General features: G+C 46.8%; 4 protein-coding genes, 3 long non-coding RNA genes and 1 pseudogene across 23 annotated transcripts in view; 3 read left to right on the plus strand and 5 right to left on the minus strand.

Moving 5' to 3' along the window:
- KDM5C (lysine demethylase 5C) overlaps positions 1-10,092 on the plus strand; it is a 32,235-nt gene extending 22,143 nt beyond the window's left edge. For 5 of the 13 annotated variants that reach the window (XM_080653830.1, XM_080653824.1, XM_080653823.1 and 2 more), the window contains 12 exons: positions 2,509-2,690; positions 2,781-2,905; positions 3,033-3,180; positions 3,824-3,929; positions 4,626-4,984; positions 5,479-5,617; positions 6,092-6,271; positions 6,410-6,547; positions 6,710-7,309; positions 7,586-7,661; positions 7,795-7,994; positions 8,099-10,092. In XM_080653830.1, the coding sequence (XP_080509956.1) occupies positions 2,509-2,690; positions 2,781-2,905; positions 3,033-3,180; positions 3,824-3,929; positions 4,626-4,984; positions 5,479-5,617; positions 6,092-6,271; positions 6,410-6,547; positions 6,710-7,309; positions 7,586-7,661; positions 7,795-7,994; positions 8,099-8,464 (2,619 nt within the window). In that variant the 3' untranslated portion in view covers positions 8,465-10,092. The remainder of the gene's footprint in view (positions 1-2,508; positions 2,691-2,780; positions 2,906-3,032; positions 3,181-3,823; positions 3,930-4,625; positions 4,985-5,478; positions 5,618-6,091; positions 6,272-6,409; positions 6,548-6,709; positions 7,310-7,585; positions 7,662-7,794; positions 7,995-8,098) is intronic. The other 8 variants (XM_080653832.1, XM_080653829.1, XM_080653833.1 and 5 more) reach the window with 6 other exon arrangements.
- Positions 10,093-14,229: 4,137 nt separating this feature from the next.
- Positions 14,230-27,239, minus strand: LOC308239763. Its single transcript, XR_013959768.1, has 3 exons — positions 27,140-27,239; positions 15,135-15,228; positions 14,230-14,768 (listed from the first exon to the last, which is right to left on the minus strand). It is a non-coding gene; the product is annotated as an uncharacterized lncRNA (long non-coding RNA).
- A 3,067-nt stretch (positions 27,240-30,306) lies between these two features.
- Positions 30,307-30,776, minus strand: KANTR (KANTR integral membrane protein). The gene has a single exon (XM_080652583.1). It carries the CDS (start codon positions 30,667-30,669, stop codon positions 30,439-30,441), a length of 231 nt encoding a protein of 76 aa, XP_080508709.1. The 5' UTR covers positions 30,670-30,776; the 3' UTR covers positions 30,307-30,438.
- Positions 30,777-31,327: 551 nt separating this feature from the next.
- LOC308239762 lies at positions 31,328-40,028 on the minus strand. Its single transcript, XR_013959767.1, has 3 exons — positions 39,926-40,028; positions 39,737-39,810; positions 31,328-31,464 (listed from the first exon to the last, which is right to left on the minus strand). It is a non-coding gene; the product is annotated as an uncharacterized lncRNA (long non-coding RNA).
- Positions 40,029-45,045: 5,017 nt separating this feature from the next.
- Positions 45,046-45,319, plus strand: LOC308239973 (small ubiquitin-related modifier 2-like; annotated as a pseudogene). The gene has a single exon. The product of its transcript is annotated as a small ubiquitin-related modifier 2-like (transcript).
- A 2,944-nt stretch (positions 45,320-48,263) lies between these two features.
- Positions 48,264-54,623, minus strand: TSPYL2 (TSPY like 2). Of its 2 annotated transcripts, none has more exons than XM_080653330.1 (7): positions 53,628-54,623; positions 52,275-52,352; positions 52,055-52,166; positions 51,825-51,970; positions 51,615-51,712; positions 50,700-51,328; positions 48,264-48,975 (listed from the first exon to the last, which is right to left on the minus strand). In XM_080653330.1, the coding sequence occupies exons 1-7, from the start codon at positions 54,483-54,485 to the stop codon at positions 48,818-48,820; spliced, it is 2,079 nt and encodes a 692-aa protein (XP_080509456.1). In that variant the 5' UTR covers positions 54,486-54,623; the 3' UTR covers positions 48,264-48,817. The 2 variants fall into 2 exon arrangements, with proteins under 2 accessions (XP_080509456.1, XP_080509455.1); XM_080653329.1 differs by having other exon boundaries at positions 48,264-48,978.
- Positions 54,624-58,444: 3,821 nt separating this feature from the next.
- Positions 58,445-78,456, minus strand: GPR173 (G protein-coupled receptor 173). 2 transcript variants are annotated; one of them, XM_080652693.1, is made up of 3 exons: positions 78,082-78,456; positions 77,360-77,447; positions 58,445-59,988 (listed from the first exon to the last, which is right to left on the minus strand). In XM_080652693.1, the coding sequence occupies exon 3, from the start codon at positions 59,889-59,891 to the stop codon at positions 58,770-58,772; it is 1,122 nt and encodes a 373-aa protein (XP_080508819.1). In that variant the 5' UTR covers positions 59,892-59,988; positions 77,360-77,447; positions 78,082-78,456; the 3' UTR covers positions 58,445-58,769. The 2 variants fall into 2 exon arrangements, with proteins under 2 accessions (XP_080508819.1, XP_080508818.1); XM_080652692.1 differs by lacking the exon at positions 77,360-77,447.
- A 16,403-nt stretch (positions 78,457-94,859) lies between these two features.
- Positions 94,860-117,225, plus strand: LOC308239286. 2 transcript variants are annotated; one of them, XR_013959726.1, is made up of 7 exons: positions 94,860-94,970; positions 109,434-109,498; positions 109,706-109,889; positions 110,713-110,895; positions 111,675-111,864; positions 115,966-116,141; positions 117,086-117,225. It is a non-coding gene; the product is annotated as an uncharacterized lncRNA (long non-coding RNA). The 2 variants fall into 2 exon arrangements; XR_013959727.1 differs by having other exon boundaries at positions 94,942-95,129.
- Positions 117,226-143,290: the final 26,065 nt, after the last annotated feature.

The raw sequence follows: 143,290 nt of genomic DNA on the forward strand, positions 1-143,290 counted from the left end.
GACGGCTTAGGCCTTAGTGCTGCTGCAGAGGTGGGAGAGCCTCCCACCATCGCTGCTGCACTCACCAGCCTTGAGCCCGGCTCAGGGCTTCTGGCTGAGCAGCACTCCCCCTATGGGAGCGCACTGACCACCAGAGGGCAGCTCCTGCATTGAGCATCTGCCCCCGTGGTGGTCAGTGCACGTCATAGTGACTGGTTGTTCCACTGTTTGGTCGATTTGCATATTAGCCTTTTATTATATAGGATGTTTTTATTGATTTCAGAGAGAGGAAGGGAGAGAGAGAAAAATGTCAACGATGAGAGAGAATCATTGATTGGCTGCCTCCTGCACACCCTCTACTGGGGATTGAGCCTGCAACCCCGGGCACGTGCCCTGACTGGAAGGGAGTTAAACCAGCGACCTCTCAGTTCATGGGTCGGCACTCAACCAGTGAGCCACACCGGCTCAGTGCTTACCTTCGTGAAACCTGTGTAGATTAAGATGTATATTAAGTAACTGAGCCATAGTAGGTGCTAGTGTAGCTGCTCTTCATTATTATTTAAATAACATAGCAAGGAAGACTGGCATATGCGGATTGGCTGGATGACCTTTTCAAGTTACTTAACCTCTCATAGTCTCACTTTCCCACTTTGTAAAATGGAAATAAATGCTTAACTTACAAGGTGGTAAAGCATGAGTAAGGTGATTTATGTCAAAACATCTGTAGTAATGGCATCTGTAGCATTTGCGGTAGCAGCTGCTATTATTGGTAATACTAATACATGAAGAAAATGGTTGAAATATGGAACACTTATTAGGAAATGCCATTTTATTACATTCAGATGGTTTAATAGCTCACACTAAGGTAAAATCACCAAGTGGAAGGTAGTCCTCCTTGAATAGATTTCTCATAAGCATGTGTCAGTTGTGTGTGTAGATGAGTGTAGTTCAGCTGCCTTCTTAAAGCGCCACACTTGCCCAGTTGAGTTGTTTGTTTTTTGCCATTGAGTTGTATATTTATATCTTTGTATATTTTGAATATTAACCCTTTATCAGATATATGGTTTGCAAATATTTTCTCTCATTCCATATGTTGGCTTTTCATTTTGTTGATTATGTTTTATTTATTTTTTTACTGTGCAGAACCTTTCTAGTTTGGTTTAGTCCCACTTATTTTTGCTTTTTATTTGTGCTTTTGGTGTCATGCAAAAAAATGGTTGCCAAGACCAATGCTAGGAGTTTTATGGTTTCGGGTCATCTGTTTATGTCTTTAATCTATTTCAAGTTACTTTTTGTGAGTGGTGTAAGATAGGGTCCAGTTTCATTCTTTTGCATGTGATTATCTACTAGTCCTAGCACCATTTATTGAAGAGACTATCCCTTCCCCATTGAATAGTCTGGGCTCCCTTGTCAAAAATATTAGTTGACAATGTATACGTAGGGGTTTATTTCAGGGCTCTCAATTCTGTTCATTGATCTATGTGTCTGTTTTTTGCCAGTACCATGCTGTTTTGATTACTATAGCCTTGTAGTATAGTTCGAAATCAGGAACTGTGTTACCTCCAGCTTTGTTCTTGTTTCACAAGATTGCTTTGGTATTTGGCTCTTATATGGTTCCACTTATTCTAAGTGTTAAGATACTTTTCTAAGTCATTAGTTGCTTTATCTTTGTTAATCCTCTTAACAACCCAATGAGGCTGGTACCATTATCTCCATTTTATAAGATAAGGAAACTAAAACCTAAAGAAATTTTAAATAATTTATTCAAGATCACACAGCTAATAGGTGGCCAAGTGGGATTTGTAATATACACTGGACATCATATTTTATGTAAAGATTAGGTGTTAAAGAAATAGAAGATAAAAACTGTTAAGAATCGAAATGTCCCTTTAAAATCCCTAAAATTGCTCATAATGGCAATTATCTTTCAATTCCTCCCACAAAGCCAGCTTGTCCTCCATATTTTGGAATGGATTGCTTTTTCTTCATCTGAGCAACAGATGAAGTCATTGCTTATTAGGTTTGGAAGCCATGTTGTTTTAAATAAAAATTGTATCTTTAAACAGTGGAGACGGGCACAGGTTTTATTTCTGGAACTTTGGTATGTGCACGCAGTGAGTCCTGCCTGCTAAGCAGCCAGCACAGGGCCTGGAACATAGTGGGCGCTGAGTGACTAGAAACCAGCCTCGTTCCCCAGTGCACGGCCTTTCTCCTGCCTACTCCCACACCTTGCCACCTCTCTGGTGCCTTGGTTACTTCTTTCCTTATGTTCTCCCACCCAAAAGGCCCTTAGAGCTGATGCCAATCGTACCTAATTTTTCCGCTCAGCCCACACTGATCTTCCCCTCGGTCCTCTGATTCCCCCAGCTGTGAGAGTCTAGACTTCATAGAGGCAGGGTGCTCCTTGAAGTCGGGCTCCCTCCCCGCAGCTCTCAGCATAGCTTGGTTTCTAACATGGGGCTCAGTGGTGGCTGAGATGTGGGCCCTGTTCTGGTTCCATATAATATGCGTGGGTCAAACTGCCCCCAGGGCATCACTGAAGCTGAGCGAGAGGCTTTCGAGCTGCTCCCGGATGATGAGCGCCAGTGCATCAAGTGTAAGACCACGTGCTTCCTATCAGCCCTGGCCTGCTACGACTGCCCAGACGGCCTTGTCTGCCTTTCCCACATCAATGACCTCTGCAAGTGCTCCAGTAGCCGGCAGTACCTGCGGTGAGCAGGGGGGCCTACCTGGAGGAAGTGGGCCGAGGAGGGAGATGCAGAGCGGGGCGAGAGGTGCTCTTCTCTGCCCTCTTCCTCCAGGTATCGCTACACCTTGGATGAGCTCCCTGCCATGCTACATAAGCTGAAGGTTCGGGCTGAGTCCTTTGACACCTGGGCCAACAAAGTGCGAGTGGCCCTGGAGGTGGAGGATGGGCGGAAGCGCAGTGAGTGATGGGGGGGTCGGAGGGACTCCACAGGCAAGTTCTACTCCCTTTTCTTCTGTGCCCCCACCCTCTTGCTCTGCCTTTACTCAATGCTGCCTACTCCTTGCTGCTCTCATTCTCTCTCCAGGCCTTGAAGAGCTGAGAGCACTGGAGTCTGAGGCCCGTGAGCGGAGGTTCCCGAACAGTGAGCTGCTGCAGCGACTAAAGAACTGCCTGAGTGAGGCAGAGGCTTGTGTGTCCCGGGCGCTGGGCCTGGTCAGCGGCCAGGAACCTGGGTATGGCATCACGAGGTGTTGGGCGCATGTGGCACCTAGGAAAAGTGCTGCGAGGAATGGACTCCGAGTGCCACTGGGCAGGCGACAGCAGGAAACTGACAAGTTCGAGGTGGCCTGGGAGGTGATGGGGCGGCGGCGGGGGAGGCGGGGGCAGAGAGACTAGGCAATTAGAATGGAGAAGAGTATCTCGGTCCCAAGAAAGCTAGAAATGTTCCTTTTTTTCAATAACTAGGGGAGATCTCAGACAGGCTGAGGGAATGTGTGGGCAGGGAGGACTTGTGGAAGGTTTAGGGGCCTTGAAGCATAAACCTGACAGCTCACAGTAGAGGATGTATTGAAAAGTCCAGCTTCTGTGACCATCAATGAATTTCTAAGCACCCCCTTCCCGAATATATCCTATATTCCTCTCATCGTTGTTAATTCTCAGAACAACCTAGTGAGGATGGTACCATTATCTCCATTTTAGAAGATAAGGCAGCAAGTGTTCTCATCATATGAATGCATTTGTATCTGAGCACCCTCCCTCCCCCCTGGGCAAGCTGAAGCATGAGAGATCAAGGTGGGATGTTGTGAGGAAAAGTGTTAGGTCTCAGCACAGACATGGAAGGAGGGGACTTGAAACCCCACATGTGAAACTTCACAGTCCCCACAGGGTAGCTGATGTACAGATGACCCTGGCCGAGCTCCGGGCCTTTCTGGACCAGATGAGCAACCTGCCATGCGCCATGCACCAGATTGGGGATGTTAAGGTAAGTCGAGGTGGTCTTGGAGTGCCGCTGAATGCTCAGGTGGGTTGGGGGACCTGGGCAGCAGGCCACGCTTGGCTCCCTTAAGAAGCATCAATATTTAGGCAACACGTGTGAGAAAATAATGGGAGGTAGGAGGCCAAAGCTCTTGTGGCTACCTCTTAGAGCTGGGATGTGAGGGACACGTGGCAAAGGCATGAGTACAGGATGCAAAGTCAAGGGAAGGTTTCCTGGTGGAGGTAAAAGAGGAAAAGGAGGAAGTACGAGGGTGTTTGTGAGCCTGGGGAGCTGAGTCAAGTTCAGGAAGGTAGAGAGTGGGATAGAGAAGGCCATGGGCACTGGTGTGAATGGAGGGGCTTGTGAGAGGGCCAAGCATAACAGAGCGAGGAGGGTGTCCTGGTCCTGTACCTCAGAACCCTCTGGGGACTTAAATAAGCAGAGACTCCTCACCAGCCCCTGTTACGAATCTTGGGGTGGGGCCCAGGAATCTGCATTTTAAACAAATCCCCGAGGGTATTCAAATAGGCAGTGAGTGTTAGGGACCAGTGTCTCAGGGCACGGCGAGGGAGGGGAGCCAAGCCCATGTTAGGTTGTCTTCTCAATACTGAAGGGTGAGAAGGTAGGTGGGCGGGGGATCTGGTGGTGGGACCTGGAAGCGAGCCCAGCTGAAGGGTGTGTTCTTCATCTGTGTCCTGGTAGGGTGTTCTGGAACAGGTGGAGGCCTACCAGGCTGAGGCCCGCGAGGCCCTGGCCTCACTGCCCTCCAGCCCAGGGCTCCTGCAGTCCTTGCTGGAGAGAGGGCGGCAGCTGGGAGTGGAGGTGCCCGAGGCCCAGCAGCTCCAGCGGCAGGTGGAACAGGCGCGATGGCTGGATGAGGTGAAACGCACGTTGGCCCCTTCAGCCCGAAGGGGCACCCTGGCTGTCATGCGAGGACTGCTGGTGGCGGGTGCCAGTGTAGCCCCTAGCCCTGCAGTGGATAAGGCCCGGGCTGAGCTGCAGGAGCTGCTGACCATCGCCGAACGCTGGGAGGAGAAGGCCCACCTCTGCCTGGAGGCCAGGTGAGTTTCTGGTGCTGGGACCAGCCTCTTCCCCTCTCTGCCCTTCCCAACCTTCGGAGTTAGTAGAGAAGCTGAAGATGATTCCCGTGGGTGGCCTCGGGTGCCAGGCTCTTGTGTTGGTGTATTGACGCTCCTTCCCTTTTTCGTTCCCTATCTTATTTAAAAAAAAAACAAAAAACAAAAAACAAACTCGTATACACATAGAGGCAGACAGTCTTGTGGGGAAGCAGAGGTGGACAGTCGCATGTACGGAGGACTCCCTCTGCAGGCTGACGGTGCACACAAGCACAAGCACCCACAGGCAGATGGACACACATTGGTAGAAAAACATCACACACAGGGCAACCTGACTGGCAGCCACCCGTAGGCACAATACATGCATGTAGGCCCACGTGGCAGCCCCAGGGGCTCACGCCGCTGTATCTGGTGGTCAGGCTGGGTTTCTGGTCAGACAGACCACCCCAGACTGAGGCCTCTTTTTTCCCTACCTTCAGGCAGAAGCATCCACCAGCCACACTCGAGGCCATAATCCATGAGGCAGAAAACATCCCTGTTCACCTGCCCAACATCCAGGCTCTCAAGGAGGCTCTTGCTAAGGCCCGGGCCTGGATTGCTGATGTGGATGAGATCCAAGTGAGGACCCTGTCGCCTCCCTCTCCCTCTACCCCAGACCTTCAAGCCAATCAGGAGAGATGCTATATATTGGGTTGTGGGTGGGGTTGGCTTGGCTAGAGAGGAACAGCTGGCACATTGTGAAGGGGCTAAATGTGCTTAGTGAGCAGCCTGAGGAGGGGTTGCGAGACTGGCCTGAGAGAAGAGAGGAGGCTGATGAGGGTGAGAATGGTGGGGGCAGGGCGGATAGAAGAGCCAAAGCGCAATAAAAGAACTGGTGGGCCTGGGGGCGGACTGGATATGTGGGGGCTCAGCCACTGGCTGTAGGAGTTTCGAGGGAGAGCCACGTGGGTATGCTTGTCTTAGGACGAGCCCTGTTTTATTCTGCCTCTACATTGCGAAGTCCGCTCCATCTTTCCAGCTCAGGGCCAGGCACAGGGCAGCATCAGTAGCTGTTGGCACGTTGAATTGAGCTTTGTCTTGCCCCTGTCCCAGAACGGTGACCACTACCCCTGCTTGGATGATTTGGAGGGCCTGGTGGCCGTGGGCCGGGACCTACCCGTGGGGTTGGAGGAGCTGAGGCAGCTCGAGCTGCAGGTGCTGACGGCACACTCCTGGCGGGAGAAGGCCTCGAAGACCTTCCTCAAGAAGAATTCCTGCTACACGCTGCTGGAGGTGAGGCGGGACTTGACCCCAGCTTCCCCACCTCTGGCCTGGCTGGCGTGAGAAGAACATGGGGGGATTGGGGGTTCTGGGGAGGGAAGGAAGGGGGCGGGCAGGGGAAGCCCATCATGCCCCCTCTGCCTGCCTCAGGTGCTCTGCCCATGTGCAGACGCCGGCTCAGACAGCACCAAGCGCAGCCGGTGGATGGAGAAGGAGCTGGGGCTGTACAAGTCTGACACAGAGCTGCTGGGGCTGTCTGCGCAGGACCTCAGGGACCCAGGCTCCGTGGTAAGGAGCTCGGGTCAGATGGGGAGAGCTGGGTGGCCACGGGTAGACCACTTGTACCCTGGGCATAGTTCTCCCAGTTGGGGGTGGGGTGTTTATGGCATCAGACAAGGGAAGGGCGGGACTGCTGACCTGCTCTCCCCCGTCCTGGGCACGGCACCGCAGATCGTGGCCTTCAAGGAGGGGGAACAGAAGGAGAAGGAGGGCATCCTGCAGCTGCGACGCACTAACTCGGCCAAGCCCAGTCCCCTGGCGTCATCGACCACGGCCTCCTCGGCAAACTCCATCTGTGTGTGTGGGCAGGTGCCAGCCGGGGCGGGAGCTCTGCGGTGTGACTTGTGTCAGGACTGGTTCCACGGGCGATGTGTGTCGGTACCCCGCCTCCTCAACTCCCTGAGGCCCAGTCCCCCCTCATCCCCACTGCTGGCCTGGTGGGAGTGGGACACCAAATTCTTATGTCCGCTGTGTATGCGCTCCCGGCGGCCGCGCCTAGAGACCATCCTGGCCCTGCTGGTAGCCCTGCAGAGACTGCCTGTGCGGCTGCCTGAGGGCGAGGCCTTGCAGTGCCTCACAGAGAGGGCCATCAGCTGGCAAGGCCGTGCCAGGCAGGCTCTGGCCTCTGAGGACGTTTCTGCTCTGTTGGGACGGCTGACGGAACTGCGCCAGCGGCTACAGGCTGAACCCAGGCCCGAGGAGCCCCCTACCCTCCCTTCAGCCCCTGCCTCTGACCCTCTCAGAGAAGGCGGTGGCAAGGATATGCCTAAGGTGAGCTGCCCAGCCCAGCTCTTGTCCCCAAATTCCTTTTTCTAGCCCCACCCCTATGTAGGCTCGAGCCCTGTGCCTGATCTCTGACCTTCCACCTCCCTTGGCCCACCCCCTCTGCCCCATTTTATATCCTGTCCAGATTTCTGGACTGTTCCCTGCTGGCAGCCCGTGTCTGCCCTTCCACTCCAGGAGGGAGGAGTCCCAAGGGTCAGGTTGTGGGGAAGAACAGAGCCTGGTTCTTCAGTTACCATTCCCCACTCTTGCTCTCCCTGCCAGGCCCAGGGGTTGGAGAACGGAGACAGCGTGACCAGTCCTGAGAAGGTAGCCCCGGGGGAAGGCTCAGGTAAGAGAGGTAGGTGTAGATGCGGGCAGGCTGTGTACTGCATGTCAGCAGGCTTAACGCACATGGTCCTGGGCTCTGGGGTGGTGGTGGGGAGGCAATCAGGGGCAGCCTCTAACCCAGCCTGTCTCCACAACCACCCCAGACCTGGAGCTGCTGTCCTCGCTGTTGCCACAGTTGACTGGCCCCGTGTTGGAGCTGCCTGAGGCAACCCGGGCCCCCCTGGAGGAGCTCATGTTGGAGGGGGACCTGCTTGAGGTGACCCTGGATGAGAACCACAGCATCTGGCAGCTGCTGCAGGCTGGGCAGCCTCCAGACCTGGAGCGGATCCGCACACTTCTGGAGGTGAGGAAGGGACTGTGGGCAGGGCCAGGAGGTCAGGCCAAGCAGCCAGGGAGCCCAGGCCTGACCACTGGCCCACACCTCTTTCTGCCCATCTGTGATCACAGCTGGAGAAGGCAGAGCGCCATGGGAGCCGGGGCCGGGGCCGGGCGTTGGAGAGGCGGCGGCGGCGGAAGGTGGATCGGGGTGGGGAGGGTGATGACCCAGCCCGAGAGGAGCTAGAGCCAAAGAGGGTCCGGAGCTCAGGGCCAGAGGCCGAGGAGGCCCAGGAGGAGGAGGAGCTGGAGGAGGAGACTGGGGCTGAGGGTCCTCCCCAACCCCTGCCCACCACTGGCAGCCCCAGCACCCAAGAGAACCAGAATGGCTTGGAGCCGGCCCCAGGGGCCAGTTCGGGCCCCTCAGCCCCTTTCTCCACTCTGACTCCACGGCTGCCCGTGCCCTGCCCACAGCAGCCGCCTCAGCAACAGTCGTGACAGTGGCTGAGCCTGGCACAGACCCCGACAGAGACCCCCCTTGGCCTCAAGGATCCTCTTTCTGACCATCAAGCCTGCTTCTTGGGAGGTGGGCGAGTAGGGGGGATGGCCACCCCCCACCCCAGCCCACCCCTGAGTCCCTTGACTTTTATATTCTGACTCCAAGGTATTGTTCAGACCTCAGCTCCTGGGGGCCGGCCCCTGGAGTCCCCCTCCCTGGTAGCCTCTAACCAGCATTCCCAGACACCTGAGGCAGATGGACAGATGGATGGGCAGGGGGACCGGGGGTGGCTGAGGCTGGGCCAGCACCATTCCAGAGACAAGGCCAGTGCATATGCAAACTGGGGGACTCTCCTCTCCCTCACCCCAGTTCCAGCCCTGGCCAGGCCAGGCTACACTAACCTCCCCTCCCCCTCCCCCTCCCCTTGCCCTTCCTCACTCTCCCCTCGCCTTCCTCCCCCTTCTCCTCCCTTCTCCTGACTGATCCACCCAGGAGGAGGAAACCACACAGCTGTGCTCAGTGTCTTTTAAATGATGCGGGCGGGGAGCTAGCAGGGCTCCCTGCAATCTGAAGAAAGCTTTGGTGCTTGTCCTCACAGCCACCGGACCTTCCCTCCCTGTCCCGCCCCGTCTCCTTTCCTCCTCCTGGGTTCCTGTTGTAATAAAACAAGATTGTTGGTGTGTAATTAATTTGTTCAAAAGAAAACAAAAAGCAAAACAAGAAACTTGGTTCCAGCTGAAGCCTATTTTAATTTTATTTTATTATTTTCCTCTTGTTAGAAATAAAACCCTTAGCAACGTTTTTTGGAAACATGTTTCTGAAGTGCATTTCTCTTCGAAGGGGAGAACAGTGAGTCCTCCATCGCCCGTCAGTGGAGCAGCTGCCGGGCTGGCTGGTGGGCTCTGGAACCGAGTTCCACCAGGTTCTCCTTACCTGGAGGCAGGACATCCCGAGTCTCCCCACATCCCCAAGCCAGTTTCCCCATCTCCCCGCAGATGGCCCTGCACCTCTCGCTTAACTCCTGCCGTTGTCTGTCCTCCTCAAGCCCCAGAGTGATTTTTTGGCTTTATTGAGGTCTCCTTTACACACCCTAAAATGTACCTGCTTTTAATGTACAATTCAGTAGATCAGAGGGATGTTTCTAAAGCGCAGATCTGATCATGTCACTCTACTGCTTAAAACTGTCCGTGATGCTTCATTGCCCTGAAGACCAAGATTATATATATAATCTCATTCTTTCTGGAATGCTTCCTGGCCAATCCATACGCCAGTCAGGGGCCCTGCCCTGATTTTTCTCCGCCCTCAAGGGTTCTTTCTGCCCCTTGAATGGGACTAAAGCTCAGATGTGTGGTCATTTGCAACCTGAATGCACTTTTGAAAAACAGCTTTATTGCAATGTAATTTACATACTGTGCAGTTCACCCACTTAAACTTGACAGTTCAGTGGCTTACATTCCAGTTGTGCAACCATCATCGCAAGAGATTTTAGAATTGTTTCATCATTCTAAAAAGGAATTCCACACTCCTTGGGCATCCATCCCTCCCCCGGTTTCCCATTCCTAGGCCACCAGTAATATCTATGGATTTGCCTATTTTGAACATTTTATATAAACGAAATCATACAATATGTGATCATTTGTGACTTTTCTTTCACTCAGCATATTCGAGCCGAATTCACCTTTAAATGTAGATATTGATGGCGTCTTTATTTTGGGCAGATGTTTTCCCTTTCTGGGCCCCAAAAGGGAAGGTGGTGGGCTGGATCAGGGATCATCACAGGAAGGTGTTTACATGTTTATGGGGGGGCTTTGCATGCATGTCTTCTGGTGAGGAAACTAGCAGCTTGCATCCCTTTTATAAAGGGGCCCTTGTCCCTCCAAAGGCAAGAACCACTTTGGTCCTGAATATTCTGTGTTCACTCTGCCCATGAGGATACAGAAGAGGAGGCCAGAGCATTGGGGCTGCTTCCGTGGGGCAGCCCACGAGCTTCCTGTCAGGCCTGCTTCCACAAGGGCTGTTCCTCCTTGGGGGCTTGACAAGGCGCTGCACCAAGGGCTTAAAGGCTAAAGATTGATGCCTACCTAGCCCAGGAGCCCAGCACGCTGCCACTCTGGCCTTTCTCGTGGGAATGCTTAGTGGGCTCTCTGCTCCACTTGTCTGTTGATAGGAACCTGGTGGTGAAAGCCCATCTCTTCTGGCAGCTTTGATTGATGGGAGGGTTGGGCTCAGGGCTGCCTCCCTTCATCTTGTAATTGGGAGGCCCTGGGCTGGACAAGTAAGGGAGGCAGGGACCACTGGACAATTCTGTCCTGGACCCAGTTTGACCCCAGACCCCAATTCAGGGGAAAAGGCTGCCCTTTTGCCCACATATATGGGATTGACTCTGAAAAGAGGGTTGGAGGAGATGACTTCAGAAGAGACAGGCATGAGAGCTGAGACAGGGACAAGAAGTGGCCTGACGGGAGGAAGAGGGTGCCTACAACCTGGAACAGTTCCCCGGCTGGAGCTCTGCTGGGTATGGACCCAGCCCTCAGCAGTTTCCAGCCTTTCCCATCTTATCACTGCCCTCGCCTCGGGATATGCACCCCATTAGCTCTGCAGGAGAGGCCCTAGCCCCCATCGTGCAAGACCCAGATCAAATGTGACCCCTTCCAGCCCTGGCCATTTGGCTCAGTTGGTTGAAGCATCATCCTGTACACCAAAAGGTTGCCAGTTCGATCCCCAGTCAGGGTGCATACAGGAGGCAACCAATTGATGTTTCTCTCTAAAATCAATAATGAAAATGTGACCCCTTCCAGAGAGCTTGCTCTGGTTGCAGATCTGTTCCTCTTTCCCAGACACTCCCCGAGTGACTCCTGGGGTATGGGTGGTGGGGAGCAGATGAGTGGGAGGTGAGGAGAAAGGATCGGGAAGCAGAGGGTATCTTCAGTCATTTTGTACCATAGACACCACCTTGCTGCTATGTTCTTCCAAGTTGCATGTCCCCCAGGATAGCTCCTGAGTCCCCAGGTGACAAGGGGATGGGAAGAGACATCACTTGTAACGACTAACCCAATGCCTTCTCTCAGGCCCAACCAACCCGTTCCTTCCCCCTCCCTAGTGCCTCCACTGTGTCTTGTGGCATCTGAAACACTCTAGGACTGTGGTCAGCAAACTGCGGCTCGCGAGGCACATGCGGCTCTTTGGCCCCTTGAGTGTGGCTCTTCCACAAAATACCACGGCCTGGGCGAGTCTATTTTGAAGAAGTGGCGTTAGAAGAAGTTTAAGTTTAAAAAATTTGGCTCTCAAAAGAAATTTCAATCGTTGTACTGTTGATATTTGGCTCTGTTGACTAATGAGTTTGCTGACCACTGCTCTAGGATTAACAGGTCTGTCTCGCCCATCCCCAAGCTCCTCATAGTGGGAGCTGCTAAAGGGAAAGCAAAGTCCACACTTTCTGTCAGGGGCCTGCAGAGTCTGGGCTAAGAAGGGGCAGACCAGAGCAGTTGGAACCCCACACTGTGCATGTGAACTCTGATGGTTGCATAAAGCTCATTGGTAAGGGTGCTACCCCATGGGAGTGGGGAATAGGGTCTGAGGTCCATGGTCACTGGGGTCCTGAAGAGGAGACAATGACCATGCTTCCCGGAAGTCCTGAGATTTTTGTGATTGAAGAGGGGTTTCGAGGCAGAGAGACAGGGTCCCTGCTCCTGGGACACTCCGATTTCAGGAAAGGGAAGGGAGCAGCCCTTTGTGAAGCCCTCCTGGGTGCCAATTTCCACGTGAGATATTTGATGAAGTTCCTGTCAGACATGCAGGAAACAGACTCCTCGAAAAACAGGCCTGGCCCAGGCAGATCAGCCTGGCAGAGCTGGGATTCCCAACAAGTCTCTGTGAACCTACAACCTGTGCTGCATGACAGAAGGGGTCCAAGGTAATCATCCTGCCCACCAGGAAATCATTCACAGCGGGGCTCAGTGCTGCTCTCTGCTGCGGCAGGTGGCAACTCTGGTGCTATAGCCAGGTTGGCCTTTTATAGGCAAAAGTCCATATTGTTGAATTTGTGCATAACCTCCATGCCGGCCCATACTCCTTATGTACTGCTGTGTAACAGATTATCCCAAAACCTTAGTGGCACAAAACAATGAGTATTCCACAGTTCCTGTAGGTCACAAATCTGGGCACAACGTAGCTGGGTTTCTATTTCAGGGTTTCTCACATTCTGTAATCAAGGTGTCAGCTGTGCTGCAGTCGTGTATCTCAAGGCTTGACTAGGGAAGGATCTGCTCACAGAATTCAGTTCCTTACGGGTTGTTGGACGGATAACCTCAGTTTCTTTCTAGCTGTTGGTGGGCGGTCACCCTCAGTTTCCTTATAAAGTGGACCTTTCCATAAGGCACCTGATAGCATGGCTGCTTGCTTCATCAGACCAATCAAGTGAGGAGAGAGAAAGAGGAGAGGGGGGAGGGGAAAGGGAATTGTGCATCTGCAAGGTGGAAGTCAGTTTTTATAACCCAATCACTGAAGTGAGATCCGATCACTTTGTTTTTTACCCTAACCCTAACGCTAAACCTAAGCTCTAACCCTAACCTTAACCCTAACGCTAACCCGAAGCTCTAACCCTAAACTCTAACACTAAACCTAACCTTGAACTCTAACCCTAACCCTAAGCTCTCACTCTAATCCTAACCATAAACTCTAACACTAAATCTAACCTCAAACTCTAACCCTAACCTCTAACCCTAACCCTAACCTTAACCACTAACCCTAACCCTAAGCTCTAACCCTAACACTAAGCTCTAACCCTAACCTCAAACTCTAAACCTAACCCTAAACTCTAACCCTAATCCTAACCTCTAACCCTAACCGTAACCCTAAGCTCTAATCCTAACCCTAACATTAACCCTAACTCTAAGCTCTAACCCTAACCCTAATGCTAAACCTAAACTCTAACCCTAATCCTAACCCTAAGCTCAAATACTAAACCTAACCTCAAACTCTAACTCTAACCCTAACCTCTAACCCTAACCCTAAACCTAAGCTCTAACCCTAACCCTAATGCTAAGTCTAAACTCTAACCCTAATCCTGAGCTCTAACCTCGAACCCTGACCCTAACTCTAAGCTGTAACCCTAACCCTAAGCTCTAACCTCAACCCTAACCCGAACCCTAACTCTAAGCTCTAACCCTAACCCTGTTCTAACCCTAATCCTAACCTAAACTCTAACACTAAACCTAACCTCGAACTCTAACGTCTAACCCTAAACCTAATCCTAAATCTAAGATCTAACCCTAATCCTAACCCTAAACCCTAATCCAAAGCTCTAACCCAAACCCTAACCCTAACGTCTAACCCTACCCCTAACCCTAACCTCTAACTTTGTCCCTAACCCTAATCCTACCCCTAACCTTAACCCTAACCCTAATCTTAACCTTTCTAGGTTCAGTGTGTCTGGCCTGCCCCCGCCTGTTCTACCCCACTGGGCACCTATGAGTTGTTCTCTGGGCCAGGCGCTGTTTCCCTGCAGCACAAGAAACAGGAAAGCGGGAACATGCTCGTTCCACAGAGAAGTGCTGTGCGAGGAAGCACGGGGTGACATGGAGGGCCAAAAACCCACAGGGACCTCACCTGGGCAGTCATTCTGGATGGCCCAGTCCCCTCTATCCACTCCAGCCCTGCCGCAGCCCCGCGGACCCCAGTGGTCCAGGACAGTGGACCAATTGCATTGACATCCCATCACTTTTGCAATATTCTACTCATTAGAAGCAAGTCACTAGCTCCAGAGCACATTCAACGGGAGGGAATTTATTACACATGGCTGTGAATACCAGGAGTTGAGGATCATTGGGGGCCAACTTGGAAACTGACTACTATAGTTTATTCTCTGACCCCCAATGATTCATGTTCCTTCCACATGCAAAATACATTCACTCCTTCCCAAGGTCTGTAAAAGTCTCATTCTATTCCAGCATTGCCTCAAAGTCCAGAATCTCAGGGGTGAACAAGGCTCCTTGGGTGTATTCCTTAAGTATGGCTACTTATGTACTATTTTTCTCCATCTGTAAATCTATGAAACTTAGAAAAATTATCTGTCCCCAACACATACAACATACAATGATGGAACAGGCACAGGATAGCTGCTAGAGGCGTTCCAGTTTAAAAGGGGGGAAACGGGAGACACAAAGGAGTTGCTGGTCTATAGCAATTCTGAAACCCAATTTGGCAAATGATGTTCCTTGAGTAGGTTTCAAAGCTGGGGATCATTCTCCATGGCTCTTGGCTCTGCTTTCTGGGCTCTTGGTTCCACCCTCGGTATCTTCCTTTCTTTTTTTTAAAAAAAATATTTTTAGTAGAGGCCTGGTACACAAAATTCGTGCACTCGGGGGGGGGGGGGTCCCTCAGCCTGGCCTGGGCCCTCTCACAGTCTGGGAGCCTCACAATCGATTGCCCCAAAGAGGTAGGCCCTGCCCACCTGCCACAGCCCGCTGGTCAGTGGCCTGGCGCCCTGCCCCCCTCCCCCCCCCCCCCGATTGATCACCCCACAGAGGATGGCCTGGGCCTCCCTCTTTGGGGCGATCACGAAGCCCCCCCCCCATTGATTGCCCCACCGACTGGTGGCCTGGGCCTCTCTTTGCGGGGCAATCGTGGGGCAATGGCGCCTCCCCCCGCCCCCGACCAATTGCATCGCACCTGCCTTGGATGGCCTGGCACCAGTGAGTGTCATAGCGTGGTCGTCTGGACGGTCGTTCTGCTGTTCAGCCATTCAGTCGATTTGCATATTATGCTTTTATTATTATAGATTGATTTTAGAGAGGAAGGGAGAGGGGGGAGAGAGATAGAAACATTAAAGATGAGAGAGAATCATTGATAGGCTGCCTCCTGCACGCCCCCTACTAGGAATCAAACCCGAAACCTGGGCATGTGCCCTTGACCGGAATCGAACCCAGGACCCTTCAGTCTGCAGGCTAACACTCTATCCACTGAGCCAAACTGGCTAGGGCCTTTCCTTTCATTTTCATGAAAGGTAGTACATATTTGCAGCTGAATAATTTTCCCAGTCTGCTTCCTGCCAGTACAAAACTTGGGGGTCCAATGTACTGTTTCTGTAAACAGCTGCCACTGGACAATTATTCCATAGAGGGGCCTGGTGTTTCTGTCCTTTTGGCAGGTTGGACACTCAGTAGTGGCTACAGCCAGCTAGGCATTGGTGAAAGTCCATATTATGGAGCCCATGCATACCACGCCTACCACCATGGCCATTTTGTTTAGGAGTCCATTGAGTAAGGAAAAAGGTATCAGAGATAGAAGTTGACTGACATCAATAGAACGGGACATTTGTCCATCTGATGGAGATCCTCCTTCACAGTGGATTCTCTCTGGTGCTCCATTTATGTGGGATGTGAATATCCTCACAGTCTGTGCCCATTCCAAGAGGAATACCCATATGCTTGTCCCCCAGACCTTATCAACAATATTTCAATCCAGTTCTTTCCAAGTCATTGACAGTCTAGCCAAATCATTGGAAACTGCACGAATCAGTGGAGATCTATGCCTCTATCTTTGCGACAGGCCAATCTTTCTGCTGGCAGAATTTCCCTTCAGGATTAAACCTAAGTGGGGCTGTAACACCACAGCTAGCTACTACCAGCTGGTGGCAGCATATCATGCAGAAACCAAACTTAAATATTGGATCCCTTAGTCATCTGGTCACAGGGAAAGCCCCAGGAGGCCTGAGTGAGAAAGGGATGGCAGTGCAGCTGGTGGGTGTACGATCCACCTGCTCAGGCAATGTAACACACAGCTCACTTTTGGTGTCCTATGCTCAGGCATCCATTCACAAATCAAACCTGCTTTTCCATTTTTATTTTTCTCTTCTTCTGAGACTCCTACTATCACGACGTGGCCACTTCTAATTTTACCCTCCATTTCTTTTAAAAATATTTTGTATCTCTTTATACTTTCCTGTTTATCTTTCCACTCACTAATTTGTTGTTCAGCTGTAGCCCTCCTAACCTCTATGCCATCTATACAGTGTGTGCTCCAATAATATGTCCAGGAACTACGGAAATCACCACAGGATGGGACTTAGGATTTCCCGGGCCCAATATGAAAAGGACTTAGGCAGATACTTAAGTGGACCACAGTGACAGTCTGGGTCACTGGAGATTAACATTAACACAGAACCAGTATCCAGTCTCTTTTTAATTTGTTGTTAATCCTCACCAGAGGATATTTTTCCATTGATTTTTAGAGGGAGTGGAAGAGAGGGGGAGAGACACAGAGAAAGAAACCTCCATTTGTGAGAGACACATTGATTGGTTGCCTTCCACACACGCCCTGACCTGGGCTAGGGATTGAACCTGCAACCGAGATAGATGCTCTTGACTGGAATCAAACCCAGGACCCTTCAGTCTGCAGACCAATACTCTATCCACTTAGCAAAACCGGTTAGAGCTCCAGTCTCTTTTAAAACATCTAGATATTTCCCTGTCCCCAGGGCACAAATACACTGGCTGCAGGTCCCTATGGGGAAAGCAAGGGGGGAGACTTTACTATACACACTGTGAAAAGTATAGCAAGGTCGCTCTTCAAATGGACCCACCCTTCATTCAGGGGCTCTACTCCATGATCTGGGTGAGAGGCTAGGACTCTACATTTTGAGGACTAGATCAGGAATCCATTTGCTAGACTAAATTTTTGTTGTTGTTATATAAATCAAATAGGACCTTATTAGGCTGTTCATCTATTTTAGAACTAGGGAAACCATGTTAATTAGCAACCACTACAGATCCCCATAAGTCAAACCATTCCGATTACTCCTATGGCTCTGCTGTCCATTATAGGAATGAAACCCAACATTTGTCTTTTGACATGACCCTCACATCCCCATTGAAATCAGGGGCCCATTATCATGATTACTCACTGTGACCCTGACTTACAGAAAAAAAACATGTGCCCTGACTGTGTTGCTCAGTGGTTGAGCATTGACCCATGTACCAAGAGATCACCCGTTCGATTCCCGGTCAGGGCACATGCCTGGGTTTGGGGCTCGATTCCCAGTGGGGGCATGCAGGAGGCAGACAATCAATGTTCCTCTCTCATAGATGTTTCTATCTCTCTCCCTTCCTCTCTTTCTAAAAGTCAATAAAAACAAATTAAAGAACACAAAACAACACTGCAATGCTTTTTAAGAATGTTGATGCTCACTCATGTTAGTTAAGGTAAAGTTAGCTTCTGAGACCAAAAAAAAAACCAAACAAACAAAAAAACTCTAATCTGTACTTTAAGGCAATAAAAGTTTACTTCTTGCTCCTGTAATATTCCAAAAGAGATTAATAGATGGGTTTCCCTCTTCTAAGGTGCCTGGGAACCTTCTGTCTAGAAGGTCTGCCATCTTTAAAATGTGATTATTATAAAACTCTTAGAAGAAAACATAGTGGTAAGTCTTCATGACCTTGGATTTGGCAAGAGATACTTAAGTATGACACCAAAAGCATAAGCAACAAAAGAAAAAAATAGATATATTGGACTTCATCAAAATTAAAAACTTTGTTTACCAAAGAACATTATCAAGAAAGTAAAAAAATAACCTACAGAATGGAAGAAAATATTGCAAATCATATATCTGATGAGGGTTTACAATCCAGAATATATATAAAAAAAACTACAACTCAATGACAAAAAGACTAATAACCCAATTTAAAAAATGGACAAAAGATTTGAAAAGACATTTCTCTGAAGAAAATATACAAATGACCAACAAGCAAATGAAAAATTGCTCATTAGTTATTAGGAAAATAAAAATCAAAACCACAATGAAATACCACTTCACACCACTAGATGGCAATAACAACAAATACAACACTGAAAAGGATGTGAAGAAATTGGAACCTTTGCACACTGATGATGGGAATGCAAAATGGTGCACTCACTGTGTAAACATTTCGGCAGTTTCCCAAAAGGTTAAACAGAGAACTACCATATGAACCAGCAATTCCACTCCTAGGTATACACCCAAGAGAATTGAAAACAAGTACTCAAACAGATACTTGTACAGCGATGTTCATTGCAGCATTATCTACATATAGCCAAAAGGTGGAAACAACGCGTTCATCAATAGATCAGTAAACAAAATACGGTATATACATATACTGAAATATTCAGCCATAAAAAGGAATAAAGTTCAGACACATGTTACAACATGGATAAACCTTGAAAACATTATTCTAAGTGAAATAATCCAGACACAAGAGGACAAATAATACATGATTCCACTTATATGAAATATCTAGAATAGGCAAGTTCATATACACTGAGTGGCCAGATTATTATGATCTCTGAATGCATAATAATCTGGCCACTCAGTGTGTGTATATATATATTAGAGGCCCAGTGCATGAATTCATGCATGGGTGGGGTCCAGCCAGCCTGGCCAGGGGGAGGGGACATGGGCGGTTGGCTGGCCTGCCTGCTGGTCGAACTCCTGGTCGAGGGGACAATTTGCATATTAGCCTTTTATTATATAGGATATACACTGAGTGGCCAGATTATTATGCATTCAGAGATCATAATAATCTGGCCACTCAGTGTATGTAGAAAGTAGCTTAAAAGTTACCAGGAGCTGGGGGAGGAGGTTATATACATGTCTGATCACTGGGTTGCACACCTGTAACTAGCATAATATTGTACATCAACTGTAATTGAAAAATAAAAATTAAAAAATCTGTGATGGCAAAGAATTGGAAGCAAACTGGGTGGCCATCCTTGGTGAGTAGATAAGAAAAATGAGAAGCTTTCACACTGTGAAGTGCTATGAGGTAGTTGAGGTTGATGGAAGATCTACACATAGCCTCTTGAATATATCTTACAATATAGTGCTGCCATTATTCATTATAGCCAAAAAGTGAGAACAGCCCAAATGTCCGAAACTGATGAATGGGTAAATAAAAGGTGGTAAATCCATACAATGGACTATTATTTAGCAATAAAGGGGGTGAAGTACTGACCCATGTTATAACATTAATGAAACTTGAAAACATTATGCTAAATGAGAGAAGCCAGACACAAAAGACCACATATTGTATGATTCCATTTATATGACTGTCCAGGATAGGCAAATCTACAGAGACAGAAAGTAGATTAGTGGTTGCCTAGGAAGGCATTGGGGGCTGGGGGGAGATTGGAGGGAAATGGAGAGTGACTGCTAATGGGTACAGGTTTCCTTTTGGGGGTGATGGAAATATTTTATTTTTATTTTAAAATACGTTTTTTATTGATTTTAGAAAGAGAGGAAAGGAGGCGAGATAGAAATATCGACAGACTGCCTCCTGCATGCCCGCTACTGGGATTGAGCCCATAACCCCATGCATGTACCCTGACCAGGAATCAAACTGGTGACCTCTTGGTGCATGGGATGACACTTAATCCACTGAGTTATACCGCTGGGCAGGTTGATGAAAATATTTTAAACTTAAATTGTGATAATGGTTGAACAATCTGTGAATATGCTAAAAGACAGTGAATTGTACACTTTAAATGGGTGACTTGTGGGATATATAAATTGTATTTCAATAAAGCTGTTATATATATTACTAGGGGCCCAGTGCACAAATTCGTGCACCTTGAAAGGAACTGTGGGCCTGAGAGGCTGCAGTAGGCACAGGGGCAGGTCTCAGCCCATGACCCAGCCTGGCCCCTCCCACTGCAGCCCCCCCCATCCCTGTCTTGGGGCTGGCCCCTCCCACTGCTGCCCCGATCACCCCTCAGGAGCAGGGGGAGGTGGAGAAGCCCTCGGGCAATCAGAGCCAGCAGCCGCCGCTCGTACCGGCTGATGGCGCCAAGTGTTCGGGACCAGCACTGGGCCCCAGCAGTGGGTGTGAGCGGTGGCTCTGGCACTGGCTACAGGTGTGAGTGCCGGGTGGGACCATGGTGTGCAGGAGCAAAGAATTTTCAGTAACCACCAGAGGCTCTCCCCCATGACAGTGACAGTGACCAGCGCTCTGCCTTGGTCTGGAGCCCCCACTTACCTGCTCCACCATCCTGCAGTGGCCAACGCCTACCATGTTCCACACACACACACCCTGGTGGTCAGCACACGTCATAGCGACTGATTGTTGGATTGTTCAATTGTTTAGTTGTTCCGCTGTTCGGTCTATTTGCTTATTAGCCTTTTATTTATTTATTTATTTATTTATTTTTAAATATATTTTATTGATATTTTACAGAGAGGAAGAGAGAGGGATAGAGAGTTAGAAACATCAATGAGAGAGAAACATTGATCAGCTGCCTCCTGCATACCCCGCACTGGGGATGTGCCCGCAACCAAGGTACATGCCCCTGACTGGAACCGAACCCGGGACCCTCCAGTCTGCAGGCCGATGCTCTATCCACTGAGCCAAACCGGTCAGGGCTTATTAGCCTTTTATTATATAGAATGTATGTATATCTCAATAAAGTTGATATACATATAAACATATTGCTGATATATAAACATCACCAGTTATTTATCTAAACATGTTGCTGCCTCTTTGGAGAAACAGATGATTCCAGGGATGGGACCAGAGAGTTAAGAAAGGCTTAAAAATGAGAGAAACATGTCAAAAGCACACAGGAGGCAACTTAAAGGATCCCCCAATGGCCAAATCTGGGACAACTTGAGCAACAAAATAAGTAATGGATGTAATAAATTATACCCATAAAATGAAATAAGAATTCATGAGCACATACAGCTATAAATGAATGAATGAGTGTGGGAGAATTTAAAGTCTTCATTACAGTCAAAGTCTAACTAATAAAGTCTAATAATTGTAGAAGAAATGGTGGAAACAGAAAATCACTATTTGGCAAACACCCACAGTAATAATTGTGTGAAGCATGAATCATCAGTGGGTGCTAAAATTAGTGGGTAAAAGTTTGATGAAAAACAGGATGTTTACTTAGATACTTTGACTATCTCCTCACAATTTAGTTCATCACAAAGGTCAAAATAGAACTTGACAGTGGCGACACCACCTAACCAAGTGACGAGGATTAACATCATCATCAGTAAGACATATAGACATCATATAACCTGTTATGATGGACTAAGAAGTATGCATTGCACTGCTTCTGTGGTTTCTTGCCCAATATGCATAGCCTAAATGTAAACATGAGAGAACATCAGAAAAGCCCAATGAGGGATATTCTACAAAATAACTGACCAGTCCTCTTCAAAAGTATCAAGGTCATGAAAGACGGAAGGACTGAGGAACTGTAACAGATGAGAAGATACTAAGGAGGCATGACAACTAATTGTAATGTGGGATTCTAGAACAGAAAAAGGACATTAGGGGAAAATCTGGTGAAATCTGAATAAATTTGAAGGTGAAATCTGTATAGATTAATTAATAGTATTGTATCAATGTTAATTTCTTAGTTTTGATAATTGTACTATGATTATGTACAACGGTAACATTTGGGGAAGTTGGGTGAAGGGTATATGAGAATTCTTTATATTTGTTTTGTAACTTTTTTTATAATTGATTTCAGAGAGGAAGGGAGAGGGAGAGAAAGGGATAGAAACATCAGTGATAAGAGAGAATCACTGATCTGTTGCCTCCTGCATGACCCTTGCTGGGGATTAAGCCTGCAAGTCAGGCATGTGCCCCTGACCGGAATCGAACCCGGGACCCTTCAGTCCGCAGGCCGACGCTCTATCCATTGAGCCAAACCAGGTAGAGAATAGTTTTGTAACATTTTATAAGTCTGAAATCATTACAAAAGGTTTTTAAAAATTAAAAGCACATATTGCTGTGTCACACAAGTAGGAAAGAGAAAATATGCAAGATAACACCCTTAGATATATTACAAATACATGCAAACAAAATGTTTTGCTAGAACACATACAAAGGTTATATATTTTAATATTAGCTTGATTCCCTGAGAATGGCAAATGGGAAAAAAGGGAATCAATCAACTAGTCAAATGATCATATGAAGAAACCTAAAATGGACCCTAGAAGTTTTTTCTGGAGGAAGTGAGATTGGATTTGGACTTTGCAGGAGAGTGGAGGGACTTGGAGGAGTTAAGGGTGGTCTGAAGAGGTAATAATGGCAAAATGTGGGAGAGAGTTAGATGGGGCTTGGAGGTAGTGCCAAGAGTCTGCCTTGGTCTAAGCAGAAAGAACTGACTAGTCCAGAGGGTTGGGAGTTGAGGCTGGCTGTAGAGGGACTCAAGATGCCTTCAGGGCCAGTCTCCTCTCAGGCTATTCTATCCCCTCAACTATTGCCAGGGTGCACTGTTGGGATTGAGCCCTTTCCTGCCCTTTACCTGGTTTGGGGGCCTAATTCCCTTCTAAGGACCTCCCTGTCCCCTGGACAATGGCATCTGCTGTGTTGTCCTGTAATCAGCTCCAGACAGGAGGGTAGGTAAAAGGCTAGACCTTTTCTCTCGACTAGGCTTAGGGTCAGGCTGGACCAGGGGCTGATGCCTCCATTACTCTCTCTTTTCCCCAACTGTAGTCAGCATCACCATCTGGGCTGTCCTGCTGTGTGACTGGTGTGGTCATGTGGTCAACCTGTAGTTTGGCCTGGGGAAAACCCTGGTAGCCTCCACACAACCTACCACTGCAGATGAAAAGCTGATTCCAAGGGGAGCAGAAAGGGACCCAGAAGGAGTGGGCACATTGAGGGTACTCAGGGGGGGAGGAGCTACCTACTCAGGGGCTGCTGAACTGCCTGGGTGCAAATCCTGCCTCCATCAATTGCCCACTCTGTGGTTTTTGGCAAATTACTTAATCTCTTATAGTCTCAGTTCCCTCATCTTTATATTGAAGGATAATAGAATAATAGTACTTACCACAGATGGTTATTATGATAATTAAATGAGATTATACATTTAGTTACTGGAATAAATTAAGTTCTCAATAAACATTAGCTGCCATTATTATTACTACACTAGAGGCCCAGTGCACGAAATCATGCACCAGTGGGGTCCCTTGGCCTGGCCTGCGGGATCAGGCTGAAACCGGCTCTCTGACATCCCCTGAGGGGTCCCAAATTGCAAGAGGGCACAGGCCAGGCCAAATGACCCCACCGGTACATGATCGGAGCCGGGGAGGGATGTAGGAGGTTGGCCAGCTGGGGAGGGACGGCTGGAGGGCTCAAGGACATGTCCAGATCATCTCACTCAGTTTGGATTGGCCAGAGCCCATCAACAAGCTCACCTACCAGTTGGAGCATCTGCCCCCTGGTGGTCAGTGCACATCATAGAGAGCAGTTGAGCAGCCTTAGCATATCATTAGCATATTACACTTGGATTGAATGGCCGACCAGTCAACTGGACACTTAGCATATTAAGCTTTTATTATATAGGACTAGAGGCCCAGTACACGGATGCTGTACCAGTGGGGTCCCTTGGCCTGGCCTGCAGGGGTTGAGCCAAAACTGGCTCTCTGACATCCCCCTGAGGAGTCCCGATTGCAAGAGGGCGGTTCTCAGGTGACACACCCCAAAATCGAGCTCCCTCCTCTCTGGTTCCGGGTGCGTCACCCAAGAACTGAAGCTGCCAAATCACCACAGCTCAGCAGCTCCTGGGTTGAGCATCTGCCCCCTGGTGGTCATTGTGTGTCATAGCTATGGGTTGGACAGTCAAACGGTCACTTAGGCTTTTATATATATAGATGTTCTCAGTCCTGGTTCTTGGGCTCCCAGAGCTGGAGCAAAACTACCTACAGCTCAGAGGAGATAAGTAGAGCCTAGCAGTGGCTCTGGCTCTGATTTGGAGGAGGTATGGGGGTACTGAGAGGGTGACGGAAAGTTAGCAAACCTTTAATTTGTATAACTAGATAAACTATTTTCACATTTTAATGACATACGTGAGCATCTTCTGTGAATGTACATTTTTAAATATATTTCATTGATTTTTTACAGAGAGAAGGGAGAGGGATAGAGAGTTAGAAACATCGATCAGCTGCCTCCTGCACACCTCCCACTGGGGATGTGCCCACAACCAAGGCACATGCCCTTGACCGGAATCGAACCCGGGACCCTTCAGTCCGCAGGCCGACGCTCTATCCACTGAGCCAAACCGGTTAGGGCTGAATGTACATTTTAGCTTAAGATTTTATCAGGACTTTTCATTAATGACCTCTTCAAAATCTTGATTCTGGCTATTAAAGAGAAATGCTTTTTTTTTTCCTCTCAAGTAGGTAGTGGTAAAAAGATAAGGATAATTTATGTTTTCTTCCCCATTAGCCAGAATTTCTATTTCATTCTTAAAATCACTTAAATCCAGTTGAACATTTTAAGTTTTTAGATGGCTATTCTTTTCCCCGGGATATACACAGATGATACTCTAACCAGGGGTCCTCAAACTACGGCCTGCGGGCCACACGCGGCCCGCCGAGGACATTTATCCGGCCCACCGGGTGCCGCTGCCTGTCCTGCTTAGCAGCCGACTCGTCCTGGGCCCGCAGTGCACATAGGAATTTGTTCATAGTTTTTTTTTTAAACTATAGTCCGGCCCTCCAACGGTCTGAGGGACAGTGAACTGGCCCCCTGTTTAAAAAGTTTGAGGACCCCTGCTCCTTTAATATTTTTATGATCCAAATTATACCACCAACATTATAAAGAAAAGCAACAGTGAAAACTGACCAAACCAAAGCTGGTCTTTGAAAAGACTAATAAGGAAGACAGACCTCTGACAAGAGTGATCAAGAAAAAAACAGAGAAAATTTAAAACCCAACATACAGAATGAAAAGGTAGTAATCACTATAGACAAACTAAATTTTTTAAAAAGAACAAGTGAATATTTAAAAAAAAATTTTTTTAATGTTGACATTGTAGGTGTTCCCCCTCATTTGACCATGTCCACCCTCCCTCCCTTGGCCTTCACTAAACTATTGTCCGTGTCCATGAGATATGCATACACGTTCTTTTTAAACCATAGAGGCAATTTCCAAGACACAGTCCAACATGGGACTGTACTTCTTTTTGAGGTATGAGGGTTTGGTCTTTTCCTCTTATAGGGATACCAGTTTAGTCTCCTGCTTTCTCTTTTTTTAAAAATTAAATTTATTGGGGTGACATTGGTTATAAGACTATATTAGCTTCAAGTGTACAATATTATAATACATCATCTGTATATTGCACTGTGTGCTCATCACCCAAAGTTTAGTCTTTTTCTGTCACCATATATTTGACCCCCTTTACCCTTTTCAACCTCCCCTGACCCCCTTCCCCTCTGGGAACCTCTCTATTGGTTTTCAAGTTTTATTGTGAAATGGGCTGATAAGCCAAGGGCTGCATTCGAAATCCTTCAGGAATGGCCGAAACCAGTTTGGCTCAGTGGATAGAGCGTCGGCCTGCGGACTGAAAGGTCCCGGGTTCGATTCCGGTCAAGGGCATGTACCTTGGTTGCGGGCACATCCCCAGTAGGAGGTGTGCAGGAGGCAGCTGATCGATGTTTCTCTCTCATCGATGTTTCTAACTCTCTATCCCTCTCCCTTCCTCTCTGTGAAATATCAATAAAATATATTAAAAAAAAATCCTTCAGGAATGCTGGACAGAGAACACAGATGAAACTTTGGAGAAATGACCACCCAGAGGGGCCTTCAAAATTCTCCACCTGGGAAAACCTCCTGAAGCAACCATTTACTTGATTATAATACTCTTTGCAGTATTCATGTGATTTGATTTTGTACGGATTGATTTTGGACCAATCAGATTTAATAAGGTTCATCTTCTTTATCATATTCAATATTCTGGTGCAGAAGGTAGAGGAAACTGTACTCCATGGTCACATCATTATCTTTGATAAGTAGAATGTATATGTTATTTATTCGTACATCCCATTTTCTCATTCTCCACTCCCATTTCCAACCCTCTCCCTCCATAGGCAGGTATTCTGGTGTGTTTATTGAGATTATCTTTGATTCTATGTGTTGTACATATTATTTGGTTTGAAAACTGTGTTTCTGTTAAAATTTTAAATGCACTGAAAAGTTTCTAAAACTTTTACAGTTTAAGGAAGAAGAATAAAACGCCCGTCTACTTACCAACCATGCTAAGAACTAGAATGTTAAAGTATTTTTGAACCCTCCTATTTCCCTTCACACACCTCTTTCCCTGCCCCAGAGGAAACCATTATCCTGACCTTGATGTTCTCTCTCTCTTTTTTGCTTTTGTTGAAAGTTTTGCTTCCTGTGTAAGTATCCCTAAACAATATATGGTTTTGTTTTGAAAACCTGAGGGCAAGCACACACCCCGCTGGTTACTGAAGTTACTCCTAGGTGAAGCTGCTCAGGAGAGGAGGAGCTGAACAGAACCTCTCAGTCATTGTCTGGCTTCAGCTTCCCAAAGGGTTTACAAGAGCCCCTTCTGGGGAAGTCAGTGGGTGAGGTCACGCGGGATTCCAGGGAACTAGACATGTGGCTCCCCTCAGTCAGTGCATCAGTGGGGCTGTTGTGTGGACCAGAATGAGTTGTCTGGTAACAATATGGGTTGACAGGGAGTGGGCCCATCTATCTTCTTCTAATCTCCCCATAACCCCCTTTCCCTCCAAGAGTAGGTGACAGCAGATCACTTCTGTGGGGTGGAATGCCTGTCTGCTCTGGAGCTGGGCTGCTGCTGTGCTTGGAGGGAGGGCTTGCAGGAGCTTTGGCAGCACAGCACGTGGTCAAGGTTAGCTAAGTACAGGTACTGTGAGGCAGGCTCACCTGGGCATTCTGTCCTCGGGTTAACAGACGACAGGTGGTGTTGTTTTCTCCTTAGCGAAGAGCAGATACTAAAGGATGAATGTCATGGAGTGGGTGACCTAAGACAAGGGAATATACACTTTATTTTTTCTTTCTCCCTTTCTTGTTTATTCCGTATTATCCACACTCCCATCCCTCCCCAAGCCCTGCCATAATAGGTATGTCTTTGAATGTGTTTATTCCACAAATATTTATTGAGCATCTACTAAATATTTCTATGCACTGTTCTTGGCACTGGGGATACAACAGTGAACAAAACAAAAGGCCCTGCTTTGTGGAGCTTACAGTCTATTGGGGAGAGACAGACACTAATCACAATAAATAAATATGAAATATTTCAGGTGGTGATCAGTGTTTTGTAGAAAAACATAAGACAAAAAGTAAGATAAGGGGATAGACAGTGCTGGTGAATGAGACCAATTTAGATATGCTGGTCAGGGAATTCTTCTCTAAGGAAGTAAAATTTGAGAATACTGGATGTGGGTGGGCAAGTCATCAGATTATCTGGGTAGAAGAATGTTCCAGGCAGTGAGAACAAGTACAAAGCCAATGAAGAGGGAGGGTACTTGTCAGTTTGAGTAACAGCAAGTAGGCCAGTGTGGCTGGAGAAGAGTGAGTAATGGAGAGAATGACAGGAAATGAAGTCAGAGAGGGGTTGAGGTCCAGAATGTGTAGAGACTTTTGGGCCTTGGTGGGGGCTATGGCTTTTAATCAGAGGAGCTGGGAGCCATGGGAGAGTTTTGAGCAGAGGAGGGACATCATCTGATAGGGATTTAAAAAAGAATTTCAGATAAGAATTAGTAATAGGTATTACAACACTAGGCAAAGAAAAAAACAGACAACTAATAGGAAAACAAAAAGATATACAACAAAGGATATATAATCAGAGTATACTATGTGGTTTAGATATGAACAATATTTACAATGTCATACTTATGCAAACAGTGATTATTGGTTGAACAAAAATCTTTAAAAAAAATAGGAGATGCAACCACAAAGGTGAGCAAGCAACAAGAGATTATTAGGAGTGAATTAGAACGTGAAATGTATGGAGCGTATACAAATGAATAATGCAACTGTTGAAACAAAAAACTCAATGGACAGATTAAACAGCAGATCAGACACAGCTGAAGAGTTAATTGGTAAAAATCTGGAGAAATTGCCCAGAATGAAGTGCAGAAAGACAAGAAGACAGAAAATATTAAAAAAAAAGATGTTATGAGATATGGAAGATATAATGAAGAGGTAAAAAATATTACTAACTGGATTCTGACAAAGAAAATATATAAATAATGGGAGAGAGCAACATTTGAGGAAATAATGGCTGAGAATTTTCTAGAAATTATGAAAAAAATAAATCCAGAGGCATAAAGCAAGTGCATTTCTAAAGTAGAATAAATGAAAAAGAAATACATGCCTAAACATCTTAGAATGACACTGAAGAGCCCCCTGTACATCTCCCTCTGAGAGAGAGAGAGAAAGAGAAAATCTTAAAGGTAGCTAGAATATAAGAAAACAAAAACACCTACAAAAACAGCAATTAGACTGGTGGCAGACTTCTAAATACCTATAACACTGTCTTTTAAGATAAGGATAAAATTACATTTACATATAACAAAGACTGGGACAATTTAACACCAAGAGACCTGTACTAAAAGGGCATCTAAACACTGTATTCATAATAAAGGAAAATGATCCCAGAATGATGGTCTGAGATGCAAGAATGTATGCAAGTAAATCCAAACACTATGCATATAAAATAATACTAATGATGACGTAGAATTTATGAGCTTAGAAAAAAAGAACAAACTCAACACAAGAAAGAAATGCCTACAGTTGAAGGTTCCTGTGTTCTTGAAGAGGGAGGCTAAAATACTGTTTAACTTTAGACCTTATAAATTAAATATGCGTGGTAAAATGTCAAGGATAACCACAAAAAGAATAGAAAAAATGTAAATTCCAAACAGTAGGGAAAAAAAAATTGAATAAGAAAGCAAACACTATAAATCTTAAAGCTAAAAAAGCAAGCAAAATAAATAAGTAAATAAAAATAAAGCATAGAAAAGATGTTGGTAGGAAACAGAAATAAAAAGGTATGATGGTGCCCTAACCGGTTTGGCTCAGTGGATAGAGCATTGGCCTGTGGACTCAAGGCTCCCAGGTTCGATTCCGGTCAAGGGCATGTATCTTGGTTGCGGGCATATCCCCAGTGGGGAGTGTGCAGGAGGCAGCTGATTGATGTTAATCTCTCATTGATGTCTCTAACTCTCTATCCCTCTCCCTTCCTCTCTGTAAAAAAAATCAATACAATATATTTTTTAAAAAGTATGATGGTAGAAACAAGCCCAGATATATCACAGTAAATGAAAAGAGATTAAACTTGCCCATTAAAAAACAGAGATCATCAGATTACCTTTTTTAAAAAAAAGGTCCAGCTATATGCCATTCTCAAGAGGTATAATTAAAGCATAAGAGCATGAAAATGTTGTAAAGTAAAAGGTTGGAAAATTATATGCCACATAAATCCTAACAAGAAGAAAAGCTTGTATTGTTATATTAATATAAGGTAAAATAGACTTTAAGGAAAAATGCATTATCAAGAATAGAGAGGGTCATTACATATTTATCAGGAATATATAACAATTATTAATTTGAATATTCCTAATAAAATATTCTCAAAATATATAAAATTTTTAAAAAGAACTGCAAGGAGAAATAGACAAATCCACCATCATAGTTGAATATTAATACACCTCTTACAATTACTGCTATATAGTGACACCAAAAAATCAGTATAGATATAGAAAATTAGAACAATACAACTAACAAGCTTGATAATAGACATATGTAGAACTCTGTAATCAACAATTAGAGAACATACATTCTTATAAAGCACATAGGAAACATTCAAAAATATTGATCACGTACTAAGCCATAATCAAGTCTCAATAAATTTCAGAATTGTTATCACACAAACAACATCCTCTGACCATAATGCAATTAAGACAGATTTCAATAACAAAGAGATAAAATTTAAAAATCAGCAAACATTGAGAAATTTGAAAACACACTTCTGTATAACTCACAGGTCAAAGAAGTAACCATGATGAAAATGTTAAAGTACTCGGAACTGAACAATAATGAAATAGGACATGTCTGAACTTATAAAAAAGCAGTATTTAGGGGGCAATTTATATCCTTAAATGCACAAATCAAAAAACAAGGAAGGCTGAAGATTAATGAGCTCAGTATCCAATATATCAGAAAAAGAACAACAGAATAAATCCAAAAAATGTGGAAGGAAGAAGATCAAAAAAGATAAGAGCAGAAATTAAAGAAATAGAAAACAAAGACATAATAGAGAGAAGCAACAAAGCCAAAAGTTGGTTCTTTGAAAAGACTAATAAAATAGACAAACCTCTGGAGAGATTGATCATGAAAAAAAGTGAGAAGGCACAAATAACCAATAACAGCAATGAAAAAGGAGACATAACTACAGATTATATACAGCAGAGAATCAAAAGTAAGGGAGGTTGATGCCAATAAATTTGAGAATGCAGACAAAATAGACCAATTCCTAGAAAACTTTAACTTACCAAAACTGACTCAAGAAGAAAAAGAAATCCTGAATAGTCCTCTATTAAAGGAATTGAAGCAGCAGTTAAAACTCTTTCTACCAAAAATAAATGAACGAATGAATAAATTAATAAACAAATAGCAGAAGGCAAAATTTTCTAGTTGATATGTAGATTACAGGTAAGTAAAGAGATACTGATTCCCTCAGCCCTAAAGGTGTCCATGTAGAACCTAAGGCAGTGGAGACCCTAGGCAGGCTGCCTCTCTTTATGGGCAGCCTCCTGTGGAGATCCTTAGAGGGTGACCCTTAGTGAAATTTGGTCTGACAAATCCCTCTCCCGTACCTGCAGGTGGTGAGCATGAATGAGTAACATCCAGCACTCAGTTACTGCTCTGTGGTAAGTGTGTTAAGCAGGGCCGAGGAGCTCAATCACATGGACAGCCTCTTCAGTAGACAGTTTCTGTAGTCTTCTGCTCACTGAGGACAAGGGACCTGTGGAGCTGCTGGAGGAATCTGAGTTCCAGTTGCCAAGAAACACCATACACAGCCAAGTTGTGACTAGTTGGGGTGGGGATGGGTGCAGGAAGGCCAAGCAGGGGCTTCTAGAGAGTGTAGCTCCTGGTAGAAGCCCTGAAACTCTGTCTTCACGAATATCAGATACTTTTATTCATTTGCAGCTGATGAGCCCTTTTAATGGTGTCCAAGCTAGCTGCGGGGATAACAATGATGGTTGTTCTGCAAATAAGAGCTTCATCATTATTTTGAAATAATTTATATGAAAGAGTTCAATTGTTTTGAAATCTAATCACATTATCACAAGAAATTTTAACAATATATTCGTCAATAAAACAAAAAGAAACGCTGTCCGATACCATTTCAGTTGTTAAACATTTTTGCAGACTTTAAAAATTGGTTTTAAATATTTTATCAGCTACTTGTACATAAATTTTTCTTGATCGTGACTACTGAAAATTTGAAAGAACACATCATTAAAAAGTCTTGATCAGAATTTGGGTGTATCCATTTCAAGCATAAAACCTAATATAAAATAAACACTTTATGCAAGCAGTTTTCAAATTTCTCATTTAAAAATCTGGAAAGACTCCCAGTCAAGGCACATACCTGGGTTGTGGGTTCAATCCCTAGTGGGGGCAGGTGTGGGGGGCGACCGATTGATGTTCCTCTAGAGCAGTGGTTCTCAACCTTTCTAATGCCGCGACCCTTTAATACAGTTCCTCATGTTGTGGTGACCCCCAACCATAAAATTATTTTCGTTGCTACTTCATAACTGTAATTTTGCTACTGTTATGAATCGTATTGTAAATATCTGTGTTTTCCGATGGTCTTAGGGCCTAAGACTTAGGCGACCCTGCTAGCGGTTCTCAGGTCGCAACCCACAGGTTGACAACCGCTGCTGTAGACCCTAAGACCATCGGAAAACACAGATATTTACGTTACGATTCACAACAGTAGCAAAATTACAGTTATGAGGTAGCAACGAAAATAATTTTATGGTTGGGGGTCACCACAGCATGAGGAACTGTATTAAAGGGTCTCAGCATTAGAAAGGTTGAGAACCACTGCTCTAGAACATCAATGTTTTTTTTTCTCTCTCCCCCTTCCTTTCTCTAAACATGTCGTCAGACGAGATTAAAAAATAAATAATTAAAACAAGAACTTAAAAAAAATTGGCAGAGAACTCAGGGTCCCCATACAGGGTGGGGGCAAAAGTAGGTTTAGAATTTTAAGTACGCAAAAGTTTATTTGTGTATTATTATTTTCCATATGAACAACTATGACCTGCTCTTGCCACACCCTGTAATACAGGGAATACAGAATTCACAAGTAAAGGGCAACAAGGAAAATAACAATAACAACAACCACACATGCACAACCCAGAACAACAACAAACTTTGAGGGTAGAAGAGTCTGATACCAGAGTTGTTAGAGTAGAGTATCTAAAATGTCCAGTTTTTTTACAAAAAAACAACAACTGTGAGACATGCAAAGAAACAGTAAATTATATTACATATATAGGGAAAACAGCAGCCAAAAGAACATATCCCCAAGGGGGCTAATATTTGGGACTTAATAGACAAAGACTTTAAATTAGCTATTATAAACATTTTCAAAGAACTAAAGGAAACCATATATATAGAATTAAAGGAAAGTATGAGAACAATGTCTTATAAAATAGAGACTATCAATAGAGATAAAAATCATAAAGAAGAATCAAATAGAAAATCTGGAGTGAAAAGTATAACAACTGAAATGAAAAGTACATTTTGAGGGGTTCAACAACAGATATGAGCTGGCAGAAGAGAAGGGTGAAGTTGATGATAGGTAAATAGAGATTATCCATTATGAAAAGCAGAAAGAAAAAAGAATGAAGAGGAAGAAACAAAGCCTCACAGACCTGTGAGACTACATCAGTGTACCAACATAAGTATAACAGGAGTCTCAGAAGGACAAGAGGAAGACAAAGGAGCCAAAACATCACAAATTTGATGTAAAATATTAATCTATACATTCAACAACCTCAAGTAGAATAAACTCAAAGAGATCCATACCTAGATACATAGTGAAACTGGTCAAAATCAAAGACAAAAAGAAAATCTCAAATGCAGCAACAGGAAAATGACCTATTGCGTATAAGGGATCCTCAATAACATTAGTAGCTGATTTCGCATCAGAAACCAGAGGACACAAGACTGTCACAGCATCAAAATGTTGAAAGAAAAAGAGTGTCAAAGGAGAATTCCACATCTAACTAAATTGTCCTTCAAACATGAAAGAGAACTTAAGATAAACAAAACTGAAAGAATTTGTTGCTAGCGTCAGGCTGAAATTAGAGGACACTAAATGATAACTTGAAGGTAACTACATGGGTATGAAAAAATAATTTTTTAACACTTTATTTTCCTATCTGTTGTAAAAGATAACTGCATAAAGCAATAACAATAAAATTTGGTGATGGGCTTATAATCTATAAAGAACTAATTTGCATGAAAATACTACAAAGGAGGGGAGAGGAAACAGAGGTATAGTGGAGCAAAGGTTTTTACACACTATTGAAAGTAAGTTAGAATTAATCCAAAGTAGAATGTTTCAAATTAAGATGTTAATTGTAATCCCCAGAGCAACCACTAAGAAAGTAACTCAAAAAATATATAGTTGATACGGAAATTAAAAAAGTTAAAGTAGAAAATACCTACTTAACACAAAAGAAGAGAGGAATTAAAGAACAACGGAACAGAAAAGACATAAGACATACACAAGGCAAATATCAATCCTTCACAATTCATCCAAAAAAACAGAGAAAACACTTCCCAATTCATTCTATGCAGCCAGTATTACACTAACACCAAAACCAAAGACATCACAAGAAAACTACAGACCAATATCCCTTATGAATATACAGTAGATGTAAAAATCTTCAGGAAAACACTAGCAAACCAAGTCCAGCAACATAGAAAAAGTATTATATAACATGATGAATTAGGATCTATTTCAGAAATGTAAGGTTAGCTTATCATCTGAAAAATAATCAATGTAATACACCATATTAATAGAATAAAGCATAAACTCCACACGATCATCTCAATAGATGCAGAAAAGGCATTTGACAAAGCCCATTCATGGCAAAAGCACTCACAGAACTAGGAGTAGAAGGGAACTTCTTCAACTTGGTAAAAGGTAAAACCCACAGCTAACATCATAATAGAGAAAGACTCAATACTTGACCCCTAAGATAAGGAATAAGATAAGGATACTTGCTGTCATTACTTCCAGTCAGCACTGTACTGGAAAGTCTAGGCAGGGCAATTAGTCAATAAAAAACAAACAAACAAACAAAATCCACCCACATTCTGGTCAGGTAGCTCAGTTGGTTATAGCGTCATCCAGATAGGCCAAGGTGCAGGTTCGATCCCCAGTCAGGGCACATGCAAGAATCAACCAATGAATGCATAAATAAGTGGAACAACAACAAATCGATGTTTCTCTCTCTCTCTCTCTCTCTCTCTCTCTCTCTCTCTCTCTCTCTCTCTCTCTCTCTCTCCCCATCCCTCCCTCTTTCCCTCTCTCTCCTTCTCTCTCTCCCTTTCTCACTCTTTAAAATCAATAAATAGCCCTAGCTGGTTTGGCTCAGTAGATAGAGCGGTGGCCTGGGGATTGAAGGGTCCCAGGTTTGATTCTGGTCAAGGGCACACACCCCTGGTTGCGGGCTCGATCCCCAGTGTGGGGCGTGCAGGGAGCAGCCAATCAATGATTCTCTCTCATCATTGATGTTTCTATCTCTCTCTCCCTCTCCCTTCCTCTCTGAAATCAACAAAAATATATTTAAAAAATAAAATCAATCAATAAAAAGTTTTTTAAAAGCATCCAGATTGGAAAGAAAAAGTAAAACTATATTTGATCTAATATATAATATACAGTGAATCCTCAGGAATCCACTAAAAAACTATTTGAACTAAAAACAAGTTCAGCAATGTGGCAAAATAAAAGATCAATAAATAAAAATCAATTGTATTTCTACACACTAGCAATGAGTAATAAGCAAGTGAAATTAAGAAAATAACCCTATTTATAATAGTAGCAAAAATAAAACACTTAGGAATAAATTTAACAAAAGTGAAAAACTTGTATACTGAAAACTACAAAACACTTCCAAAAGAAATTAAAGACAATCTAAATGGAAAGACTTCTCATGTTCACGAACAGGAAGATGCAATATTGTTAAATGGCAATAATTCCTAATTGATATATAGATTCAACACAATCCCTATAAAAATTCTAGCTGATTTCTGCAGAAACTTGGCAAACTGATCCTAAAATCCATATAGAAATGAAAGGGACTTAGAAGAGCCAAAACAATCTTGAAAAAGAACAAAGGTTGAAGATTCCATTTCCTGTTTTAAAAACTTACTATACGCAACTATAGTAATCAACACAGTGTAGTCTGGCATAATGACAGACATAGATCAATAGAATAGAATTTAGAGTCCAGAAATGAATCTTTAAATTTATTATTTATGGTCAATTGATTTTTCACAAGGTTGCCAAGACAATTCAATGGGGGATAGAATACTCTTTTCAACAAAAGGTACTGGGACAACTAGATATTCGCATGCAGAAGAATAAAATTTGGACCCCTACCTCACCACACACAAAAATTAACTCAAAATGCATCATCAACCTAAATGTAAGAGCTAAAAATCATATAACTCCTGGAAGAAAACACAGGAATAAATCTTTGTGACCTTGGGTTATTGACTGGTTCCTTAGATATGACATGAAAAAGTCAAGTGACAAAAGAAAAATAGATATGGCCTGACCGGAGTGGTTCAGTTGGTTGAGCATCGTCCTGTGCACCAAAAGGTTGCCGGTTCAATTCCTGGTCAGGGTGTTGCGGGTTTGATCCCCAGTTGGGGAGCTTAGGGAAGGCAACTGATTGATGTTTCTTTTCTTTTTTTAAAAAAAATATATTTTATTGATATTTCACAGAGAGGAAGGGAGAGGGATAGAGAGCTAGAAACATCGATCAGCTGCCTCCTGCACACCTCCCACTGGGGATGTGCCCGCAACCAAGGTACATGCCCTTGACCGGAATCGAACCTGGGACCCTTCAGTCCGCAGGCCGACGCTCTATCCACTGAGCCAAACCGGTTTAGGCTGATGGATGTTTCTAATATTGAGGTTTCTCTCTTTCCCTTCCTCTCTCTAATCATGTCCTCGGGTAAGGATTAAAAAAGAAAGAAAAAATACATAAACTTGACTTGAAAATTTAAAACTTTTATGCATCAAAGAACTCCATCAAGAAGGTGAAAAGTCAACCCAGAGAAAAAGAAAAGATTTGCATGTTATATATCCGATAAGGGACTTGTATCTAAAATACATAAAGAATTCTTACAACTTGCCCGGCTGGAATGGCTCAGTGGTTGAGCACCAACCTATGAACCAGGAGGTCACGGTTCAATCCCCGGTCAGGGCACATGCCCTGGTTGTGGGCTCGGTCCCCAGTTGGGGGCGTGTGGGAGGCATGTAGGAGGCAGCCGATCAGTGGTTCTCTCTAATCATTGATGTTTCTATCTCTCTTTCCCTTCCTCTCTGAAATCAATAACAAAATATTTTTAAAAAGAATTCTTATAACTCAACAATAAGAAGACCATCCCTTCCACTCTCTCTAAAAATCAATGGAAAAAAATATCGTCAGGTGAGGATTTAAAATAACTAGTTTAAGGAGGAGGAAAAGAAAGTGTATGGGAAGGGCAATTAGAGTGAGGACATCTACCCCCATCTCCTGGCCTCCTGGTAAGAGGGCTATGCAGAGCTGCTGGGGGAGCAAAGTGCTCAGGGAAAAGCCAGATTTCTATTCAAGCAGTGGTTCTCAGTAGGGGGGGGTGGACAATCAAGGGGTGTTTGGGGGCATTTTTTATTGTCACAATAGTTGGAGATCACTGGTGACATTTAGTGGGCATGGACCAGGGATGCTCAGCTGCACAAAATAGCTCCACACAGCAAAGAATTGAACCACATTCCATACAACTTTAGAATGTACCACCAGACAACCATGTAGGTAAAAAGCCTGGTTATTCATTCATTTACTTAGTCATTCAACATTTACTGAGGGAGCCTACTATGTGCCAGGCACTGTTTAAAGGTAATAGGGATGCGTCAGGGCACGCGCGCGCACACACACACAAATGTCGGCCCTTCTAGAGCTTACAACTGAGTGAGAGAGTCAGACATAATAAAAATGTGAATTTATATTCTGTAAGAGGATAAGGAACACTATGAGAAAAACAGATCAGGGTATGTGCTAGTGGAGAGCTGCAATTTTAAAAAGAATGGTCAGGCCCAGCCGGTGTGGCTCAGGGGTTGAGTGTCGTTGACCCATGAATGAAGAAGTCTCGGTTCGATTCCCTGTCAGAGCACATGCCCGGGTTGCAGGCTTGATCCCCGGTATGGGCCATACAGGTGGCAGCTGATTGATGTTTCTCTCTCATTTCTATCTCTCTCCCTTCCTCTCTCTCTCTCGCTCTAAAATCAATAAAAGCATATATTTTTTAAAAAGATAAAATAAAAAGGATGGTCAGGGTAGGCCTCATTGAGAAAGTGACATCTGAGTAGAGGCCTGAAGGAAGTGAGGGCATGCGTCTTGTGCAAAAAAAGCATTCTAGGTACAGGTGATGGCCCAGTACAAACCCCTGAGGTGGAAGTGTGCCTATTATGTTCAAGTAGCGTAAAGGAGGCAAGGATGGGTGGCACAGAGAGAGCAAGTGGGGAAAGTGGTAGGATATAAGCCCAGAGAAGTTATGAAGGCCACATCATAGATTCTAATATATACTGACTGTTCCAGAAATTCTACAACTACATAAATTGAGGGAAGATTGCACTGTGTTTTGTTTAGAACTTTATGAAGAATTGCTCATCATCTAGGAAAATTGCATCATCCTGCCTTCGGTTTCTGAGTCACCAATCAACACACATGTAGCTGTCACATTCCCAGGTTTAAGTATCATTAAATGCAAGACTATTTCATTATGACTCCCTACTAGAATTACATCCCCGGCTTTACATATTACAATACATATTGTTTTATTATAAATTGCTCTTCCTTTACTTCTCATTTATATTACAATTAGGACATTATATTGGCTTGGAGGAATGATGTGTATAGACCAGTGGTCGGCAAACTGCGGTTCGCAAGCCACATGCAGCTCTTTGGCCCCTTGAGTGTGGCTCTTCCACAAAATACCACGTGCGGGCACTCACGTACAGTGCGATTGAAACTTCGTGGCCCATGCACAGAAGTCGGTTTTCGGCTCTCAAAAAAGAAATTTCAATCGTTGTACTGTTGATATTTGGCTCTGTTGACTAATGAGTTTGCCGACCACTGGTGTAGACAGATTCTATTATCTATGCACTTCATTTCAGAATTGTGAAGGGGCATTTCAAAATATACACTGTAAAAATGGAGTGTTGGGTCCAACAGATATGAGACCCTCTCAGGAATGGAAAGAAAACTAAGACTATTCAGAAGCCAGGGTGAGAATGGAGGGGATTTTGCTGATGCTTGAAGGTGAGTTCCAGAAGGCCTGGTCAAAGGATTTCAGGGAGGGGGCAGAAGGGCTGTATGGGGATGTAACTAGGAGACTCTTGGTCTTCTTGTGTTGACTAACATAATATAGAATAAAGGGCCTCATCCACTGTTTTCATTTAAGTTGCTCCTCACCCTGGGGGTCTCTACCTGATTAACACAGGAGGCTGGGGAACAAAGAGGATCTCTCTTCAATGAAGCCAGAAGTGGCCCAAATCCAGGCTCCATTTATTTATTTATTTATTACCCACAGAACAGTCTAGAGCCCTCAGCTAACTTCACAGTTGCTCTTAGGCCAACCTCATTGCTATAAACAATGCACCTTTAACCTATTTAAGGATGGAAAAGAGACAGGTAGGAAGAGGAAACACAATAACAGAGAAAAAGAACCAATGAGGGTAGGGTCAGAGACAGGGAGTAGGCAAAGCCAAAGACCAAGAGAGAGAATATTCTTCTCAGTCATGACCGTCATTTATTGAATATTTTCTAGGGGCTGGGTATTGGGCAAAGTGATGCACATGTATTGTCTCAGGTGGAGATTATTAGACTTCCATTTGATAGATGAGGAAAACTGAGGCCCACATCCGTGAAGTACATGGCTCAAGGTCTCAATGGCTAGCTTTAACAGGATTCAGCCTTCTAGGTCTGGGTTGTTTAGTATGTCTCAGAGAGGGAGAGAAACAGAAGATAGAGACAGACAGAAAGATGGAGATAGAGACAGACTGCGAGAGGGAAAGACGGGGCAGAAAGAGAGACTTACAGACACGCACGCAGACGATCATGTGAGCTGCAGACCTGCACAGAATGGTTTTCCAAGAAATTGGCGGGGGGGGGGGGCGGGAAGGCGGGCACGGGCAAGTGGGCTACGCAGGGTACTCACCTAGTCGCAGTCTGGGGTCGCAGGGGCCCTCGCCCTCCCTTTGCTACCTGCGGGATCCTCTGCAACCCGCTGACCTAGGGTTGAGAGGCCGCCCAGGTAAAAGCTCACCCAGGCCCCACCCCTCACGCACTCCCGCCCGGCCTCTTTCCCCCACGCCCCCCTCCCGCCCCGGTCGCTATAGCCTCTCACCGGACACCCTCCGCCGTACACGCCACGCGTGAGCAGATTCCAGGAACCGAGAGCTGGATCTCGAGAATACCCAGGAGGTGTCCCTCCCGCAGGCTGAAGCACGAGCAGGATCGCTAGCTCCACCGCTACCTACAGCCTCGGGCTCCCATTGGAGGAGTGCCTTCCTGTCGGCCCTGGGATTGGCTGGATATAGAAACACTTTTTTTTAACCCCCTCCCCCCAGGCCCAGATCCAGGAGGAAGAAAACTCCGCCCCTTCGGGGGTCTTCGATTGGCTGATGAGCCAAGCTGGAAACACTCAGACTCTAAGCCCAAAGTGGGGCCTGGCGCGAGTCACCCAATGATCAGAGATCCTGACTTCTTTTTTAAAAGTATGTTTTATTGATTTCAGAGAGGGAGAGAGAGAGATAGAAACATCAATGATGAGAGAGAATCATTGATCAGCTGCCACCTGCAGGTCCCCTACTGGGAATCTAACTGTGACCTCCTGGTTCATAGGTCCATGCTCACTGAGCCACACCAGCCTGGCGATCCTGCTTCTTGACATCATACTCTGTAAGTCGTTTTGTATAAACCACTGCCGGGTTAAGAGACACGACACTGCCCCGAATTTCCTATAGCTCTACCCTCACTGCAGGGATTTCCGAGTTGGGTTTCTCTCACCCAAAATGAGTGTAGCTCCTAATTTCATCCATGGAGGAGGAAGGGGTTATGAGGGTGCAGCCAGTTACCCACCAGCCCCTGCTACTTTATGAGACATTAGTCAACTGACAACCTCACTAGGAGCCTCAGTTTATATGTGAAATGGGAAGACAGTTTAAAAATCTCGCCTGAAAGGCAGAGGGAGTAAGAGATCAACCAAAGGACTTGTATGCATGCATATGAGTGTAACCAATGGACACAGACAGTAGGAGGGTGAGGGCTGGGGGTAGGAGCGGCCTGGAGAGGTCTAGGAGGGAAAAGGAGACATATGTAATACTTTCAACAATAAAGAATTTAAATTTAAAAAATAAATCTCACCTGGCCCTGACCGGTTTGGCTCAGTGGATAGAGCATCAGCCTGCGGACTGAAGGGTCCCAGGTTCGATCCCAGCCAAGGGCATGTACCTTGGTTGCGGGCACATCCCCAGTAGGGGTTGTGCAGGAGGCAGCTGATTGATGTTTCTCTCTCATCGATGTTTCTAACTCTCTCTCCCTCTCCCTTCCTCTCTGTAAAAAAATCAATAAAATATATTTTTTAAAAATCTCGCCTGAACCTTGTATGCATATATGCATGGCCCATGGACACAGAATATGGAGCGGTGAGGGCCTGAGGCGGGGGGAGCTGGCTGGAGGTCGTCAATGGGGGCAAAAAGGGGACATATGTAATACTTTCAATAATAAAGAATTATTTAAAAATAAATAAGTAGCCCTGACCAGTTTGGCTCAGTGGATAGAGCGTCAGCCTTCGAACTCAAGGGTCCCAGGTTTGATTCCGGGCAAGGGCATGTACCTTGGTTGCAGGCACATCCCCAGTGGGGGTTGTGCAGGAGGCAGCTGATGGATGTTTCTCTCTCATCGATGTTTCTAACTCTCTATCCCTCTCCCTTCCTCTCTGTAAAAAAATCAATAAAATATATTTTTTTAAAAAAATAAAAATAAATAAGTAAAAATCTCACCTGGCACTATCATTGTGAGGATTAAATGAGAGAATATAAAGTAATCGCCCAGAACATTAATAGTTAAGACTGAGGGAACTATGGCCCAGAGGCAAACTGGTTGGCATGATGTTACACAGCAGCAAGACCCAAAATAAAACCCAGGCTTCTGGCCTCCAAATGATAGCTGTTTAAGAAGGAAGGAGAGACAGGAAGGTTCTTAATTTGGGTTCACAGACCTCCAATCGAGTCTGGGGACAGGGTTTGGAGTGGTCCATGAATTTGTATGGGGAAAAAAAATTACATCTTTATTTTTCACTCTCCTCTTGTTGAAATTTAGCTTTTTTTTTCAGCAAAGAATGTAATTAGCCACAGTAGTATTACTTGTGACTGTCACTAACAGAAATCACAGAGCTTTTCATATCACCTTATAGATGTTGCAGTTCAAAGTAATGTCGCAGATCTTTTGAAATATCATGTAATCTCTATTTTAAAATCATGATTGTCATCAGACCCTCCATTGGATCTTATGATTTAGTGAATTAACGAGGAGCATATATATTACTATAGCACATATTTGCTTTTTCCATGTTTTAATAACTATATTTCAATATAATCAGTTTCTTTTGTAACCAAAGGTATTTTATTTTATGCATTTCAAAGATTCTATTTTATGAGGTAAGTTCTGTAGGCTTCACCAGACCATCAGACAGATCCATGGTATAAAAAGAGTTAAGAATACTTGTCTTACACAGAGAGACTGGTGGTTGCTGGGGGGAGGAGGGGTGGAAGACTGGGTTTTTGAAAGATGGGAGTGGGGCATAAGAAATGTAGTCAACAATATTGTAATTAACTATATATGGTGTCAGGTGGATACAAGATATATTGGGGTTGCCCTGGTCGGTGTGGCTCAGTTGGTTGATTGGGTGTCATCCCGTGCACCAAAAGGTTGCTGGTTTGATTCTGGTCAGGGCACATGCCCAGTTGTGCATTTGATCCCTGCTAGGGGGCATGAAGGAGGCAGCTGATCAATGTTTCCCTGTCACATTGAAGTTTCTCTCTATCCCTCTCACTTCTTCTTTCTCTAAAAATCAATTTTAAAATCTTAAAAAAAAGATTTATTGGAGCGATCGCTTAATTATATAATGTCCAATCACTAGGTTATACACCTGAAACTAATATACTATTGTATGTCAAATGTAATTGAAAAAGTAAAAGAAAATCCTATCTAATAAAAGAGTAATATGCAAATTGACTGTCACTCCAACACACAAGATGGCTGCCCCCATGTGGACACAAGATGGCCACTACAAGATGGCCAGCAGGGGAGGGCAGTTGGGAGGGACCAGGCCTGCAGGGGAGAACAGTTGGGGGGGACCAGGCCTGCAGGGGAGGGCAGTTGGGGGGGCCAGGCCTGCAGGGGAGGGCAGTTTGGAGGGACCCAGGCCTGCAGGGGAGAGCAGTTGAGGGGGACCAGGCCTGCAGGGGAGGGCAGTTAGGGGCAAACAGGCTGGCAGGGGAGCAGTTAGGCATCAATCAGGCTGGTAGGGGAGTGGCTAGGGGGTGATCAGGCTGGCGGGTGGAAGCGGTTAGGGGCAATCAGGAAGGCAGTCAGGCGAGCAGTTGGGAGCCAGCAGTCCTGGATTGTGAGAGGGATGTCCGACTGCCCATTTAGGCCCAATCCTAATGGGATCGGGCCTAAATGGGCAGTCGGACATCCCTCGAGGGGTCCCAGATTGGAGAGGGTGCCGGCTGGGCTGAGGGACATCCCCCCACCCCCGTGCACAAATTTCGTGCACCAGGCCTCTAGTTTTAAATAAAAGTAAAAAATTATAGTCAAGGACAAAACAACAAACAAACAAACCACAAAAAAACTTGTTTTAAACTCTGGGCTCCAGGAGAACAAAGACTCAGACTGTCATGTCTCCTTGTTATATCTCTATCATCCAGTTTAGTATCAGGCATACAGTAGGTGCTCAATAAATGTTTACTGGATGAATAATAGGATTCCTTCCTAACCATCCTACACACCCCCAAATGAGGGAGCCAGTGCTGGCCTTTCTGATGACCTAAGAAGAAGGGATATTCCTGAATCTAGTTTTGGTTAAATTTTGCCAATCTTTGGTTCACAGCAGTGAGTGGCATTTTAAAGGTCTGGTCCCAGGAGATTCTGGGGACTTCACGCCCAGGAGCAGGGCCCTCTGCTGCAGAGGAATGGGGTGAGCTGTGAAGGACACAAAGACAATTAGCTTTAGCATGGGAACAGGCCCTGGGGTACATTGGGTCCACAACTCCTCCTTCTCCTCCTGGTTTCTGTTTGGGGTCCCAGAAAATGGGGCCTGTATTCTCTGTTCTTCAGCAAAGACTATACTTTGGAGTTGGATGTGACCTTAAAGACCTTCTAGAACAGTCCATTCATTTTGGAGGCCGAGATTGGGCAGGACCTGAAGCCATACCATACACCAAGGAGTGAGGGCACAAGGAACAACAAGATGTCACTCTAGGCAAAGAACATCCTCTCCTCCCATGCCTCAGGCCAGGGCACGAGCACCCTGGCTAACTACATTAGAATCCCATACTTGGCTCCTAATAGTGGCTCTGAAGCCAGAGGCCCTCTCTGACAGGGTGGGTGAAGCAGAGCCTCAAATTCCAAAATGAGGGCCTATTGATTTCATTAGGAAGACAGAGAGGAATCAGAGAAGAGTATGACGAAGGCCAGGCTTCAGAGGTCTACTTTGGGGCTGGATTTCATCTTGAGAACTTAGGCAGGTTGCTTCTCCTGGGCTGATGCCTAAGCTTGCAGGTGGGAAAATGGAGGCCCTCTAAAGAGGGTGAGGGAGTCATGTGAGGCAGAGCAGATTGAGGCAAGGGTACCCAGGCTGTCTGTCACTCAGACTGGCTGGGAACTTCTTGCCAGGCTGACCTCTTCCTGGCCCACTCCAGGCCTTTGCCCCTGCTGCTTTCTCCTCCCCTTCACTTTACCACCTGCTCATTGGGACTGGCTGCAGATATTGCACGCAGTTGTCTCTTCCCTGTGCACAAAAGGAATGGACTGTTCTAGAAGGTCTTTAAGGCCATATCCAACTCTAAAATATAGTCTTTGTCTTGACTCATCTCTGGCCCTGGGGCAAGATGTTCCCTTTTCTGGGTCAGAGTTTCGCCTCCCCACTTCTGACAGTGTAGTCCCAGGTCAGAACTAGAGGCATCCAAGACCCCATGCTCTCCCCAAAATATTTACCAGAATCATGGAGTATGTTCAAGATCTGGTGTTCCAACCATTTCACAGAAGAGGCCCAGAGAAGAAGGGGCCTTGCCAAAGGTTCCATAGCAACCTAGTAGTCATCCCTGACTTCTCTCAATCCTTCTTTTCCCATATCTAAAGCCTGTCAGCTTCTGCCAGTCCTGGTGCTGCTTGTGTGCTCATTTGGTGCGGACCTGGTACCTCTTTTGTGAAGCTGCAGCTGAGAAGACTCCAGTGCTCATCATGACTGACAAAAAGCCCAAGGAAGGAGTCAAGACTGAGAACAATGATCATATTAATTTGAAGGTGGTGGGGTAGGATGGCTCTGTGGTTTAAGACTAAGAGACATACACACTTAGTAAACTAATGAAAGCCTATTGAGAACGCCAGCGTTTGTCAATGAGGCAGATCAGATTCCGATTTGACGGGCAGCCAATCAATGAAACAGACACAGCTGGAATTGGAGGATGAGGATACAATTGACGTGTTCCAGCAGCAGACAGGAGGTGTCTGCTAAAAAGAGAACCTGCTACTGTATTCCAGAACTCTGTTCCTCCAGACCCGTGGTCGGCAAACTGCGGCTCGCGAGCCACATGCGGCTCTTTGGCTCCTTGAGTGTGGCTCTTCCACAAAATACCACGGCCTGGGTGAGTCTATTTTGAAGAAGTGGCGTTAGAAGAAGTTTAAATTTAAAAAAATTGGCTCTCAAAAGAAATTTCAATCGTTGTACTGTTGATATTTGGCTCTGTTGACTAATGAGTTTGCCGATCACTGCTCCAGACCAAGAAGACATTCTCAGTTAGAAAACTGCAATTTAGATAGATTGCATCCTATTATAGTACAGTATTCTCTGTTCTTTCATTTCCCCCTTCCCTGTTCCTTTATTGTACATAAAGTAACTGATGTATGTGCACAAGCATTTGCATGTTTTAAACTAAATGGCCAGTGGTATGTTTTGATTGACATCAAATGGAGATGAGATGGGGAAAAAGACTGGTTCTGTGAAAATACCCCTTTCTTTAGTGGAAGCTCATTCAGCTCTTATCTCCTATTCAAGTAAGTTATTTTACTTCTCACTGTTTAACAACAACAAAAACAACATAAAAGTCCTTGCATACCTCGTTCCATTGGAGAATTTTAATGTTTTTCATTTATCACTGTAAACCCAAGGACAGTTTTTTATAACTTTCTTATACATAGCTGTTACATGTAGGGAAATCTGTCTTTTTTTTTTTAAATTGTTTGAAGTATTACAAATAGTAGTACATATGTCTCCTTTTTTCCCCCCCATTGACCTCCCCCCGGGCTCCCCTACCCCCCAGTACATGCCTTTACCTGCCCCCCCAGTGTCTTGTATCCATTGGTTATGCTTATATGCATGCGTACAAGTCCTTCGGTTGATCTCTTACAGCCCCCCCCTCAACCTCCCTTGACTTCCCGCTGTAGTTTGACAGTCTGTTCAATGCTTCTTTGCCTCGGTATCTATTTTTCCCCATTTCTTTCCTTTAAAAAATCTTGCCTCTGCAGACTAGAAATAAACATATAATAACAAAAAGTGTTTGAGTCCCAATTTCAATGTCCAACAGTTCTGAGTCCCCGTTTCAATGTCAAATAGTTCCTTAAGTGTACATGTCAGCAATGATATCTGGATGGTGGGCAAGGGCAATCTGTCTTTAAGTAGAGGTCAATTACTCTAAAAGAAATGAATCCTAGATAGTTTCCCCTTCATGCCCAGCATCTTGTTGTTTAAATAAACTTCTTGTTTAAAATGGAAAAAATAAAGCCTGTCAGTTCCAGCATCTTAAAAGCTCTCATAGAACAGACACGTTTCTAGTGTGGGACAATGCCAATTAGTTTATGTAGACACTTGGCCCTCGAGGCGATGGAGCATAACCCTCCACTCCCTAAGCATGAGCTACACTTAGTGGCTTCCTTCCAAAGCAGTGTGGAGAGGAGGAGTAATTTTACAGCAGAGAAACCTGACATACACTACCTCAGCCATGACAGCAAGGTTAACATGGACAGTAAAAAGGCATATTGATAGCACGTACCCTTGATATGATGCAATGAGAACAGGACTTTATTTCTGTGGTCTTCCTTCCCCAACCCCACAAACCTACTCTAATCATGAAGAAAACATCAGACAAATCCTAATTGAGAAAATTATACAAAATACCTGACCAGCACTCCTCAAATGTTAATGACTCCAGGTCATTAAAAACAAGGAAAGTCTGAGAAACTGTCACAGCCAATAGGAGCCTACAGGGACATGACTAAATGTAAGGTGGCATCCTGGAACAGACAAAGGAAATTAGGTAAAAACTAATTAAATATGACTAAAGTATGGACTTCAGTTAACAATACAGTATTAATACTGGTTTATTAATTGTGACAGATGTACCATACCAATGTGAGATGTTAACATTAGCAGAAACTGGCTGTAGGGTATATGGGAACTCTCTGTATTACCTTAGCAATAATTCTGTAAATCTAAGATTTCTAAAATAAATTAAAAAATTAAAAAAACCTATATCTACCCCATTACACCTCTCAACTTGAGTTATAGCTTTGTTCACTGCTCTCCCTTCCTCCAATCCATTCTGCTGGCAGCCAGCAGAGGGCATTCTCTAAAACACAAATCTGAATCCTTCCAGCAAAATAAGGGCGTTGGATGGAAAGTTCTGGAGGTATGTTGCAGAACACCGACCCTGATTGTTACATTAGTTGTCATTACGATCCAGAAAGAATCTGGGTGTTATTTCCGGTGACTCCTGAAATAAAATTAATGTATCCAAAATTTAAAACATCTCCCAGATAAAGCCTGCCTTTCAGACTCCCAACTCCCAACTCCTCCCGCCCCCAATCACACAGCTACATAGTAATTTCTCTTTGTTTTGCAAACTCCTCGACCTGAGCCATCTTTTCTTGCCTTCTCTCCCAGACCCAGTTCCAGGGACCCTGCACCCCCTCCCTAAAACGAGAGAGCACCCCTGCATTATCCAACTGATGTTTTTTCTACTACATGCGAGTGAGAAAAAATGGATTCCTCTGGCTCATTCCGCCCCCGCTCAGCTCACACTAGGCCCGAAGAAAGGTTTGACGCAAGATAAATTAAAAGATGAATCACTGAATAAATGGATGTTCTAGGGCGCAGAGCTTTTCTGTGCGCATGCGCGAGGGGAAGGCGTGGGAAGCTGTTTGATACCTGGCTGAGGCCACTGCAGCAGCCAGGAGAGGGAGGGGCTTCCTCAGCCTCGTCTTGCCATTGGTCAGAATGGTCCGCATTGGCCTGACGCCACAGCTCTGCAGTCCCGCAGAGCTCGACCCCCTGCCCGCCAAATCCCCCCACCCTAACAACTCGCAACTACCATCTTGCAGGCCAGTGCGTAGATGGGCCTATAGCAAGGGAGACTGCTGCTGGGAACTGGGCACCGGGCGGAACAAAAGACTCAAAGCAGCACTTTGAATTTGCTGGGAATTTTATTAGGGTTAACAGGGTTCACAGGGAATGAGCAGGGCTTCTGGGGGTGGGGGACAGGAATACCGCAATGGCGAAGCGGCCTTGCATATTGCATAGACACCGATGCGGGCTAGCGGGCACAGCAGGTGGAAAAGTGAGGGGAAGAGAGAGACTTAGGACAACTGGGAGGCAGCAGCCATCCCAAGGCCACAGCAGCCCTCCCCGCTTCGGGATCGGGGGTGTTCACTCCAAACAGCACGAGGAGGGGGATAGAGGGGCCGTGGCCAAGGCATCACAATAAATACGTAGCAGCACACAGAAGCCTGCGAGGGAGGAGGGCCGAAAGGAAGGGGGAGTTCCCCTTTCCCTCCCCCCAAAATAAGAACTCTGCGATTACTAAACCATAAAAATAAACTTCAAACCCGTGTACGAACTTGGTCACCCCCCAGAAGTGCAATGTGGAGCCTCAAGGCCCTAGCTGAGGGGGAGGGCAAATGGGGCAGAGGGAGAGGGACACAGAGGCAGTAGCCACAAGGGCAAGGGTGAGACATTTGTTTATCCGGTTTTGCCCCTCTTCCGGGGGTTGGCCCAAGCGTTCTGGACCTGAAGCACCTCCTCCACGTCAGAGTCTTCCCAGTCTTCTCCGATTCCTTCCTCCTCCTCCTCCTCTTCTTCCTCCTCCTCACTTCCTTCCTCCTCCTCGCTGTCCTCATCTTCTGGCAGCACAGGGGAGAGGAAAAAAACGGAAAATGGAGGGTGGTTAGATGGGCAGGTACATGTCACTTCTAATGGAACATAGCCCCTAACTAGGGCGGTTGGGGGCCAGGGACCATTTGCCAAGCACTTCTGCTTGGAGCAAGCAGCCAAGTGTAGGGGGGGGGGGGAGGGGGAAGGAAACAGGAAGGTAGAGTGGGCTCCTTGCCTCTGTCCTATCAAAATGAATACATATCTGAAAGCAGCTTCTTCTCCTCCTGTATGTAACAATGTGTGTCTCTTCCTGAGCTGCGACCTCAGCTGAATAAACCTATTCATCCCCAGGCAGCTCCCTCACTCCTTCTCCATAGTCTGATGCAAACAGGCCCAGTCTGTCTGCTTCAGCCCAACCCCCCACCCCTGCTCCCACCCTAGGGCTGGGCAGATAGCGCTGCCTCTCCTTCTCCAAAAGAACAGGTGTCATCCGATGGGAGGGAATGGGGCCAGCAACTCCCTCAATTTCCCTAGTCAAGCTGCAAATGTCGAGATTGAGTGTACTCACTTCAATGCCTCCTTCCTTGGTCCCCTGCCCTCAATGGAACTTTTTGACTGCGAGGTAAAAATTCTGAGGAGTGCTTGGTCTTCCCCCAGAGGCCTGCCTTATGTCCAACAACCCTTCCAACTCTGTGGTTCTCCCTGCATTCCATCAATCTCACCACCATGCCCTTTCCCCTCCCAGGAAATGGCTCATTTCTCCAGTCATTCGAGGCCGGAACCAAACCTGGGAGTCACCTGAAATACCATCTTTTCCCTCAAACCCCATACTCATTTCTCAAAAGGCATTCTTTGGTGAGAAAAAAATGGCTTCTGTGGTCAAGAAGCTTGAAAAATGCTGGGTTCCACGAAGTTTAAATAGGTTTCTTACAGCAGGACTTCTCAGAGCCTTTAAGGTGTTAATGTACATGTGACTACATGAAGATATTCATGTATGCAGTATTTTCCCCGACATATGCAACCAATGAACCTTTTTGTGAGAAGCAGCTTTCAGAACTGGTGAAGGGTCCTCAGAAGACAATCTGGGAAACTGTGCCCGACATATGCATTTTCACCCTTCCAGGTCCTTGTTCATGTGATCCCTTTTACTGAGAATGCCCCATAACACCCCTTAAGACAAATGCAGCCTCCAATTCAAATGTGTCAGTTCCTTTTCTAGTTCTCCCCTTCCTCATTCTTGAGGTACAATTAGCTGTTCCCTCCTCTGGGGCTCACAGAGCACAACCTCCTCTGGGCTCACAGAGCATAATGTTCACTTTGCCCCCAGCTCCCCGAACAAGACTGGGAGTTCCCAGAAGGCTAGGGCTGGGTACACAGTGTACTGAATTGTAATGTGTTTGCTGCTTTATTTCTCCCTCTCCTCTCTCCTCTCTCCTCTCTCCCTCCCTCCCTCCCCCCCTCTCTCTGCCAGTCCTTAATTTCCCACTGACTCTCTCCTATACCTTCCCTCCTCTTTGTATTTTGCTGTTGCAACCTATCCACCCATCAGCCAGAACTGAAACATATTTTGCTGGTTTTGTTACATTTGTAAGTTAAATGTTCCTGGCCTTGTTTTGTTTTACAAGTTGCACAGATGCTTTTTTCTTTTCACCACAAGAGCAGATTGTGCTCATGTCTCGATTCCCTGGTCCTGGCCAGCTTTTCCCTGAGGAAAGAGAAAGGAGGGAGGACAAGAGGGGGTCCAGCTCACCTTCCTCACTGCCCTCCTCATCTTCTTCCTCCATTGATGTTTCTTCTTCGAAGATGTTCTCTACCTCATCCTCATAGTAGCCCAGGTTGTTGATGTTAAGCTGATCCTTCTCAGGCTCTTCAATGGCATTCGCATAGTAATCAATGTCTCTGTCATCATCATCACTGCCTTCATTGTCACCTTCATTGCCGTCATCATCACTGCCTTCATTGTCACCTTCGTTGCCATCATTATCTTCATCATCGCTGGTCTCATTGTCTCCGTAGTCACTGTCGCTGCTGTCGAGGTTGTTGCCACAGCCGCCACCTTTGGAGTTCTCACCACCATAAGTGTGCTCATCAGCGCTGTCATTGTTTTCGGTGGTGAGGTGGCGGTCTGGGCTTTCACAGTCATAGACGCTCTCACTGTCACAGAAACTCTCACTGAAGTCAGTTATCTCGTTGTCCGTGGTCTCGAAGCAGTCGGTGGTCTCCATGAAGTCAGAGATCTTGATGTCGTGAACAGTCTCATTGTCAGTGATAAAATCACTGTCTGAGGTCTCGCCAATAATGTCTTGCATCAGCTGATAGTCATCGAAGTCATCCATGATCACCAACTCATATCTGTCCCTCTTTTTAATGTGGGAAAACCTGTGGTTGAATATAAGTTTGGGGGGAGGTACAAGATAAGACACTGAACGATGGGAAGTAACTGGGGAGGCAGTAGGCTACAAGGGCTCCCAGGGACGAAGCGAGGGTAGGGAGAATCCCATTTCTGCCCCTGACTGTATAACCTAAGGCCAATCACACCCCATTTCTGGGCATCATTCACCACTTGTAAAACATATTGGACTGAATTGTCTTAAAGGTCCCTTTTGGCTTTATAAACCCTGTGTGACACTAAAACATCACCTCTCAGTCTCTAACCCCCCATCACCTTTCTTTCTTTTCTTGCTTCTTTCTGTTTGCTCTGTAGCCGCCTTCTCCCATCATGTAGTAGCGCACAGGGTTGACCCACAGGTCATTCTTGATAATCTGTTGAAAGAGTGGGGAGAAAGGAGAGAACAGAGCTATGAGTACAAGCCCCAGAACCTATTCCCGGCACCTAGAGGCAAACCCAGCAAGGCCTTCCCAGGAGGGACCCCACCTCAGCAATCCTGTCGGCCTCTGGGAGGCTGTGATTTGAGAACCAGCTGAAGAAGCTGTAGTTGGTGTCCTGGTTCCTTTCCTTGTGAGCTTGGGGTTCCTGGCCCCGGTGCCAGCGGATTGGGGTGGAGTGAGACACCAGCCGGCCTGGGGAAGAAGGAGGCTGTGGAGAAGGCACTGGGCAAGGGTAGTTGCGGGCCCCATGGATTTGCCCTGGGGACTGTCTCTTACCTGATCGGTTGCACTGGAACTCCTTGACAATCACCATATTTGTGAAATAGGGGTTTGTCTGGAAGTACAGCTTCATTTTGTAGCCCATGGAGATATGTCTGAGATCCTGTACCTGCTCAGGGTGGGGGTAATGATGGAATCACCACCCCCCCATCCCCCCCCCTCACCTTCAAGGACCAGATTCCTTGACTGGTCTTAGTAAAAACTTCTTTGGCCTGACCTGCAGATTGGTCAAGTAGCGGAAAATGTCTTCATCGCGTTGACTGATCAAGACTGAAATTTTGGGGTGGTTGAGGAACTGCGGGAGGGAGCGGTTTAGGTTAAGGAGTGACTACTCTTTGAGAGGAGGGAGGGAAGGCCAGGCAAGTCAGGTCTGGCAGGGCAAAGCAAAAGAGAAGCTGGAGCAGAAATCCTTTTGTGTGCATTTGATATGTGTGGAACAAGTGGGTCATGGGACATGACCTGTACTTTATTTCCATGATACTATGTGGTGAGAACTCGTGTTTATGCTTTGTAAAACCTCTGTATTAGGTGGCCTTGCCACGGTTCTTACTTGTTGTGTCTGGGTGCTGAGCGTCTATGTCCATGTGATGTGTCTCTGGATGCTGAGGGCTTGTGTTCACAAAACATTGTGTGTCAGGGGGCTGAAGGCCCATGTCCTAGTAATGCTATATCTGGTTGTTATGGGTCTTTATTCACATGATGTTGTGTGTTTAGATGTGAGGGGTTCTGTCCAAATTAAACTGGGTACTGAGGGTCTGTGATCATGAATACTTTGTATGGGAGTGTCAAGGATCTGTAGCTATGTAATGGTTAGTATGTTAAATCCATGTATTCCTAACATGTTGCATGTCTATATGTGTGTCCCCCAGAGATGGGGTTATCACCAGTAGTGAATGGGATTTTTTTTACTCCCCTTTCCTTCATTTAACTCCTTGATATCCATTCCTAGGTATTGCTTCTCCTGATCCTTCAGGAGCTCCAGCCCCTGTCTAGCCCCCTTTCCTCCAGCCAGGATTAGGCTCTCCATAGCATCTAAGCAGACACCCAGGCTTGAAGAGCCATATGTGAGTTAGGCACCCATTCTGGGCAATTTCCCCATTATGGTGCCCATTTACTGTCTCAGAGTCAGTTTATTTTCTGTGTGCCCCTCCCTCCTCCTTTCACCATCTATGGTCCAATTTTTCTGCTATGTGCCCCTCTACTACCCACCTCTTTTCACTGCCTGTGGTCCATTTCTTTCTCTTTTTTAAATTATTTTTTAAAGTATTACATATAGTATTACATATGTCTGATCCATTTATGTTATGTTCTTCATCTTCACCCTTTCCCATCTGTGATTCAGTTTTTATGTTGTGTGGCTCCTCCTCCCGCCCCCGCCCCCGCCCCCCTCCCCATCTCCAATCCAGCTTCGCTGATGTCTCGCCCCCCTCCTTCCGTCCCTCCTCCACCAAACGTAGTCATTCTTTCAATAGAGGCCCGCCCCCACACTTTCACCCTGTCTCCCTCCCTCCCGTCCCCCCCCCCTTTCTGTCATGGGCCCATAGCCCATGGGTTTAGGTATCAAGGATACTGCTTTGACCCAGAAGCCTGGGATGTGCTGGATGATAAGGTCTCTGCGCTCCAGGAAGGGTCTCCGCATCTGGATGAACTTGCGCTTGAGACGGAGGAAGGCCTTGCCCGCCTTAATGTTCACCGCCTCCAGGTCTAGCTGAATGCTTTCCAGTGCCTGCAGGACGTACTGTATCTTCTCGGGATTTATCTCTTTGCTTTGCTTCTTCACCTTCCTCTGCTTCCTCCTCCTCCTCCTTCTCTTTTTCCTCACATTCTCCTTCACCTCCTCCTCATCATCTTCCACTATGATAATGGCCTCTTCCTTCCCCTGTAGACCGGCTACCACCTGGTACTCCCGTCCCCCTAAGCTACAGGTATCGATGGCCTCCCCACTAAAGCCGCTGGGCTCGGGCTCGGGCTCCGGCTCCGGCTCGGGTTCGGGCTCCGGCTCGGGCTCCGGCTCCGTAACCTGAATGTCAATCTCCAGGCTTCCCCCAGCCACCTCCTCAGGAGAGAATGTTTCCAGGCTCTCTGAGGGAGGGGGCGCCTCCCCATACCCAGACTCAAAATCAGGATCCCAATAGGAACACCCGGCGCCCAGGGTGAAGTACGCGCGCACTCCCCCCTCCTCCAGAATGACATAGGGGGGCGGCGGGGGCAGAGTGGGGCCCAATCCCACCCCCCTCATGTCAGCCAGCACCTGTGCTGCCTCCGTTTCCTCCCGGAGCCTTGGGCGCTGCTCCGGTGGAGGCAGGGGCAGTCGCATGAGGGGTGGTGGCGGCGGAGGTGGCGGCGGCGGCGGCGCGTCATCCTGAGAGGGCTCGGAGCTGCTGAGGCGACGGGCCTTGGCAGGAGGCCCCTCATCCGGGCGGTCCATGGTGACTGCGCTCAGGGCACCGGCGCGCACCCCTTCCCTCTCTGTCAGGCCGCTGCTTCCAGTCACACCTGAAGCGGAGCGGCTGCGCCTCAACGCCACCCGCTCCGCTCGCAGCGCCGCTCTGCGCTCCCTCCCACGGAGCCTGTCCTATTCCCTCCGCGCCAAGCGCTCAGGTCCCGCCCCTCCCTGACGTCAAGGGCCTGTTCTGCCTCGCCATTGGCTGTCCGCTGCAGAGGCGGCACTTGCGTTCCCAGGACCACTGCCCGCTCTCACGCAATCTGCTTGCCAACACCCCACCTCACCACTTTCCCATTGGCTCCCCTCAACTCTGCCAATCATTGGGCTGACGCCCCCGCGCGACCGGAGAGAAAGCTGAGGGGCAATTGGCTGAGAGAAAAGCTTGGGGAAGAAACCTCTCTCCCTCACCCTTTCAACGTTTTGTCCAATGGGAAAAGTACCAGTGGTTCTTTTTTTTTTTTTTTTTTATTGAATCAGAGGGGATGGGGGGGGGGGAATAAATGGTGATAGAAGGAGACTTGGCTTGTGGTAGTGAACGCAATACGTTATACAGATGTATTATAAAACCGTACCCCTGAAACCGATGTAATTTTATTAATCAATGTTACCAGTGGTTCTTAAGATCAAAAAAATCAAAACAAAAAAATGAAGGCAGGCGCTGAGCACGACGTGCTCAAATCAAATTGGAGAGCCTCGCTGTCGTTCATCCATCCCCCCCCCCTCTCCTCCGCTTCCCTCCCCTCCTTTTCCCTGCCGCAACTACGCACTTCTTAAATCTGCCTCGTCTCCAGTCCCTGCCCCCAGCTTTTGCCAGGCAGCAGACTCCAATGAGGCCCCTGGGGGCTCAGGTTGCTCTAACCCCGAGCCGGGACCTCAGTAGAGACCTAGGGACTTTGATTTGAGGCCAGGTTTTGACGTGGCGTTTTCCATCTCTGCAAAATGGCTCTAGAAATAATCACGCAAAAAAAAAAAAAAAAAAGGTAACATCTATGCGTCATTAAAATGATGTGATTCAATTCGTATGCTAGATTTTTCTAGGTCTTTCTCTTCATGTACTCAATACTTTTTCCCCTCCCTTCTCCCTTTCCTCAGTGTATACTGTATTTAATTGTATTTGGGGAAAAAAAAATTTTTTGGCCAGACGGACAGGTCTCTGATGAGGCATGGTGGTGGGTTCTGGCTCTGGTAAGGATTCAAATCAGGGGTTTATTCCTCCACTTTGTAACTCTCTGAGCTTCAGCTTCCTCTCCTCTAAATGAGGTGTCCTTAAAGAGAAGTGTAGGGAACTACCCATTGCAGCCTTATTATAGTAGAGAACTGGAAGCAACCTAGAGCCCCATCTCCAGGGGAATGGGTAAGGAAAATGTGATATATGTGCATAAGATGACCACTGGAATGAATTAGATCTACATACGGCAACATGGCTGGATCTCTCAAAAACAGAATGTTGAGTGAAAAAAGAAACAGAACAAGATTTATAGTACAATACTGTTTATGTAAATTAAAACACATAACAATACCATATATTTTTTCACAGATACACATATATGTAAATAAACACATGAATGGTGGATTGGAAGGACGTATGTTAAATACACGAGAGTGGGTGCCTATGTGGGAGGGGGGATGGGATCAGGGATGGCTGATGAAGGGGACAAAACAAAATAAAGAATAAAAGGGCTTCGCATGGATCAATGATGATATAGCTGTGCCTAGAACTGAGGAGTATGGTCAACTCAATTCTGTGCACCTGAGAGAATAAGTAAATAAATAATAATTGAGTGCCCAGGCAACAGTCTGGCTGGGTAGACTTCCAGGCTTGGGTTCCCTCCTGTGACATCCTTCCGTCTGAATTTAGCCAAAGCTTACCAAAGTCCCAGCTGCATAAAGTGGACCCTTCAGAAGATCTCCCATCCCAGATTGAGCAGGCCCTCCAGAAGCCATTACTTTGTGGGGGGCATTTCCTAAGCCCATCAGCTCTCCCCAAGTTGGATCCCTAATTCCCAGTCCCCATTCTCCATGGCCGTCCAGTTTCAGGAACACCTTGTTTGGGTTTTGGAGAAGAGACTGATTCGGGAGGTTGAAAGTGATACCTGGGGGCTCCAGGCTTTGGGAAGAGAATGGGGTTCTCAAGTATTCTGTCTGCCGTGTTCAGAACCTGGGCCAAGGGAGGAAGATCTGATGAGATGGGAATCTCCCTCTTGCTATATACATATGTACTTTTCAAGTTCTATCTCTCCGGCCACTCAACTTCCTGCTGCAGGCACATACTGTAGTTTGTCTCCTCTCAATTAGGTGCATACATGTATGTGTGTGTGCGTGCCATATATGTCTCCACATACAGGCATTTACTCACGCATGTGTACCAGGTAGGGGTGCCTCCCCATACAAAGTCACACAAACACACTGTCTCACTCAATCATACCTCTCCACATGTGGTCATGCAGACAGGACACACAGACGCACAGACAGACACACACACACGCAGTCAGAAAGAGAAAACATCCAATATAGCATTGTTCATTTCAGTTTTCCATTTACAAAATCCAATGGTGAATCCAGGCAGTTAGAAAAAAGAAATGGAGGAAAACCCTCCTGAATGTACCCTATCTACCCCACCCCCGTGGCCCCCCCACCCCACCCCCTGGAAAAGGCACCCCCATCACTATCACTGAGAGAACAGGTACCCTCCCACCCCCAGCCTCTCAGCCACTCTGGCCTGCCTTTCCAGGACAACTCCACAGCCAGGCTCATTAATGTCTCTCCTGCCTAGAGTGCCCTCCCCATTCTTCTTGGGTCAAGGCTTAGGACTAGGGTTTCAATAGGGAAGGAAAAGGGGGTGGATAAATACAGATCTGCCCCGCCCACAGAGAACCTGGGCAAGACCAGGCAAAGGAGTGCCAGCTTGGATCCCCAGGCCACAAGAACTGTCCTTGTTGTGATCCCGGAGTGGACTCTGCCCTGGGAGGGAAGCTTGGGATCACCCACCTGGGGAATCTGGCTACAGTCTGTTCCACTTTGGGAGGAGGTAAGGGTGGAGGTTGGCAAGTCGGGAGCTGAGGGCCCAGAAGACCAAGGGCTACCACGGAAGGGCTTGAGGGCCCTGAGGCTTGAAGAGGACAAAAAGAGGTCATATAGGGATGGATTCAAATCCACAGTGCCTTGGAGCTTATCCACTATGAGATACCAAGCCCCCCCGCCCCCCCAAAAAATTTCATCTTTGGGAGAGTAGCATGAACCCAGGAGATAATTCTGGGGTTGAATTCCGCTCTGATGCCAGGCTCTCAGATCCAGCTACTCTGGGGAGTTCAGCTCTCTCCCTATACTTCCCTGGGGGGTTGCTCCTGCCATTATGGCACCCACATCAGCCCTAGTGGAGCTGGAGTGGATTTCCACCCTTAGAAAGAACAGTTGGGGGCTGGGGATCCAGGAGGCAGCTCTAGAGAATACAGTCAAGCTCACGTCTCTTCAGCTCCAGGCGTGCTGCTCACATCCTGCTCTTCACTAGCCTGTGCCCATCCTGAGGGCCCTTGTCCCTCCCCTCCTGGCTTCTCAGATGCTCAAGAAACACTTGGGATGTCTGGACATGGGTAGCAAGAGGAGACTGGGCTTGGGACCAGAGTTAGCCTAAAACAACATTGCACACAACATAGCAATTAAACATCCCTGCTCCCTGGGGACCCTGCACCCCCTTTGGTCCCTCTTGTCAACAGATCAGTTTCCCCCTAAATATCCAGGCCTTGCTAGAGGACTTGGAAGGGGAGGGTGCATGGGAGCAGAGGGGGCCAGAAGAGCTCTGGAAGTCTATTTTACAGGACAAATTTCCCCATTCTAGACAGTGTCAGAAGGAGAGACATTAAAGCAAGAAAGCCTGACTCCTCAGCTGATAGTAGAAAAACCTGCATTTTCACTTTTGTTTTCTTTTTCTGGAGAGAGAGAGAGAGAGAGAAAGAGAGAGAGAGAGAGAGAGAGAGAGAGAGAGAGAGAGAGAGAGAGAGAGAGGGAATATGAATGAGAGAGAGAGAGGAGAGAGATTGTAGAAGTGGAAAAGGAGGCAGCAGAGACAGGCCCTAGAACTAGAAACACCTCTTTCCCAGTCCCCCACCCCTGGGGAGGTGTTGGCAAAGGTGCCTAGATTCCGGGTGGTTTGAGGGGCTGGGGCTGGAGCTCAGAAAGAAAGGCTCCTGTATGAGGCCCTACCCCTCCCTTTCTGTTAGCCCCATCATGGTGGCCATGACCGTCTCCCTGTCTGCCTATCAGCCTGCTTCACATGACACAGTAGGGTTCTCTGGGAGCCGGGGCACCTCCTGTGCCCCAGCAGGGGGCGTGAGTCCTCAGGCACTTCTTGAGGTCCTTGTTGAGCAGGAAGCAGACGATCGGGTTGACGGCAGCCTGGGCGAAGCTCATCCAAACAGCAGTGGCCAGGTAACGGTGGGGCACAGCACAGGCTTTAACAAACACTCGCCAGTAGCAGGCCACGATGTAAGGTGACCAGAGGAGCAGGAACAGCAGTGTGATCGCGTAGAACATGCGGCCCAGCTGCTTTTCACCCTTGACCTCGTCCATGCCCAGCAGCCGCCGGCTGGCTGCATGCCCATTCTGCCGGATACCCAGCAGGGTTGGTGGCATGGGCCCACGGCCGAAGCCAGCGATCCAGTTGGCAGCAGCCTGGCCGGTGGCCCCAGGGCCATGGAATGTCCAGTTCTGGCTAATGGCTGGCACCATCTGCACTGGCTTCATCTTGCGGTGACGATACTCAAAGAGGAGCAGTTTGCCATAGACAGCATGTGTGGCTGCCATGAGCACAGCCAGCATAAGCATGAAACCCAGCGTGTCATTGGCCTTGAAATAACGATGCTCAAAGATGCACTGGTCCTCCTCACGGATAAACTTGTAGGTGCCCACGTCGAAGACGGGTGGGAAGGCCATGGCCACAGACAGGGTCCAGGCCATGCAGATGACGGCTGCACATGTCCAGAGTGTCATGCGTTTGGCATAGAAGCGGTGGTGGGCGATGGCCATGTAGCGGGTGACGCTGATGCAGAACAGCATGAAGGCCGCATGGAAGCAAAAGAGCACAGCCATAAAGGCCACAATCTTGCAGCTGAGCGCACTGAAGGTCCATGAGGAGCCGTGGCGCACAGAAGCCAGCACAAAGGGAAAGCAGACGGCAGAGCGGATGCCGTCGGCCAGGCACAGGTCCAGGAGAAAGTAGTAAGGAGCCTTGTGCAGGGCACGCTCCTTGAGCACCAGCAGGGACAAGATGGCGTTGCCCGCCAGGCTCACGCACATGATCAGTCCCAGCAGCACCAGCTTGACATACGCCGATGCTGATGGTGGGGACAGAGCACCGCTCACCTCCTCGGGCTCTCCAGTGGTGTTGGCCATAATGAAGGGCAGGGGCTGCTCCCAACCCTATGGAGTCAGCCAGTCCGATACTCGATGAGCTCTGGGGGACTCCATCAGTTGTCCTGCTGGGCTGCACCTGCAAATGGGGGTAGTGGGAGAGACACAGACATAGAGACAGAGAGATGAGGGTAAGAGAGAGACAGAGAGGAAAAAACACACAGAGGTACAGAGAAGGAGTGAGAAAGGATAGACCAAAGAGATGGAAAATGACAACGAAGATATAAATGGATAAAAAATCAAGACAGAAATGGAGGGGATGAAAAGAGAGAGACAGAAAAGGGAAAAGAAGGATAGAGAGGGACAGAGAGGGAGAGGGACAGGGAGATAGGGGAGAGGAGGAGAGAGGGAGAAGGGGAGAGAGGGAAGAACAGGGAGGGAGAGAAACAAGACAGACAGGGAGAAACAGATGGAAAGAAAAAGTGAGGCAGAAACAGAAGGGGCAGTGTTAGCGTGTCTGTGTAGCCCCCCCACACACATGTCCCCACCCCTGCTTACTCCCTGGCTGGTGTCAGGCCCTGTCCCTGGCCCACTGCTGCTTCTACCCCATCCTTGCTGAGTGAGGGCACTTCATATCTCTAGGTGTCCTTGGTTGCCTGTTTGCTATGTTGGTGGGTGTGTGGGGCAGGGATGTTGATGTGGCTCTTTTCCCTTTTTTTTTTAAAAAAAAATTATTCATTTGAGAGAGGAAGGGAGAGGGAGAGAGAGAAACATCAATGATGGGAGAGAATCATTGATCAGCTGCCTCCTGCACACCCCACACTGGGCATTGAGCCAGCAATCCAGGCATGTGCCCTGACCGAGAAGCAAACTGTGACTTGCTGGTTCATAGGTCCCTGCTCAACCACTCAGCCATGCCAGCCGGGCTCTTCTCCCTTTTTTATTGGCATCCATAGTAAGATTTTACACTGCAATGCAGCGCGCGTGCGCACACACACACACACACACTCACACGTGCACACATGGCTGAATCAAAAGTTTCACAGAACAGTACTGAATCTATGTCTAATATACTCTCATTAGTTTCTACTCTATTTCATTCTTTTGGTTGTTTTTGTTTTCTTGTTAATACTAGTAGCCACTCATTAAATAGGTGTATTTATTCATGATCAGGAAGTGCTCAGCCTGCTTAAGGAGCAGTGGGAAAACCAGTGTGGTTGGAATAGGGCAGGTGAGGGAGACAGTGATAGAAAGTAAGGTCATAGAGGTGTCCAAGGCCAGGTCATTGAGGGCTGTGGGCGATGACGAGGACGTGGGTTTTTAGTTTAAGTAAGGCAGAGAGTGTGTGACTATAAAGATGTAGATATGCTTGCGTGTATTCCTTCATTGAAAAAACATTTATTGCCCTGGCCGGGTAGCTCAGTTGGTCAGAGCATCATCCAAATATGCCAAGGTTGCGGGTTTGATTCCCAGTCACAGCACATACAAGAAGCAACGAATGAAGGCATACATAAGTGGAACAACAAATATCTCTCTCTCTCTCTCTCTCTCTCTCTCTCTCTCTCTCTCTCTCTCATAAATAAATAAAATGTGGGTTTTTTAAAAAGAGGAACCATTTATTGAGTATCTGTTGTATGCCAGGCATGGTGGATGCAGCTGTGAATGAGAAAAGGATCCCTGCCTTTGTGGAGCTGACATTCTAGAAAAAAAAAAAAAAAAAAAGAAGATACATGGATGAAGTATAGTAGGTCAGATGATGATAAATTCCTACAAACGAAAAAGGAGGAAAGGGGGATAGGAAGTGTTAGGGGTGGGGGAGAAGCAATTTTTGATGAGGTGGACAGGGAAGGTCTTATAGAGGTGTCATATGAACAAAGATCCGAAGGAGGTGAGAGAGTTACTTCTGTGGGTATCTGGGGGAAGAGAAGTCCAAGCAGAGGGAACAGCTAGAGCAAAGCCCTGAGGTGGGACCACAGATGGTACGTGTGAAGAAGCACAGGAGGTCACTGTGGGTGGAACAGAGTGAGTAAGGGGCAAGTGATGTGAGGTGCGGTCAGAATGGTGGCAAGGCCAGATCATGGAGGCATGGTGAGAACTTTGACTTTTATTCTGAGTGAGATGGGAGCCATAGGAGGGGCTGTGAGCAGAGGTCAGATATGCTATGACTAGGGACTGAACAGGATCCTGCTTGCTGCTATGAGGAGCACAGACCTTGAGGACAACTGTGGAAGTTGGGAGCCTAATTAGGAGGCTCTTGCAGTAATCTGGGTGAAAAATAAGAGCACCCCTGTGTCTTTTGCCCTGCTTTAGTTCTTTTCCTAGAATTTATCTCTTTTTAATAATAAATATATTTTTATTGATTTCAGGGTGGGAGAGGGAGAGAGAGAGAGAAACATCAATGATGAGAGAGAATCACTGATCGGCTGCCTCCTGCATGCCCCCTGCTGGGGATCGAGACCACAACCCGGGCATGTGCTGACCAGGAATGTAACCAGGACCTCTTGGTTCCTAGGTCTACACTCAACCACTGAGCCATGCCGGTCAGGCTAGGATTTATCTCTTTTAACACACTGTATTAATTTACTTAAAAAATTTCTTTATATGTTTTTATTAATTTCAGAGCGGAAGGGACAGAAATATAGAAGCATCAACGATGAGAGAGAATTATTGATCAAGCGGCCTCCTGCACATCCCACACTGGGGCTTGAGCCTGCAACTCAGGCATGTGCCCTGCCTGGGAATCGAACCGTGACCTCCTGGTTCATAAGTCGATGCTCAACCACTGAGTCACGCTGGCCGGGCTTAATTTACCTTTAAATTTTGCTTTATTGCCTGTCTCTCCCTATGAGAACAAAAACTCCACAGGGCAGGGCTTACAGACTCACACACTCTCCAATTGACTGAGGGACGAAATCAGGGAGGACTGCCCGGAAGCATCCAGGTGGGATTTGCTGAAAGAGCAGCAGATCAATGATTCTCTCTCATCACTGATGTTTCTATCTTTCTCTCTCTCTCCCACTATATTTATTTTTAAAAAGTGATACATTCCAGGAAAAGAACTAAAGCAGGGCAGTGCCCGAGTGGGAGGGCAGGAAACAGGAAGAATCCTGGCTGGGGCAGAGGGTGTGGGTGTGATAAGATAACAGGGAAGGTTCAAGAGGGAAGGTGACAAGGCAGACACTGGAAAAGACCAGAGTTACTTTTGAGGCTGGGATGAGCTTGAGGTTGGGGAAGGCGGGGTTTGAGTGGGTGTCTTTCTAACCCCTCCTCTCCCAGGAAAAAGTCTCCCATCTGCACTGTTTTCCAGCTCAATCCAACCTGGCCTGCCACAGCTACCCGGGGCCAGGCTTTTTTGATGGCTTTTTTGATGGCACCTGGAAATCTCAGAGCCAGTGGCAATAAGCCACAAGAAGGTGCTGGGGCAGGGACGCAGGGGAAGTGGGTTGACAGGTCCCTTTCAGCGGGCACTCAAAGCCTGATAGTTCCCATAGAACTGTGGACCAGCCAACAGATAGCTGGCTATGTGTAAATGTGTACACACACACACACACACACACACACACACACACACACACACCTACCTTAGCCTTAAGAGGAGACAGGGTAGGAAGTTAAAGAGACAGAACTGGAGTGTAAGAGAGAGTCAAAGAGACACACGGAGTAACAGAGAAGAGAAAGAGATAGGAACAGAGAGAGACAGACAGAGATAGCAAAAGGTGGGGGGAGAGAGCCAGAGACAAAGAAAGGGGAGACAGCCTTACACACAGAGAGAAAGAGATAAAAATAGAAACAGAAAGGGAAAGAAGAGAAAAGGAGAGTGAGACAACAGAAACAGAGGTACACAGAGAGAAAAGGAAAGAACGGGAGAGACAGAGGAGAGAGAGAAAAAAAATGGAGACAGAGATAGAGATACAAAAATAGAGGGAGAGAGACAGAGATAGACAGAAAGAGATAGAAAAAAAAAAAAACAGAAATAGAGCCAGGAACGGAGAGATGGAGGGAGGGAGGGAGGAAGATAGGTAGATATTGAGGTAGAGAGATAGCAGGGGAGGGATAAAACCAGGAAACAAAGAAAGATATAGAGAAATAGAGATGGAGTGGGGGAGTGAGAGACAGATGAAGAGAGGGGGTGGAGATAGAGACAGAGAAAGAGAGGCAGAAATAAAGATACAGATACAGAGAGGGAGACAGGGAGACATACTAAGACCAAGAAGGTGGATAATGTGTACATAGTCCAGAATGAAAACAAAAACAAATGGTAAACTAAAACAAAAGAAAAAAACAATAGCAGCAAAGGAACAAAATCCTAGTGTTGCTTGGAAAGCTGGGGCAATTGTATAAATCACCGAGGAGAGAGTTCTTCTGAGCACAGACTCAGCCTGGTGCCCAGACGCCTTTAGACACAGATACACAAGACACCTGCACACTCACACTGACACACAGCCCACTGCAATGGAGACCCATGGACAGCAGCCAGCTCACACATAGGGACATTGTGCCTGCACACACACACACACACACACACACACACACACACACACACACACGGTGTACCATGTACGCTGCCTCAGCCGCACAGGTACAGTGTACCCGGCCTAAATGCCAGTGCTTCGTCCTCAATGAAGGCGTTACTGCCCCCTAGGGGACATTTTCGAAATTGGTACGTGCATTTTTGGTTGTCACCATGCTGGTGTGTAGGGTGTTATTCTAACATTTAGGGGTCCCAGGTAAGGATACTGGCGATCCAGCGATGTGCATGGCAGTCCCAACAGCCAACGTATTGTCCCGCATCCCCTGGGACTTTGGATTTGTAATGAACTAAACCTAGAACCTACCTCTATTTCAGAGAGAAACACAATTTCCCTCGTTTTTCATGTACAGTAGGTCCTCGAATAAGGTTTCATTCAATGTCGTATGGTTATAACGTTGATCAGATGTGTTTAATGTTTAGGAACTTAACTCTTGCTTACATCAATCAGCCTGTGGTAAAACTGGTTTTGTTATACGTCATTTTGCCGCAGTTTCAAGAACCCATTGATGACGTTAAGCGAGGATTTACTATACCCGGAATTATCCAGGAGTGGGGCTAAGTTCACAGGAGACTGTACTCTGTTTTGTGGAGCACTTTCCTTGAGCTGTTCACTATTTCAGAAAAATCTCAGCCCTAAGCCTTTGCCTGTCATTTTCCTGCAGTTTCTGCAAAGGGCAGCTTCTGATTTCCGCCTTCTCCTTAATCCACGTAATCAGTGTAAGATGTTACATGCCTCTAACTACTTCATTGAATCTCCTGGGGAGGGTTATGGCCAAGCACTTACATACTGAAATACAAATTATTTTCTTATAAACCACTTTCCTTTTATTTCTTATTTATTTATACTAGAGTTAATACAATATGACTATTGTATAAAATACTATATGGATTTTGTTTTGAAATTATATGTGGAGAAAGATTATATTATGTAAGAACTTCGTTACAGATAGTAAAGAGGCATTGCAAAATGTTACATAAAAGAGGGTGTTGGTTATAAGAGGGCTGAGAATTACAAACACAGTCAGACACACTCACACATATACTTGTGCAATGATTCATAATCCCACAATTATAAAACGCCCAATACACACACACACACACACACACACACACACGAACTCTCAAATACTGACAGATACACATCTGTAAACCTACTCACTGTCACATATAGACTCATATATCCCATTTGTATCAATATACCTGATTATTCAAATCCTCTCACATATTCAGACAAGCTCTTGCAACACAGGTATGCAAACAGTGGCATACCTATATCATCACATATACAACCACTATTACACACATTAACATTCAACTTCAAAGTCACTTACGCAGGCCACCATGCTCACATGCACTTGAACCTTGCTTATACACATTCACACAAAGAGAAAAACAGCCCATGTATACAATCATACTCACAGACACGTGTACACACACAAACTTGCTCACAATACAGATACACTTACATGATATACACATCCTGCAACAGGTATACACCAAGAGGTAGTCCTGTGCATGTGTAGACAAGCCAAACCCTGCACACACAAGTGGAAACATTAGCAGATCTGCCAGGCTGGTGGGTACTTGTCACAGCAGGGGGCCAGAACAAGATGGGGCTCTCGTTCATCTTCAGTGAGGTTTTTTTGGTTTTCCCTTAAGTGTGCAATGTTTGTTTTTCTTTTAATTTGATCTCATTTTTATTGTTTCACAACTCCTTTTCCTACAGAAACAGAAGGGTTGTGTGATTGTTGCTGTTATTACTATTATATGGTATTAGGTGTTCCTAAGAGGAATATAATTAGCTTGTTAATTTCCTTCATTGTTGCTTTGTTATAAAAGAAACTGTTTTCTTCTAGAACATTTGAAACAGAAAAAAGTAGAAAGAATCCTATAATGAACCTCAGTGCACCTATCACCCAGATTCACCAATGATCAACTCATAGGGCCTTATTTCACCTATAACCTCACACACTGCCCCCAATTACAGAATATTCTGAAGCATATCTATTATGTCATTTCATTCATAAGCATTTTAGTATTTCTAAAAGGACACGTTTAAAAACATTAAAATAATACAAGTTTTTATTATTTCTTAGAGCATTTACTTGCTATTGGCTTTTAATACTAACAATTAGCCAAATCTGATTCTTGGTGGGATTTCATAATTAGTTATTATCTTTTGTTTTTAGGTAAAAATATTTGTCAGTAAGTGAATGAAGCCTGACTGTAGTTGAATGGAATTGATTCATTAAAGGGAAAGCTAGGCTTTTATGGCTGTTTCAGAGTGCTACTTTCTTAAGACTGCAGAAGACCTAAAATTTGTTTATTGAAAAACTCAGTTTTCAGAAGTCACAAAGCTTGGCTGACCCCTTCAATATTTTATTTTATTGAAGAGAGAGTGGAAGGGAAGGGGAGAGACAGACAGAGAGACAATCAAAGTGAGAGAGACACTTGGATTGGTTGCCTCTCTCATGTGCCCTGACTGGACCGGGATCAAGACTGCAACTGAGGTACATGCCCTTGACCAGGAATCAAACCCAAGATCCTTCCGTCTGCGGGCCAACGCTCGATCCACTGAGCCAAACCGGCTGGGGCTCTTCAATGTTTTATATTCAAGTAAATTTAATTGTTAAGATTTTTTCCCCCATCGTGATGAACTTTTTTAGTAAAGCTGGAAAATCAGAAGACTCATAGGACAAACACAGGAATTTCCCGTCCCCAAAAAATCCGGGATGTCCCTAATTTAAACAATCTACTGAAGATTGTCTCAAATTTGCATTTAGCTGCCCAATTAGTCCTTTCTTTCTCAGCCTAAATGTCTGATTTGTGTGGAAAAGTTATCAAAAGAAACTTCATTTCTCAGTAGGCTATGTTGGTCAACTGACCACAAAACATCACACAGAGAAAGATCTGGACTTCTTAAAGCAACTGGAAGTGCAAATTAAGAAACCAGGCTCATTTACACTGAGTGGCCAGATTATTATGATCTCTGAATGCATAATAATCTAGCCACTCAGTGTGTGTGTGTGTGTGTGTGTGTGTGTACGTGTGTGTGTGTATTTATATTAGAGGCCCGGTGCATGAATTCGTGCATGGGTGGGGTCCGGCCAGCCTGGCCAGGGGGAGGGGACATGGGCGGCTGTCCGGCCTGCCTGCTGGTCGAACTCCTGGTCGAGGGGACAATTTGCATATTAGCCTTTTATTATATAGGATATACACTGAGTGGCCAGATTATTATGCATTCAGAGATCATCATAATCTGGCTACTCAGTGTATAAATTTTTAAAAAGTTGCCTATAGGTTTAATGTCCACAGTAAATGATCCTAGGTGAATTTAATTAAATTCAAAGCACCACCCACCTGCATGTCAGCTTTCTGTGAAGCAGTGGGATCAGTACACCCTTCTCTATTGCTTTAAACCTAAGTGTGTAAGGATTTGGTAAAAGATTTATGAGCCAAAAGAAGTTTCAGCATTTCTTTGTGAATGATTACCACTTTGCAGATTGGATGCTTACTGGTTTAAACAAATGGCTCTTTGAGCACATGAATAAAATTATATAAAAAAATTTTAAGATGCTAAAAAATATGTAAAGGTGTACTCACAAGGTTTCTTTTTTTAAGTACAATGACAAGCTTTATGGATTCGAAGCCAAACTTCAACTTAGAAGCAGTAAGGTCAAGTATTGCTCCCTGGGTGATGGTTAGTTAGCATTAGAAGCTGAATACTAAAAAAAGACTTATTAAGATGAGTGGAGTAATGTATGTGTCTACTTAGGGGGAAAGCTTCATGATTATTTTGAAATACTCAAAATGAAAATTTTCTGTTGGATTCAAAACTTAGGAGCATTCGTTGCAAGAAATTTCAACATTACATTTGACTGAAAGAAAAGAAAAAGGCATAGATTTAAAGAAGGATCCCACCTTTGAAGCACAAAATTCAAAGACTACGAATTATCCAAGTTCTGCTTATTGATGAGAAAGTTTTACCAATTAAAAACATACTCTTCAAAAAAATAGAAAAAGAAAGAAAGAAAGGAAGGAAGGAAGGAAGGAAGGAAGGAAGAAAATACTACTTGATCATTTGTTGCCACCTACTTAATGCAAGCAGTTTCCTGTTGTTGGTAGCTACCAAGAGATAGAAGCAATCATGTAGCTATTTCGGGCATAAAACCTGGGTCTCTGCCTGGCCATAGCAAGAACAAGTGAGTTATCAAAGGGAGGTGAAAAGAGGAGGCACGAACAAACAATTGTTCCATTTCTTTGGAAAGATTGGTATCATCAGCCATATTCAACACTAGAAACTACATCTGATGCTTCAAAAATGGTACTTGATGACTCCAAAGCTCATGCCTTTGAGGTGAGCTTTGCTGACCTGCGGAACTATGCATCTATGTTTCAGACATTCAAGATAATTATTGAGGGCACTGGGGCAAATTGTGCCTGAGCATCCTCCATGGAATGAATCTTACCTTCAACAACATGCCTTCCAAGATCAAGGAGTGGCAGGCCATGATGGAAGCTTATATCCATGTCAAAACTGGTCATTTTAATTTATTTGGTGTGTGTGTGTGTGTGTGTGTGTGTGTGTGTGTGTGTATGTGTGTGTGTTTACCAAGAAACAAAATAACTTGATGTAGAAGATCTATGCTCAGCACCAAGTGATTTACCAGTCATGATAAAAATGACCATAAATGAATTAAATGACCATAAAATAAATCAAGGCCATCATGACCAGAGTCTCAGAAGAATGTTGACCACTACTAATCTGCATGAAGGAATAAAAAAGTTATAGTTCCAGAAGTGAGTCAAGTGTGCTATGAGAAAATTTCATTTCAAAGTTGTAATCAAATTTTATAAATTCCCAAAACTTTGCATTTTTGTTTTTCTTACCAATTTGTATAATATCAAGAAAATGTAAGGAATTTCTTTTCATCAAACCCCAGTATCCCTAAATTAAATCCTCTTCAGTTTACTCCAGTGTGCCATACATCTATTTCACCTTCTCTGTGTGGTGGGTTATTATTGCCCTAGCACATTACATCGAATCACATTGCATAGACACACTAGTATACACAGATAGATACATGCACACAGGCACATACACACACGGAGATTCAAATTTGCATTCCCATTCAGACTTATATGAGCCGATAAGTGCAGTGAAGTGCTCTCACACACACACACCCTTCCATAGAAATATAGGCCTAGGCAGAGACACATTCACATGGACACACATGCAGACACATACACCTACAAACCAAATTGTATGGACCCACACGCTGTCAGACACAGTCATGAATGCACACAACTGACATTCAGACACAGGCAAGTCCTACTCACATCCTCCAGGTCCAGGCCTTCCCCCACCTTATGCTCTTACGCTAAGGGATTAAAACCCACTCTCTTATACAAACCCTGCCCTCCCACACATACGCATACACATACACATACACACAGTATAAAAATTGGCCCTGGCACATATATGCACAGTACAGACATGCTTGCACATACAGGCACATCGCTCAGGCTCACTGCTACACACACAGAAGCAGGCAGGCATGGGAGCAGTGCAGACTCATGCATTTACACCCACAGAGCCACTGATGCTTATAAACACAGATAGGAACAAACACTCTGATGCACACACCCATTCACACCTACACATACACTCACACAACACAGATACATATATCCTAGCACATGGCCAGATAGGCACAAATCTTTTATACACACACACACACACACACACACACACACATCATCACATATAAGCATGGATACCAACATTCTTACATTTACAGACACTCACAACAGAGATTCACAAGCACACATTTACATCCTAACCACTACAAATGTGTTTACATATTCAGATAAAAAGACACTCTCACACATGCACACACACACAGGCAGGCACATCAGCAATGAAGGTAACACCTGCACTCACATGGACACAACACTGCCACAAATACAGGTGTGTGCACTCATACACCAGATGTCTGTGCACTGACCCCCACCATTAACCTACTAGACACACACTTCCTTCCTCATACATCCACAGTTGTATACACACACCGGGACACATAAAAGTACAAACCTAGTTTTATGTACAAACACTCTCACATATACACAGGATCTGCTCATTCTGTCATACATACACATGGATACAGATGTAGCAAATGTGCACACAGAAACAATCCCATTCACACCCCCAGGTGGACACATAATGTTACTTACACATCAGCACATGTAATAATTACAGCACAGGATAACAAATTATTTGGCACAGAGGACTCATTATGTGCCAGGCATTGTCCTAAGCACTTTTCAAATATTAACACATCCAATCCTCCCCCTCAGAGACAGGCTGTATTATTACCCTTAGTTACAAATAAGAAGCTGGAGCTTAGTTGAGGTTAGGTGACTTGCCCAAAGCTGCACAGCTAAAAAATGTCAGAACTAGGATTCAAACCCAGAATCTGGCTCCAGAGACCTTGCAGATTCAACTTATTCATGTGTAGAAATGCATTCACCTCATGTACATATATATATACATACCATCCTAGCACAAGCATGTGCACACACATGCCATGTACCAACATGCTCAGGTACAGACATTCACACATACACATGTATATGCTCACAGATACTCCAGCAGAGGTATAGATGCCCTAGGAAAGATTATAGATATAGATATAGATATAGATAGATAGATATAGATATAGATATATAGATATACACACACACACACACTCACACTCACACACACACACACACACTATCAAACACACAAAACACCCAGATACACCACCTACACAGCATCCAGATAAGTCCACACTCACATACAGATACACCCGCATTCTCAGGTACTTCCCCACCCAAATACACCAAACACTCTTATACAAACTAACCATATTTGCTCACAAGCACACACCCTGGCCTAGTTATGCTCACACTCACACACCCTGCACAGATTTAGCTATATACTCTCTCTTTCACATACCCAGGTAACCTGATCTCTTTCTTGTACACCATCCAGAGAGAACCTCACATATCCTGCTTAAATATACCCACTCTCATACACCCTGATCCAGCTAGTTGCACGTTCTCTTTCTCACACACACTATTCAGATGCACTCCCTTTCACACACATACTCAATACTGACACAGCTACACTCTTGCGCACATCCCATCTCAACACACCCACTCTTATACACATATACACCTCAAATACACCTACAGTTACAGGCACTCCACCCAGATACAGCCACACTTACGCAAACTCCAAACTCAGTATATCCACGCTCTCACATACATTAAGATACACTCAAATGCACCCCTTAACCCAGAGCCCTCATATCCGCCCCAAGCACACCTACAATCTCTTATAGACATTATCAAGACACACCCAAAACGAGACACACACCATTCAAAGACACTACACTTACACACATCCCACCCAGATACTCACATTCACAAATTCCCAACCCAAATACATCCACACACAGATACCCACCTACATATAATCCAGAGACACCTACTCACACACAAATCCTATCCATATACATCCAGACTTTCTCATGTTCTTTCTCTGTCTCTTTTTTAAAAAATATATTTTATTGATTTTTTACAGAGAGGAAGGGAGAGGGATAGAGAGTTAGAAACATCGATGAGAGAGAAACATCGATCAGCTGCCTCCTGCACACCTCCCACTGGGGATGTGCCCGCAACCAAGGTACATGCCCTTGACCGGAATCGAACCTGGGACCTTTCAGTACGCAGGGCGAATCTCTATCCACTGAGCCAAACCGGTTAGGGCACTTTCTCTGTCTCTTTCTTTATCTCTCTGTTTCTGTCTGTCTGTCTTTCTCTCACCCCTCCCCAAACACAGCTCCAGCCACATGGCTCTACCCAGATCCATCCACCCTCTCACATACCATCCAGATTCCTCCCATATGGACCATTGAGATATAATCACTCCCTACACACAAAATCTAGATACACTCCACTACTATCTAGATCAGGGGTCCTCAAACTTTTTAAACAGGGGGCCAGTTCACTGTCCCTCAGACCGTTGGAGGGCCAGACTATAGTTTTTTAAAAAAACTATGAACAAATTCCTATGTGCACTGCAGGCCCGGGACGAGTCAGCTGCTAAGCAGGACAGGCAGCGGCACCCGGTGGGCCGGATAAATGTCCTCGGCGGGCCGCAGTTTGAGGACCCCTGGATACATCTGCATTCACATACACATCCCACTGAGATATATCCAACTCTCACACATGCCATCCAGGTGCACTTCTCCAGACACTCCACTGCTGATACATCCAGTGCTCTCAACCCCTCCACACCACCCACACACACTCCAAACACAAGCTTCCCACCCAGATATGGCCTCAAACTCTCTTTCACACACGCCATCCAGTTATACACACACTCACATACATACCCAAGTACATACACACCCAGATACAAAACCAAAGCTCTCACAGCACACCATCTAGATTACCTTAGCACACACTCTGCCACCCAAACATACCTGTGCTCTCAGCCACCCATCATCCAGATACACTCACATTCAAGCACATTCTCTCAAAATACACCCACATACTATCTCACACACAGCCCAGGTGTACCTCCCCATCATCCAGATACACCCACTCACACCCCAATACACCCACACTCACTCCAACCCAATTAAATCCACTCCAACCCAATTAAACCCAAACACACCCCATCCAGATACACTCACACACTCCTCCTACCAAACACATCTGTGCTCTCAGACCCCCACCACACTCAGAAACACCTACTCTCTCTTACACATACACACAATCCAGATCCTCCTCCTCCTCTCAATCACCATCATCTAGAATACTCACAGTCCATACACACAATGCAGTTACACCCATATTCTCTCAATACACCCCCACACACCATCCATAGTACCCTCCAATTATATACACATTCACATACGCCCCCATCCTCGCCAAGATGTGCCCAAATTCTCTCTCTGACACACATACACCATCTAGATATACTACATCATACACTTACATTGCCTAGATACACTTGTGCTCTCACCCACCTACACACCATCCAGGTATGCTCTCACTTGAATGGCCCCATCCTGTTACACCCATACTCTCTCATACACATACTCTACCCAGAAATACCCACATCCTCTTACACATACAACACAGATATATCCACATATACATCATTCAGGTACTCCCACTCTCTCTTGTATCATCCAGATACATCCATCCTCACATACCCCACAAATATACACATCCTCACACATGTTCCCACCCAGCCACACCCAATCTCTTACTCATATGATCCTCTACCCAAATAGGCTGATACTCTCATAGTACCTCACAAACACACCATTTACATACATCCACACTCACACTCATCCTTCCCAAATAAAGGTTTCCCCTCTATCCAAAACTAGAGCATTCCTATGAAACCTTTTGTAAGCCAAAATTGTGTAAAGTCAGAAGTACCTCCCACTTTCTGAAAGTTTGTGTTATGCCACTTTGCTTTTATGAAAAAAGCTATTACTTTACTAAAATAGGTCTTTCATGAAAGGGAAATGGCTTAATGAGAACGTTTGGAAAGCGGGGTATACCTGTACACCCAAATATCACACATATACACTCTAACCAGAAACACCAAGGCTCTCTCTTACATACACATAATGCAAATACTTTCTCTCTCCCTCTCCTTCTACCTCCCTGCTTTCCCCAGATATACTTTCACTTACACATACACATTCACATTCACATCTAGATTTCTGCCTGGATGGCATAATTTGGGTGCTCTCTGTGAAAATCATTTACATAGATAAGTATATTCACACACATTCATACATGAGTGTACTCACACATATAAATACCCAGGTGTGTACATGCTTGTCAATGAGATGATATATTTATATACAGACATGCTAACACACATAGACTTATACACACAACTGAGAATGTACACCTGTGAGCATATTCACATGCACACAGACTTGTACAGCATTTATTTCTCTATGTACACAATCAGACATGGAGACCTAAATATACTTAAAAACACACAAAAATAACAGATGTGCACACCATGTATGGTCCCACATGTTCATACATCCATATGAGAAGTATGTAAACAAAAGAAGATTCATTTACACTTACATTCCCAGATAGACTTTGACACAAAGGTATGTCCACACACATGCACACAGGGAAGAACAATCACATATTCTCACATACTTGTGAGAATATGCAAAAGTAGAATTGGTAACACTCATCATGACACACACATGCAAAGTTGTCCTCATACACACACACACACACAAACACACTTATAGGCCATAGTGGCATGGACACACATTCATTTACACTGTTCCACAACATATGTTCCAGAACAAATGATGGTATATAAGCACAACACACATATGCAAATAATTAGAACTATGAAAACTGGTACATTCACATATCTGTACATTCAGCTAGGTACACACACAGGCATATTCACACACATGCATATACTTAGATGTGCATGGACACAGGAAATATGCATGGACACAGGAAATATTTAAAGTACAAAATATTCACTCAAATGCACACACAGCCAGATGTTCACACGTACTAACATAGACACATATATACATTCAGTCACATATCCACATTTACACTTAGAAATTCAAACAAAACATGAGACATGTGCACTCAAGTATTATGAAATGTAGTTATTCAAGCATACCACAATCAGACATGCACTCACACATAACAGCATACCCACAAACAATGAGACATATACACAAATTCATTTATTCACCTTGCACACAGGCTTTTGTGCATATACATACAGGTGTATACCTCCCCCAGCCCTACCCATCCATATACATAATCAAATGTGCACAAACAAAATATATTTCCATGCACAAAACATGTATTCACACACTCTCCCTTACCCACACAATTAGCTCTCCTTATACTAATGTGGCCATCTACACTAACATCTCCCCAATCAGATGTAAACCCATAGGGCTGTCTACAAACAAAATGTACTAAAGCCTGCACACAGACATATACACAATTAAAAATACTGGAGAATCCACAGGGACATTCACATACATACACATGAGGCCTACTCATACATATACATGGCAGACACACCCATATAGAAGCATGTGCACACACATACCCTGTCATACATGCATGGACATATACACATGCCTTACACTCACAAACATACCATTTAGATGCACCTACACACATATGCACACATGGGCACATACAGATAAACACGATCAGATACAACTAGGCATTCACCTATTTGGACATGTAGTCCCAGGCATTCTGAAACCCTCACACTCACACACGCACACTCAAAGACAAATTGATACCACACACATACAACCAGACATTCAACAGGCTTATTGACTCAGAGCAACACACCCTCATCCAGACTCAGAATCAAACATGCCCATTTGCTTACCCAGACAGACATGCAAAGTCATACCCACTCCCCTATACACACACACAAGCCTATCCAAACATGCACACAATTGCACACACCTTCACGTGGCCTGCTCATAGATACAGACTCATACACATTCACAGAGCTCGTGAACAGACACACAAACACAAACAGACTGCACACACAGCCACATTTTCAGTTGCACATACACACCCACACTGAGGGCCAGATGCCTCCGGACCGCAAGCTGGGTCCTTTCCCTTCTGCACCAAATGCATCTTCAGAAAAGTCTACTCTAGACCTCAAAGCCCCACCCTTCCCTGCCCCCACATAGGGCATTTTATGGGCCTCAGTCTTTCCCATCCTCCTCCTCCCCAGCCTTGAGGACCCTTCTCCAGCCACCACCCCCTCACCCAGTGTTCCACCACATCTCCACACCCAGAAACCAGCCATCAGACCCCACTGTTTCCCCAGCCCAGGCTCTAGGTTAGCAACTCTCTGGGACCCGTCCCCCACAGGTCTGACTGCTGCATGGGCCACACCCCAGCTCTATCCAAAGACCTGAGATCTCAGAAGCTTCAGCCTTGTCTATAGGCCATGCCAACCACTGACCACAGGCCAAACTCTTGCCAAGTCTCCCCTCAACAGGGAGACGCATACATCACCAGGGCCAGGAATGCTGCAGGCTGCAAGCCAGGCCTCTGTTAGATCATAGGGGGGAGGGGGCAGCTCAAGCCTGTGTGTGTGTGTGTGTGTGTGTGTGTGTGTGTGTGTGTGTGTGTGTTTCTGCACAGACAGGGGATGGGGCATGTGCAAGAAACGGAGCCTGGAGTGGGGTGGGGACAGGAGGCTTTGCCCACAGCCACCACTTATCACTCCCTACAAATGAGGAGCTATAACACAGAGCTGATCTGCCCCCACTCTACTACTCCCCCTATGCCTACCTGCTGCCCTCTCCAGATCTCTACCAAGATCCTGGAGAAGAGGGGTCAGTGTCTCCCCTGAATAATCAATAACAATATTAATCATGAATAATCAGCAACAGTATTGACTATGAGCTTTGCTGACATTGCTTCAGAGCCACTTCTATACACATCTTTTCTTTGCATGCACCAACTCATTTAGTCACTACACACACCCATGATGGAAGGGTTACCAGTCTCTTTGTCAGATGGGAAAACTGACGTTTAGTAAGGGGCCCGCATTCACTAAAGTTGCAGTTTGGGGAAGTGCCCCTGGAGAATCCATACTCTCCATGTACCAGGCTTCCTTGCCCCTCCAGACATAGAGAACACTGGCCACTATGCTCAAGGCTTTAAGATCTTGGGGTCCCAGACACAACATGCATGTCTGAAACAAAGACAGACAGCCTTGTGATGGAGGCTGGGGTCCACACTGTGGGGACAACCACGTTGTGTCTGGCCCCTGCAGGTTGATGTGTGCTGTGGTCCTTGTCCCCACAGAGCCATTAGACAGCCTAGGGCCTGGAAATGCTCCCCACCCCCACCTCACCTTCCTTTTAGCCCTACAGTGTGGCTTCCTCCCCCTATCTTGGAATCGCAGCAATATCTTCGGTGGTGAGTGAGCAAAAGTCTACTACCTGTGGGGAGAAACAGGGGAAGAAGGGAAGGAAGGAATGGAGGGAGGGAGAGAAGTAGGAAAGAAGGAGTGGGGGGTGGTCTGGGCTGGGAGCAGCTTCTCTATCATGTCTACCCACTTCCCTGCTCACAGAGACAGACACACACCCTGCATGCAGGCCAAGGAACCTGGAGGAGAGTGGAAGAGGAGGGAGAGGGAGAGGAGGCAGCTGCAGGAGGCTGAGCCTGCTCAGGGTGCAGGCATTGTGAGGAGAGCACCACCGGCTCCCAGGCATGCCTTCCACAGCTAGCACACAAGGAAATGTTAGCACAGCCTCTTGTCCAAATGCGACCATGATGATACAGACCCCGTGCGGGGGAAACAGGTGGTGGTACCCTTTCTCATGGGACATTTGGGATTGGGAAAGATGGGGCTGGCTAGAGGACTCTCCAGGCTTGGGTGTCCAAGTAGCCCTTGTGATGGAGCAGAGAGAGAGAGAGAGAGAGAGAGAGAGAGAGAGAGAGAGAGAGAGAGAGAGACTAACAGTCAGAGAGAGAGACAGAGAGCATGCAGTGATGGAGACTCTGAAATCTGTGTGGGGAGACAGAAGAGAAGTCCCAGCCCCCATCCTTGGTGGAGGGATGCTGACTACTTACCTGGGCTCCTCTCAGCAGGGCTGTCTTGGAATCCAGGGAGGGAGCTCAAGCTGTCTCACCCAGGATAAATCACATCCCAGGCCACATTGTGGGACCCTCCGTGATCTGGCGGCCAGTGACACTCCTGCTTCTGTTGCCGTGGATACAGCTGGGCTGGTCTAAATCGCAGACATCAGGGGAAGCAGGCACCGGAGGGGTGCACTGAGCAGGGCTGGGGGTGTTGGGGAACACCAGGTGGGCAGCACACAGCCTTGGGGTGCCCAGCTAGCTGGCAGGTGGGGGTCCGGGCAGGTGCTTCCCCCACTACACACTCCCACCCCCATCTTCATGCCACCGCCAAGCTGGGAGGGGGCCAGCGCTGGCCCCTGCTACCCGTCTGCCCGTCTGGCTGCCGGTCCCTCCGCCCCCCCCCAACCCCCCCTGTCTGCCTGCTGGCCGCCGCCTTTTGTCCTCAGAAGACACGGTCCCCGCGGAGCCTCTGCCAAGCCTCTAGCAGATGCTCAGGGTCCGGGGCTCCTCCCTGGGAGCACTTGGGCCATGGCCTGGGAGAGCCCCAGGTTGAGGGGGCTCTCATCCAGGTTCCCCCTGCTCCCTGGGCCTGGCGGGGATGGGGAAGAGGTGCAGGTCCACAGCCAGAGGCAGCAGCAAAGGTGGTGTTGGGGAGGGGATGGACGCCAGAAAGGGGGGTTGGGGTGGAGAGAGAGGCTGGCCTGAGAGCTGTGTCCCGGGTTTTAGATCCGGGTTGAGGAGGGTGGCTCAGAGCATCCGAGGGGGGGTCCTGGTGCAAAACGGGGGCACCACGGTCCTGCCGGAGGGACCCTCCAGGTCTAGGAACCACCGCGGCACACACAAATCCAGGTTCTAAGATTCCGGGACACAAAGCCTGAATAGAGCATCAACGGGGAGCCCAGGGCCCTCAGCTGGACCCCATTCTGACTGTCCGTCCCCCCTCTCCTCGATTTGCACGGTCCCTACCTCAGGGGCGGGCGGAGGAGGGAGGAGGGAGGGAGGCAAGGAGAGAGAAGGAGGGAAGGAGGGAGGCTGAGCCGGCAGGGAGACTCCCAGCCGCCAGCCTGGTCCTCCCTGGGGCGGGGCGGGGCGGGGAGGGGGGGCTGGGGAGTCCGGGAGCAGCCGGCTGGCTGGCTGGCCGACTGGGTGGGGATGCTGGCGTGGCGGCTGTGCTGCCAGGACAATAGCTGGCTGGGAAAGTCAGACTCGGGCTTTTCTGAGATGCTCGAGAGAGGCATGCGTGGAGGTGGGGAGAGGTAGCCAAGAGGCTGCTGAGAGAGGAACTCACAGGGGCTACAAGTGCAGAGGAGACAGGGGTAGGGGTTCTGGGGTTGGGGTGGGGCAGAAAGGTCCTGTGGAAGTTTTTCAGAGGCGTGGGGATGGGAGGGATGCTTAAGAGCTCCGAGAGGTGGGGTAGATAACCTTATTTAGAATGGGTTCTATGGGCATTTTCCCAGCCAAGACCTGGAGGTGGGCTGGGGTTGGGGGTGGGCAGGGCAGGGAATGCTGCTCAGCTCTGAACAACCCCTCTCAGGAAATCTCCGGTACCACCCTTACCTTCTTGGGGCCGCTAGACTGGCTGGCACCCGTACTTAAGTCCATGTTCCAGGACAGCAGAACGGGACAGGTGAAGAGACAGCCTGGTAGGCAGAGATTTGAAGACACAAAAATATTTCTGTCCTGAATGGACTAAATTGGGACCAAATGATGCCATAGTGGATCCCCTAATTTATAGCTTTCAAGAATCCCAATTCTTTCAATATAAGCAATTTTACTTCCTTTCTCCCCGCACCCATTGGTTCACCCACTTTTTAAACATGCTTTATGCTAGACCACGGGGTGGCTACCCACAAACGGGTGAATCAGACTTGCTCTCTGCCCTCAGGAAACCCGTGCTTTGCTACCCAACTGTGGTCCTGCAGCCCAACTGCATCTAAATCCCTTGGAGAGCTTGTGAATGTCGATCCCCAGGCCTACTTCCCAGAAGTACTAATCTAAGAGGTTTGGGATGAAACCCTATTTTGACAAGGTCCTCAGGTAGTAGCTTTTATGCTCACTGAAGTTTGGACACCATACTTTGAAGAGGGGGGGAAAACCTATGAGTCAAAGATAAATCCACAATGGAAATTAAAATTTATTTTGAATTGGCAGTTAATAAAAATATTACATCTGAAATCCTGTGGATACTCCTCAGGTTATGCTTAGAGAGACACTTATAGGCTTACATTTATATATTATTATTTTTAAAAAATATATGTTTTTATCGATTTTTAGATAGAGAGTAAGGGAGAGGGAGAGATAGAAATATCGATGAGAGAGAATTAGTGATTGGTTGCTTCATGCACGCCCCCTACTGGGGATTGAGCCTGCAACCCAGTCATGTGCCCTGACCAGGAATCAAACTGAGAACCTCTTGGTCCATAGGACGATGCTCAATCCACTGAACCACACTGGCCGGGCTATATATTATTTTTATATGAAAATCCATCTCAAGAAGTTAGAAACAACAAATTAAACTTAAAGAAAGTAGAGGAGAAAAAATAACAGAGATAAGAACAGAAATCAATGAAATAGAAAAACAGAACTATAGCAGAGAGACTCAACAAAGCTAAAAGTTTTTCTTTGAAAAAAATAGAAGAAAATGATAAATTCCTGAGACTGATCCAGGAAAAAATATGTAGAAAGCACATAACTAGTATAAGGAACACTACAGGGGGTACTACAATACAGGTCACAGATACATTAAAATATATGAAGACAGTATTATGAAGAACTTTACACCTTCAATTTTGAAAATTTTGATAAATTGGGGAAAATGCAATTCACTAAAACATAAGAAAAAAATTAAATCAGAACAGTCCTAACTATTAAGTTATTGAATTTATAATTTAAAAGTTTTCCACAAAGAAACCTCCAGAGGCTGTCAATGGTGCACTCTACAAAATATTTAAAGAAAAAGATAACACAAATTTTCTAATTTTGCACAAAATTTTCCAGGTTGTTGGAGAAAAATTATGTGATCATTTCAACAAGTGCAAAAAAATGCACCATGACAAAAAAACTTAGCAAACTTAAACTTGCAATAAATATATGGGCAAGTCCTTAATTTAACATACATTATCTACAAAAAACCTATAGCAAATATCATATCTAGTGGGGAAATGTTGGATACTTTTCATTTAAGATTGGAAATGAGGCCAGGATGCCCACTATAATGACTTTTATTTAAATTATACTAGAAGTCCTGGCTAGTGCACTAAAGCAAGAAAAATAACTAAAAGACATGATGATTAGAAAGAAAGATATGAACATGCAACTTCATTTGTAGGAACTGAAATATGATATAAAATCACACCCAGTAGAGTGACTAAAAAGGAAAAGACAATACTGAATGTTGGTGAGAATGTGGAGTGTCTGGAACTCTCATACAATGCTGATGAGAGTATAAATTGATATAACCCTTTGGAAGCTGTTTAGCTATATCTACAAAAGGTGTCCGTATATACGCCTCATAACCCAGCAGTCCTACTCCTAGGTATATGCCCAACAGAAAAGCTTATGTTTATCAAAACATACGCAATAATGTTCATAAAAGCATTATTTTTAATAGTCCAAACTGGAAACGACCCAAATGCTATCAACAGAAGAATGCTAAATAAATTGTGGTATAGTTGCATAGTGGAATACTATACATTGACTAGAAGAAATGCCTCACAACTACATACAACCATAAGGATGAATTCCATAAATATTGTACTGAGCAAGATAAAGCAGACACAGAAGAGCACATACTATATAGTTCCACTGAGATAAAGTTCTAGACCAGGTAAAACTAATCTAGGGTGATAGACATCAGAATTGTCTTTGGGGTCTGAGTAGGAGGTCTAAGAGACTTTCCAGAACGCTGGAAATGTTCTGTTTTTTGATTTCTGAAAATTTTGATAAAATGGGGAAAGTGCAATTCACTAAAACATAAGAAAATTTAAATCAGAACAGTCTATAACTATTAAGTTATTGAACTTATAATTAAAAAGTTTTCCACAAAGAAACCTCCAGAGGCTGTCAATGGTGCACTCTACAAAATATTTAAAGAAAAAGATAACACCAATTTTCTAATTTTGCACAAAATTTTCCAGGGAGTTGGAGAAAAATTATGCGATCATTTCAACAGGTGGTTACTTAGTAACCATTCATTGAGAGCTGTGCGCTTAGGCCTGGTGTGCTTTTCTTTATGTGTATTATTCTGCAAGAAAAAAAATTTTTAGTGAGAAAGTCAAATAAGTAGATTGTTTCATCATAACTGGAGGCAAAAGTGGCAACTGGGAGCTGTGGGAGCTTGGGGATGTCAGGGGCCATGTGGGCAGAGGTAGGGGGAAGAGGAAGTGAATTAGAAGATGTTTAAGAGGCAATATAGTGTAGTGGTTAAGAACATGGACTCTGGCTCCAGGCTGCTTTGGTTTTGAATTCATGCCTCTTCCTCTCCTTTCCCCTCAAGTTCCTTCTCTATTAAATGAGGCCATAATCGTGCTTACAGTATAGAGCTGTGAGGATATATGAGGTAATCTTTGTAAAGTGTTCATAATAATGTCAAGCCATATAATGAGTACCATGCACATCTTGATTAAATAAAAATGATGCCTACGTGAGTGAAACAGCTCATACAAAAGCTTGGGGGTGGGGTGAGGGTTCCAGAAAGCCAGATGTTTCTGGCAATTTGTTGTGGTCTGGGTGAGGCACGCTCCTCCGGTACAGGCCAGACCCTGAATGACAGGCTAAGGATCTCAGACTTTCTCTCAAAGATAGTAATATCTTTCTATCTTTGAGACTCCTGCTATCTTGGTTTACCCTCAGTTAGCTTCCAACCCACGTCTTTCTAAAGCCCTTGGGAGAAAGGATTGTTCTGGTGAGAACCTTGGAATGGCAAGGAATAGCAATGAGGAAAGGAGGGCAGCAGAGGCCAGCTAGACTCAAGCCCGTCACCCTACCCTCCACCCTGAAGCAACCTTCTTCCCTTGGCAGGGGGAAGAAAGGATTGTCCAAAAAGACTTGTCTCTATGAGATAAGCACATAGGAACCAATAGGCAGAGCTGCAGTGGGAGAAGAGAGGGGAAACTGAGTCGTGCATTTGTAGCCACAGTCCCTTATTTTGTTGTGTTTTTTTTTTAATATACTTTTTATTGATTTCAGAGAGGAAGGGAGGGAGAGATAGAAACATTAATGATGAGAGAGAATCATTGATCGGCTGCCTCCTGCACGCCCCCCACTGGGGATCGAGCCCGCAATCCAGGCATGTGCCCTCTACCAGAATTGAACCCGGGACCCTTCAGTCCACAGGCGGACGCTCTATCCACTGAGCCAAACCAGCTAGGGCAGTCCCTTATTTTGAACCAACATTCTAGAAATGGGAAATCCTTGGTTCCCTTTTGCCTCTGTCCCTCTATTTACCCCCCTGTACAGGGGGGAGATAAGCCCATTTAGAGGATTTTAAAAGTTCCTTATTTCTTCCTGTTTCTTTCTCTGAAATGACAGTACTGCACCACCTTTGTGGGGCTACTGTGTTCTACTTAATCAGTCCAGGTTGCACTGAATTGGGAGAAAGAATGCCATGTTTTAGTATTCAATTAGGCTTTTTTTAAAAAAAAACAGAACATTTTCAAGTGTGAAATATAATATACAGATAGAAATGTGCATAAGATTTATACATGCAGATTAACAAATAGTTATAAACTATACACCCATGTAACCTCTGTTCAGCTTGTAACTAGAACCCAAGTTCAGCTGCCTGCCACCACAAAAACCAAACTCATGAGACAGATGCTAGAGAAAAAGGAAAGAGATTTATTCAAATGTTGGACACCTGAGGAATGGGGAACTCTTGACAAAAAGCCCCTCTCCACATCTTGGTGCAGGCAGAGGATTTTATAAGAAGGGAGAGGGAAAACAGAACAAAGAAATCAAGGGAAGGGGTTGAAAAGTTCTCTACGTGCAGGCCAGCACAATCCATTCTGATAAGGATCTCAAGTGATGGTCTGCTGTGCATCATCCTGGTCTTTGTCATTCTGGTTTTATGGTTGCAGGTCAGCAATTCTCCTAGAGCTGGGATGACTGAAAGTCACAATCTGTATTTTCTAAAGTTAGTTCCTAGTATTCTTATAAAAAATGCTGTTTATCTACAAGCTACGTATTACTCTCAGTCAGCATTTACAGAAACAATGTCAAAAGATGGTGGGGTGGGTTACAATTCTCTGCTGTTACAAGCTCAAGAAATAGATATTAACAATATCCAGAAGCTCATAGATTCTTTTATTAAAAAAAAAAACCCAAAAGACTACATTTCGATCATAATGAATGTCCCAGATTGGTGTCTAAACAGCTGAGAATGTTTGGTACACTTCTCACCCATGTTTAACTGTCCTAGTTACTGAATCTAAACAAGGCTTTTACTTTAAGCTTGAATAAAAATGCTTCTTTCCAACTTATTCTGGAATTTTTCTTAGTCGGCCCTTTCATTCTCTCAACAAACTAATTTTTTTTTTCATTATGAACATTTCAAACACACAGAGAGTAGTAGCATGAACAAACACATCCACCACCACCATGATTGGACAAGAAAAAAGATTCTACCATGTTTGTTCCATCTATTCCATTTTTACTTTTGTTGCAGTATTTCAAAGCAAATCCCAGTCACTGTATTGCGTTCCTATATAATTAAACATGCATTTCTTAAAAAGGACATAATTTAATAAAACCACTATGACATTACACTTAAGCATTATTATGTCTAATAATGTCCTTGGTAATGTTTAATAATAAGCAAGTCCACAATTACCCAGTTGTCTTCATAATTAAATGTCATTTTTAGACATATATATATATACACACACACACTGCATTGCTTGATGTCTGTTAAGGGTCCCTTAATCTAGACCATGTCCTTTCCTCTCAGTTTTCGTGTCATGCCCTTGACTTGTTGCAGTTATGCTATAGAAGAACTCATCTCCTGAATTTGTCTGTTTGCTCCCTTGCGGTATCATTTAACATGTTCTTTACTCCCCATCTTTCCTGGATATGGAAGTTAGTACTGAGGACTCTATTGCATTCAGGTTATCTATTTATGTATGTATGTGTGTATATGTGTATGTATGCATGTATTTTGCAAGAACACTTCATAGGTGGTGCTGTGACATTCCTATTTCATCACACCAGGAAGCATATGATATCTTGTGGTTCTGTTTTTAATGATGTTAAGATTCATCAGTAGGTTATGGTGGTAATCTCCTGATCCCTTCATGGAAAATTTCCCCATACACCTTTCATCTATTGATGATTATTGCCTGAATCAGTTATTTTATTAGGACTTGAAAAGTGGTAATTTTTCTAAAATTTTATCACTTTCCTTCATTTGTTAACCAAAATTCTTATATAAGTAAAAACTTTCCTTCATCAATTCAGGCTACCCAAAATACAGTTCATACCAGGAAGACAAGGTAAAGATGTAATGCTGTCATTACAAATGCCAATATTAGAGGATGAAATTGATGTCCAAAGTTTCAAATGAGATTCTTCTTGTTCTTAGTGTCATTATGAACTCATGGTTTTATGTTTGTTTTATTTTTTGTTTTTTAAAATCCTTACCTGAGGATATGTTTCCATTGATTTTTAAAGAGAGGGAAAGACAGAGAAAAATATCAATGTGTCTCTCACATCGATTGGTTGCCTCCTGCACGAGCCCCAACCAGGGCCTGGGCCAGGGAGGAGCTGCAACAGAGTTATGTGCCTTTGATCGGAATTGAACCTGGGACCCTTGTGTCCGCAGGCTGGTGCTCTATCCATTGAGCCGAACCGGCTAGGGCTATATATACTTCTACATAATACTTATACTTTGCATTCTCCCTTTCTTACTCAGAGTTAGTGGACTGGATATGCTGTTTTATACTTTCTGCACTTCTCTATCGAGTGCTTATTATGTTCCCAGCACTGTGCTAAGGTACTCAGGCAAGAGCAATTCCACTTATCACCATGTTCTAGTGTGTTTTTCGGTATTACAGTTAATTAGGGCTGCTGCTCTTATCTCTGTCTCTCAGGAGACAGTGCTCCTGGGTGTCGCTTCAGTGCAAGTTATTTATCTCCCACTATCTTGCAGTGAGCACTGACAGTGACAAACACTTGTCCCTCAGCATGTCAAAAGAATAAACATATTTTTAATTACACAAGTAATGCATGAAAGCATGCATATTGAGAGATGCCTGAACGACACAAAAGTGTGTGGAATAACAAGCCATGGCTTGCCTTCTCTCTCGCCCAATCCCACTGCACTTGACTGAAGCAATTATTCTTTTGGTGGTTGCCAAATGGTGATTTTCTAATTCCATTATTCCTTCTACATTACTTCATCTACAATAAAGAAGAGCTTTCTCTTCTCCTCCATTTATTTATTCATTCATTCATATATTTAGTTTTGTCATGTGGGTTTGTGGATTCTTCCTTTATTTCATGGGTTATAAACTGCTACACTCATTACTTATTTTGATGCCAAAATTGTCCCAGAATTTGACAAGTGGAGTCTTTCAAGCTCGCCTTTGTGTCCTTTTCATATGCCCACCGTTCTTTGAGCACTTCCTTACTTTCTGGAACAGTGAGTTATTCCAGGTTCATCTTGTACTTTTCCTGCCCCAGCTCTGGGATCAGCCATTTCTCTAAGAATCCAGCCTTGGTTCCTTTTGGTAGAGATACCAGGATATAGGCACTAGGTGTGTCCAAATGCTACAACCAGGAGGTCATTGTTTCTAGGCTACCTCAGTGGGCAAAGCTTATATGCATTTCTTTTTTTTAAGTGTATTTTATTGATTTTTTACAGAGAGGAAGGGAGAGGGATAGAGAGTTAGAAACATCAATGAGAGAGAAACATCAATCAGCTGCCTCCTGCACACCTCCTACTGGGGATGTGCCCGCAACCAAGGTACATGCCCTTGACCGGAATCGAACCTGGGACCTTTCAGTCCACAGGCTGACGCTCTATCCACTGAGGCAAACTGGTTAAGGCGCTTATATGCATTTCTACATACACATATGCACACACTATCTATCTATTTATCTATCTATCTATCTATCTATCTATCTATCATCTATCTTCTACCTAATCTCTGTATCATCTTAAAAATGAGTTCATACTGATACTCCAATTCTAATCCCAAACCACAAGGTTCATTCTAGCCTTCCCCCTTTCCCTTCTCTGACAGTGAGAAACCAGATTATCATTATCCACAATATATTTACTTATTTGTTCAATACTAGGATATGCATTCAGTAGTTTCAGAACTGCCAGCCCATACCACTGTGAAAAATAAAGGTACTAAGTAGGGTTTAATATTTGTTCATAGTCCTTTTTGTTTTTCCCCTTCAGTGTATTGTTATTCATTTGAAATAGTCTCATTTGTTTTGTTTGTATTCCATTTAGTTCTTCCTCCACCCTTGTTGATTGATTGATTATGTAAAACATCAACATGATTTTAAAAGTCAAAACTATATAAAAATTATACCCCGAGAAGTGTCACTCGCTCACTCCCTATACCCCATCCTCATTCTCTAAACCTTTTCCCTCCATCCTCTGTTGGTAGTAAATCTCACTCATTTCTAGTTTACCCATACTGTGTTTCTTCTTGCACAAATGAACATAAATATTTTTAATTTCTACTTCTTTCTTACACAAAAGATAATGAACTGCAGATACTCTATTGCACTTTGCTTTTGTACTATTTTCTTTACAAATATGTACTGAAATATATGTACTTATAAAAACATTTTAATGGTAAAATAGAATATCTATATATATAAAAGCCTAAGTGACCTTTACGACTGAATGACCAGAACAACCAGAACAACCAGTCGACCATTCACTATGAGAGGGAAGGAGGAGGGGGGAAGCAGGAAACCATGCTGTGGCAGGGCACCGATGTGGAGTCAGCATCCAGCATCCATTCCTTCTGTGCCTGGCCCGGTGACCATCACCTCCTCTCCCGACCCCAGACAGGGAACCAGGGGTGGGTGGTGGCAGACATGACTCCTTTTCCAGAGGGGCCGAAGGCCAGCTCCCTCCTTGAGGGGCCAGCTGCCAACATCCCGTGCCCCATCCCTCTCCCCAGCTGGCCAACCTCCAGCAGTCCCTCCCCACCATCCCTCACCCCGATTGGCCCTGATCACCAGCCTGGCCTAGGGACCCCACCCATGCACAAATTCATGCACTGGGCCTCTAGTACATATATTCACTTTTCAAGAATAATTATAATTTGGTTTTTTTTAACCTTTTTATTGAATTGGGGTGATATTGGTTAATAAAATTATGTAGGTTTCAGGTGTACAATTCTATAATACCTCATTGTATTGTGTGTTCACCACACCAAGTCAAGAGGAATAATTATAAACATTGGTATAACCACCACATAGATTAAGAAACAGAACATTATTAGCACCCTAGAAGACCTTTGGTGACTTTTACTAATCATAGCTCCCTGTCACACTGAATTTTATGATATTTACAGGCACACCTTATTTTATTGAGCTTTGCTTTATTGTGCTTTGCAGATTTTTTACAAATTGAAGGTAAAACCCTCCACCATGATCAAAAAGATCATGACTAGCTGAAAGCTCAGATGATGGTTAGCATTTTTTTAGCAATAAAATATTTTAAAATGAAGATTGCCTCTTTAAACATAATGCTATTTCACACTTAATAGATGACAATATAGTGTAGCCATAACTTACATGCACTAGAAAACTAAAAATTTGTGTGACTCACTTTATTACCATATTCACTTTATTGTGGTGGCCTGGAACAGAACCCACAATATATCTGAGGTATGCCTGTACTTCCTTGCTTTTTTTCAATGGTTAACTATCTTAGTTTAGTTTTTCTTTATTCAAGTATAGAACACACAGAAGTGCACAAAAATTATGGGCAACTTGCCCAGCTAGTGTTGCTCAGTGGTTGTCAAATTTATCTCTAAATAGTTTGTATGTTGGGTTACTATTACAAGTGGTAATTGTTCAAATTCTAATTGCTAGTATATAGAAATGAAGTTGACTTTGAATATAGACTTTCATTTTGTAAGCTTGCTATACTTATTTGGTAGGATTTTTATACATTTCTTAGGATTTTCTATAGAAAATAAAGTTATATGTGAAAAAGACAGCATTTACTTATTCCTTTGCAATCTGGATATCCTTTATTTCTTTTTCTTACCATAGTGAAAGGGTGAGAACCTCCAGTACATTGTTGAACAGCGGTGGGGTTAGACATTCTTACTTTATGGTTAATCATAAAGAGAAAGCATTCAGTCTTTCTTCCATAGAGTATGATGCTAGCTGTAGATTTTTCAAAGATGTTCAACATCACTAATCATCAGGGAAATGCAAATCAAAACCATAATGAGATATTACCTCACTCCTATTAGGATGACTATTGCCATATATATATAACAAATGCTAGAGAGGATGTAGAGAAGGCAACATCCTTGTACATTGTTGATGAGAATATAAACTGGTACAGCCACTATGGAAAACAGCATAGAGATTCCTAAAGAAATCAACAACAGAACTATTATATCACTCAGCAATCCCATTTCTGCATATATATCCAAAGGAAATGAAATCACTATCTTGTAGAGATATCTGTACTCCTATGTTCATTGCAGCATTATTCACAATGGTCAAGGTATTGAAACAATTTAAGTGTGTGTCAAAAGATGAATGAATAAAGGAAATGGGAAATGTGATGTATATGTACACACACACACACACACACACACTGAAATATTCAGCCTTAAAAAGGAAGTTCTGTCATTTGTGACAACATGGATGAACTTGGAGGTCATTATGCGTGGGATCACTTTATGTGGAACCTAAAATCAGAGAGTAGAATGGTGGTTGCCAAGAGGTGGGGCTGGAGTGGGGGAAATGGGAGAGGCTGGTGAAAGAGTATAAACTTTCAGTTATGAGGTGACTAAGGTCTAAGGATCTATAATTGAATTTGTTAAGAGAGTGGGATTTGAATATTCTCACAAAAAACAAGGTTAGGATGTGAGGAGCTGGATGACATGGTCGGATCACTTTTACCAGGTACATTTATGTCAAATCATAACATTGTGTACTTTAAATACACTACAATTTCATTTATCGGTTATACCTCAATAAAACTAAAGAATGTTTTTTATTCCTTTTATTTGATTTATATATAACATATGTCTACAATTTATCACATTTTAAGTAATATTATACCACTTTGAATAAAGCATATGAATTTTATTTTATTTTATCCTCACCTGAGGAGTGAGGAAATTTTTCTGTTGATTTTAGAGAGAGTGGAAGGGAGGGGGAGGGGAGAGAGAAAGGAAGAGGAGGGGGAGGAGAGAAAGAGAGAGATAGAGAGAGAGAGAGAGAGAGAGAGAAACATTGATGTGACAGAGACACATCGACTGGCTGGCTGCCTCCCACACATGCCCCATCTGGGGGCCAGGATCAGACCTGCAACCCAGGTACATGCTCTTGACCGGGAATCTAACCCTCCACCCTCTGGTGTGCAGGCTGACTAATCACTGAGCCATGATGGCCAGGGCTAGAGTATAAGAATTTTAAACTGTATAATTCTATTTACTTTTTCCAGCCTTTTTTGCTTTTGTTGGCATACATTTTACTCTTATGTATGCTATAAACCCCACAATATATAATTATTTTAGGTTTAAAGTACTGTCAATTTTTAAAGAAGAAAATCTTATCTTTTGTGACAGCATGGATGGACCTAGAGAACATTATGCTAAGTGAGATAAGCCAGTCAGAGAAAGACAAGTACTATCTGATTTCACTTATATGTGGAATCTAATGAACAAAAATAAACTAACAAACAAAATAGACTCAGAGATAGAGAGAACAGACTGGCAGCTGTCAGAGGGGAGGGAGGTTGGAAGACTGTGAAAAGGTGAATGGATTAAGCAAAACAAAACGAAACACAACCACCACCTCAACAACTCAGACACCAACAGCATGGTGATCACTAGAGGGAAGGGGGGATGGGGGGAGGTAGAAAAGAGTAAAGGGGGATAAATGGTGACGTAAGGAGACTTGACTTGGGGTGGTGAACACACAATACAGTACACAGGTGATGTATTCTAGCACTGTACACCTGAAACCTATATAATTTCTTTAACCAATGTCACCCCAATAAATTCAATAAAACATAAATAGGATGGTTTATATTTACACATGTTGATCATTTCTGGTGTTTTTTCTTTCTTGGTACAGTCCTAATTTCCATCTGATATCATTTTCATTCTGTCTTAAGGACTTTGAAAACCATTTTTTTTTATCATGCAGGTTTGCTGATGAATTCTTTGAGCCTTTGTATTTCTAAAACTTCATTATTGAAAATTATTTAATATCAGTTTTCAATTTTTGTTTGACAATTCTTTTCTTGCACAACATTAATGATGCTGCTTCACTGTTTTCTAGTTCCCAGTGTTTCTGTTACATTTTATCTTTGTTCCACCTTACATAATGAGTCCTCCCCCGGCCTCCGCTTTGGCTGCTTTTAAATTTTTCTGTGTGTGTGTGTGTGTATGTGTGTGTGTGTGTGTGTGTTTGCAGCTTTTAAACATTTTCATTTTAATGAGCCTTGGTTTAGTATTTGTGCTTGGGAATCACTGAGCTTCATGCATGTGGGATTACGGTTTGCATTAAATTTGGAAAAGAATTTTTGTAAATATTTTAAAGAGCTTATTGATTTTTAGAGAGAGAGGAAGGGAGAGAGAGAGAAACATCAATGTGAGAGTGAAACATCGATAGGCTGCCTCCTGCACACCCCCTACCTGGGATGGAGCCCATAAGCAGGGCATGTGCCCTGACCAGGAATCAACCAGCAACCTTTTAATGCAACAAATGACGCCCAACCAACTGAGCCACACCAGTCAGGACTCTGTAAATATTTTTTTGTCCACCTCCCTTCAGCAACATCAATGTATATTAGGCTACTTGAAGTTATTCTACAGCCCACTGTAGCTCCATTCATTTTTAACAAAACCTTTGACAGAAGTGGGGATAACGCTGTCCTGGTGCCCCAGCCCCCCGTTTGGGCCATATGCGACACCCTTTTCCTGACTTCCCGGAAGGGCCGCTCCCCTCCCATTTCAACCACCTTCATCTACTTCAGATTTGAATAAAAGGGGAGCCCACGGCCAGGACAAGAGGTTGGCCGTGGGACTAGGGAGGATAGGAATCCAAGCCCGCTCTGAGCGGTCCACCCACTGACCGCAGCTGTGGGGCAGGATGCAAAACTCGCCAGGACCAGAGGAGAGCAGGGTTGGCCAAATCACGGCCAATCCCAGGAATCGGCCACTCTCAGAACCACTCAGCCTGAGAGCCCCGATCCCTGGACTGAACCTGCCTTCCTTACAAGGACATGGTGGTGACTGTAGACAGTGGGGACTGCAGTACCCCAGGCCTCTCACCCACACAGTGGACGGAACAAAGGCTCCCTGTCACTGCCCACACAGCTGCTCTGAGCTGAGATTTGAGGCTCTGTGTTCCTGGGTGCAGCCTATAGAGTCCAGGGGTCCTCAAACTTTTTAAACAGGGGGCCAGTTCACTGTCCCGCAGACAGTTGGAGGGCCGGACTATAGTTTTTTTAAAAAAAAAACTATGAACAAATTCCTATGCGCACTGCGGGCCCAGGACGAGTCGGCTGCTAAGCAGGACAGGCAGCGGCACCCGGCGGGCCGGATAAATGTCCTCGGTGGGCCGCATGTGGCCCGCGGGCCGTAGTTTGAGGACCCCTGCGATAGACCCTGTGGGGAGACATGTGACACCTATGGGTGAAGGGGCCCTGTGACCTTGAGGGCCATCTGGGGAAGATGTGTTCAGCTGAAAGGGGCTTGGGATGGGGTTCTTCCTTGGAACAAACTGGGAGCTCCTCCCCATACATCAGTGACCTTAGCCACTGGCCTCTGAAAGGGGCGTGGGTCTTCTCTGCTAGAAATCCTCCCACGGCTCACTCAGAGTCCGTCAAAGTCCTCACATGGCCAAGAAGGCCCTACGTGTCCTGTCCCCATCACCTCTCTGACCTCAACTTCTACCTCTCCCTTTATCATGGGGTCCCAGCCACACCAGCCCCCACACTGTTCCTTCCTCATACACCTTAGCCTGAGTTCCACTCCCACTTTCCCACTGGCTCTAACCTCCGTCTGGGATGCTCTCCTCTAGGTTTTAGCTCAAATGTCACGATCTTAGAAAAACTTTCCTGGACCACGCTCTCTAGAAATGCTCCCCTCCCATTTGATTTCCGTTGTAGCCATTAACAACACCTGACAAATTGCTTGCATTTTTCTGCTTTCTGTTCCAATAGAATGTCAGCTCCAGGGGTGGGGGGTCAAGTTCTTTCTCTTTCCTCACAGCTCTGTTCCTAACTCCCATTATAGTGCCTGACAGAAGCTGGAGAGAATGAATGTGAAGATGGAAAATAAATGACATGGAATGAGCATTGCTAAGAAAGTCACTTAAAATAGAGTCGGAGCCTCATAGGGAAGCGGGCCCCATGCACACGCTGTGCCTCAGTTCTCAGAGCTGCTATGAAGGTGCTAACCCAATGCTGAACAACTGCTGTAAGAACACACATGGACTCTACCTCCTTCTTGCAGTTTGTGCCTTCTTCATGTGCATATTGTGACTAAGCAATCCCTGCTAACCTAGCCAGCTAGGGTTCATTTGCATGAAAGAATTACACTTTGTGTGGTTTGCTTTGTAAACCCCAACTTTCTTTGTTCTTTTCAGAGTGCATTTTGGGCCGCTACCTAGATCTGCATCTCCGGGGTGGCAACTCTTTCTGCTCAAACACATGCTTTCTGTCCTTGATTGAGCCTGAACCTCTCCTTTGGTGAACAAATGAATGAGAGAATGAACAAATAAATGCAAAGTTGTGGCAAAAGGCATAGCTAGACATGCCAAGGATTCTTCTAGGAAACATGCTCAGGGGTGACAAGATGGTGACAAAGCCTGTGTCCTACCTCACTAATACAGTGTCCTTGGGGCCCCTGGGAGATGGCCCCTTCTCTAACAAAACCAAAGATCCTGCTGTCCTGCGGTCCTGCTGTCCGTCTCACCTATTACTGACAGTTAAGGACGAGGCCTGCCCCACACCAGGCTTCTGGCCCCAGTCAGGAGCTCTTGTTTCCTGCCCCTTGGGGGACTTTGGCTGCGAGAGCCCCCCTTTCCTTCCCGCCCTCCCCCCCCCCCATCTATTCTGCATTACCCAGGGAGGCACAAGCCCTCTCAATGTCCAGCTCACAGGAAACGCTGGTCCCGCCCCTGTTATCCTGTTGCCCACTGCGGGAGGTAAATTTCAGTTCAGCAAGACTCCTTTAAGAGTCCAAGACTGCAGCGGACTGTGGGTTCTCATCCTGACTCTGCCCGGCTTCCAGTGGTCCATGAGCTTCTGCATCGACGGGATTTCCCGGTTCCCACCACCAAGGGGCGCGCGAGAGCGGAGCCTTCCTTCCTGGGAGGTACCCCCACGGGGCTCAGAGGCAGGACCGGCCACTCAGGGAGCTACCTGGTCTGAGGCTGCGCCCCTCATTTTCTCCTCTCGAGCTCCACCCCTGGGTCTGACACCGTCACGTCCAGCCGGGCTGGCTACTGGATTAGAGATTGCTTCCCAGCTGCGGAGGGCGGGGCCGGGGCCGTGCAGGGCGGTGATTGGCCTCCGCGAGACTGAGGCTTGAAGCCCTTCCAGGGCGCGGACTGGCTGCAGCGGGACCCTGGTCTGGGCCTCTTTCCTCGCTGCCCAGTTCCGCTGGCCGTCCGTCTGGGGCAGCGAGGTGGCTGCAGCGCCGGAGCTGAGGGTGAGGCGTGTGCGCGCGTGTGACGTGGCTTTTCAGAGTGTGGACTGTTTCTGCGAGCTGGCCTGCGCACCGACTGACTGTCCTGACTCGGCCTACGTGGCCGCCCGGTCAGCGGCGAGGATCGAGGATCGGTGCCAGAGTCCGGCGCTGGGCGAGCAGGTGACGGGCTGTCCCCACGTGAGCCCCTGCGGCCTCGGTTCGCCTTCACTCCGTCAGCAGCCTGGTGGGGCGCCTTGGGCACCGCAGCTTCAGTCCTGTGGATGCCAGCAACTGAGGACCAGGGAGGGGCCTCTGAGCAGCTTTGGTGTCTCTGCCTGGACAGTAAAGGGTCAGGCCTTTGAGGACGGGCATCGCTGCGTGAGACTTCCCAGGTGCTGTCTGGGCACGGGTGCTCTCTCCGAGCCTTTGGGGGGACTGCGAGTGAATGGGCTGTTTGAGTGGACTTTGTGGCCGCGGGCTAAGCTCTGCTAGGCTTTGTGTGCCTGTACACCCGGTGTGCATTTCCTGAGCCTTGGGGCATTTGTGCCCCGGGGAGTGAGATCTCTGTGTGGGGGTGTGCAACCCCAGGGTATGAGGTCTCCCAGCAGTTTGTGGTTCTGGGCCCCAAGTTGTGACGTCTCTGAACTGGTTGTGGGTGGGGAGGTTTCACCTTAAGGTATACAGTCCCTGAGCTGTTTGGGGGTCTGTGTCCAGCTGCGGTTCTCTGGTCTGTGTGGGACACTATCTTAAGGTCATGTGGTGTTTCTGCGTTATTTGAACTTCTGTCCTTCTGCTTGTGCCGTCCTTGTGTTGAGTGGGGGGTGTCTGCGTGCTTTGGCAGTCTGTCTCTAGGACGTGCAGTGTCGTCAGTGTGGTTTCCGGGGCTGAGGACCTTGGTCTTTCGGGGACGGATCGTCTCAGTGGGCACGGTGTCTGCTCTGGTGGGGAGTCTGTGCCTCCAGCTGTGAGCTCTTGGACAGAGTTTTGGAATCGGCTGTGGGCGTTCAGTGAGCTGTGTTTGGTGTCTCTGGGTATGTGAGTCTCTGGCTCTGGTACAATCTTAGTTCTTTTTGGTTGTGAGGTCTCCAGGAACTGAGGGTGTTGGAACCTGGCGGGTATGATTCCAAAGCCTGGAGCCCCAAGTCCTGGCTGTGTGTCCTTGCGCAGGTCACTTGTCTCCTGGAGCCTCGATATGGATCATAATCAATGCAATGAGGCCAGTGCCCATACCAGAGCGATGCGGGTCAAGAGCCCGGGTGGCAGTCCGGCTTTGGAGCCCCGCCTATGTGCCCAAGCACTGTTCTGGGAGTTGGGGGCACAGCGGAGAAATAATTGGCCAAGTCTCTGATTTCATGGAGTTGGTCAGTAAATCTGTAACATCTGTGAGAGTGAGAAGTGTTAAGGAGAAAGATAAGGCCAGGTGAGGGGGAAGAGTATTTTATTCGGGGTGATCGGGGAAGGTCTCTCTGGAAAGGTGCTGATGGAGCAGGGACTGGGAGGAAGTGAGGGAGAGGCCGTAGATGGCCTGAGGGAAAAGCATGCCAGGCACAAGGAACAGCAAGTGCAACAGTCCTGAGGGGGGAATGCACGCGGCGTGTTCCTGGAGGTCGAGGAGTCCCGTGACGCTGGTAAAGCCCTCATCGCTGGGTTTGACACAAGGCGCTCACGAGAGGTGCCTGGTGTTGTAATCTGTTTGTCCTCCAGCCCGTGAGGGGGTTGGGGTCACGCTCATCTTCCAGACCAAGGACCTGAGGCTCCAAGAAGTGGCTGTGAGCGTGCTCTCCTGCTCACACCTGAAATTGCTGAAAGAGGAGTGAAACATTCAAGTCCAGCTTGAGAGGCAGAGGGCTTGAGTGTCGGAGCTTCAGGGAGGACACCATCCACTCTGAAGGTCAGCCAAGCAGCCGATGCAAATGATAGTGCAGGAATCACGCCCAGGATAACCTTTTTAGGCTCGATGGAGGGAGGATGTTATGGATGAGAGAGGACCTGGGCAGAGGAGAGGGGCAGGAAAGGGAAGCTGGAGGCCAGTGAGAAAAAAGACAGGGGCTTCGCAGTGTTGCCATGCTTGGGCCCGATTCACCTTAAGTAACTGATTGTCCTAAGATGTGTTCACCTTTCCCGCTTCCCTCCCCTTTGTCTCCCGTCCCTTCCCTTTTGTGCCAGAGAAGTTCTGTCCTACAGCTACCATAACAGGTGCGGCAGAGCAAGGAAAGCAACTTGGGGGGCCAGACCCCAGCACCGGGAGGAGGCATCCACACTGGGGGACAGGCTGCAGGGGGGTGACAGAGCCCCAGGCGGCAAGGAGGATGTCCCTCAGGGCTGGGTGCTGGAAGGCTAGCTGGCTCAGGGATGCAGTGCTGGGGGGTGGAGGAGGTCAAGAGCACGGGATGCTTCAGCGCCGTGTGTGAGGAGGGCTCTCTGTGGGGAAGGGCTAGCTTATATACGTTGGGACCCATCAACTCGGGAAAGTACAAGGGCAATGGGAGCCATGACTCGCTTTAGAAAGGGGAGCTCCCAATGGGGGAAGGAAGCAAACCAGAACCAACTCGGAGGTGTTGTGCTGCAATCAGAGGCCTCCTTGTGAACTCATCGTTTTCAGTATGTGTACACATGTATGCGTGGAAAGGGTGATAGGTAAAGATGCATATGTTTGTGTGTGTGCGATTGTGTACATACGCACATTCCAGTACTGTTGTTACAGCAACATTCCAATGGAAGTAGTACACCTAGCCCCCGGGTCCTGGCTTCTATTTCTTTTTTTTTTCTTATTTATTTATTTATTTATTTATTTATTTATTTATTTATAATAAATCTTTATTGTTTAGATTATTACAGGTGTTCCTTTTTTTAAAAAAATATATTTTATTGATTTTTTACAGAGAGGAAGGGAGAGGGATAGAGAGTTAGAAACATCGATGAGAGAGAAACATCGATCAGCCGCCTCCTGCACACCCCCTACTGGGGATGTGCCCACAACCAAGGTACATGCCCCTGACCAGAATCGAACCTGGGAACCTTCAGTCCACAGGCTGACACTCTATCCCCTGAGCCAAACCGGTCAGGGCTATTTATTTATTTTTAATAAATCTTTATTGTTCAGATTATTACAATTGTTCCTTTTTTTCCCCCATAGCTCCCCTCCACCCAGTTCCCACCCCACCCTCTGCCCTTACCGCCCCCCCCTGCACTGTCCTTATCCATAGGTGTACGATTTTTGTCCAGTCTCTTCCCACACCCCCCACACCCCTTTCCCTCTGAGAATTGTCAGTCCACTCCCTTTCTATGCCCCTGATTCTACTATATTCACCAGTTTATTCTGTTCATCAGATTTTTTATTCACTTGATTTTTAGATTCACTTGTTGATAGATATGTATTTGTTGTTCATAATTTTTATCTTTACCTTTTTCTTCTTCTTCCAGTTCTTAAACAATACCTTTCAGCATTTCATATAATACTGGTTTGGTGGTGATGAACTCCTTTAGCTTTTTCTTATCTGTGAAGCTCTTTATCTGTCCTTCAATTCTGAATGATAGCTTTGCTGAGTAATCTTGGTTGTAGGTTCTTGCTATTCATCACTTTGAATATTTCTTGCCACTCCCTTCTGGCCTGCATAGTTTCTGTTGAGAAATCAGCTGACAATCGTATGGGTACTCCCTTGTAGGTAACTGTTTTTCTCTTGCTGCTTTTAATATTCTCTGTCTTTTGCCCTTGGCATTTTAATTATGATGTGTCTTGGTGTGGTCCTCTTTGGATTCCTTTTGTTTGGGGTTCTCTGCACTTCCTGGACTTGTAAATCTCTTTCTTTCACAAGGTAGGGGAAGTTTTCTGTCATTATTTCTTCAAATAGGTTTTCAGTATCTTGCTCTCTCTCTTCTTCTGGCACCACCATAATTCGGATGTTGGTATGCTTGAGGTTGTCCCAAAGGCTCCTTACACTATCTTCATATTTTTGGATTCTTTTTTCTTTTCTGGTTGGGTGTTTTTTGCTTCTTTGTATTTCAAATCTTTGAATTGATTCTTGTGATTCTCTAGTCTGCTGTTGGATTTGTGTATATTATTCTTTATTTCAGTCAGTGTTTGCTTAATTTGTAGTTGGTCCTTTTTTTCAATTGAATAAATCTTTATTGTTCAGATTATTACAATTGTTCCTCTTTTATCCCCCCATAGCTCCCCTCCACCCGGTTCCCACCCCACCCTCTGCCTTTACCTCCCCCCCACTGTCCTCATCCATAGGTGTACGATTTTTGTCCAGTCTCTTCCCACACCCCTTTTCCCCTGAAAATTGTCAGTCCACTCCCTTTCTATGCCCCTGATTCTATTATATTCACCAGTTTATTCTGTTCATCAGATTTTTTATTCACTTGATTTTTAGATTCACTTGTTGATATGTATTTGTTGTTCATAATTTTTATCTTTACCATTTTCTTCCTCTTCTTTAAGAATACCTTTCAGTATTTCATATAATACTGGTTTGGTGGTGATGAACTCCTTTAGCTTTTTCTTATCTGTGAAGCTCTTTATCTGCCCTTCAATTCTGAATGATAGCTTTGCTGGGTAGAGTAATCTTGGTTGTAGGTTCTTGCTATTCATCACTTTGAATACTTCTTGCCACTCCCATCTGGCCTGCATAGTTTCTGCTGAGAAATCAGCTGACAGTCATATGGGTGCTCCCTTGTAGGTAATTAACTGTTTTTCTCTTGCTGCTTTTAATATTCTCTCTTTGTCTTTTGCTCTTGGCATTTTAATTATGATGTGTCTTAGTGTGGTCCTCTTTGGATTCCTTTTGTTTGGGGTTCTGTGCGCTTCCTGGACTTGTAAGTCTATTTCTTTCACCAGGTGGGGGAAGTTTTCAGTCATTATTTCTTCCAATAGGTTTTCAGTATCTTGCTCTCTCTCTTCTTCTGGCACCCCCATAATTCTGATGTTGGTACGCTTGAAGTTGTCCCAGAGGCTCCTTACACTATCTTCAAATTTTTGGATTCTTTTTGCTTTTCCAGTTGAGTATTTTTTGCTTCTTTGTATTTCAAATCTTTGACTAGATTCTTGCATTCCTCTAGTCTGCTGTTGGATCTCTGTATAATATTTGTTATTTCAGTCAGTGTATGTTTAATTTCTAGTTGGTCCTTTTTCATATCCTCGAGGGCCTCGCTAAATTTATCGGCCTTTTCTAGGAAATTCTTGAAAAACCTTATAACCGTGGTTTTGAACTCTATATCCAGTCGTTTGCGGTCCTTTATTTCTTTCGTTTGTGATCTGTTTCTTTGTCTCTGCATTTTCGCTGCTTCCCTGAGTTGGTAGAGTAGCTTTGTGTGCTAGGTGTCCTATATGGCCCAGTGGGTCGGCCGCCCCAGTTACCTGAGGTGGACACTCTCGGTGCACAACTTTGTGGACTGTGTCTATAGCCTTGTTGTAGTTAAGTCTAGATTGTTGTTGGTTTCACTGGGAGGAATTGACCTCCAGGCAATTGGCTGTGAGGATCAGCTGTGTCTATACCGGGAGAACTTCTGTGCTGGAGACAGCCTTATGAGACAAGACTTGCAAAATTGCAAAAGCCTCTGTGCTCAGCTTGGATGGGGCGGAGTCTCAGGGTGGAGTAGACAGCCTTGGCTTCCCGTCAGCCCTGCCCTATGAGGCCCCTGGGTCTCAGTGTCCCTCGGTAATTGCTGCAAGCACCTCTGGGAGAGAGCCGGCCTCAAGTTTCGCCCGCTGCCAGGCAGTCCAGTTTCTCCCCCAATGAATCTGGATTCCCAGCTTCTCGCCCGGAACTGGAGTTCAGTGCAGTCAGGAGCTTTCGCCTTCCTCCCGCTAGAGAAAGCCAGCAGCACACTCAGTAGTCAGTCCTCTCTGTGCGCACTTGCGCGTGCGCATCCAGACCTCTGCCTTTTGCGGCTCCCCTGAGTTTTTGTGCGCTCCTCTCTTTTCCCGACAGTCCAGACTTCCCCTGTATGAGTCTGGGACCCCAGGGTCTTGCCCGGAACTAGGGTTCAGTGCAGTCAGAACTGGGGTTCAGTGCAGTCGGGAGCTTCCGTCTCTCTCCCCCTACAGAAAGCTAGCCAGGCACTCCGCTGCCCGTCCTCTATGTGCGCACGTCTCAGTACCTCTGCCTCCTGCAGCTCCTCTGAGTCTCCGTGTGCCCCTCTCTTTCCTTCTAGTTGTAGAATTTCCACTCAGCCAGCTTTCCTGTGGTTCTGGATGATGTCCGTTCTGTCTTTTAGCTGTAGTTTTGAAATTGTTGTAGAGGGCAGCAGTTTGGGTGTTCACCTATTCAGCCATCTTGGTTTCTCCGCTACTTGGTCCTTTTTCATATCCTCGAGGGTCTCACTAAATTTATCGGCAGTTTCTGGAAAATTCTTGAAAAACCTTATAACCGTGGTTTTGAACTCTATATCCAGTTGTTTGCTTTCCTCCATTTCTGTCATGTGTGACCTGTTTCATTGTATCAGCATTTTGGCTGCTTCCCTGTGTTGATAGAGTGGCTTTGTGTGCTCGGTGTCTTATAGGACCCAGTGGCTCAGCATCCCCATTTACCTGAGGTGGACACGCTTGGTGCACCCCTTTGTGGGCTGTGTGCACAGTATTGTTGTAGTTAAGCCTTGATTTTTGTTGGTATCACTGGGAGGAATTGAACTCCAGGCCAATTGGCTGTGAGGATCAGCTGTGTCTAGGCTGGGAGAACTTCTGTGCTAGAGATAACCTTATGAGACAAGACTTGCTTCAGTGGGGCTTTGGTGCTCACTGAGTCTGCCCCCTGAGTGTGTCCCTATGGATCTGAGGAGTTGTAATCTGGATGGTCCCACTCTGACCCCTGGGTATATTGGCTCTTGGATCTCCAAGGAGGTGCTAATTTAGCCTCTACCTGAGGCCACCCAGCAGGAGGTATGGAGAGATCTGCAGATTCCTCTTCTTTGTTTGGGTTTTGGAGGTGCCCAGATGAGGCCCAGCTGTGAAGCAATGCAAGCTGCTATGGGGCCTTGGGCCTTCTTTTGGATGGGGCAGGGTCTCAGGGAATCAACAGGGTTGAGCAAACAGAAATGGCTTCCCGTCAGCCCTGCCCTAAGAGGCCTGAGTCTCAGTGTCCCTCGGTAATCACTGCAAGCACCTCTGAGAGAAAGACGCCCTCGAGTTCCGCCTGATGCCAGACAGTCCAGTTTCTCCCTGTATGATTCTGGCTCCCCAGAGTCTCGCCCAGAACTGGAATTCAGAGCCGTCGGGAGCTTTTGTCTCCCTCCCACTTGAGAAAGCCAGCCGTATACTCAGTTGTCTGCCCTCTCCCCATGCACGTCTCAATACCTCTGCCTTCCACAGTTCCTCTGAGTCTCAGTGAGCTTTTCTATTCCCTTCTAGTTGTAGAATTTCCACTCAGCCAGCCTTCCTGTGGTTCTGGATGATGTCCGTTTTGTCTTTTAGTTGTAGTTTTGTAATTGTTGTGCGAGGCAGAAAGTTCAGGTGTTTACCTATGCCGCCATCTTGGTTTCTCCCCCCCAGGTCCTGGCTTCTAAATAGGATTCTCCACTAAATGATTGGTGCCAGCACTGCGGGACAGAAAGGATGAAAGAATCTGGCACAACTTGTGGTGCCAATAATAAGAGTAATGTCAAGGAATGATGGGGAGATGTCAGAGGGCACCCAAGATGGCTCGAAAGGATGCCCATTTGACAGGGTGGGGAAAAAAATTTTTTTCAGCTTTGAGATATTAACATGTAACGTGTAAGTTTAGAGTATACAGCATGATGATTTGATACACATTTATATTATAAAATGATGACCCCAGTAAGGTGTGTTAATGTCTCTATCCCCTCACATAATTACCATTTTGTGTGTGTGATGATAACATTTAAGATCCAGTCTCTTAGCTACTTTCAATATACACACTGAGTGGCCAGATTATTATACGTTCAGAGATCATAATAATCTGGCCACTCAGTGTGTGTGTGTGTGTGTGTGTGTGTGTGTACACACACATACATATATCAGAGTCCCAGTGCATGAATTCATGCATGGATGGGGTCCGGCCAGCCTGGCCAGGGGGAGGGGACATGGGCGGTTGGCTGGCCTGCCTGCTGGTCGAACTCCTGGTCAAGGGGACAATTTGCATACTAGCTTTTTATTATATAGGATATACACTGAGTGGCCAGATTATTATGCGTTCAGAGATCATAATAATCTGGCCACTCAGTGTATAACACACTGTTGCTAATTATAGTCATCATGGGGTATATCAGATCCCCATGAGTTATTCATGTTATAACTGGCAATTTGTGTGTTTTCCCCATGCCTTGACAAACACCGTTCTAATCTATATTTCTATGAGATTGGTTTTTTAGTTTCCATATATGCAAGAACTTCCAGTATTTGTCTTTCTCTATCTGACTTCTTTCCACTCAGCATAATCCTATCAAAGTCCACCTATACTTGAAAAAAGCATAATTTTCTTCTATTTTATGGTTGTATAAGACTGTGTGTGTGTGTGTGTGTGTGTGAGAGAGAGAGAGAGAGAGAGAGAGAGAGAGAGAGAGAGAGAGAGAGAAAGAGAGAGAGAGAGAGCACAAGTGTACCACTGCCATGGGACATGGATGCCCAGGGTGGCTCTGTGTCAGTCGTGGCTCGTGGCTCGTGGCTCGTGGAACCGGGCCTGCTCTGTGAGAACCAGCCCTCTCCAGGCTAGGACACCGGAGGAAGGGACCAGGCTGGGCCCCTTAGTTGCCGGAGAAAGCTGTGAGATTTGGGACGGCAGCTCAGATCAGGGAAAGGACAGCTGAAAGCAGGAGAGGGAGAGAGGATCTCCTCAGGTCAGGTTCAGTGTCTCATAGGGGAAGGGAAGACATTTGCCCAAGTTCTGGTTGCTCTAGGCTGCGGGAGTGGAGTTGGGTGCGGGAAAGGACCGGAGGCTGAGAGGGGTGGTTAATGGGTCCCCTGATCTCACTTCACGGGTCTTACCTGGTCCCGGAGAAAAGCCTGTGCCAGTATGGGGTCTAAAAGGTCATCTCCTGTGCCTACCTCCATCCACCGGCCATGGAGAGGATGGATGGGAGATAGAGTGCTCCTTCCTTCAGGGAGGAAGGCCAGTGGGGTTGTGATGTCTTCTCAGAGGTCCCCTGCCCTGCCGTCGGCTCTCGTGTTCATATGTTCTCTGCCTCTGAGGCTTCCGGTTGGTCTCCTCAACCGTGTTCTCACGGGAAAGAGTCAGTTCATTAGAGACCGGCTGGCTACCAAAGGATTTAATAATGTTCCCGAGAGCTTCCTGGCAGAGGAAAACTTGGCCGTTTCTAGGGCACAGTGGAGGCCACACGCAGTGGGCTTCCCTGGTGTGGATCGCAAGGTGCACATTTTCACGTTCCTGGGTTCTCACTTATGTGGATTGCTCGTCTGGGAACGAGTGGGACAGGGCAGCGGTCTTGTTCCTGCTGCCAGGCTTCCCTGTGTGCTGTGAGGATGTGGAAGTGACCACGTCTGGGCCTTCTGCGATGCACAAGCCCAAGGCAGGACACTCAGGCCAGCGGCTGCCGTGCTGTCGGTTGCACTGAGGAGGCTCTCGGAGCGTCACTTCCACAGAGTGTCCTGGTTCCCGTCCTGTCAAGCTTCCACCTAAAGGATTTCCAATGCAGTCAGCTGTCTGTCTACTGTGCAGTCCCATGCTCTAAAATCAGTCTATGTTCCGCTTGCTGTGAATCGAAATCCTTTGCCGTGGCCATTGGATCTTAGCCTTGATGGAATAAACCCACAACACAGTGAGCTTCGCACAATGCCTCCAGGCCCGTGGCTCCACACTTCCTGCTGGGCGACACTGAGCACGTTCGTTAGCGTGTCTGTGCCTAGTTAGCAGTAACATAGCAGTTACTTCAGCACAGCCGTGGGCGGCCTCAACGGTCCATCTGGTAACTGAGACCGTGCTAAGTGACCAGCGGGTGGGGTCGTGCGTACAGCATGGGTACACTGGACAAAGGGATGCTTCACCTTGGGGTGGGATGTGGACTTGGATGGCGAGAGATTGCTTCACACTATTCGGAATGTTTGCCATTGGAAAAATATGCATTGTTTGTGTCCGGTACTTGCTCTCTGGATTTTTTCCAAAGGACTTTAACTACCGCTTAGATTTCTATAAAACATGTTGGACTGTGCACACTATTTCACCCGGCAGAGTTTTTGTAGTTTACGGGTTTTGCACAAATGAGTCACTCGCTCTAAGTGGTTGCATTTGTATATGTAGTGTTGAATGTAGCGATGCCATATTGCCCCTTCCTATTTGCTGGGTCTGTAGGAAAACCACCCCTTTCATTCCTCCTACTGGTAACTTGTTTCTCTCTCATCTACTAGAGGTTTGTTAATTCTTTCAAAGAACCAGTTCTGATGTAATTGGGTTTATTTTTTCTGTTAGAAATTTCATTCATTTCTGTTCTTATTTTTACTAAAATAAATGTATGCTACAGTAAATTTTCATGTCCATAGTCTTGAGCAACCTACTGACTGTACGAACAACCAATTAGGATGAAGGTTAACATTAAAAGGGTGTGTCAGGCCTGGCCGGCATAGCTCAAGCGTTGAACATCGACCCATGAACCAGGAGGTCACGACCCTGTCAGGGCACATGCCGGCATTGTGGGCTCGATCCCCAGTGGCAGGGGGGCGTGCAGGAGGCAGCTGATCCATGATTTTCTCGCATCATTGAAGTTTCTCTCTCTCCCTCTCCCCTCCTCTGAAATCAATAAAAGTCTATTTTTTTTAATACAAGGGTGTGTCAGCATGGTGCAAATGCTTAGGACTAGTAAAAGTCTACTTTGTGAAAGTTGGGGGTTCTTACGTGAAGAACACCTGTTAGTCACACCTTGATTGCTATTAAAATTATGGCTGGGAACAGTTTGTAAAAAGGCAGCAGGGCACTTCCATGGCCCGTCATTGTGCATTCCATGACATATCTGGATGCATTAATGGGCTGCTTTTCTAAATCCCTACATGGAAGCCATCAGTGTTTGGAGGGCGTGAGGTGTATCATCCTGTGTAACACGCGGAAGGATCCAGGAGGTAGGGCTCATGAGTCTCCCCGTTGTACAGCTTGGAAACACAGGGGCAGAAGTGAAGATGAATAGTGCTGGCTTTCTTTCTTCTGTTACCACCATGTGTTGCAGTCTGGGTTCATCAGGATCTTTGAGAACCTTCTTCGCCTTCCTGTCCAGACCCAAGGGCCGCCTGGAGCTGTGAGCAGGGACTGGGCCTTCCTGGATCCACTCCAGGACACAGCTCTGCGTTGATTCCTGCATCATCCCTGATGGCCTCAGAAAAGTCTTCCCGGAAGTCTTGGCAGCCTCTCCTCGTTACCTCTCAGAACTGCCAATGGCGGGCCTCAGAAGGGAGCCCCGGTCTTGGCACCACCTGCCCACCTACCAGAGGGACTGCTCCAGCAGCAGCATAGAGGGGAGGAAACCCTACAAGAGGGGCCGTGGGGAAAGTCAGCATCCGCTCTGAGCCAGAAAGCATTTCTCGACCCCTGAGATGGAGACAGGTTGCTCCCGTGGCCACTTACCGGGTTCAGAGGGAAGCCAGAGTCTCTTCCTCGGGTGGTAGAGATCAGATTTGATTTAGGTGTGAATGTCGGTGCTGCCAGATCCCGGGGCAGATGTTGGTGGGATGCCTGTGGAGAGGAAGGGGGCCCACTTCCTCCATCCTGGGAAAGCCTCCTGCAGGGCCTTGTGGGCTTGAGGCTCAGCCTGGGTCCCAATCGGCACAGCCTCCTGCCAGAAGGGCTGTTCCGACAGCAGCAGGGAGAGGACAAGCTCGACCTGGAGGGGCGGCGGGAGAGCGAAAGAATGTTCCAGAGGCTCCTCAAATGGTGGATGAAGGACAACTGACCATCACACCTCCCCTGACGGATGCCGGTGGGGTTCCTTTTGGGGGCCGAACCGTAAGCAATGGTCGGAGGAGTCACTCAACCAGTTTGTGAGTGAAATCCCTTTCAGCATGAGCGCTGCTCAGATCCCAGGAAGGTCCTGACCTTCTGCCAGGAATGGGACCGCCCTGCAGCATCCGGAGGCCGGGGAGGCTGTGCAACCGTGGTCCTCAGCTCCTGTGTCATGGCTCCCTGATGCGGCAGTCACTGGCACGCCCGGGCCCTGTCTCCCGCTCCGCTGCTCTCCTGAGACAGAAAGGGTCTCTGCAGTGTGAAGGCCCTGGCGATGCCCATGCGCTGTTGTGCCATTGCACTGACTGCCTCCAAGCAGCAGCCCTGTGCGTGCTCACATGCACGTGTGCTAATATGAGATTGGGTTCACGAATCTCTCACATAAATGGGGACGGGAAAGCTGGACAGGTACATGCAAAAAATAAACTAGACCACCAACTTACACATACACAGGAGTAAACTCAAAATGGATAGAGCGCTTAAATGTAAGACGGGAAACCACAAAAATCCCTGAAGAAAGCACAGGCAGCAATCCTATCAGACATTTCACTTAGCAATATTTCCACTGATACAACCCCTGGGGCAAGAAAAACATAGGAAAAACAAACAAATGGGGCTGCATCTAAATAGAAAGCTTCTGCACGGCAAAAGAAACCGGCATCAAAATCACAAGGGAGCCGAAACCGGTTTGGCTCAGTGGATAGAGCGTTGGCCTGTGGACTCAAGGGTCCCGGGTTCGATTCCGGTCAAGGGCATGTACCTTGGTTGCGGGCACATCCCCAGTAGGAGGTGTGCAGGAGGCAGCTGATCATTGTTTCTCTCTCATCGATGTTTCTAGCTCTCTATCCCTCTCCCTTCCTCTCTGTAAAATATCAATAAAAAATGTTTTTAAAAAAAGTTTTAAAAAAATCACATGGGAACACGTTGTACAGGAGAACATATTTGCCAATGATACATCTGATAAGGGGCCAATTTCCAAAATAGATAAAGTTCTCATACAATTCAACAAAAGGAAGACAAAAACAGTCCAATAAAAAAATGGGAAGAGCACCCAAATAGACACTTCCCCAAAGAGACCCTAGAAATGGCCGAGAGACATAGGCAAAAATGCTCCGCATCACTAATCGTCAGAGAGATGCAAGTTAAAACGGCAGTGAGGTACCACCTCAACCTGCCAAATTGGCTACCATCAATACACCACCAAACAACAAGGGCTGGTGAGGATGTGGAGAAACAGGAACCCTGGTACAAGCACGGCAGAAAACGGTGGAGTTTCCTCAAAAAACTAAAAATGGAACTGCCATTGGACCCAGTGATCCCACTTCTACGAATATATCCTAAGAAGCCTGAAACACCAATCGGAAAGAGTATACGCACCCCTATGTTCATAGCAGCACAATTCACCACAGCTAAGATCTGGAAACAGGCCAAGTGCCCATCAGCAGATAAAGAAGCAGTGGTACATCTACACCATGGAATACTATGCAGCTGCAAAAAGAAGGGTCTCTTAGCCTTTGAGACAGCATGGAGGGACCTGGAGAGTATCATGCTGAGTGAAATAAGTCAGTCAGAGAAAGACAAGTGTCACATGACCTCACTCATATGTGGAATCTAATGAACAAAATAAACTGACAAAATAGATCCAGAGGCATGGAAGCATGGAACAGACTACGGATCCTCGGAGGGAAGGAGGGGGAGAGATCAGTCAAAGAACTTATATGAAAATATGCATAAACCATGGACACAGACAGTAGTGGGGTGAAGGCCTGGGGAGCGGCAGGAGGGGGGAGGGGTCCATGGGGGGGAGGGGACCATCTACAATACTTTGAACGATAAAGATACAGTGAAAAGGGAAGTGTGCAAAGGGGATGTGGAATTGGAACGTGGGGGTTCACCATTGGTCTTTGTGTACGCCATTATGAATGGGACCCAGGTGCAGGGAAATGTTCCCTGCTCCCTACCACTGAGTGGCATTGCCCCTAGGAGGAGTTCTGATGGACAGCTTCCTCCTGGGACCCAATAAAGATTCGAATTAAAGGAAACTGACTTAAAATTGAGATTTCTTCACCCATGTGGGCTTGTTCTTTGTCAGGTCTGCGACCACCACATTGAAGTCCCAGAGCAGCAGACCCCAGTTTATGAAGAGGAGCAGATTTGGGAGGGAGAGAGGGGAGGGGCCAGAGAACAGGGCCGGTCACTGCTGGCGGCCCTGCACCAGGATCAGCCTTGCGATCCTCTGGGAGGAGCCAGAGGAACAGAGTGCTGCTGTGCAGGGAGAGCGGGAGCAGAGAGCGTGCCCACAGTAGGCCCTGAGGGTTGGTGCAGGTGCCCTGGCCACAGGCTCCAGGGCCATGCCTTGTTGCCTGGTGCCTGGGTGGGTGCTCGGGAATAGCAGCTTCCTGCCTGCTGCAGTGCAGCCAGCACGTCATTGAGTGACTCAGCGTCGGGATTTGGGCAGAATGCATTTTATTTCAGGAGGCATGAATGATTAAATCTATACCCCCCCCCCCGAACCTGATCCTAACGAGGAAGTGACCCTGTTCGCCGGAAGGGAAATGAATTCTGCATTCTGTCCCTGTGCTTTCAGGTGGGCCCAGGGCCGTGCTGCTGCGCACACGTCCGCGTCTGCAGACGGAAGTGGCTTGAGGACAGGTACGTGCATTACCTTCTGAAGCTCGGATCGCGGCAGAGAGTGTGGGGCCCCTGGAGCCCGGCAGGCTGGTCTCCCGGCCCCAGGGGAGAGGGGCAGTGCAGCAGGGCTTGTCCCTCTTGAAACTGAAGGCCTGCCTCCAGCCCGGCCATTTGGGGGTGTGGCGGGCCGGCCACCGTCGCATTTCACTGTCCCGGATTCTTCCCTAGGGGCCGCACAGTGTGCTCCATGCTGCCATTTGTCAGCTGACCTCCTCCCTCCCCACGGGCCCATCCTGAAGCAGGATTCCCGTCCAGGGGCCTGAGGTGGCAGGGCAGACTACGGGGAAGGCGGGGCCCGTGCCCAGCTGGCAGAGCTCAGAAAGGGATGGCCTCGCTCCGGCAGCCACGTCAGGTCAGTCCTGCCAACCACGTCAACCCTGTGCCCTCGTGCAGGTTTGCGTCGTCCCCCCTTGCCCCGCCCTTCACATGGCTGCCTATGGTCCGCTTGCTGTGGGCTGGGGGAGGGGAAGGAATGGCAGAGCCAGGCCCTGCCCTGGGCATTGAGCCTTTTCTCAGGGAGAGAGATCTGACACCCAGTCGTGTGGCGGAGAGCGCCTCGTGGGCCCTGTGAGGCTTGGAGGGCAGGAGACGAGCGGGCTGGGAAGGACCAGGAGGGTTGAGTGAGGTGGCATGGGGCTGGCTGAGGGTGGTGCTCCCGGCTGACCTTTCTACATGAGGGCGCACAGAGAAGGGGCCAGCAGGGGTAACGGGGGGAGACAGCAGACACCCCCTTCTCTCCACACCTAAAGGCCTTGTCCTCACACCCACGTGTGGGGCACAGCAGGAGACCCGGGGCCACGTGTGAGACGGCAGACAGTCCCAAGTGACAGACGAAGGGCCAGAATCCAGTGATGTGCAGACACGTCCAGCGTGTCAAGTCCTAGGCCAGACCTCAGAGGCACCAGGAGGCAGGAAAATACTGGGGGAGAGCGGGGTGATGTCACACATGAGCCAGTGTTTTCAAATGCCCAGAAATGGTCGATCTAGAGACGGAAATTAGATGGCAGCGGGCCGGGGCCCGGAGGGGGTCGGGTGGTGGACTGCGCCCAGGAACACGGGATCTCTTTGGGGCGGTGGAAAGGTTCTGCAACTGGAGTGAGGTGAAGGTGGCACAGCCCTTCACATTGTCCACAAGTCCCTGCATTGCACACTAACTGTCAGTCACCCCCCTAAAGGTGATGACGAAATGCGCTGCGAATGTCCCCGCCATGGAGGCGGACTTGAGCCACTGCTTTCACGACAACAAGGACCCCCCTACCTCTTCCATGTCCTGTGTTCTGGGTCCACATCCCAGCCTCCTGCAGTGTCGTCGATGCTCCACCAGAGGGCGGCCCTGAGCAGAGCCAGGAGGAGAGCTGGTGAGTGTGCAGCCTCCCGGTGTCCCTGTGTCACTGCGTGTTCCTGCGCAGTCGCCCTTCAGGTGGACGCAATGGTCAGCTCACAATTCCATGCCCAGGGCAGGCTCCCATCACCCGCCCCGCGTCTGAAATTCCACTTCGGGCTTTCCTACTCTTCACGCCTCCCGCAGACCCAGCTTCCGTTTCCCTGGCAACCGACCCGGGCCCTTAGCTTCAGCCTTGATCACAGGAAGGCACACGGAGTGGGGAGGTGTGCTGTCCCCTTGACCGAGCGCGCTGCCCCAGCCGGCACCCAGGGGTGATGCGCAGCAGAGCCGGAACCAAGACCACAGAACCCCAGCTGCCTTTCCAGCAGCCGGGCCTTCTCCCTGCTCTGCCAGCCGGGTGTCAGGCAGCCACGGGCACGGCATGGCATAAGCACACTCCTCAGTCCTAGCAGTTGTTCCGTGTACGAGTGTGGGTTAAGTCAGTATGCCATAGACAGCTCTCAAAGACAACACACATCACGCCGAATTAGCAAGCGTGGCTGCAACATCCAGGACTGGATTTGAAACCAGGACAGGTGAGGCACTGGGGCGCCTAGGCTTCCCCACCACAGCGGTGCCTCCACTGCCCCACCACAGCGGGAGCCTCTATTTGTAATACCATAAACAATAAGAAAAATTACAAAACGTATAAAGCTCAAAAATAAATAAATATAAGAACGGGCTGGCACCCCCCCAGCCCCCCGCCCCGCGCCCCAAAGCTGAGTCAGTAGGTCTGGGATGTGGCCCCTGCAGGAGCATTAGTGAGTCCTTCTCGCGTGAAAGCCAAGATTGCTGCTGTGGAGACAGAGCCATCCTTCCGGGAGGAAGCCTAGCCCTGGAAATGGGACGCTCTTCCTTCCGAAGAAAGCAGGTGCTCCTCCTGACCTGCTGCGCTGGCCGACAGCTCACTCAGGATGAGGAAAGGAGGAAGCCACGTGTCCAGGTAAGTGTGTGTTAAAGCCGGCATTGTACTTGTGGTCCTGAACCAAAATTGTGAGGTTAAAACCTTGCATTCACTAAGCAAACATACAGGCAGTCCTCGGGTTACCTGGGACTCAACCTACGACGTTTCGTGGTTACTTCGGCATCTCCCATCCTGTCTAATAAATAGGGAAGATGCTAATTGACCCTCACGCCGTCACAGACATGGCGGCGCCCACAGCCAGTAAGGAGGGAATATGCTAATTGCTGACAGTCCTCAAAGATTGTGGCACCCACAGCCAATAAGGACAGAATATTCTAATTGACTGCCACACCCTCAAAGATGGCGGTGCCCACAGCCACAATATGGCAGCGCTCAGCCCTGCCAGGGTGGCAGGTGCACTGCTTCACACGCCTACCTCTGGAGTCCCCCAGTCCCCTCAGTCCCCCAGCCGCCCATGGCCGGCCCGATGCACAGACAAACCTTGGATGGCAGCTGCCCAGCCGCCTAGGGCCAGTCCGAGGCACAGGCAAGGTTCAGATGGCGGCTACCCAGCTACCCAGGGCCAGCTGAGGCTTGCGCTGCCGGCAGAAGCAGCAGCAGAGGGGTGATGGGGGGTCGCCTCCCACCCCTGAGGTCTCCCGGACTGTGAGAGGGGGCAGGCTGGGCTGAGGGCCCCCCCCCCACAGTGCATGAATTTTCATGCACTGGGCCTCTAGTTTATTTATTAAAAAAAAAAGTTCCATCATTTCGACATATGTACATATGTGCTTTATGTTTTTTATTATTTATTTGCCACAAGTAAAGGTCAAGAATTGTTCCCTTTCTTTCAAATTTTTTTACTGTTTCACTTCATCACTGCTGTGTATGTGCTCCACGTGAGTGACGTAGGTGCTTATGTAGGTGGGTTCCGACTTACAGCGAAAATCGTGTTACGTCACGCCTTAGGAGCGGATCTCCGACGTAACCCGAGGACCTGCTGTACTGCGTTTTATTCCCTGTCACGATCCCTTGAGCTCAGTTGCTTTAACAGCCTGTGAGACCGTGTACAGAGGACGTCCTGGGGCGGAGCACAGGGGTTCTGTGGGAATGACCGCAAGCTGAGATTTTGCCCGTCCATGCGGAAAGACCAGCTGTCAGGCTTCTCCTGACATCGCCGAGTGGCATTGTCACGTTTTATTATCCTTATGTTTTCACGTTCATGCGTGCTCTCCGGGACAGATCAAATAGGTGACATGTTTATGCTGAGAACGAAAGGGGAGCCAAGCTTGTTCCAGGCACAGCCACGGACACGTCTGCGGCAAATGGTCTCCTGCAGCCGCGATGGGCACTGCTGCTGCGTCCTGATCCCTGGGGTCCAAACACTGTCTGAGTTCCTGTAGAAGGTGAGCGCCTCAGTGTACTGGGAACGTTCCAGGTGCAGGTCCTCCTTGGACTTCCTGTAGGGGCCCAGCCAATCCAGGACAGAGTCCCATCCGTGACTGGGAAGAGGGAGCCCTCAGGGGGGCATTCCCACACCCCTGTGGGAACATGGAGACCCTGGTTTAGCCTTTCCCAGAGCAGGGCCGGGGGAGGCATGGGGCAGTGTGGTCACACCTAGCGGCGTTCCTAGGACTTCGGTTTAAGGACACGGGTACATGGCAGTGCCCGCCCACGGGACAGGGAACATCGGTTTGGGGCCACCTGTACAATGGCAGGGCTTGTGCGACATCTGAGGGCAGATACCCACAGGTCTTGGCCTGAGGACGCTGCGGTCCCGCTGAGATGGCTCAGCTAGGCTTGTTGATGCCACAGGCTGTCAGCACACAAGGGGGTACAGGTGAAAACAAATCAGGTGGGAAAGGTGATGAGAAAGGAGAGCACTGTGAGAATGGAAAGTGTCGACTGTGTCCAAGGCAGCATTGGGTACTTGGGCAACATGGAGAGCTTTGGAGAAGTTAGCAAGGGAATGCTCCCTGGATGGGGGACGCTGAGGAGGATCGAGAGGTGGCCTACAAACTGCTCCTGGAGTCTACACTCCCAAGAAGCTTGGCTTCCAGGGAACCAAGACCTGGGCATTAGAGGCAGCGGTGGGTGCATTGAGGGGATGCGCTTGGAGGGTGTGTCCCCCAAACAAGAGGCGAGATCACAGGATGCAGGTACCAGGAACCCTGAGGATCCAGAGGCCCGTGCCTGGATGACAGTGGCAAGGAGACATTGGATGGGCCTCAGGGAGGATGCGTTAAGGCGAGGCGTGCACAGCAGGGTTTTCATGCAGCGCTGGGTCTGCAGGAAGACACCCATGCTCACTCCTGCTCCCGTTCGTACCTCTGTGGCCCATGGAGCTCTGTGTGGGGAGTTACAGCAGCTTCCAAGTCAAAAGCCGCAACCAGTGGCATCAGGAAGAACAAGACTGGGTTAACGCAGAAAGGGGAAAGAACTGGAGAGCTTGGGCAAAGGTGCGTAAGAGGGAAGGTGAGTTATACTGGAGGACCAGACAGCCGTCCTGGGATGAGGGCAGGGGTCAAGGGGCTTGTGGTGGGGTTATGGCAGGAGCTGGCGTCATGGGCACTGAATGGCCACCAAATTCAGACCAAAGGTCTTCTCAAAGACATTCCTTGTTTCAGGACCATAGAGGCTCAGGGAGCCAGGAGAGCTTGGAGAGGTTTGCCCTCGATACTCCTGGGTCCTGGAGCGGATGATTTAAAGCATCTGTCAGTCTCAGCCCTGTGCATGAGACTGGCCTCGGTCACTCCGACCTGCTGGTGATGAGGCTGTGCTCGGGGTCCCTGAGACGAGGAACAGAGGGGCCGGGCCCTGGGGCAGCAGAGAAGAGCTCCCTTGTGAGTCTGGTCCCTGCGGAGCTGGGGTAGCCATCTGCTCACAGACCTCCACAGCGGGCATGGTGGGTTGTCAGAAGTGCGGGGAGAAACATGACTCGAGTCTGCAATATCTACTGAGGCCACAGATCCCAGGCCACCATGACGTAACTGTGAGCAGATGCTCTCGGGTGAAGGAGCAGGGTCCAGTCCCTGAGATGTCTGCCATTGCTACCTGGCCACAGCCGGGCACTCTACGAACTCAAGGTCTCCGTGCAGGAGCCCGTGTTTTTCCAAAGCTCCTTCACCCCTGTTTGGGAGATGACAGAGGGTAGGAGGAGCTGAGAGAGCAAACGATGAGGACAGGGGATGAGGCGGGCCAAGACTGAACATGGAAGAACCAAGCCCTTCCTACAAATTGGCCCTTTCAGCCCCCAGGTAGACTCAACAGGATCCCAGTGGCTTCTTTGGGACACGTCCCTGGTTTCCACCTGAGAGACTCTAGGGCAGGGGTGGGCAAACTACGGCCCCCAGGCCGGATCCGGCCCGTTCGGCTGTTCTATCCGGCCCCCGGAGCCAAAATAGCGGAGGGTTCTCTTGCTCTCCCCTCGGCTCCTTTACTTTGAATTTATATTAGTTCACACAAACGCTCCATCCATGCTTTTGTTCCGGCCCTCCGGTCCAGTTTCAGAACCCATTGTGGCCCTCGAGTCAAAAAGTTTGCCCACCCCTGCTCTAGGGCCTCAGACCCTTTCTGTCCCCTTAAGAAGAAGGGGGTAGAGGGAATGGTTTTCTGAGCTGCAAGAACCGAATGAGGGAAAGGGGGTGTAATGCTTCCAAGTCACATGGTTCCGTGGACAGGAAGCCTGCTTCAGTGGACACTCTTTCTGACGTTTCCTTGGTGGATGTGCCTGGTTCAGTGGGCTCTCCTCTCCTCTGTGGAACACACACTCCAGGGGCCGGGGGGCACCGGAGTTTCCCAGAAGTGGAGCCCTGAGACCTGCCCGTCACTAGGAGGGTTTGATGGCCACTCTCCCTGGACTAAAGGCAGTGCCTGTGCTCAGGGCCGGGTTGTGTAGGACACAGGGGCAGGGTCCCCCTTGAAGAATAGATTCTCCGAGGACAGTGGGCTGGGCAGGACATCCTGGGAGATACTCGGGGTCTGTCCGCAGCTCTTGTGATACTTCCCCGTCTCTGCTTCTGCGGCCGTACTCCCGTGGGCCTCAACTCAGAGAGGACACGGGCATGATTCACCTTCCAAGAAACGAGGAGGAGAACAGCGCCTTCTCCTAACAAGAAGGCTGACTTTCTGCACCTCCCCCAGGCTCCCTTTTCGGGCTATGGAAACCTGTTTCTGCTGCCCAGCTCCAGGACGCCGGCCTTGAAGTGATGGCCCGTGCTGTTAAAGGAGAAGGAGCCCAGCGTGGTCTGTGGAGGCCAGGACTGCCTGCAGGAGACCCCGCTGCCCTCGGTGGCAGCCCTCCTCGGCTCCTGCACTCGGTGAGTCTATGCGAGCCTCTCCTCTTGCTGTGATCTGTTTTAGGGATCCGTTTATGGCGGGTTAAACGCTGTGCTGGTTAAAGGCAGGTGCAGACAAGGACCCAGGTCTCCTCTCACAGGGACCGACTGGAAGGTGGGCACAGGGGCAGCCCAGGGGTAGGCGTGTTGACATCCCAGATGCACAGGTGCTACTGTGACTGCACCGGCACTTTGGTCGATGTATTCTGCCTGACTGTGCGGATCATCAGCAGTGCCCGCCCTCTGAACAGGTGTGGGAGGGGAGAAAGCCCCTGCCCTTGCTTCTAGCCTGCTAACTGAGCTGAGATGCAACATGCAAGTGGTCCATGTGAGCAAATGCTCAGTGACCTCAGTGAGAATGCTCGCTCTCAGATCTCCACTCCACATCTCCGTTCTTTCCACCTTGGGATGGAGCCTGTGTGCTTGTGAGTCTGTGTGATGATATGGGAAGGGGAACTAGGACACCCCTCTGTGGCTCACGGTGTCCCAGGTGGTCTCCGTGGGAAGGACACCTCTTTCAATTTATTTTTCCCTGACAGTGTACCTTCAGTATGACTTTGTATTAGTTGCAGGTGTACCGCCTAGCGGTTAGACAGTCATATACTTGACAAAGTGTTCTCCGAATTTCCAGGACCTCCTGGCACCATACACACTTATTACAATATTATGAACTATAATCCCTGTGCTGTACAGCATAGCTCCACGACTCTGTTGTAACGACCAATTTGTACTTCTCAGTCCCTTCCCTTCTTCACCCAGTCCCACCCCCTCTCCTTGGCAACCCTCCGTCTTGTTCTCTGTGTCTACGGGTCTGTTTCTGTTTTGCTTTTTCATTGATGTTGTGCTTTTGATTCCGCATATGAGTGCAGTCCAAGGTAGCTGTCTTTCTCTGACTGACTTATTTCTCTGAGCATAACACCTTCTAGGTCCAGTTACTGGGAGCCTCTCTGCACGTCTTGCCTCACCTCCCTTGTCTGAGCTGTGTTACTTCCCCCTTCTCTGCTTCTGTGGGCCGTGTTCCTGGACTGCAACGGACACTCTCTTCTGGGGCTTGTCTTCCATGTTGACTGAAGATTTCCCATGCTCTATCCAGGTCAGTGGGCATACTGTGCAATGTCTACCTCGTCCCAAACAATGTGAGCACCGTGGGCACGTAACCCCTCCCCTCAAAAATACAACAGAGTGACAAAGATGCAATGGTCACATGTGGCCAATATGACCGACTGATGAGTTTCCTGAGGTGAGTATAGAAAGGTGATTGTGGGTCAGAAAATATGAAAATTAGTGGTGGCCTTGAGTAGACCAGTTGCAGTGGTGTGATAGGCAAAATAAGTCGTATTGAAGGGGATGGAGGAGCAAATGGTCTCAGGAGAAGTTGAAGCAGTTTGGCTTTGAAATGAGTTGCTGCAAAATGACATGTGGGATAGAGGTTGGGTTTCCCCCAGGTGTTGTGGGATGGTCCAGTGTACAAAGAGCAGGTGATAATTTAGGATACGACTCAAAAGTGCAGGAGCAAAGTCCCTGAGCAGGTGCAAGGCATGGGACCCTGAGCACAGGTGGGCTGGCTGCACTCAGGAGCAGGTATGCTCAGGGGAAGCAGAGTCACGGAAAAAAAACAGGTCCATAGAGTTTGGGAAGCACTGAGAAGCTCGACCTCGTTGCATCTGTGTGCGGCAGACAATCGTAGGGGTGGTTGCTGGGATGGAACAGGATTGCTAGTGAGGGAGGCAGTGGTGGAGGTACAATGCGAGGGAAAGTGAGAGGCAGTGCCCGCTGGTTATGCAGTTAAGATAAACAGTTCAGTAAGGTTTATATTTTTCTCATCGAAGCTCAGGTGCTCAGGTACAAGCAGGGCAGTGTCCCTATTGGGGCAGAAAGGAGAGTAGGAAGGGTGGTGAAAGGAGCAAGAGAGTTGTTTTGGAGCAGGATATATACCCCGGCGTAGGCTGGGTGAGAAGAGGCCTGGTGGGAGGCAGAGGAGGCTGTGGGCTCTACACTGGAGGCACCAGAGAGGTTCAGGGCTGTCTAAGCAGATGCAGTAGAGGAAGGGAGGGAGCGAGACCTCCAGGGGAAGTGTTGAAGTGGTAAGAGAGGGGAAGGCTAGAAAAGGACATCATGGAGGGCCCTGAGCTTCCTGAAACCCGGGCATGACCTTGGGCAGGGGGATGCTCGGCTGGGTAGCGGGAGCACCTTCTGAACTGTGGCCGCGGGGCTCCGAGTTGTCTGTGCTGGGCTCCTGTGCCCTGTGCTCCCAGGGGGCTTCTGAGGAGTGCGGTCTGAGAGGACCGAGAGCCACAGGAGACCAGTGTGTTCACAAGCTGGGGCGTGGCGGTAGCGTGCTGACCAGGGTCTGGTACAAGTCTGCTGGTGGGCAGAGCAGCGACCAGGGCCGTCGGGCCACAGGAATCTCAAAACACCTGCCCATTGCCTCAGCTGATAGTTTGCAGCAGGATCCAGACCAAACCTCCAGCAGGTGCTGGTAGAGAAGCTGGCAGAAACCTCGCTGCGCACCAATGCGCATGCCCACAACCCGCCAATGAGCGCGCAGAGCCGGCTGTTCTGGACGTCATTCCTGTGCGCCTGTTCCGCCGGGTCTCGGCGTTTAGGGGTCCGAGGGCCACTTCCCCTGAGTTTACCGCGTTCGGTTCATTACGCGATCCTCATCTCCACCCAGTCAGCCTTCCTAGGCCCTGGTCCGCCCGGCTCCACCCGCCACCGGGCGGAAAACATGGCTTTTCCTCCGTGAGGGGGGGACCCAGGTTTCTCTGGCCAGCAGAGGGCAGTGCAGGGCAGTGCACAGCCAGCCTCCCTCTCCCCCCGCCTTTCGGAGTTGGAAAAAATGCTGGAGCAGAGAAAAAAAGAAAAGGCCCCACATCCCTTCCCACTGTGGCTGGCACTTTCCTCCTGCACCTGCAAAGTCTAGGCAGCTCTTGGGGCACAGTTGTTCCTTCAGTGGCCACGGGAGCCGTTTCCTTCTGTGAACAAAAACACAAACGGACTACTCTTCCAAAGCCCTTCCTAGGTTACTTAACAACTGGTATTCATGCTCCTCTGAAGGCCATAGTCACGCGCTTTCCCCAACTTTATTTTTTAAATATATTTCATTGCTTTTTTACAGAGAGGAAGGGAGAGGGATAGAGAGTTAGAAACATTGATGAGAGAGAAACATGGATCAGCTGCCTCCTGCACACCTCCCACTGGGGATGTGCCGGCAACCAAGATACATGCCCTTGACCGGAATCGAACCTGGGACCCTCCAGTCCGCAGGCCGATGCGCTATCCACTGAGCCGAACCGGTTAGGGCTCCCCAACTTTCTTTGGGTTTTATGGGCCTTTTTCAATATAGTGTTCAATAATGAGTCACTCAAACCTCACTAGGAAATGTTTAGGAAACATAATAAAGTAATTCAAAGGATAGTCCCATCACCCAATATTGACCGTTAACAGTGTTTTATGATCAATTTCTTAGAGATTGTTCATCAAACACAAGGTGCATTTTAAATATTCTAAGGGTCATTTTGCATCAGGACTTCAACCTCCTCTTTTTAAACTCAGTTATTTCTTTTTGGAAAGTCATTTGTAGATTTTCAGTTATATTACTGAAAAAATAAGGGAGATATATTGCTAACTGTTGAAAGTGTGTGTAAATCTGAAGTTGAAGATGCAGTGAACTATGATCCAGAAGCAGCACAGTCCGTGTGTGAGAGTAGGGGCAGCTGTGCAGGTGGGCTGCACTCTTTTCCCTCAACACCAGGAAGAGTACCAACACTTAGTAGGTGCTCAGTAAATATTTTGAGACTAGAGGCCCAGTGCACGAAATTCGTGTACGGGTAGGGTCCCTAGGAGTGGCTGGTGATCAGGGCAGATCGGGGCCTTCCAGATGCCGGCTAGGGCCTCTTTCCCTGGCTGCTGGCTTCCTACATTCCGCACTGCCCCTGGGGGTCTGCACACATCATAGTGAGGGATTGAACTCCTGGTCTCCTGGTGAAACTCCCAAGGGGACCCTTTACATATTAGCCTTGTATAAATAGAGATGTTTCTACATTTTACTTTTCTGGTCCTTTTCCTTTATATATATATATATTCCATCTTTTCCTAGTCCTGGGTTATAATATACAGAGTTTTCTACATTTGTTTTTACTAGACCTTTTCAAGGTCAGGATTTCTCTATGTCGTTATCATTTCTTAACATCAGATTTGATTACCTTAGATTTGAAGACCATTTAGCTTGTAGGTGACAGACTCAAGACAGAACCCAAGTCTTTCTAGTTTCTAGGATCTTTCCTTCATTCCATAAAAACTTTACTGGGATTTAACAAGAAATAGCACAGAATAGCGTTAGTAGATATGGTACATCTCTCATTGTTGCTCCCTGTTTTCATCAGCTTTCAATACACTGGAAGTCTTTCCACAAGAACCCTGCACCACAGCATATTCACTTCATAGAACTTTGATTCTACAACGCATCCTTAAGTGAATTGGTGCAGTGTTTAAAAACTAGTCACCCTAGCCGGCCACCTTAGAGGGTGGGTTTGGGTCATGTAATGAGTGTCAGGTTGCATAAAGAATACACTGAATTCTTATTTATGGGCCCAATGAATGACATGCTATTGGGATTGGGAACATGGTCACCTGACAGTGAGCAGTGTGTATGAAGCCAGCCTGATCTGACTGCAAAGGTCTTTCTCTCCCCAAGTCCTGTTAATGCTGCTTTGGCAGGCCTCCCATAACTGAAAAAAAGTCCCATATTTTTTTTACCAAAGTTTAATTTTACAGACCAATGTACACAAATAATCTGAATGCATTTATCCTGACAGCTTCTTTCCCATAGAAGCGTCCTTTCATTGGACATGCAGTTCTTCCCTAATATTTTCTTCTTGTAGGTCTCCTGGAGGGCCTTGGTGTGGGGCTCCAGAGAACTCCCTCCAAGTTCTGGTTCTACCAGCCTTCCCTAATGATTTTGGTCTCTAAGCCTCTCTGTTTTCTGGGCCTGCTGTTTCCACAGTTTTAAGAAGAATCAAGCTACGTTATTGGTCAAAGAGGAGGGCGCATCTAGGAAAGGGTGTGGTGAGAGAGCCCCTGCTCCTAGCACAGAAACTCCTCTTTTTTCTTGTCTGTATTGGAATTCATTCCAGGAAAGGTTTAATTTACTTTGACAGAGTTTGATATCCTGTGGTCTACATGGACTCTCAGATTTCCTCTGTGCTCAGTCCCGCAGACATGAAAGGGAGAATGGAGAGGAATTAAATTATAAATCTGAATAGACTGGGCCATCCTCAGGAGTACCACACACTAAAAATAAACTCAGCCCTAGCTGGTTTGGCTGAGGGGACAGTAGAATGTTAGCCTGCGGATTGAAGGGTCCCAGGTTCGATTCCAGTCAAGGGCACATGCCTGGTTGCAGGCTCAATCCCCAGTAGGGGGCGTGCAGGAGGGCAGCCAATCAATGATTCTCTTTCATCATTGATGTTTCTATCTCTCTCCCCCTCTCCCTCTCTCTTCCTCTCTGAAATCAATAAAAATATATTTTAAAAAATAAACTCAAAGCTAAGGTCCCCAACACTGTCAAGTTACTATATCTGTTCTTTTCTTTTTTCTAATATATTTTACTGATTTTTTTTTGAACATCCAAATTTTATTGTGCTACCTCAGTGGTCAGCAAACTGCGGCTCACGAGCCACATGCGGCTTGTAAGCCGCGGTTTGCCGCTCTGTTGACTAATGAGTTTGCCGACCACTGTGCTACATTAATAGAAAATTAAGGTGCTTACCCTGTCAAACTTTATTAAAATTAATACTGTCTTAAGTATCACATTCTTCGTATCAGATTTCAAAGAAGTAATACACATTTTAGAGAACATCTTCAGTTTTTAACATTGTCATTTTGAAATATAGTGTTATGACTTGAGGAACTGCTTCTCATCTCCATTCAATTTTCTCAAGACCTGATTTCTACTAGACAGGAACTATTTCTTGTTTAAGGTCTAAATAGACCTAACAACCTATTGCACTGAATAAATATTTAATGAAAATTGAATATTTCCTCTGTGGTGAATCTATTATTCTTGTAGATTCTCTGAGGAAAGCATTTTTTATTTTTTTTAAATAAATCTTTATTCAGTTTATTACAATTGTTTCTCCTTTTTCCCCCCATAGCTCCCCTCTACCCGGTTCCCACCCCACCTTCTGCCCTTACCTCCTCCCCACTGTCCTCATCCATAGGTGTATGATTCTTGTCCAGTCTCTTCCTGAATCCCCCCATACCCCTTTCCCCCTGAGAATTATCAGTCCACTCCCTTTCTATGCCCCTGATTCTATTATATTCACCAGATTATTCTGTTCCTCAGGTTTTTAATTCACTTGATTTTTAGGTTCACTTGTTGGTAGATATGTATTTGTTGTTCATAATTTTTATCTTTACTTTCTTCTTCTTCCTCTTCTTTAAGAATACCTTTCAGCATTTCATATAATACTGGTTTGGTGGTGATGAACTCTTTTAGCTTTTTCTTATCTGTGAAGCTCTTTATCTGCCCTTCAATTCTGAATGATAGCTTTGCTGGGTAGAGTAATTTTGGTCGTAGGTTCTTGTTATTCATCACTTTGAATATTTCTTGCCACTCCCGTCTGGCCTGCATAGTTTCTGTTGAGAAATCAGCTGACAATCATATGGGTGCTCCCTTGTAGGTAATTAACTGTTTTTCTCTTGCTGCTTTCAATATCCTCTCTTTGTCTTTTGCTCTTGGCATTTTAATTATGATGTGTCTTGGTGTGGTCCTCTTTGGATTCCTTTTGTTTGGGGTTCTGTGCGCTTCCTGGACTTGTAAGTCTATTTCTTTCACCAGGTGGGGGAAGTTTTCAGTCATTATTTCTTCCAATAGGTTTTCAGTATCTTGTTCTCTCTCTTCTTCTGGCACCCCCATAATTCTGATGTTGGTACACTTGGAAGTTGTCCCAGAGGTTTCTTACACTATCTTCAACTTTTTCGATTTTTTTTTCTTCTTGCTTTTTCAGTTGAGTGTTTTTTGCTTCTTTGTATTTCAATTCTTTGACTTGATTCTTGTGTTCCTCTAGTCTGTTGTTGGGTCTCTGTATAATATTTTTTATTTCAGTCAGTGTATGTTTAATTTCTAGTTGGTCCTTTTTCATATCTTCGAGGGTCTCGTTATATTTATCAGCCTTTTCTAGGATATTCTTGAAAAGCCTTATAACCGTGGTTTTGAATTCTATATCCAGTCATTTGTTTTCCTCCATTTCTTTCGTTTGTGATCTGTTTCTTTGACGCCGCATTTTCATTGCTTCCCTGAGTTGGTAGGGTAAATTTGTGTGCTAGGTGTCCTATATGGCCCAGTGGGTCGGCCTCCCCAGTTAACCTGAGGTGGACACTCTTTGTGGACTGTGTGTACAGCCTTGTTGTAGTTAAGTCTTGATTGTTGTTGGTATCACTAGGAGGAATTGACCTCCAGGCCAGTTGACTGTAAGGATCAGCTGTGTCTATGCTGGGAGAAGTTCAGTGCTGGAGACAGCCTTATAGGATTAGACTTGCCAAATTGCAATAGCCTCTGTGCTCAGCTTGGATGGGGTGGAGTCTCAGGGCGGAGCAGACAGTCTTGGCTTCCAGTCAGCCTTGCCCTTGCGCGCGCGCCTGTGTGCGCCTCTAGACCTCTGCCTTCCCAGGCTCCCGAGTCTCCGCCCGAGAGTCCAGACTCCCCCCACAAGAGCGTGGGTCCCCAGGGGCTCGCCTGGAACTGGGGTTCAGTGCAGTCAGGAGCTTCTGACTCCTTTCCGCTAGGGAAAGCCTGTGGCAACCTCTGCAGCCTTTGTGCACACTGGCACGCGTGCGCCTCCATATCTCTGCCTTCCCCGGCTCCTAAGTCTCCGCCCGAGAGTCCAGATTCCCCCCACAAGAGCGTGGGTCCCCAGGGGCTCGCCTGGAACTGGGGTTCAGTGCAGCCAGAACTGGGGTTCAGTGCAGTCAGGAGCTTCTGACTTCCCTTCCGCTAGGGAAAGCCTGTGGCAACCTCCGCAGCCTTTGTGCACACTGGCTCGCTTGCCTCCAGACCCCTGCCCGCCCGGGCTCCCCCGGGTCTCCCCCGGGTCTCCAAGTCTCCGGGTGCCTTTCTCTCTACCTGACAGACCAGACACCCCCTGTATGAGCCTGGGTCCACGGGGTTTCGCCCGGGACTGGGGTTCAGTGCAGTCAGAACTGGGGTTCAGTGCGGTCGGGGGCTTCCTTCCCCCTTCCGCCAGAGAAAGTCAGCCAGGCTGTCAGCCACCCTTCCTCTCTTTGCGCACAAAGACCCTTTGCCGTACCTCCAATTCTCTGTGAGCTTTTCTCTTTCCTTCTAGTTGTAGAATTTTCACTCAGCCAGCTTTCCTGTGGTTCTGGATGGTGTCCGTTCTATCTTTTAGTTGTAGTTTTGAAATTGTGCGAGGCAGCAGTTTAGGTGCTTACCTATGCCGCCATCTTGGTTTCTCCTATATTTTACTGATTTTTTACAGAGAGGAAGGTAGAGGTAGAGTCAGAAACATCGATGAGCCTTAGCCGGTTTAGCTCAGTGGATAGAGTGTCGGCCTGCGGACTGAAGGGTCCCGGGTTCGATTCCAGTCAAGGGCACATGCCCGTGTTGTGGGCTCGGTCCCCAGTGTGGAGCATCTCTCTCATCATTGATGTTTCTATCTCTCCCTCTCCCTTTTTCTCTGAAATCAATAAAAAATATATTTAAAAAAAAAACATCGATGAGAGAGAAACATCAATCAGCTTCCTCCTGCACACACCCCACTGGGGATATGCCTGCAACCAAGGTACATGCCCTTGACTGGAATTGACCTGGGACCCTTCAGTCCGCATGCCGACGCTCTATCCACTGAGCCAAACTGGTTAGGGTGCTATACCTGTTCTTATAGTAATGAAAAGATTATCTGAAAGAGAAACTTCCATCTTTTTAAATCGAATGTATCTTTGCCCTCTTATTCAAAAGATTAGACTGTACCTCTTCTAAGTGCAATGACTGCAGAATTACTAAAAAATGAAAGTATAGAAATTAAATTATTTTTTTAGCTCCTTGAGTCTTCTACAAAATATCTTTTCCAAAGAGCAAGTCATAATTTTTTCTATACTTGTTAACTAATGGCATGTGTGGTTGTATTATTTTGGCACAGACATCGTTTTTTGTGTTGTTGTTTTTTAATATATTTTATTGATTTTTTACAGAGAGGAAGGGAGAGGGATAGAGAGTGAGAAACATCGATGAGAGAGAAACATCGATCAGCTGCCTCCTGCACACCTCCTACTGGGGATGTGCCCGCAACCAAGGTACATGCCCTTGACCGGAATCGAACCTGGGACCCTTCAGTCCGCAGGCTGACGCTCTATCCACTGAGCAAAACCGGTTTCGGCTACATCGTTTGTTTTTAATCTAAGAATGTAGGGAAATTCTTTTTTAAAAAATATATATTTTTTATTGATTTCAGAGAGCTAGGGAAAGGGAGACAGAAACATCAATGATAAGAAGGAATCATGCCCCACACTGGGAATCGAGCCTGCAACCGGGGCATGTACCTTCACCAGAATTGAACCCAGGACCCTTCAGTCCACAGACTATAACTGAGCCAAATTGGTTAGGGCAAGAGAACTTTTTGTAGGCCTTGTTGTTTTTTACATTTTGAGGGTTATAGGAACTAAAAACAAAAGATGCAACTGGGAAGAGAACAAAAGTTTAAGGAGACAGGGCTTGAAGCAAGAAAAACTGGGATTTATTTTAATTAATCTACATTGTCTCCTCCTGGACAAGGGAAACTTATGGAAAATCTGAAGAGCTTTCATCAGTCGATACTTATTTCAATCTTTATTGTTGAGAGTATTACTGAGGTCCTCCCTTTATTTCCCCATTGCTCTCCCACTGGCCCTCTCCCCTGCCCACAAGGCTCCACCATCCTATTATCTATGTCCATGGACAATTTATACGGCATATAGATCAATGGAACAGAACAGAGAACCCAGAAATCAACCCAAGGCATTGTGGTCAATTAATATTTGACAAAGAGGCAAGAGCATACAATGGAGTAAGACTATTCAGCAATTGGTATTGGGAAAAGTGGACAGGTCCAGGCAAAAAAAATAAAGAAAGAAACTAAACCACCAATTTACAACACACAAGAATAAACTCAAAATGTATGAAAGACAAATATAAATCGTTATACCATTAAAATCGTAGCATAACACATAGGCAGCATAATATCAGACATTTCGAATAGCAAAATTTTCCCCCAAACATCCCTAGGGTAGGAGAAAAAGGACTTTGTTTTTCTGCCCCAAAGTAAAGGATAGGGATGCACTGCGCAATCTCTGAAACAAAGCGCCATTTCATCTAGAAACATTGCCCTACCATTTTTTCTAAGAAGAAAGGGCGGGGTAAGTGGTGAGCAGCTCGGATGCATGGAGCAACACTGCCACCTGCTGACCAGAGAAACGGAACGGAAGCAAACACAATAAAATATTTCACGACTTTCCCGCGCTGAGCCTGGGGATGCGAAGCTGAACAAGAACGGGACAACGGAAACATCACAGACAGTCACAGAACACGCCAAGGGGTTCCAGTGAAGCCGCCCCCAAAATGCCACTTTCCTAGTTCCGCCCTAGGAACCATAGAAACAGACCGGAAGTCCCTTGGCGCGTACAGGAAGCTCCTGGAGGCGCTGCGCACTGATTGGCCAGTTCAGCGCATGCGCAGGATATACCGGTGCGTTCCAGTCTTCCAGCCTGCATATACTAGAGGTTTTCTTTTTTCTTTTTAAATTTCTTTACTGATAAAGGTATCACATATCTAGAGGTTTTCTTGTAGATAGTGTTGGAACCTCTGGGTGAGGATCCTGACCAGTGACATCCAGATTCTGTGGCCCAACACGACAATCGCCCCACCGCCACACCTGCAGGACAGTTAACCAATCCCATCGCGATCCTCCTGCTCCCCCATCCCTAGCATTGACAGCTCTTCGGTGCCACAGGGTCAACCCTCACAGGAGACAATTGCCTCTCACTGTCACCCTCATCCAACCTCCATCACATCTCACTTACCGGCACCCTCTTCCATTTCAATGGAGAAGACAGAAGCAATGAGGGTGACTTCTCACAGGTTCCCAAATCCAGTCGACTAGGTTTCTGCCCTGACAGTCTCTGCTGCACCGGAGCACACCTGCTCCTGACTGCAGCCAGCCCTCACCTGTGCTCAGGATCCCATGTCTCCCCCCTGCTCAGGGACTTGGCTCCTGCACTTACCACCACTCCTCTCTCCTGGACTCTCACTGAGCAGGAAGGGAGAGGTAACCAAAGGGAGTCTATAGAGCCTACACTTGGCCTCCAAGGAATCAAGGTATTAGAAGCGAGGGCTGTTTGCTTTTCGGTACGTTAATTATGGTTCTCAAAACAAGAGAGCACACCCCAAGATGCAGGTAGCAGAAATCCCTAAGGATCCTGAGGATTTTGAATAGATGACAGGGTGTTGGGAAGTTGGGGTGAACCTCAGAGGAGATGCTTTAAAGTGAGGGCGGATGATCAGGGATTTCAAGGAGCGCTGGGTCTGCAAAGAGACCCGTCCTCACTCCTGCTCCCATTCTTTGTCCTGATCCAGACAAAACCTCCAGTACACTCTGGCAGCGACCTCACTGGGTTTCTGCTCTCATGCCCCAAACCCGGCATCTGAATGCAGAACGAGGTCCTGTTAGCAACTTACCCGATTCCCCTGGACTTCTAACCCCTGTTACTGTGGTTCCGAGAATTGCACTAGGGAAGTAGTCTTCTTGGGGCTTTTTGAGCAGGTTCTTTCCAATTTACTGATACCTCTCATCTGCGCGTTTGACAGCAGAACCTGGGCAGGGGCAGGGCGATCAGACCTGGCTGGGTACCTGTGGTTATAAGACAAACTTTAACTACAGTGTGCGGCCTTCAGTTTCTCTGGACAGCAGAGGGCAGTGGAGCATCGTGTAGCACACCAGGCTTCCTCTCCCCCGCCCTTTGTGCCTGAAAAAAGTGACGAGTGTTTTCCTGAATTGGTAGATGCTTTCTCAGTCCAAGCAGCTTCAGCTGCCTTAGCAACCACCTTCACTAAATTGCTGCTTCAGCAGTGTCACAGGTGAAAACGTCCAATCCACACACTGCAACACTTTGCCTTTCTGATCGCCTTTTCTTCTAGCTGCTGCCTGGGTTGTTCAGCAACATTTACTTCTGCTTCTCTGGAGCGGATCCTCATTGGCTTTCCCCAACTCATTTTGGGTTTTATGGGCCTTTATGCGTATACTAGAGGCCCAGTGCACGAAATTCCTGCAGGATGGGTTGGGGGGTCCCTCAGCCCTGTCGGTGCCCTCTTGCAATCCCGGACCCCTTGGGTAGGGTACCTAGGGCTGGCCAGCTATCAGGGCCTATCTGGGCTTTCCTTCCCCAGGCTGCCAGCAGCTGGCCCCGCCCCCGCCGCCGCCACTGCTTGCCATCTGTGCAGCACTGCCCCCCACACCCCCACCACCTGTAGCCTCTCTCTGTGGGCTACAGGCATGGGGTGCAATCCCTTGGCTGGCCTGAGCCTCTCCCTCTGCAGGGCGATCGCTGGCCAGCCTTGCACACCACAGCATAGCTGGCTGGTGGCCTGGGCCTCCCTCTGCAGGGCGACCGCTGGCCAGTCTTGAACACCACAACATAGCTGACTGGCCAGCCTTGCACACCACAGAATAGCTGACTGGTGGCCTGGGCCTCCCTCTGAGGGGCAATGGTGAAGCAATGGCAGGGCCCTGACCAATCATATTGCACCCGCCTTGGCTGGCCTGGCGACAGTGGGTGTCATGGTGTATTCCTTGGGGAAGGTCTTCCGGATGGTCGTTCTGCTGTTCGGTCCTTTGATTGGTTTGCATATTACGCTTTTATTATTACAGATAATTCAATTATGGCAGTCACTCAAACCTCACTGTAGAAAATTGGAGTGGGAAAGGATGAAATATAATAAAGTTATTCAGTCCACGGTCCCATTCTCCAATATTGACCATTAAGAGTGTTTTGTGATCAATTTCTTAGAGGTGGTTCATCAAGCACAAGGTGCATTTTAAATATAGTAAGGGTCATTTTGCATCTGGACTCAAACCTCGGGTATACCTTTTGGAAAGTCATTTTTAGATGTTTAGTTATATTACTGAAAAAATAAGGGAGACATACTGCAAACGGTTGAAAGTGTGTGTAAGTGTAGTTGAAGGTGCAGTGGCCTGTGATGCAGAAGCAGCGCAGTCCTTGTGTGACAGCAGGGGCTGCAGTGCAGGTGGGCTGCCCTCTTCCCTCAGCACCCGGAACAGTACCAGCACTTAGCCGTGCTCAGGAAATACTGAGAGTTGTTTTCAAAATTTACTTTCCTGGTCCGTTTCTTCATATCTGTATAACTCCTATTTCCCTAGTACTTGATTATAACATAAAAGAGTTTTCTACTTGGTGTTTTATTTTTGCATTTGGCCCTGTGCACGTCAGCATTTTCCTGTGTCATTCGCATTTCTTAAAGTCCCATTTTCTGACCTTGGCCAGGTAAACCCCTGAGACAGATGCTGGTGAAAAAGCAAAGTGGTCCATGGAGTGGGGGACACCTGGGAAAACGGGACTGTTGTCTCAAAGCCCATCCCACATGACCCATGTCAGTGCAGGCAGAGGTTTTTACAAGGAGAGAGAGGAAGACAGAACAAAGACATCGAGGGCAGGGGTTGGAGAGCTGTACGTGGAGGCCAGCACAGGACACTCCGATAGCATCTTGAAACCTGTCAAGTGATGGTCTGGTGTGCGTCATGCTGGTCCTCATCATGCAGGCTCTAGGGCTGAAGGTCAGCAATTCTCTGGGAACTGGGAGACTGAAGGCCACACTCTGTATGTTTTCCAGTTGGTTCCCAGGGTTCTTAGACAAACACGCTGGTTATCTACCAGCGACATTTACAGAAAGAATGTCGAAAGAATGGTGGGTGGGTTACAACTTCCTACTGCTACATTCCCAAGTGACTACCATCTGAAGAATTTCCTCTACACCCGGAGGGAAAATGGTGGAGTGGGTACGTGACAGAACCTCTGGGTGGGATTTGTAAACTCCCACCCGCACAGGACAGGATCAAGGGAGCAGTTGGCCCTCCCGTGGGCCAAGCCAGGTTGGGAGAAGTGGATTTCGTGCAGGCCTTGTGTGCCAAACCCAAGTGACCTTTAGTGTGGAAATGGTGTGACAAGCCTGGTCAGTGGAACCTACCACTGTCCTGGGAGCCCTGTCATCATCTCCTTCTTTGAAGTCAAATCCTCTCTTACCTGCCCTGCCCCAACCCCTCCAACCCTTGCCCCTGCCATCTGTTCTGAAGACGAGTTCTGTTCCCACAGCTGCCAGGTTCTTTCTTTGTAAATACGTGGCCTCTCTGTGTGGAGTTTAAAATAATCTCCATGCTTGGGTGACCTTCTGAGTTGGAATCAGTGGTAGAACATTTGTGGTAAGAGAAAGCTAAAGCCACGATTGAGGGAGATGGTAGAGGAGCACCTACAGGTGTTAATGCCACTAGTCCATAAGCACAGAAAAAAGGTCCATTGGAGGCCTGGGAAGGAGGAACCCCTGTAATGTGAAACCTTCATTAGCTTTGGGTCTTCCCTTAGTAGGGAGTTAGGCAGGGGAATGGAATTAGAAAAAACAGGGATGAAAATAACAGGACAGGCAGATTAGGAAGGGCCTTGTCAGTTTTGTACCAAAGAGCGACGCTATGCAGGGGGACAATGACGCTCTAGATCTGACTACATAAATATAAATTTATCCATGCATCTGAAAGCCACAGACATAGCTAAAAGGCAAACAACAATAGCAAACCACACACAACAACAACAACAACAACAACAACAGGAAAAGTATTTGCACCATATATGACAGAATGGGGGCCTCTTTCTATACATACAACTGTTACAGGAAATATGCTAGGTGTTTTCACAACACAAATAGGTACTGGTGTGAGTATGAAGAAACAAGACTTCTCACGCAATGTGGGTGGCAAGACAAATGGATCTGTGTTTCTTGCAGGGCACACCACGCCTGTTACGTGTTTACGCCTTCAATCCAGAACTCTACTTCTGAACATCTAAACAATCCGAGACGGTTAAACCATGCATGCACAACGACACACTTTCACGTCTGGGGGGACAGGCTTTGAGGAAGGTATCAATGCGCTTTCCTCATATATATCTTCTTCATGGATTTCCCTCCAAGTCACTATTGAGTCTTCCTCCCACAAAGCAGAAGTGGCCAGCTGAAGTCACCTGCTGTATGTACATGACAAGAGTGCCTTTTATCACACATGGGCTTGTGGCTGGAAACGCTGTACGGCTACCCGCATTGCAGGGAATATTGGCGACAGCACCAGCAGTGGTACAATGACATCTGCCACTGCCCAGCTACGCCCTGTTGGGGGACTTACGCTGGCCACCACCCCGTGAAGCAGATGCTGTTCCCGCCCTCATTTCACACCTGTGGAAACTGAGGCGCACAGTCCAGGGTCTCGGGGCTCCTCACAGAGGGCCCCAAAGTTCAGTCCGACACTACAGGTTGCACACTGCTTTGCAGGATGCCTCCCTGCCCCCAACTCCAGAAGCAAATAAAAGACTCACTGGGGACGAGGGCAAAGAGCCAGCAGAACTTTCAAAGCATGCCATGACATCGTTATTGCTCACAATCGAGTCCTCAATGGAAAGGCGGGGAGAGCCACGTAGGAAGTCTCACGCAGGATCATCCCAGCATTAGGAAACAATTCAGTATTTTCAAAGAAAGGAACCTGAAAGAAATTGATAGGTGCTCATTTCTTTCCAAAATGTGTACTGAGAACACACTGCTGCACACTGCTTCCCCCTCAGCTTTATTGAGAAAGAATTGGCACACATCAGTGTGTAATTGACGGTGTACAGCACGATGGTTTGGTTTACATACATTGTGAAATGATTGCCACAGTAGGTTTAGCTAACATCCATCTTCTCTGCTCACAAAGTATTGCAATAAAGAGAAAATATAGAAAAAAAGAATTTTCTCCCTGTGGTGAGAACCCTTAGGATTTATTCCCTGAACAACTTTGCTATGTGTCGTACAGCAGTGTTAGCTACAGTAATCTGTTGTACGTTATATCCCTAGTCCTTTTTTACCTTGTAGCTCAAGTTTCTACCTTTTGATCACCTCCTCCAATTTCCCTTTCCCCCACCCTCTGCCTCTGGCAACCACAAGTCTGATCTCCTTTTCTAGGACTTTTCCTTTTTTAGGACCCCACATATAAGTGAAATCATACAGGATTTCTTTTTCTCTGAAGTATTTCACTTAGCATAATGCCTTCAAAGTCCATTTATACAGTTGCAAATGGTAGGATTTCTTCTTCTTAATGGCTGAATAATATTCCAGTGTATGTAATATTCCAGTGCCACACATTTTCCCCACTCCTCCATCAGTGGACACTTTTTTGCTTGCTTATCTTGGCTATCCTATCTAATAAAAGAGTAATATGCAAATTGACCATCACTCCAACACACAAGATGGCTGCCCCCAAGTGGTCAAATATCCTGCCCCAATGTGGACACAAGATGGCCACCACAAGATGGCCAGCAGAGGAGGGCAGTTGGGAGGGACCAGCCTGCAAGGGAGGGCAGTTGTGGGTGATCAGGCCAGCAGAGGAGGGCAGATGGGAGGGACCAGGCATGCAAGGGATGGCAGTTGGGGGTGATCAAACCTACAGGGGAGGGCAGTTAGGGGTGACCAGGCAGGCAGAGGAGGGAAGTTGGGGACAACCGGGCCTGCAGGGAAGGGCAGTTAGGGGGACCCAGGTCTGCAGTGGAGAGCAGTTGGGGGAGACCAGGCCTGGAGGGAGGATAGTTAGGGGTGACCAGGCCTACAGAGAGCAGGTGTGGGTGATCAGGCCAGCAGAGGAGGGCAGATGGGAGGGACCAGGCATGCAAGGGAGGGCAGTTGGGGGTGATCAAGCCTGCAGGGGAGGGCAGTGAGGGGTGACCACGCCAGCAGAGGAGGGAAGTTGGGGGCGACTGGGCCTGCAGGGAAGGGCAGTTGGGGGGGCCAGGCCTGCAGGGGAGGGTAGTTAGGGATAACCAGGCCTGCAGGGGAGGGCAGTTAGGGGCATACAGGCTGGTAGGGGAGCAGTTAGGCATCAATCAAGCTGGCAGGGGAGTGGTTAGGGGGTGATCAGGCTGGCAGGCAGAAGTGGTTAGGTGCAATCAGGAAGGCAGGCAGGCGAGCAGTTGGGAGCCAGCAGTCCTGGATTTTGAGAGGGATGTCCGACTGCCGTTTAGGCCCGATCCCTTGCAGGCCTGGTCCCTTCCAACTGCCCTCCCCTGCTGGCCTGATCGCCCACAACTGATCCCGGTAGGATCGGGCCTAAGCGGGCAGTAGGACATCCCTCGAGGGGTCCCAGATTGGAGAGGGTGCAGGTTGGGCTGAGGGACACCCCCCCCCTTTCATGCATGAATTTCGTGCACCGAACCTCTAGTTGTATATAACACTCCTATGAACATGAGGGTGCAGATATCTTTTCGAGCTTGTGTTTCCTTTTTCTTTGTTTTTTTTTTTTTGCATATATTCCCAGAAGCAGAACTGCTGGATAATAGGATACTTCTATTTTTAATTTTTGGAGGACCCTGCATAATGTTTTCCACAGTGGCCAGAGCAGTTAAATTCCCACAGCAGTGTACAAGGGTTCCCTATGATGCACATCCACACTAGCGGTGTTTTGTTCCTTGTTATTAAAAAAATTTTTAACATATACTTGATGTGCAATATTATCTGAGTTTCAGGTGTACAAGGTAGTTATTCGATATTTCTACACCTTAAGAAGAAATCACCACCAAAAAGAAGCCAAAACTGATCTTTCTTTACTAGACTTATCTTCTTGCCTTTTGGATGGCAGACACATTAACAGGCCTGAAGTGACATTTCATAATGGTTTTCATTTGCATTTCCCTAATGGCTAGTGATCTTGAGCATTTTTTCATGTATCTGTCGGCCTCTTCTATAGCTCTTTGGATAAATGTCTATTCAGGCCCTAAGGTGGCTTTTAAAACTGGGGTACTTGGATTTTTGCTGATACTTCTGTGAGCTCTTTCTCTAGTCTGCATATTAATCCCTTGTTACATATGTGGTTTGCAAAGATTTTTTACCACGCCTTAGGCGGTCTTTTCACTTGGTTGATGTTGTCTTTTGCAGTGGGCACTCTTTTTTTCACCTCTTGAAAATACCAGCGTGAGCAAAAACAGGAAAAATATAGCCCTGGTCTTTGGGAAGATTACAGGTCAGGGGTCATTTCTGCTTTTCATGTCAACCTTTAAATATAATTTTTAGTCTTTTAGACTGTGTGTACGTTCAGGAAGAGAAATGAGTTTTAAAATGTTAAAGTCTTTTCAAATGATTTTTCCTAAAGGTAACTAATGTGAAAAATCTCAGTTTAATTAATGATGTTGAATTGACAATGCAGTGATGTTATGGAAGAAATGATGCTTACAAAAGACTGGAGAGGAAAAAAATGGAGTTACACCGTTTATTATTATTACACCGGTGGGCTCAGAGAAAAATGTCAAATTCTGGGCAAAAACATGGAGGAAGCTTTCTCTGTTCATATGCTTCCAGTTCTTTGTCTCCCAAATATGTTTTTTTCTGGAACTTACGTTAGATGACTAGCCTACAAGGTCAGACAGTCAAGTTCATCTTTCCTATTATTCAAGCTGCTAGAAAGCACAGTTAATTTACAGAGTAAGGGGCCGTCTAAAAATAACAGAGTTGACTCAAAGGCAAGGGACCATCTAATATCAGAGAATTTCAAACAGTAGTTTTACAAAAATAGGGGTTTGCCTTCTCAATATGAATTTTATTGTACTTACGAAACATCTTAAAGTATGAAAAACCACTAAGAAAATTCATCACTAAGTAGTATTAATGGTCATTGATGGGTGATGGGACTGTGGTTTAGATGATTATATGTAATCAGTCCCACAAATTTGACCAGTGAGGTTGGAGTGACTAATGTATCTGAAAAACATATTGATAAAGGGTCAAAACAACTTGGGGAAAGCCATTGAAACCCATTCAGAGAAGGAGAAATAAAAATAGCAGGACCAGGCTGCACAATCTTTTCACCAAGATACCTCCTAAAGTAGCAAGTAGGCCTCAAGATCAGTCAGGCCTAGGCTATCTGAGGAGCCAAGCTCCCTTTTTTGCAGAAAAATGTGTCCTATTCTTTTCTCCGTCCCATTTTTTTTTGAGCAGGACGGGCGGGGGAAGAGGTGAGTAGTTGTTGTGCATGGAGCAACACTGCCCCCTGCTGGCCAGAGAAACTGAACTCCGTCAATCACAAAACAACAGCGTCATTTCCGCGAATCGGGGATCTGCGGCTGAGGAGCAGGAGGACTAGGGAAACATGACAGAAGGAGTGGGACTACGAAACATCACAGAAAGTCGCGGAGCACTCGGAGAGTTTACAGCGGAAGGGCCCCAGTACAATCATTTTCATAGTCCCGCCCTCGGAACCCTAGCAACACTGGCAGGAAGTTCTGACCCCCGAGCAGGAAACTGCTGAAACGGTGCTGCGCACTGATTGGCCAGTTCTGCACATGCGCACGAGGTCCCGGTGAAGTGCCTGCCAGTCTGCACCTGCACGTCCTGGAGGTTTTTACGTGGACACTGTTGGAACCGTGGGCTCAGGAGCCTGACCGGTGATGTCCATCCGGATGCTGTGGTCCGACTGCCGCGGCCGCCCCACCGCCACATGGGCAGGACCTTCCCAACCCCCTCGCCTTCCTTCTCCAGCTCCCCTCTCCGTAGCCGGGAAAGACCTCTTCCTGTGACAGGCTCAGCCCTCCTGCCTGGGAATCCTCCTGCTAATCGCTAGGTCCAGGGGCCGGACCTGGTCAGCCCGAGCATGCTCAAGAGGGTTTACTGCTCCTCCTCATATTGTGTCCACCTCCCCATAGTCTAGCCATGCCCGGACATCAGGAAACCCGGCGCCTCTCCGTGATGTCCCTTCTAGCCTTCCCTCTCTGATCACTTCCGAGCACCTGCCCTGGTGAACCAGCTTTCTACCCTGATGCCTCTGCTTAGAGAGCCCTCACCCCTTAGGGGCGTCCAGTGCGGATGCCACAGCCCTCCTCCCCATCCACCAACTTGAAGGCTATCTAAGCGGAGGCATTAGAGGAAGGGGGCTGGACAAGCGGGACATGGTTTTGAGGTGGAGGCAGAGGAGAATGCTAGAAAGGGATATGATGGAGTGGCGCGGGGTTCCCTGAAGCCCAGGCTTGGTCTTGGGCGGGGGGAAGTGGGGGCATACAGGATGGGAAGCGAAGAACATCCCTGAGGATGTCTAGGCTGTGTGTTGACCTAGTCTGGCTCATGGGCCCCGAGGTCACCTGCATGGTTCCGGGTAGTGATGACCAAGGGAGAACTTTTCACAGGACTGGGCTGTTCAAGACTATGGTGAGGCGCGGGTAGAGGGGGCCGGAGGCGGACGAAGAGGGGATTGGTACGGATGCCACAGGCGGGCACTGGGGTGCCTGGGGCAGTCAGGGGACAAGACCTTGACAACACAGGTCCTATATGTAAGCTGATAGGTTGCAGCCTCATCCTGGACAAACCCTCCAGTAGACGGGTAAGGGGAGACTGGCTGGGACCTCCCTGGCCATCTCTGCGCATGCCCGGAAACAGCCCGTCGAAGCGCCGCAGCAGTCCTCGGCAAAGCTGTCCCGGTCGCCTGGGTTTCAAAGTCCCTGCAGATGTAGTTCGCTGAGAGGACGCAGGGAGAAGACCTTGCTGGGGCCTTTGGGAGGGTTCTTGTCCACGTAGCGATACTGGTATCATCCCTGTGGCCGTCAGCAGGCAGGCGGTCTCTGGCCTTGTACTAAGTCATCTCCCAAGGATTTTCCCTAGTGTGCGGCCTTCCGTTTCTCTGGCCAGTAGAGGGCAGTAGTGCATCGTGTCCCGAGCCAGGCCGCCTCTCCCCCGCCCTTCCTGCTAGAAAAAAGTGGCCTGTCCTGTCCCTAACCGATACAACTTTCTAGGCATCAGCTGCCTCAGCAGCCACCCTCACTCAATTGCTCCTTCAGGGGATTCAGGGGTGAAACTTCTAATCCATAGACTGGAACACTTTGCTTTTCAAATTGCCTTTCTTCTAAGCTGCTGCCTAGGTTGCTTAGCAACATTTATTCCTGCTTCTCACAAGGGGATCCTCATTGGTTTTCCCCAACTCATTTTGGGTTTTATGGGCCTCCGTGAATATATACTTCCCTTATGGCAGTCACTCAAACCTCGCTGTTCAAAATTGGGGGTGGGGGGTGGAGGGTAGATAAAATATAATAAACTAATTCAAACCACAGCCCCATTCTGCAATATTGACCATTAAGAATGTTTTGTGATCAATTTCTTAGAGATTCTGCACCAAACACAAGTGCACTTAAAATATACTAAGGTTCATTTTTGCTTCAGGACTTCAACTTCCTCCTTTTAAACTCAGTTATACCTTTTGGAAAGTTGTTCTTTTTAGTTATCTGAGTGAGAAATAAGGGAGACATACTGCAAACTGTTGAAAGTGTGTGTAAGTGAAGTTGAAGGTGCAGTGGCCTGTGATGCAGAAGCAGCGCAGTCCGTGTGTGAGAGCAGGGGCTGCAGTGCAGGTGGCCTGCCCTCTTCCCTCAGCACCTGGAACAGTACCAGCACTTAGCCGTGCTCAGGAAATACTGAGAGATGTTTTCAAATTTACTTTCCTGGTCCTGTTTCTTTATATATATATATATATATATATATAAAATCTTTTTATAGTCCTTGAGTATAATATACAGTTTTCAACATGGTTTTAATGTTTGTTTTAAAACATTAGGCCTTTTTCAGCATTTCTCTAAGTCATTAGCATTTCTTAACATCAGATTTTCTGATCTAGGCCAGGTCAGTGGACTAAGTGAAAGCCATTTATAGATTGTTGTTGACACACTCAGGACAGAGCCCAGGTCTTTCCAGTTTCAGCCCTGTTTCCTTCTGGTATAAAAAGTTCAAGTGAAACTTAAGTGAATAAGAATGACCTTGGTGGAGAGGATACATCTCTCATTGTTGCTCCCTGTTTTCATCAGCTGTCAACATGTTGGGAATCTTTCCAGAAGGATCCTGCCCTGGAGCATATTCACTTGGTAGAACTTCAGTTCTGCAATGCACCTAAGGTACTTTGGTCCAGTGTTTAAAAACTACAGTCACCCTAGCCGGCCACACTAGAGGGTTGGTTTGGGTCATGTAATGAGTGTCAGGGTGCATAAAGAAGAAAACACTACCCATGAACTAAAGGGCCCAATGAATGACATGCTATTAGGAATGGGAACATGGTCTTCTGACAGTGAGCAGTGTGTATGAAGCCAGCCTGATCTGACTGCAAAGGTCTTTCTTTCCCCAAGTCCTGCTAATGCTTCTGATGCTGCTTTGGAAGGTCTCCCATAACTGAAAAATGTCCCACATTTCTTACCAAAAAGTTTCATTTTAAAGAGTAGTATGCACAAATAACTGAACTCATTTATACTGACAACTTCTTTCCCAAAGAGGCTACTTCCCCCCCCTTCTTTTTCTATGTGAAATGGGAGAGGGAGAGGGGGGCTACTTTTGATTCGACATGCAGTTCCTCCCTAATATTTTCTTTCTGTAGGTCTTCTGGGAGGACCTGGGTCCAGGGATCCAGAGAACGCCCTCCCAGTTCCAGCTCTACCAGCCTTCCCCATTTTCCTCTTCTAGTCTCTTTGCTTTCTGGGCCTGCTGTTTCCTCAGTCTTAACAAGTCAAACATTACCTGGTTGCTAAGTGGTTAGAGCACTGGCCTTTTGACTGAAGTGTTTCAGGTTTGATTCTGGTCATGGGCATGTACCTGGATTACAGGCTCAATCCCTGTCCCCCACACGGGTGCGTGTGCAAAGCAACCAGTCAATGTGTCTGTGTCTCTCACCTCTCTCTCTCTCCTAAAAAAATCAATGGGAAAAATATTCTCAGGTGATGAGAGAGAGACAGAGAGAGAGAGAGAGAGAGAGAGAGAGAGAGAGAGAGAGAGAGAGGGAGAAAGTCAAGCTACGTTACTGGTCGAAGAGGAGGGCGCATCTAGGAAAGGGTGTGGTGAGAGAGCCCCTGCTCCTAGCACAGAAACTCCTCTTTTTTCTTGTCTGTATTGGAATTCATTCCAGGAAAGGTTTAATTTACTTTGACTGAGTTTGATATCCTGTGGTCTACATGGACTCTCAGATTTCCTCTGTGCTCAGTCCCGCAGACATGAAAGGGAGAATGGAGAGCAATTAAATTATAAATCTGAATAGACTGGGCCATCCTCAGGAGTACCACACACTAAAAATAAACTCAAAGCTTAGGTCCCCAACACTGTCAAGTTACTATACCTGCTCTTGTGTTAATGAAAATATTCTGTGGCAGAGAAACTTCCATCATTTTTAAGCAAATGTATTTTTGCCCCGTTATTCAAAAGACTAGACTGTTCCTTTATCTAAGTGTGTAGACTGCAGCCTTATTTTTTAAAAATGAAACTTTATAGAAATTTGAGTCCTTTTTTTTAGCTCTTCGAGCTTTCTACAAAATATCTTTTCAAAATAGCAAATCAAACTTTTTCCTATATTTGTTAACTAATGGCATGTGTGGTTGCATCATTTTGGCACAGACATCCTTTGTTTTTAATCTAAGAATGTAGGGAAATTCTTTTATTAAAGTATATCTTTATTGACTTCAGAGAACAAGGGAGAGGAAGAGAGAGATAGAAACATCAGTGATGAGAATCATTGATAGGCTGCCTTGTGCACTCCCTCCACTGGGAATTGAGCCCAAAACCTGGCCTGTGCCCTGACCAGGAATTGAACCATGATCTTCTGGTTCATAGGTTGAGGTTCAACCACTGAGCCACGAAGGCCAGGCGTGAAATTCTTTAGTCATCCTAAAATTAAGATTCCACAGCTTGCGCTCTTAGCTGCTGAGATGTATTGAGAATACACTATGTGTTAGGCACTCCGATAAGTCCTTTGTATGTCGTATGGTGTCATTTATGACAGAAACTTTATCTGTTAGGTTAATACAATTATTCCCATTTAACAGATGAGGAAGAAAATTGCAACTTAGAGAGATCACTACTCAGGGGGTCTGTCTAACATGAACCCTATGATGACCGAGGGAAGAAGTTACCCTGGAATCTCATGATCAGGAACACTGGTGCCTTGAAATGCTTGTATCGTCCCAGTGGTGACTGTAACTCATGAATTGGACCTGTAGAAGTCTTTGCTTTGGATGCTCAAAAATCGGGGTCAAATTAGTGGTAGAACTTAGGTAGAAAAAAATCTAGTAAAAGTGACTCAAGTAGAGGTTAATGGCTTCATTCAGCTGATGTTTGTTTCCATAAGACCAGGTAACTCTGAGCTGAAGCAGAATGGATGTTGTATAGGGGAAGGGGATGAGAGGAACATGTACAGTAAAAGAAGACAGGTTTCAGTTTCTTGTAACTGCCCTAAAGGTGTGGTTTGAAAGGCTGGGAATTGGTTCAACTTGCCTGTTGCTTGGATACTTGGCGGAATCCCATTCTAGCATCAGAGTTCTTTGAGAGATGTTTTTGTAGACCTTGTTGTTTTTTACATTTTGAGGGTCATAGGAACTAACAAAAAGGTACAACAGGGAAGAGAAAAAAAAGTTTAAGGGGGCAGGGCTTGAAGCAAGGAAAAATGGGATTTATTTTAATTAATCTACATTGTCTCCTCTTAGACAAAGGGAACTCATGGAAAATCTAAAGAGCTTTCTCAGTCCCTCCTATTTTATTCAATCTTTATTGTTGAGAGTATTACTGAGGTCCCCCCTTTATTTCCCAATTGCCCCTCCCACTGGCCCTGCCCTCCCCAGAGTTTCACCATCCTATTATCTGTGTCCATGGGCAATGTATACAGCATATAGATCATGGAACAGAACAGAGAACCCAGAAGTCGATCCAAGGCATTATGGTCAATTAATATTTGACAAAGAGGCAAGAGCATACAATGGACTAAGACAGTCTATTCAGTAAATGGTGTTGGGAAAAGTGGACAGGTCCAGGCAAAAAAAATGAAACTAAACCACCAACTTACACCACACACAAAATGCATAAAAGACATATATAAGTCATGAAATAATGAAAATCCTAGAATAATGTGTAAGCAGAAAAATCTCAGACTTCTCACATAGAAAAACTTTCCCCCATATATGGTTTAGGGCAAGAAAAACAGTAAAGGATAGGGATGCACAGCGCAATCTCTGAAACAAAGCACCATTTTTTGCAGAAAGATTGCCGTACCATTTTTTCTAAGAAGGAAGGGCGGGGGAAGTGGTGAGCAGCTCGGATGCATGGAGCAACACTGCCACCTGCTGACCAGAGAAACGGAACGGAAGCAAACACAATAAAATATTTCCACGACTTTCCCGCGCTGAGCCTGGGGATGCGAAGCTGAACAAGAACGGGACAACGGAAACATCACAGACAGTCACAGAACACGCCAAGGGGTTCCAGTGAAGCCGCCCCCAAAATGCCACTTTCCTAGTCCCGTCCTAGGAACCATAGAAACAAAGACAGGAAGTCCCTTGGCCCGAACAGGAAGCTCCTGGAGGCGCTGCGCACTGATTGGCCAGTACTGCGCATGCGCAGGATATACGGTTGAGGTCCCTGCCAGTCTTCCAGCCTGCATATACTCGAGGTTTTCTTGTAGACAGTGTTGGAACTGGGCTGAGGGAACTGAACAATGATGCCCAGGTGCTGTGACCCAAGAACCGCTGCTGTGTCCCAATCCCCTCGACATCCTCCTCCTGCTCCCCTGTCTCTAGCCATTACAGAGTTCTTCCTCTGGCACAGGCTCGGCCCTCATTCCTGGGAACCCTCCTGGTAACCTCAAGGTCCAGGAGCCTGACCTGGTCAACCCTGACACGTTTACAAGGAGGTTTTACTGCTTTTTCCCTTGTTGTGTCCACCTCCCCATAGTCATGCTCTGGACATCAGGAAACCCTGCGCTGCTCTGTGATGTCCCTTCAAAGCATTGCCTCTCTGATCACCTCTGCACATCCTGGTAAACCAGCTCTCTTCCTCGAATGCCTCTGCTTAGAGAGCATTCAACCTTTAGCGAATTTCAGTTTGGATCCGACAGCCCTCCTCACCACCCAAAAGGCCCCTGCTTACCCAGTATACATAAGCCTATAAACTCCCCATCTTACATACCTCTCCTGCTCCTTTCTCCCCCCTCCACACTCGTCTGCTGTGCCCCAATAAGGGACACATCCCTGTATGTGAGCACCTGAGCATTGATGACAAAAATACAAACCTCACTGAATTGTTTATCTTATATCCATCACCAGGAGATCATTGCCTCTCACTGTCACCCTCATCCAACCTCCATCACTACCTCACTCATCGGCACCCTCTTCCATTTCAATGGAGAAGACAGAAGCAATGCAGGTGACTTCTCACAGGTTCCCAAATCCAGTCGACCAGGTTTTTGCCCTGACAGTCTCTGCTGCACCGGAGCACACCTGCTCCTGACTGCAGCCAGCCCTCACCTGTGCTCAGGATCCCATGTCTGTCCCCTGGTCAGGGACTTGGCTCCTGCACTTACCACCACTTCTCTCTCCTGGACTCTCACTGAGCAGGAAGGGAGAGGTAACCAAAGGGAGTCTATAGAGCCTATGCTTGGCCTACAAGGAATCAAGGTATTAGAAGCGAGGGCTGTTTGCTTTTCGGTACGTTAATTATGGTTCTCAAAACAAGAGAGCACACCCCAAGATGCAGGTAGCAGAAATCCCTAAGGATCCTGAGGATTTTGAATAGATGACAGGGTGTTGGGAAGTTGGGGTGAACCTCAGAGGAGACGCTTTAAGTCAAAGAGGGAGAAGCAGGGTTTTCAAGCAGTACCAGGTCTGCAGGAAGACCCCCATCCCCACTCCTGCTATCATTCTTACCTCAGTGATCCACAGAGCGACAGGTTGAAAAATGCAAGGTCACCCAAGTCAAAGGCCTCCATCTGTGATATCAGGGTAGAGAATATGATTGAGTAAACTACCTAAGGAAGGGAATCTTGGAAGGAAATTGAACAGTTTTG

Source organism: Plecotus auritus (genome assembly GCF_963455305.1).
Source record: "Plecotus auritus genome assembly, chromosome: X".
NCBI lineage: Eukaryota > Metazoa > Chordata > Mammalia > Chiroptera > Vespertilionidae > Plecotus > Plecotus auritus.

Coding starts and splice junctions, on each gene's coding strand:
- TSPYL2 (XM_080653329.1), bottom strand. CDS start 54,485: ATGGACCGCCCGGATGAGGGGCCTCCTGCCAAGGCCCGTCGCCTCAGC. Junction 52,353..53,627: donor CAGGCTTCTGGGTCAAAGCA/GTATCCTTGATA, acceptor TCCCTCCCGCAG/TTCCTCAACCACCCCAAAAT. Junction 48,979..50,699: donor TGAGGAGGGCAGTGAGGAAG/GTGAGCTGGACC, acceptor CTGTGCTGCCAG/AAGATGAGGACAGCGAGGAG.
- GPR173 (XM_080652692.1), bottom strand. CDS start 59,891: ATGGCCAACACCACTGGAGAGCCCGAGGAGGTGAGCGGTGCTCTGTCC.
- KANTR (XM_080652583.1), bottom strand. CDS start 30,669: ATGTCTCCTTTTTCATTGCTGTTATTGGTTATTTGTGCCTTCTCACTT.